The sequence below is a fragment of the Numida meleagris genome, chromosome Z (assembly GCF_002078875.1).
Source record: "Numida meleagris isolate 19003 breed g44 Domestic line chromosome Z, NumMel1.0, whole genome shotgun sequence".
NCBI classification, from domain to species: domain Eukaryota; kingdom Metazoa; phylum Chordata; class Aves; order Galliformes; family Numididae; genus Numida; species Numida meleagris.
In genome coordinates, this window is record NC_034438.1 from 63,643,794 (window position 1) to 63,783,960 (window position 140,167).

General features: G+C 40.7%; 6 protein-coding genes across 21 annotated transcripts; 2 read left to right on the plus strand and 4 right to left on the minus strand.

The window, feature by feature from the left end:
• FAM151B (family with sequence similarity 151 member B) lies at positions 1,355–12,359 on the minus strand. Of its 6 annotated transcripts, none has more exons than XR_002433629.1 (8): positions 12,221–12,359; positions 12,004–12,129; positions 11,258–11,423; positions 7,598–7,815; positions 6,847–6,982; positions 4,080–4,249; positions 2,797–2,865; positions 1,355–2,201 (listed from the first exon to the last, which is right to left on the minus strand). XR_002433629.1 is itself a non-coding variant. In XM_021381435.1 (7 exons), exons 1-6 carry the CDS (start codon positions 12,237–12,239, stop codon positions 4,090–4,092), a joined length of 825 nt encoding a protein of 274 aa, XP_021237110.1. In that variant the 5' UTR covers positions 12,240–12,359; the 3' UTR covers positions 1,355–2,865; positions 4,080–4,089. The 6 variants fall into 6 exon arrangements, 4 of the variants coding, with proteins under 4 accessions (XP_021237110.1, XP_021237111.1, XP_021237112.1 ...); XR_002433630.1 differs by having other exon boundaries at positions 2,797–2,961; XM_021381435.1 differs by having other exon boundaries at positions 1,355–2,865.
• ZFYVE16 (zinc finger FYVE-type containing 16) lies at positions 12,391–46,375 on the minus strand. Of its 8 annotated transcripts, XM_021381431.1 has the most exons (20): positions 46,274–46,353; positions 45,624–45,675; positions 38,757–38,864; positions 38,288–38,568; positions 36,419–37,870; positions 31,620–31,716; positions 31,065–31,238; positions 30,240–30,385; positions 27,148–27,517; positions 26,537–26,659; positions 26,293–26,448; positions 25,439–25,663; positions 23,593–23,675; positions 20,195–20,299; positions 19,270–19,420; positions 18,561–18,641; positions 17,877–18,039; positions 16,959–17,064; positions 16,384–16,548; positions 12,391–15,562 (listed from the first exon to the last, which is right to left on the minus strand). In XM_021381431.1, exons 3-20 carry the CDS (start codon positions 38,824–38,826, stop codon positions 15,401–15,403), a joined length of 4,110 nt encoding a protein of 1,369 aa, XP_021237106.1. In that variant the 5' UTR covers positions 38,827–38,864; positions 45,624–45,675; positions 46,274–46,353; the 3' UTR covers positions 12,391–15,400. The 8 variants fall into 8 exon arrangements, 7 of the variants coding, with proteins under 7 accessions (XP_021237106.1, XP_021237100.1, XP_021237103.1 ...); XM_021381425.1 differs by having other exon boundaries at positions 36,419–38,568; XM_021381428.1 differs by having other exon boundaries at positions 36,419–38,568; positions 45,614–45,675; positions 46,274–46,345.
• On the minus strand, positions 46,286–59,122 carry CCDC125 (coiled-coil domain containing 125). Its single transcript, XM_021381434.1, has 12 exons — positions 58,962–59,122; positions 58,495–58,865; positions 57,047–57,105; positions 56,042–56,128; positions 55,148–55,225; positions 54,353–54,438; positions 52,156–52,238; positions 51,180–51,295; positions 50,303–50,410; positions 48,898–49,069; positions 47,295–47,428; positions 46,286–46,901 (listed from the first exon to the last, which is right to left on the minus strand). The coding sequence occupies exons 2-12, from the start codon at positions 58,760–58,762 to the stop codon at positions 46,563–46,565; spliced, it is 1,530 nt and encodes a 509-aa protein (XP_021237109.1). The 5' UTR covers positions 58,763–58,865; positions 58,962–59,122; the 3' UTR covers positions 46,286–46,562.
• AK6 (adenylate kinase 6) lies at positions 60,739–63,627 on the minus strand. Its single transcript, XM_021381439.1, has 5 exons — positions 63,514–63,627; positions 62,948–63,040; positions 62,585–62,643; positions 62,348–62,493; positions 60,739–62,196 (listed from the first exon to the last, which is right to left on the minus strand). The coding sequence occupies exons 1-5, from the start codon at positions 63,539–63,541 to the stop codon at positions 62,007–62,009; spliced, it is 516 nt and encodes a 171-aa protein (XP_021237114.1). The 5' UTR covers positions 63,542–63,627; the 3' UTR covers positions 60,739–62,006.
• On the plus strand, positions 63,599–79,820 carry RAD17 (RAD17 checkpoint clamp loader component). Of its 2 annotated transcripts, none has more exons than XM_021381433.1 (16): positions 63,599–63,768; positions 64,808–65,083; positions 65,841–65,924; positions 66,639–66,795; positions 67,259–67,395; positions 68,409–68,461; positions 68,556–68,681; positions 68,764–68,833; positions 69,455–69,566; positions 71,584–71,775; positions 72,881–72,966; positions 74,019–74,165; positions 74,573–74,719; positions 75,446–75,566; positions 76,372–76,424; positions 78,633–78,795. In XM_021381433.1, exons 1-16 carry the CDS (start codon positions 63,727–63,729, stop codon positions 78,642–78,644), a joined length of 1,815 nt encoding a protein of 604 aa, XP_021237108.1. In that variant the 5' UTR covers positions 63,599–63,726; the 3' UTR covers positions 78,645–78,795. The 2 variants fall into 2 exon arrangements, with proteins under 2 accessions (XP_021237108.1, XP_021237107.1); XM_021381432.1 differs by having other exon boundaries at positions 63,600–63,768; positions 76,367–76,424; positions 78,633–79,820.
• On the plus strand, positions 88,091–94,955 carry LOC110390362 (protein FAM71B-like). 3 transcript variants are annotated; one of them, XM_021381630.1, is made up of 6 exons: positions 88,091–89,562; positions 89,661–89,812; positions 89,950–90,313; positions 90,403–90,529; positions 92,767–92,850; positions 94,369–94,955. In XM_021381630.1, the coding sequence occupies exons 1-5, from the start codon at positions 89,227–89,229 to the stop codon at positions 92,805–92,807; spliced, it is 1,020 nt and encodes a 339-aa protein (XP_021237305.1). In that variant the 5' UTR covers positions 88,091–89,226; the 3' UTR covers positions 92,808–92,850; positions 94,369–94,955. The 3 variants fall into 3 exon arrangements, with proteins under 3 accessions (XP_021237305.1, XP_021237304.1, XP_021237306.1); XM_021381629.1 differs by lacking the exon at positions 94,369–94,955 and having other exon boundaries at positions 90,656–94,234; XM_021381631.1 differs by lacking the exon at positions 94,369–94,955 and having other exon boundaries at positions 88,091–89,340; positions 90,656–94,234.

The following is a 140,167-nucleotide window of genomic DNA, read 5'->3' on the forward strand; positions in this document are numbered from 1 at the left end:
GTGGTGATAGAAGCATTTCAGTTACTTCGTGCAAAGGCTTTACTTGAACACAGTCCTTGCAAGTATTTGTCAGAAGACAACAAAGAGGAAAGCAGATTTCTAACCACCAACCCAACTGCAAGAATTAGAGAAGAATAACTTAAAACTGATTTTGTACCTGTATTAGTCCTCTATGGTAGTCTTTACTGTGTAGAAGGTGAAAGGTGCCATTAAATCTTAAAGAACCCAAAAACCTTAGCCACAGAGGAATGCCTGGAGGTCTTGTCCATCCCCCAGTTCAGAGCAGGGCTTACTCCACTCCTACTGCTCACCTGCTCCTCGGGAGTACACAAGCATCATCAGTGAGTGCTGTAGATAGCACGTAGTTTCCTTTAAACTGGGATTTGGGAAGCCAAAGTGTTAACACTGCAACACTTCAGAAACTACCAAAGGACTCTGAGCATCTGCATGAAGTCAAAACCACCGTCTCAATCTTCACCACTAGGATCTGTGGCTCTGTCCAGCACCACAATGTATTTCTAACATTAATGCTGAAGTTTTGTCCCACATAGCAAAACAACACGTGACTTTGTGTTCAGCTGGGACTGAACATGCTGCTTAAAAAACACGGTATGATGTTAAAGAAAGCAGTGAGTTTTTTGAAAGTCTGCATACAGTCCAAGTTATCCCAAATTTCTGAGTCCAGGTGCAGCTTTATGCTGACGTACTGTAATTAATTCCTGGTTTGTTTTTTTTTCTTCCCCTGAAGGGATCAACTATCAGCTGAACACTATCAACTGCAGGATGCCACAAGTCGCAGCCTTTCTTCTCAACAAGCCACTCCCTTTTATGTTTCAACAATGTCAGGACTGACGATCAGGCAGCAAAGGCAGTGGCTATGGCAGAAGAACACTGAAAAACTGAAGGGAACGAAGGCAAAATATAAAAACCAAGAAGTGATTGCTTTGAAAATAGCGATGTTCAAAATTCAGAAGCTGATAGAGTAAAATAATTTTAGTGGGAAAGCAATCAAAATGGTAACTTGTTGCTGTGCCGCAGCAGAGATCACCCTGAGATGTGATCACCCCCAGCAGCCTACTGCACCCCTCTGCTCCCAGAGACTGCTCCTGCGCGACAGCTGGCAGAAGGGAACACGCACCTTCCTGCCCTGGAGCAATTATGAGTAACTGCAGCGTGGAATGAGTACTTTCTTCAGCCACTCTGGAAGGGTAATAATGCGGTAATTACAGTGACCTGCAGTAAAAACACGAGTCAGAAGTAAGAGCAGCTTCAGGAAGGTAACACCACCTCACTTTGCAGCAAAGACATGCTGAAGCTCAACCACCAAAGCCCTGAAGAGAGGCAAAGAAAAGACTGACACAACACCCAAGCGTGGATTTTATTTAGGAGACCTTACATTTGCACATTGGTCCATACAAGATTTGTATGTAAAACTCTTGGTAAAACCGTCAGTGAATAGAGCAAGCTAATACACAGATATAAACCTAGGCATCATGGAGACACATTGCATGAACCATCAGACATTACAGCAATGAGAGAGAAACTAAAGAATAAGTCTACAAACACTGGAACACAATAGCTATCAATACTACTCTTCAATTAAAATTTCAAGAACTGCAAGAATGTATTATGTTAGAAAAAAAAAGATCTTTGAATAAACAGGAAGTTTATGAAAAAGAATATTTCTTTAAAAATGTGCCCCAGCACTTGCTCATATCTTTTCATTAGTAGTTTTACCCCTTTTAAAGCAAATATTCACTGAAAATCAAAATAAATTGCAAATAAATTGAAAAAATCTTAGAACATTTGAATTTCCCCTGAATTTGAATGTAGTGTAGGATGCATTTCATAATACTCCAGTATCTTGCCCCTAAAAACTTCCAAAAAAAAAACCCAAAAACACCAAAATGAAAACCAACCAACCAAAAAAGTAATAATAAAAAAAAAAACAGCTCAGGAGTTTTGAATTCCACAACACTGTTATTTCTAAAATTTTGCTGTAAGAAAAGGAAGGACAGGGCTAGATTGTCACAAATTATTCAATGAGGCACAAAGACCTTCTGTGTAATTCACTGTCCCCACCTTCTTCAGTAGCAACAGAACTTCCCAAAGGTGGATCGCAGAGGCGGACGTTTATGTACACCTGATTCTTCGTGAGGGGACTCGGAAGGCTCTCGTACCTTACTGGTACATAATCACGGCTGACAGGAAAAAGATAACATGCACCAGCTGCTGCCATCAAATTATTCCATCTCCAAATAGCACAACATAAGTCATACGTGAAAGCTTTATGGAGCAAGCGGTCAGTTACAATAAATAGGGGTCAGTGGAAATGGAAAGTGAAACACAAGACCAAATCTGTAATAACCTCATCAAATGGCCTAATCAGGCAGCTGATACATACAATGTAAGAGTTTTAGATCTAACTTGAAGATAGGATTTTTTGCAGTCAGAGTAGGCCAAAACTGAGTAACTCTTCATATAAATGCTGAAGATGAAGATAGGGAGAACCGTTCATAAAAAAATGTGTCTTTTGATGCACTTTGTTTGATTCCACTGCACATTTAAGCAATGCAAACCTCAGAAAATCAGTACATGTTGTTTTCAACATCATGGTATTCACATCTTAACTTCAGGGTTTTTTTGAGTAGTTACACAGGAATAACAGGATGCCAGTTTTCTTTTGTGACATCTACTGCGTAAGTTCTATCAAATTCACAGAAAAATTCAAGGCTTGGCCCACGCTGGCAGTAAATTAGAAATGTACTGTTAACTTATTACGCTTATTGTACGTACTGTAGACTCAAAGCAACGTCCAGAACTCTGGTTAATGGGAGCTTTCGTGGGTTCTAAGTCCTGTTCCTCCTGAAAAGTAGTAAGGTGGAAAGGTCATCATCCAAAAAAACGACACCACACGACCAGGTGTGCTATCATCCTTGTTCAGGCAATTGTACTAAAAACCTGGGTTAGTCAAAACAATCTGGGTTAGAAAAGGGTCCTTGAAGTATCTATCTACCATAGTTACAGCAAGTTAGGAAACAGTTAATGCCTCTTCTTTCTATGCTATTGCAAAATGTGCAAGCACAGTTAATAGAAACTGATGCTATAAAGAAGAGAGATTAAATCTGTTCAGATCCGCTCAAGCTGGCACAAGCAACTAAACAGTACTTCCTTGCTCCCAGTTCATTAGAAGGAACAGCACTGTCAGACTTGACCCTTCAGTCATTACCGGTGTTCATTTTATAAGATGAAAGAGAGGCAAAAAATTCTTAAAATAACTAAGCCTCTTCTTGCAGGTGATAAACAAGGTTACAATGAGTTGTCTTTTTTAAAGTTCAACTTTAAAAAATTTTTGAAATTGTATTCTGAGTTAACAAGCTGTACAATCTGGAATGTGGAAAATAACTCTAAATCACAGAAGAGTATAATTTTTGCTGTAAGCAGTGATTACTGTAAAACTACTTAATTCTTAGGGCTTTTAGCTTTTAAAGAGACTGCAGCAGAACATTTTATGTAGCTCGTGGTAATACCATGGATTCTACATTTAACACCTCATAGACAGAATCTTCTACTGATGAGGAGTGAGAAAATCATCCATTATGAAAGCAGCAAAAATGGAGCATATGAGGATGAGCTACAAAATAATCCTTCTGAAGAACTGCATATTTCTGTACCTACTACAGTCTCAACTGTTGTCCTCCTGTATAAAATGCGAATGATTTTCCTTGACAGAGATTGAATGCTTCTTGACTGGCTCACACAAAAGCTGTTGGTAGCAAATTACCCCAGTCAAAAACCAGCAACCAGGGTGGTTATCCCCTTTATATACTTGCAGGAAACAAGTGCTAGATGCCACTGGGAGAATGACAGGGAACGTGCATGTGATGATTAAGTAACAATACTGACCTATTAAAGAGGCACTGCATTTCTGTGTGGGAAACCTTTTAAGAAAATTATACAAGAACTACTTTGGTGACCATGGGTGTGCTCTATACACTCTATTTGGGAAGGAAAATACACTTCCCTGAGTAAGAAAATTTCATGTTTGAAGAAAACAAGTATTATAAACGAGGTCATACCTTGTAGGCTTCATATTTCACATTCTATTCCTATAGCTTTTTTAAATTCAGAATTTTGTGGTTCTGAGATGTCATAATAAACCCTACTTTTATCAAAGTTCTCACGGATGAAAAGCAGATCTTCTACAGAATACACATCCTGTTTGCCTGTCCAAACGGTGAGGCTGTACCTATTAAAAAAAAAAAGAGAGAGAATATTATTAATTCATTGGATATAAAACAGAAAAAAAAACCACCCCATTAATAGGCTTCTAAAATAGTCAAAACTGTGGTATCTTAATGTTAGGAATGTAATTACTTATCAAAATTTTATCTCCTTTGGATTTTAAAGTTAATTAACCAAAAATCAGGAAGTAGAAGAACTGTATGTCCCTGTTTTCCTTACCCCTTTACATACAAGGAAATAATCTTCCTCCATGCCTGCACTTCTGTCACAAGAAACTTCACTGACAGTCTCCCTACTCTTCTTGACACCCCAATGATTTCAAGTTTATGTAAAAAGGAATTACTGAAAATACTACTCCAAACATGACCATACTCAAACAACACAAGTTTGTATTTGGCGCATAGAGAATGCTTGATACAGACAGATTACCTAAAGAATAAGACTGCAGCCCTCTAAATAAACCTCTATTTGACAAAGGCAAACTAAAATTTGCGGAGATCTAGTCTTTCACCACACTTTTTTCCTCACAATGAAGTTTGGTTCTAGTCAAATTTTAAGTTCTTGCAACTGAAGTTAAACTTGCTAGAACTTCCCAGAGAGGTCTGCAGGTTTGTTGAGATGAACTATCCCAACACCTAGCAATATTTTAAACCCACCTGGTACTTGTGTGAACATTCTGTCAAATATAGCAAGGATCTGGGGCTGTTGGTGGATGCTTGGCTGAACTTGAGCCAGCAGTGTGCCCAGGTGGCCAAGAAGGCCAACAGCATTGTGGCTTCTATCAGAAATAGTGCAGCCAGCAGGAGAGGGAGGTGAACATACCCCTGTGCTCTGCTCTGGTATCAAGTTGTGCCATGGGATGTTCAGGTTGGGTGTTAGGAACAATTTCTTCTCAGAAAGAGTGGTGATATATTGGAACAGGCTGCCCAGAGAGGTGGTGCAGTCACTGTCCCTGGTGGTGTTCAAGAAAAGGGTAGACACAGCACTGAGGGACATGGTTAGTGGGCATGGTGGGGATGGGCTGATGGTTGGACTGGATGATCTTAGAGTTCTTTTCCAATCTTAATAATTCTATGATTCTCTGAACAAAGTAAAACAATCCAAGACATATATTAGCAAAGAAATTTCAGACTGATCATTAACTTTGATGAAGCAAGAAATAGTTAAAAGCAGAGCACTCTAGCAGAAAACAGGAGGCAATCACAGGCATAGTTGTTATTATCAGTCTCGTATTTTATGTTTTGTCATCTATGTGATGTGTAGTTATGCCATCTGATGAACTGAATGTATCCTTCATGTACACTTTCTCATTAATTGTAACTGGAATTTATTGCATCTTTTAAAATATATCTTTAAAAAATACCTAAAAACTTCAAAGCATTATTTCCAGTTTAACCCTCTATTTTTCTACCTGTGGTGGTTTATTTAAGTGGACATTATGAAGAAGAAAAATAAACTCTGTCCCAGCTGAACCTAGGACAGTGCCTTCTTGTTGATATTTACTGGGAAGTTTTACAGGGAAGTGTTTGTCTTACACTTTCTGTCCTGCACTGTGACCTCAGCCGGTGCTTAAGGAATAACATTATTAAAGCATAGGTAAGCAGAGCAGGTGAAAAAAACGAGGAAATGATAGCATGCATGAAGCAAGTTTTCTTCTTCTTTTGTTATATGTAAATATACATTTTTATGAAATTGTTATAGGTTTGTAAGAACATTTTTTAAAAGGAACTATAACTTAGTGTTTGGAAATTACTGAATGTTTTTCAGGTACCAAAGCAAAGTCCATCAGATTGTTAGTAAACTTCTGTTGTAGTTTTGGCTGGGATAGAATCAGTTTTCTCCACAGCAGTTCAGTATGCTGTTATGTTTTGGATTTGACAACACACCCATGTTTTTGCAGCTGCTGAACAGTGCTGACACAGCACTAAGACTGATAGGCTGGGGATGGACACAAAGCTGGGACAGGACACAGCCAGAACAGTTAACCCACAAAGACCAAAGCACCAGAGGGATTCAGCATCATACAACACTGTGCTCAGCAATAAAACCCTGAGGGAGCAGGGAGGATGCTTGCCAAGGCTGCTGCTGAGCAGGGACTGTCAGTGGGCTGAAGGCGAATACTTGCTTTCTGCCTTGTTTTTCTTGGTTTTGTCTCTCTTTTACCTAGAAAATGGTCTTTATCAAAGTCCATGAGTTTTCTCATTTTTGCCTTTCTGATTCTCTCCCCAGTCCTGCTGTGAGCAAACTGAGTGTGCCCTCCTGACCACCAATGTTAATAAATGAGTTCCAGTTCAGAACTGACCTAGGATATTTTTAGGGCAATTATACAGAACACAAGGAATCTAATATGAGAAATACATGTAAGTAGTAATTAATTCCAAATTGCAATGTCAAACTGGTTGGACTAATTAACTCTACTAGTTTTATGAAATGTTGTAATGGAACTGGATTACAGAACCTAGAAAAGATTAATTACCTATAATAAGTAATATTAAAAGAGGTTTTTGAAATGTTATTATTTTGCAGAAACGAGTGCTTTATTACTACGAAATAAGTGACTTTACAATAGGGACTGCTAAAAATGAAGTCCCCCAAACTTACCGATCTGACTGGTCTATCAACCAGCACAGCTCAGACACTGACTGTCGTACTAATGCTGCCCGTACAGGGAATGTAACGGGCTGAGAGAGTGTACTGCATATCTGAGCCATTTCTTTCACCATTGTCCAACTGTAGCCTACAATAAAAAAACATTTGATCAAAGAGATTTCTTCACAAATACAGCCTCTCTCAAAATAAAGACACAATGATTTACAGAATGGTTAGACTGCAAGACAAGGTAAGAGCAGACACTGGTTTTGTGAAAATCAGGGAATTTAAAAATGAAACCATTAAACTATGATAAGCAAAGTCATTGTCCCAAGGGGAAAGAAAGAGCAACAAAACAAAAGAAGAAAAAGAAACTTTAAAATTTTAAGTGTCCAGCTAGTTTACTTTTCTTCAGGAAATGTGCCAGAACTCCAATCACCAAACCTCTCCTGGTGGGACTCGGGGAGCAGACCACCGAGACAGGGCTCAGGCAATTTGTTCCATGAAATTCCTCAGAATGAGGGAACACGGTGAAGAACAAAGTATCACTTGATAGAAAAATCAGATTTCCATACAGTTTTGTCTAAGCTCAAACACAGAACTAATTGCCACACATAATAAAATACAAATTAATGAAGCAATAGTTTTTACATTCACTATGCTTTTCAAACTGACAAGAGATGGCATTTATCTAGAATCAATCACGAAATTAATTCAAGGAAAGCAGGTGACACAATGTAAGCATTCCATCCTCTCTCTTTACCTTCATTGTGCTGTTCAGGGTGCCAGCCAGTCGTCCACCCCAGCGATAAGGTTACCTCTGGGAAAAACGAGGTGACGGTGTCAAGGAATCCCTTTGCATCCATGACGGCGTTGTTCCCATTGGGGCCTGGGAGGACGTCTGCATTGAGCCAAACAGGTCGCTCCAAACGCGGCTTCACAAGCTGGAGCAGCTCCAGGGAGGGCCGTACGGCGTCAAGGCTGTACCAGCAACACGTGGGCAAGGTGAGACCCCTCACCCAGAGTGAGGACAGGAAGCGCACAGCACACCTGCAGCCCTGTCAGTGAAACTCCCCCTGCAACCCAGACTGCACCTGGGCAAACGTGGAGGACTCTCTGTACTGCAGGGCGACTGTATCTGCTGGTGTGAAGCAGCAAGGCCTCACGTCTCCCTGCTGCCCAACAAGGGCTGATGCGCGGCGCTCACTTCATGCCTCTTCTAACATGAGACGTGCTATGACTTGGATTTTATTCAGCACTTGTGGAGGATTTCAGTAAAGGAAGACATAGCAGGCTCTGAATGACATTTTTCACTAAGTTACTTTTTCATTAAGTGCAAGATGACACATCCTTATTAGGACAGTAAAAAGCCAAAAACTGAATATTTTCAGTCCAGTAATAGACTGAAAGAGCACCCAGATGAACACTTTATCCCCGGTGGAGGTTATTCCCTCAGCTCAGAACTGAGGCATAGCAGTGGCAGCATGAAGCAGTCTCCTTCTGTAAGTAAGTATGGAATGGAGTCACTTGAGCAACCAGTTGAACACCTCTTGCAAGCATTTAACAAAACGTATTCAGCCACATACTCTCAGCATCCCCTCAAAGCCAAATAAAAAGCATAACTGAGACTGCAGATTGAGTACGAGGCTGCACCTCCAGTGCTGCGTTCAGTTTTGGGCCCCTAACTACAAGAAAGACATGGAGCATGACCAGAGAAGGGCAACGAAGCTGTGAGGGGTCTGGAGCACAAGTCTGATGGGGAGAGGCTGAGGGAACTGGGATTGTGTGGTCTGCAGAAGAGGAGACTCACAAGAGATCTTATTGCTCTCTACAGCTGCCTGAAAAGAGGTTCTGGTCAGGTGGGGTTGGCCTCTGCTCCTAACAGCAACAGAATGAGAGGGAATGGTCACAAGCCGTGCCAGGGGAGTTTCAGGTTGGACACTGGGAAGAACTTCTTCACAGAAAGAGTGGGCAGGCACTGGAACAGGCTGCCCGGGAAGGTGGTGGTGTCACCGTCCCTGGAGGTATTTAAGGAAAGGGTAGATGTCTGTGGGACATGGTCAGCGGGCACGGTGGGGATGCGCTGATAGTTGGACTAGATGATCTCAGTGGTCTTTTCCAACCTTAATGATTCTGCGATTCTAAGGCAACCTATAACCTTGTCTATCCTAACAAAACTTTCAAAGCTGCTGTGTTGTGGTAGGAAAGGAAATGTAGAATAATTGGGAAACTGATTGAATGTCAAGAAAATCCATGATTATTTTCTCACAGCAAATTAATGAACATTCCACATAATGTTCAGGAACTTATAATCACAGCAATTAGAGCTGGGCTTTCCTTACTAACAGGACAGACCTGTTTTCTCCTGCAGTCCTCCCCCCGCTCCGTAAGGCTCCTTCTATACCAGGCCATTCCCAGCCCCAGCCCAGGACAAGGTCAGAAGAACCATGTCAGGATGAGCAGACAGCACTGGGAGCAGCAGCCAGCTGTGCCCCGAGCCACCCATGCTTACAGCCAGCAGTGCTTTTGTGCATTTTAGCTTTTGTGTTTTGTGCTGCAGAGAGAACTGCATATTGGTAGGAATTCCACTCAGCATTTTCAGTCAGCAAGAACTGGCCCATTTGGCTCGTTATTTATTTATTTTTTTCAATAGAAAAGTCAGCAATGGCTTGATTTAACATGATTGGTTCAAGTATTTCCCACATGCTCTGAAGCCAGAACACTTCACTTGCTCCCGGAACTAACAGACAGGTGGCTGTCAAAGTCACCCAAATGCCTTCATTTCTTTGATAAAGCGCACGCTAATGTAAAGAGCACAAAAACAAAGAAGCATATCTTGAAAACAGAACAAACAAACCCAGACAGCACTCTACTATTGCACTGCACTGAGAAAATTCATATTGTTGACTCTGCTTTAAAGGCTTTTTTGAAACGACTATCTTTTTTGAAGTGCGACTCTGAAGCCCTTTTGCAGAAAGCACTAATTCTAGCAGGAAATGTGATTATGTGATCAATCACACTCACAGAGTAGAAATACGGAAAATATTTCTTCCTAAGCACTGTTAAAGTATTCTTCAAAACTTCAGCATCGGTAGCCAAAGAATAAGAATCCAAAAGAACATTAGATTCTGTGTCACTCACACAAGTGTAGCTGCACTGTGTGCTCCTATTTTTGAAATGTTTTTATATAACCAGAGTTTCATTGTGCAATATAATTTTAAAAGCTTTTTAAGATCAGCACTCGGCTGGAAATTCCTTGTGGAAAAAAATAAGAAGCAGCTGATTTTAAATGAACTGAAGCAATCATTAAAACTCAAAAAAATGAAACCTCTTTTCTCTCCTCTGCCTGAGCAAAGATTTGGAGAATCTGCACCAGTAAGAGGATTTAGCATGCCCACCATCTCTGTATTCCTATGAACTTTAACACGAGAACGATCATTACATTACACAGAACAACAGGTACAAATCACATCTTATAGCTACCCAGCAACTGTTGCATTTCTACAGCATACCTAGGCAGTGACAAAGCTGTCTCTGGTATACAGCTGCATTCTTCATCTGTGGTAAAATCTGACACATACGCAGAGAAAGCTAAAACCAGGAATGGCAAAGATTGCCCAAAGATTGCAGTTAGTCTAAAGGCTCTGAATTTACTTCAGTATACATGCACCTTACCACACAGACAGCAATATAACTTTATTGTATTGAAAACCAGACTCAGAAAATCGCATCATATGCAGTGTGAGATCAGACATCCAGAAGAGTACCCTGAATTCCTGAACTGTTAATATTGGAGCTTATCAGGGAACAGAACTCCTCTCCTTAAAAGAGGTCTGGGAAAGAAACATATACAAGCAGCTGTAGGATGATGCTCCTAAGTAAATACAGACTGCAGCAGACCTGAATGGCATCAGCTTTTCAGCAAGCTTTTCAGAAGCTCCTTCAACAACCTTGACATGTTCATTACCCTTCCAGAGTAGGGAATATCTCTGAGAAACCTTGGTGTCAGCGAGCAGTGACCCCATGCACTCGCCCCATTGGCAGCCCCGATGGCATCCCAGCTCCTTCTCCTTCCCGGCTCCTTTGCTCAAGCAGAAAACTGAAAGGAGCTTTCCAGACAGGCACTATCATTTCAATTTTCCCAACAGTAAAAGTTTACTCAGCTGCAACTCAGTAATGAGTTCACTGAATATGAAATAATTATTTGCGGTTCAAAACATGTAAAGCTTTTATTCTTTGAATGTACTGAGTAAAACTGTCTATGATTCACTAAGTTCACCATCCAGTAAGAAATGCATAACCTGTGAACTGCACAGTAAGAACAAGGTTAGTTTAATGATCACCAGAAGATAGTTAGCATTACCTACAAAATTGTTAATTGTTAAGAATGTAAAGTATATGCAAATGTTTTGTTTCAAAATACCTCTTAAAATCCAGCTTGATGCCCTTATCTGTGCCGATCATCTCAGCCAGCCACTCCTGCAGCGTGATGTCGCTGTCTGTTTCAGGGGGATGAGCCATGATAGGGTCTCCATCTCCTCCCTCACCACCTCGAAGGAGGACATCTGCTTCTACCATGTGAACTGCACCTGTTATTTAAAAAATGAACGCTGCAAACAGAGGAAATCCAGTATTTCCAGTGTCCGCTTAATCATAACTATATGGAAACTTCCAACACCAAACGGTGCCCACTTACTCCATAAGGATCATAGAGTACGAGCTGCTGCCTGTGAAGCAACCAAGACACATTTTGGGGTACTTAAGTCACGAAGCTCTTTAGAAATCAACAACCAAGGGAAAACTGGGTTCTGAATGTGTATTTGGACAAGCAATCACAGCGCAAGGGACCTCGGCTGCTCCTCCAATGTTCTCCCCTCCAGACCCTTCCCCATGTTTGTAGTCCTCCTTTGGACGCTCTCTGATAGTTCTACGTCCTTTTCACACTGCCAGCCCGCACGCAGTGCTGGAGGTGCAGCCGCACAGCGCAGAGCACAGCGGCACAACCCCTCCCCTCGCCCGATGCACCCCAGGCATGGCTGGCACTTTGGGCTCCAGGCACGTTGCTGGCTCACATGCACCTTCTGGCACCAGAACCCCCAGATCCCTTTCTGCACGCGTACGAGGAGCCGCCCCAGCTGAGCGCACGGGCTCCCTCCGGCCTGCACCTACTGCGGGCGGCCTCCCGGGCCCGGCGCCGGCTGTTCGCTGCGTGCCACCACCGGATCTCCGCCCCGTCCCGGGCCGCCAGGCGCCCGGCCTTCAGGAAGTGCTCCACCGCCGCCTCACTCCGCGCTCCTGCAGCAACGAGCGGGACGTCCTTCAGCGCGGCGCCGCCGCGGCCCCCGGAGGGATGCGGGCCGAGAGGCGAGGGCCGCGCCGCGCTTACCGTGCTTCTCGGCCGCCATCGCCTCGGCGCTGCCGCCCCGAGAGGCGGGGGCTCCCCGGCGGCGGCGGAGGCCGCGTGGCAGCCAGGCTGAAACCGCCCTCGCAGCCCGGCCCTGCGCGGTCACCGCCGGAGGGGGACAAGTCGGAGTCTTACCACAACACGCTCGCCTGTTTTATTTAAATAAGGGATAGCCTTTATTTAACTCTTAGAGATCGTTAGTACAGGATAAATGGCAAAAGGCTCCTCTAGTTACCTGGCGGCACAAACACGCGTTTTGCTGCTTTGCCCCTCCCGGATCAGGGAGATGCTGCAGCGCAGGAAGGTCACCTCCACCTCATTACATTTATTAACCAGAGGAAACAACGGTGAGGTTGCCCAGCGGCATCGAGGTGCGACTTGCTTGCACTGAACCGCCCATCCTGCGGCCCCCAGCTCCTCTCCAGAACTACAGTTTTGCCGAAGAATCAGTTCAAATGTATCCCCAGAGTCCTCCAGGCCACGAGCCTGACATCTTCCAACACTTGTTTTCTAAAGCACAGAGCTGAACAGGTTAAGCTACAAGTTGTTTTTGAGACAAAAACACGAAATATCCCCAATGAGCATCGAGAAGACAGCAAACTGTTAATAGCCTCATAAACCTGTACCAGCATTTTTACTGAAAACAATATAGAACATGAACTCGGTTCTGTTGTTTTCTTTTTGGTAAATAGTTGTGACAGACACCAAACCTTGGTTCATGGAACCTTGGTACAAATCACGTGCATCCCAAGTACATAAATAGATTTTAAGGACCCAATATAAAAAAATACATACAATACTAAATCTGTTCATGAAAACGCACACTTAATACATTTGTCCTCCCTGAAAATAAAGGAGGCTACCAAGAGGTAAGAAAAGCAGAAGCAAGCAGAAAAGATAGTGCAGAATTCCTGTCTTATTGCTACATGTAGATTACTTCAAGGATAACCTGGCGTTTTACGAATCCTCAAAAGGTCAGACTGCATCAAGACTTCTGAACACCCAGTAAAAGAAAAAAGATCAGTATTTATAAAAATAGTATCTGTTTTAGTAAGATAAATCCCTACAAATTCAAGAATTGAATCAGTTTTTCTACAAAAAGTAATTCAGAAGCGTATGTTCCTGAAGCACCAGCATGGTATCTTAAGAAGTCAGAACTTCACCTACAATGCTGTTGTAAACTTAATTGCAATTTTTTTTTTAAATGGGATTTGATGGGGGATGTACTGCTAAGTGACGGAAGAGCACTTTAGAAAGGAGGGGAAAGCCTCAGATCTGTCCCAAAGGAATTCTGGAGGGCTCCTCCAAAAAGGTAACAGGGCCAGTTGTCTTGCTGAGATGGAATCAGAAAAGCCAAGGTGCAGGTGGAACTAAATCTGGCAAAGGGTGTGAAAAATAACAGATTCTATGGGTACGTTGGTCAGAAGAGACAGGCAAAGGAGAGCGTACCCCCTCTGATGACTTAGAAGGGAGAACTGAATACAACAGACATGGAGAAGGCTGACTCGGTCTTCACTGCCAGTCAGGCTTCCCACGCCTGTCATGTCCCTGAACACCTATGTTGACGCTAGGTGAGCAAAATCCCTTCCACTGTAAGAGCAGTGCAAGAAGACCTGGGGAACTATAGGCCAGTGAGCCTGGGTCTGCACCTGGGAAGATCATGGAACAGATCCTCCTCATGCGTTAACGCACACGCAAAACAAGCAGGTGAACTGAGACAGCCAGCACAGCTTCCCCAAGGGCAGATTCTGCCTGACCTATCTGGTGTCCTATGATAGTGACAGCATCTGTGGACAAAGAAAGGGCAACTGAGGTCACCCACCTGGATTTCTGCAAGGCCTTTAACACGGTCCCCCACCACCTTACTCCTAATTGGAGAGAGACAGATTTTGAAGGGTGGAATATATGATAGATAAATAACTGATTGGATGGTCACAGCCAGAGAGATGTGGTCAATGGATCTACATCCAAGTGGAGGCAGGTCATAAGCAGTGTCACCCCAGGAGTCTGTCTTGGGACTGGTGCTCCTCAGCATCTTTATCAATGAGACAGACAGCTGCATCAAGTGCGCCCTCAGCAAGCTGAATGGTACAGCTGACAGAACAGAAGGAATGGACACCATCCAGAGGGACCTGGACAGGCTTGAGAAGTGGGCCCACAGGACTCTAATGAGGTTTGGAAGAAACCAGCTCCCTCACTGTTTTTTCCAAAGAGAAGTACTCCAGCCCTCTGATCATTTTTGTGGTCCTCTAGACCCACTCCAGCAGCTCTGCATCCTTTTTGTGCTGGGGACCCCAGGCCTGGATGCAGTACTCCAGAGAAGGCTCTGAGATCTCACTGCATCCTTCCAGTACTTAAAGGGAGCTCAACTTTTTGCACAGTCTGAGAGTGATGGGATGAGGTGCAAGGGCTTTAAACAAAAAGAAGGGAGGTTTAGGTTAGACGTTAGGAAGAAATTGCTTACTCAGAGGGTGCTGAGGCCCAGGCACAGGATGCCCAGAGAAGCTGTGGGTGTCCCATCCTCCCTGTAGATGCTCAGGGCCAGGCAGGATGGGGCCCTGGGCAGCCTCATCTGGTCGGGGGTAACCTTGCTCACGGAAGGGGGACTGGAACTAGGTGATATTTAAGGTCCCTTCCACTCTAAACCATTCTGTGATTCCTTGTGCTGATCAAAAACAAGTGTCAAGAAGTGTCCACCTGTATTTACACTGAGGCATGAAGTATGCAGTCAGCTACCTAAGACCTCATATCTGAACCTCAAATAGCAAGGAAGTTCTTTGCACATGGAAAGCGCATGCTTCAGGATGAGATAAGATCTAACTGCAGCAGTTTCTTCAATACTTATCTGACGTTACGAGGCAAGATAGTATGGCTGGAAGTTACACAACACAATGTAAATGGTACAATAGTGTACAGAGGTAAGCAACTGCCTTCTTCTGCAACTGTATTAAGTGTAAAGTTTCAGAACTTTAGGGAACTTTACAGACTACGCTTCTTTCTGTGGTAAAGTAACAAATGGAAGTTGGGCTCTTGTTTTGTTTAAATACAGTTTGAAAATCCATTAAAACCAAAATGGTTTTAGAAAATTTGATCTTTAGTGTTTGATGCATTACAACTTTGGTGTTCAGAGCTAGTGAACCGGTATCTTGCCAGAAATTGGTTTCAAAATAAATGTTCCATAAGGAAAAATATTAATTCCATTTTCAGTGGTAAGCTTGCAGGATCTGACATCCCACCATGGATCACAGGAATCAGAGCTTTGTCCAATTCATTCAGGTATTTCTGTGGAAAAAGGTGACCCCCGGATCCTGCTAAGTACTCAACCTAGAACAGAAACACATTAACATTTCTTCTATTAGTAAGACAAGACAAACGTGTAGCATCTTCACAAAACAGTGTTTCACCTAGCATGAAGTAGACAGAAAATAACACAAACACTAAGAACTGGGTAGGTTTCCAGGTCAATCATGAACTACTAGAATTGTCACCGAATCTCTGGGCTTACCAGACCATGCATCCTCTGCATCTCAAACTGCCTGAGACTTTTGTCAAGAATGATCTGATTGTATTCTATCACCACAGTGACTATTAATTTCAAAATACATTATTGAAAAATAATTTAAGAGAATATTTTCAGCTTCTCTTAAAGGTAAAGAAGTTTTACGGTTTACTTCCTTCAGACATGTGTATTCCAGCTCCAGAGTTCTGCAGTCTTTTTGGGTGCATCACATACTAGATGGAGCTAAGCAAACCTGTCTTTGCTATAGAAATGCTGGAGCAAATGCCTTATCAAACTAGAGTCAGGAGCTAATGCGGAAGAAAACAACATCAAGAAAAGCATCAGAAAATTAGCTCTATGATTCCTTTTTCTGACTCACCTTAGAGACAAATGAGTGCCAAAGAGTCAGAACTAGATGAAAACTGGTAACTTACAGCAAACAGCTGCTACAGCACATGGCACAAAAGGAAACAGCAGTAATTATTTTGTGAGCTATTAGTCATTAAGACAGCTCCTAAATGAAATTTAACCCTCAGTCTGGACCTGGGGTAGGACAAAAAACTAGGAACATTCAGAAAGAGATCCAAAGGTCTTTACTGGAAAAGTTTAAGAATTGGAGTGTCTACAATACAAGCTGAAAGATTACCATATCTGAGTCAACAGAAACTCTCAGGCCTATCTTATTCATCCCATTCTTCTTCAAGGTTTTAAGGTGTGGGCAAAGAGCAGTGCTGCAGGCAGCAGCAATGTCTTTAGCAAACTGGAGATGAACGGCACTGGGTAGTTCATGGTCCTTTAGGAAATAATACACCTGAAATTACAGAAACAATAAGGATATTCAGCAGTCTGGTCATATGAAAAGTAAGAAAATACGTAATTCAATATTCAGTTAATGCAGAACAAAGTGAACTACCAACACTTGTTTGTTGGCATAGTATCCCTAGTGTTTCATTTGTTCAATCAAAATACTTATGTAACCATGAGAATATCCAGATTACACATTCATAGAGTTATCAGTGCTAACAGACTTACACCATTTACTCTTTTCCAGAAGAAAATAATGTAAAGTATGGAAACTTACCACAATTACAGAACAGTTTGCACAGCAGTGTGGCTATGCATAGTTTAGTTTCTTTAACAGTAACATCTAGTACCCTTGTTTTAGCTCCTGTTATAAGTAGTAGCAGTAAAAAAAGCTCAAATACAATGTAATTTACTAACTTCAGTACACTTCAAAACTTTCCCTTTTCTTTCAAAGTCTCTGGTGTGTGGTATTTTTTCACTCTGAGTTCCTTCCATCGATTTTCCATCCACCGGGCTTAAAATTCTATGGAAGATAATAGTATTGTCAACAATTACAATAACATTTTGTTTCATACATGTTTTAACATTCTAAAGCATAATGTTTAGTTATCTTTAAAAGCTATTTAACAGCTCTGTAGCTAAATAATACAGGATGTGCACCATAATAATATAGAAGCTACAAAAAGCAGTATTCTAGACAGGGAACAAACAACACTTACTCAATAAAAATCTCATGAAATTGTAAACTGAATAAGTTAAAGCCTCTGTTTGTTTTAATCAGTCAAAAAAGCCACAAAAAAAAGCATACCAAGACAACCCCATCACCTGAGAAAGAGCTTGGTTAACAGGAGGCAAGTTTTGAGTTAGTCATGTGTAATTAAAGTTTGAAGTTATTTAACTGTTCAAAACACAAGAAATAAGGATACCATTTTAATTTTTTTTTTAATTAAATGCTGGCATCCCAAGCAGAGAGTGGCAAAGAGCAGTACTGTGCACTTCCAAGCCCCCAGCCCCAGAAGCTTAAAGGGATTAACTGTATCCTTAAGGTGGTTAGTGATTTGACTGATAGAGACTTTCAAAGGAGCCTCAGCTTTCACAAGCTCTTCCGTCAGTTTCCCAAACGGAGAAAATGGTACTGATTTTGGTGAGTACTACAAACAAAACTGTTCTGCTAGTGACATCTAGAGGAGAGCAGGCAGTTTACTGTCCTATTCCCTTACACGTGTTAGCAGCAAATTACCTGAATAAAGATGTCTTAGATTAATTTCTTGAAAGAAAAAGCAGATATTTTAAAGTTAGGAGCATGAGAATTATATGCTTTGTTAATACATTTACCCTTTGTTTGTTTTTTCTTCATCTTCCACCCAGCAAACATCTACATATTCTTTTAGGCCTTCTCCATCCACTTTGCCACAAGTTATTTTGAAGTCCTTCTTGTCTCTTAATGCTTGACGTAGGCTTTCCATTGTCTCTGGTGTTATTTGGACCATTAATCCATCTAGAAGAAAACCAGTTAAAATCCTCACTTGTCTCTGCAGAAAGAGTAGCAACACTTTATAGTACTCTTGGCTTAAATATTTGTGGGATCAACCCTTTCCTGCAGCAAGTCCTAATTTGGACTACACAGTCAACTACAGCATTAAATGCTACATGACAGGAGTCAGGAGTACTGAAAGCCTTTCTAGTCAGCAGAGCTAAGACTAGTAGAGTAATTGTAGCCAAATGTTAAGTTTCTGGCATCTACGTGTCAATGTATGTATTTCATCAATTTAGAAACGAACGTACTTCTAGATACTGGCAGCTATGAAGGAATTTTTTGCAAAGAGTTAAAACTTTCTATGTAATAAAACTAACAGACAAACTAGCACGTATTTTTGTACAGCACAATTCATTTGTGATACGTTTTCTACAAGTTAAAAGTCCAGAAAGAGCTTTGCTTAGTGTGGAACGAAGATCTTGCACAAGACTAATTTTTATTTTTAAAATCCTCTGCAGACTGACACTCAGTGCAGTCCTTACCTTCAACTATACTGGATTTAGCTAGAAATCCTGAAGATGTCTTTAAGGCTCCATTAAATACCACAAAACTTGCACCTGTAACTAGAAAAAGTAGAAAGAAAGAGTAACTCTACATATTACTCGAGTTTGACATTACCAACATTTAACTTACATTCCCTTTTTTTAATAAAAAAATATTTTTAATGTTTTAACTTATTAAAAAAACAGGGCAGAAGAGGTACTACTCTACTGAAAATGATAACAGGAATCACTTAGTCACGAGTTGGTACAAAAAAAACACTAGACCTTAGCAAAAAAAGACCACTTTTGTTATTTTATGAGTGCATACAGGATTTCTGTAAGATAATGAAAGATGGGTAACAGGCACACTGGAAGAGTCCAATATATGAAGAGGAGACAGTTAAGAGAACAGTGCTGCGGTGTTTCATATTTTTTTAAACATAAAACATACATGCCACACAACTTTAAATTATTTACAGAAAATATTCCTGAAGTTTACAGTGTTACCAGTGAAACTAAAACTGAAATAAGCTGAAAGGTCATATGGGACTTTAAGTAACCCTGACTAGAGGGAGGCATCCTTGCCCACGGCAAGGGAGTCGGAACTGGATGCTCTTCAAAGGTCCCTTCTGTCCCAAACCATTCCACACTTGCATGATTTTTGCTCTAGAAATGTAACTGTTCCCCGTAAGTACACTGGACAGCTTACCTTTCCTAGGATGTTCATTAGTGCTGTTTGCTTGTGTATGATAAAGACCTTGCTTATTCTGCACGCACACAAAGTGAGAATCTGCTTCAGTGTTAAAACTGGCTCCAATGCTAATTACATGGTCATTAGAGGAATTTATCACCTTCATCACCTGCCAATATAAGATTGGTTATTAAACTGACAAATCTCATTCTGTAGTGCTCATTTTAAATATAAGACATTAGAAAAATCTAGAAGGATTACTCACTTACTTACAAAAAGTTTCAACCTGACTAGCTGGAGTCAAATTAAGCATGATTAAAAATACTTCTTTGAGAGGGAAAAGTCTGAACACTGCTGGTCAACACAGAATATGCAGGGATTTTATTGGTTATGAAAGCCTCATGTAGTTTACTGCTCAGTTTGTTAAAGCTCAATTAAACAGATTGCAATAAAAACTACACTGGCTTTTTTTTTTTTAAATAATGTTTTACTTAAAACATCACCCACAGGAAATATATAGATGTTCCTCAGGAATGCATGCTAGAAGACTTCACTGAAATTATTCATCTTCCACATTTAACAGTTACCCTAAAAATGACTTATTTCCACTCATTATCCACTCTCTAACATATCCAGGAAGAAGAATATGCACACACTGAATTTCACTCTCTCTCCCCAGATATCACATGCTTATACTTTTTAAAGTTCAAGTTTTAAAATTCAAAGAGTCTACTGCACAGCAATCAGTACACTAGAGAGCTGCAATCAAGTGAAGAAGTCACCCGCAGAACTGCATGGAAATGGATCAGAGAGTAAAAGCACCACTGCCTCTAAGAACTACTCCTCCTCTGCCTTCCCATTAATAAAAGAAGTCATGTTACAGATGTTACTGGTATTTTTGCGAAGAAAAAAGATAAAAGCAGCTTGGAATAGTTTAACTTACTTGATTATATCTCCTTAAGGGTATTTTAATACAGCTTCTACCCATTTCCACGTGAACAAATAGGTTGTCTATGGTATGCAAAGTATATTGATAGTTTCTAAGATCCTGTAATAGACAAAGATAATATGTTAAGACAAAGACGTCAGCAGACAGTTTATTTCCATGCATTTTAGAATAAATCTTAAAGACTGAGTATTCTACATCCATCTCCAGACTTCTTATAAGTCATTAGAAGTAGCTAAGATTTGATGATCCCTTTTATCCTCCTCCTCTGCTGTGATTCACTGCAAAAGTACCTTAACGGACATATTAACAAATCTGTAGTACTGATAAAGTGGCTGTACTATTCAACAGTGGCTTACTTCAATGCACATTGGGATCTTGTACTGTTTTAGATAACATGAAATACTTCAACAGAAGGAGTGGATGAGGTCACTTGGTTTGTTCAGCTTAGAGAACAGGAGATGGAGGGGAGACTTCATTGCTGTGTATCACTCAGTGGAGGGGAGTGGAGAGGGAGGTGCTGATCTCCTCTCTGGTGACCAGTGATAAGTTCAGTCTGGACATTAGGAAAATTTTCTCACTGAGAGGGTGGTTAGGCCCTGGAATGGGTTTCTCAAGGCACTGTTTACAGCCCCAAGACTGTTGTTGTTCAGGAAGCACGTGAACAATGCTCTCAGACATATGGTTTAATTCTTAGCTTCACATGGAGCCAGGATTTAAGACTTGACAATGCTTCTCAGTCCCTTCCAGCTCACGATATTTTTATTCTGTGATTCTGCAATTTCTTGAGTACTTGAAGTACTGCTTGAGTCTTGCACTGTTAATTACACCTTCCTCTGACAGAGGTTACCATCCGTCAGCCACTTCTGTGGGATTTCCACATTCTGTTTTATTCTGGGAGAATGACAGAATGATCATAGATGTAAAATGGTTTCATTTGCCTTTCCTAGCACAACTTAAGAAAGGCTGGGAAGGCTCTTATCAGCAGCTTAACCAGGAAATCAGCATCTTCCCCAGTCAGCTCAGCTGTAGCAAGCGCTATTTATGAACAGGTCTCACTGCACTGCAAGTTTCAGTTCAAATGGCACTATTCAACAGTAATAAAGGATATCATCACAGATGTGCCTTGTCTTCGTCATTTACCACCACCTCAGTCACTTCTGTGGTGCCAGACTTTATCATCTTTAACTGAGTTTGCACCACATGTAGTTAAACAGATCCATACCCTCTTGTTAAACTACGTAATGAGAGAACTTTTTGCAGCTATTTTATAATGACTAAAAACTCTTGCTACATCAGAAGAGGTAATCTTGCCAAGGAGCATATATTCCCACTGCCTGTTTTGAGCCTGTAAGTCTGTAAGTGCAATTCAGGCTAAAAAAGGAATGGATTTACCACATCAGAGACTAACGCAAATCCATCTCAACACATTCTTTGCAGCAGCAAGAAGTGCACACTGATGTTTTTACACTACCCCTTAGGTGCCCGTCTGTCTTTTCCAGGCTGTTCTTCTAGATCTTATTTATTTGTACCTTAGGCGCTTCCTGAATAACACAAAGGCTTAAGCCAATTAAGGAAATCTCCCTCATATCGTTCTCTCTTCCACCCTCAAGTCCTTCCTCTGACCTCACATTCGTACTGCCTCACCGCAGTGAGGCAGGGAGCTGAGATTTCAGATTCCTCCATTAAGAAAAAAATTGCTAGCTAATTGCTAGCTTTCCTATATTTCAGCTCCAATTCAGATCGACTCTCTATGTAGTGACGTAGATATCAACAACTGGAAAAACAGAAGAGTGCCAAAGATTGCTGTCTCCTCTAAGCTGTAAAGGTTTCCAGACTTGAGAGGGTTTAGTGGTCACCTAAGTACGTGCAATTTTCTCCACAGCATTCCCAACACTTTTGCTTACAGCATTAAGGATAAATTCTATGCAAGTGTTTGAAGAGAAAGGTTACTGGTCAGCAATAGAAGCTTACTAGAAGTTCAAATAACATTATCTGAGTAACAAAGGAAAAAGTTATTGTCTTGAAATCAAGTCTTCGTATAACATAGATTTGCTAATCATATCAAGGGTAAGTTTGTGTGTCAAAGCAATTAATATTACAATTAGGAAAAGGGATCTGTCCAGATTGTTTTTCAAATTTAATGAAATACCATATTTAAGACTAGAATTCTTGCACCATTGCAAAAAGCAGTATTTGAAAGAGAAACTGTTGCAACTGAACAGCAACTGCTACCAGCTTCAATGTAAGTTGCAAAGTTCGTCCTCATCATTTAAAGCTATTTCTTGGCACCAGAAATTGTGCTATAATCAGCATGATGTGAAAGACTGCACTAGGTTTACATGACAAGGTGCTGGCAGCAGGGGAGTTGCTAAGAGAGCCCAGCCCAGCAGCTGCACCGTGTCAGATCAGATCCAGCTGATCCAGTCAGCTCCCAAAGGGACCCACTGCTCACCAGACCTGAGCCCTGAGCAATACTGGAAGAAGCCAGTGGAAGAGCATGGCTAAGAAATGACCAGAAATGCAGCCCATGGTGGAGCCCATGATGGCCTGTAAGTGTATGGAGAAATACACATACATCACGTGTGTATGTAGCCTGGAGAAAGCCATGAAGAGCCCCCACAAGAGCAGGCCCTGGTCCAAAGCTGCTGCTTAAAGAGAGCAGCCCACGGTGGAGGACGGCTGGTGGAGCTGCTGCCTGTGGGGACTGTGCTGGTTCAGCTCCTGAAGCATGGGCCCCATGGTACAGCGCTGTGCTGGAGCAGTGCTTGGGGAGCTGCAGCCTGTGGGCAGTCCACACAGATCAGTTTGAGAAGGACAGCATCCTGTGGGAGGGACACACATAGAGCAAGGGCAGAGAGTAACCATGAAGGGGCATCAGAGACAAAGCATTATGGACTGACTGAAGCCCACATTCCCTGTTCATCTGCACTTCTTGGGAGAAGGAGGTTGAACAGGGTAGATGGGGAGGTTTGCTCTTAGTAAGAAAGGTGCCCTTAGTAAGAAATCACCCTGTTAGTGACAGTCAGTAAATTTTGTTAGTAGGAGACAAATTATGTTAATGTCCCTATGTTGAATTTGATTTGACAATAGCTAGTAAACTATCTCCCTGTTCTTACCTCAACAGGTGATCCCTCTTTCACTGTATTTTCTCCCTCTTTGTGGAGAGAAGGAGTGGCTGTGGTGTTTAGCAGCCCATCAGGGTGAAACCACCACACTTCCTTAGCTCACACTTAATTCATATTTAAGAAAGGAATTTCCAAGTCAGCTCTGAAGAAAAAGTTAAAGAACTAACTTTGCCAAAAGCAATTCAGTTTTAAAGAGTCAAAGTTCTGAGGATATTTTACACAATGTGGATTACAACAGGAAGTGAAATGAATAAATAAATTACTCACAACAAGTAGATTCATAATTGTGTGACCTATTTCTCCAAAGAGTGGCTTTCGATGTCTGAAACTTACTACAGGAGTTGGATATACTGGAATAGAGGAAATAAAAAAGTCACACTTGTTGATATTAATGAGTTTTATAGTTTTAAGTATTTATTTTCAGGTATAGACCAAGTTTCTTAATTTCAATATCTGAATATCCAGAGGAACTGAAGCCACTATGACTCTTACTTGCTGACAACCCCTTAGCCCACTGCATGGTTTCCTCACCCACAGTTAAATCCTACTGCAATATCTGTACAGAGTCACTCCCCAAGCAGCAGCAATCTTGTGGCAGAGACCTGCTGCTTCTTTCTCTATGATTTACCAGCTATGTATCTTGCAAAGGGTGAGTTGAAAGGTAACACCCTTTGTTCAGTCTTTGTGTCACCAGTTATGAGAGGGGCTGCAAGGTTCAATACTTTTTTAAACACAAGTACTATAGGGGTAACATCCAATTTTATATTAATGCTGTAAAATGAAGTACCACTTAGACTAATAAACAAGAATGAAGTGAATGAAATGGTTCATACAAAGTAATAAGCCTCTAATTGCTTTGCAGTCCCATGGCTGGAATAGAAAACATGCAGATGGAAACTGGGGAAAGCACGGAGGTCAGGAGACCAACACACCACCACATGAAGTCACTTGAAAGTAAAACAAACAGTACAGCAAAGTCAAGATTATGAGATCAGTCCAAGGAAGTGCACGGTTGGTACAAAAATGACAGTAAGATTGATAAGAGAAAAGAATGACAAAGAAGCTACCACCCTTGTCAACTCCAAGGCAAAAGCCTGGGCAGTAGAACTCCACTATTCACTCAAATCCACGAACAACTGAATAATGCATTTTTATAGACCTGATGCTTCTAAAACGGTAGTCCTATTTACCAAAAGCCCATTCAATATCAGAAAGTTGTGTATGATATTTTTGAAATTCATTCCACTGAAGTAACATCTGCATGTTGCACCTTTTCAAAACTCCTGGTCTCCAAATAATAAGGGTCAACACAACAGGAAACAAAACAGTACCTATACCTCTAAATTAGTGCCTGTATTATTCAAAAAAGGCCCACAAGCAACTTTAGAAGGTACTTAGGACAGCTTCTACTTTCATGTCTTGTGCAAGCTAGCTTTACCTGCTCTTCAAGGCAATAGTCATTTGTAAAAATACTTTCCTCCCGTGAGCATGGAGCAGAGTGAGTGAAGATCTAACTGGGGGAGCAGAAAAGTGGTCACGTAAAGCAGCAAAGAGTCTGCTGAACATGACTCCCATGTGAAGGCTTTCACAATGCACAACCTCTGCTATATACATTACGTTCTTTTCCCTACACCTCACTTTGAAAGAATGACTTCCGCATTTTTCAGTACAGAGATTTCAAATGCACTAACTAGTATGTTATCCTTTTAAGTAATGAAGACATTTATCCATTTAATGAAGCACTAATATTTTGCCCATGTAATCCATTTCTGTTTTTTTTCAAAATTGACAATTAGGCTGGTGAACTTCCCTTCAAAACTTTCTCCAGTGACAACAGAAGTCAAACTTTTATTTTTTTTAAGTGTCAGTCTTGGTTTTAAAAACCTAGAGCCTAGCCACCACCAGCTAACATGAAAAAGAACCAAGTGTAGCAGAATATTGTAAATTCCAATGCGCGTCAACAGGAAGGTTCTCATGTACGAAACTTCAGTTTTTCACAAGAGTAATATAAAATACTGCAAGCATGGTTTTGAATATTTTGTTTGAATACTAAAGTTACATTTTTCAAAGGAAGTTTTATATTTATACAGCTATTTGAAGTGCTAAAACTTACCCCCATATTCTGCTCCCAATCTCAACATTAAACGGATTGGAAAAACTTTTGCCCAGGGTATTTCCAGCTTATGGATTAGAATGCCACAAAGAAAAGGGTTATCTGGTAGAATTAAATCATCAAGTTTCTGGTAAGTTGGTGAAACAAACAGGAATCCTCCATGATCTTCGTTACCGAGAAAGTTTTCACTAACCATAACATTTTCCATGTTTCTTGTTAACTTTCCTGTTGAAAGAGGGTCAGAAAGTGTTTGGGCATCTTAAAAAATAACATGCTATTATGAAGAAAACTACTACCACTACTGCTTTGTTACAGACTTGTAAACCATAAGGTTTACATCTCATATCTCCCTGAAAGTCTGAGAGAAATCTAAATGCACAGAAGTACTCTACAGACTTATTACTTAGATGAACTTGAATATGAAACTAGTTTGGTTTTTTTTTTCCAAAAAAATACCAAAAACCCTAAAGCATACAATGTTCTGGCACACATCAGTTGATGAACTTCAATTAACAGACCTCATATTTATATATTTATGTGTACTGCATTTCTACAGATGAAGTTCGAGATGTCCTACACAAGGACTCTGTCTAGACACAAGGACTTATGGACAGAATCTCCAAGACCACACGAATGAAAAACAATAACAGCAAATGCAAACTAGATATTTACAGGAGTATTTGAGCCAGAGGAACGTACATTCTTTTCTTTCTGTTATTTAGAAACAATGGCTAAACACTGAGGAGTTTCTCAACCAGATCAGATACCTATAAATGCATAAAAATTGCATAAACTTCTAGCTTTGAAGACAAGTAAGAAAATATCACAGCATAACATCAGACATGACTACATACCTTTTACTGCATTCTTATAGATGTCAATAAATAATTTGAATATTTCATTAGGAAAAGTCTTCTCATCTGGCAAACACTGCAACAGAATGACAATTTCTGCCTGCCCCAATCCGTGTAGCCCATTTGTTGAGAAGTACCAGCATTTTTCTGAAGAATCTTCAATTAAGAAGACAGAGACCACAGTAATACTGTTTTTACAATCAGAGTAACAGATTTAATGGAAAAGAAAACATGTGCTACTTACAAGATATTAACTTGACATTCACAAGCAAGTTTGCATTTAGGATAAAAGTTAACGGATTGGCACCTCCTTTCTCAAGAAGCAAGGCGACCTGTTGGTGAGATAGATGTTCTTCCACTAGAGGATCTAAAGAAATTAACATCTGATTTAGTTCAACATGCCAGCCAACTACTTAAAATAAAAAATTCAGATGACAGCATATGAAAGACTGTCCTTACTTCCCTATCTTAAAAGGGTGTTAATAATTCTCAAACTTAGAACAACTGTGGATCAACCAGGTATTCTATTCAGTAGCTTACCAGAAGATTCAAAGGCCATACAAAAATAAAGCAGTAATTTGTAACAAAGGCAAGAACTGGGGCTGACTGCATACACAACTGTGTTATGTTGTCTCTTCAGTTCACACATTGCTACTGTTAGATACAATGAAAACAATCACTGCTATAATGAACTTAACTGATTGTTTTCATAATATATTCACATTTTAATAACTCACGTTTAATTAACAAACAATGCAATCTGCAGCACAGGTGAAAGGTTGAAGTTGCATTATTGTATTAAAGGTCGTGCTTAGAAATCCTGCATCTGGTGATGCAATACTGGCTATTGTTTACCTTTTCCTTTTTCACCCGTGGCAAGCAGAAGCGGTGGCAGTTTATCACCATCAGGAAGAAGGCTGATGTCTTTACGAACACAGTTTTCAATACCACAAAGTGCTCTGTAACTTGCAGGACTAACAGGCATATCAATTCTAGTCCAATCTACTAAATTAACACTAGTCTCAGATTCCGTGGCAGAAGAACACTCTTTAGTGTCTGGAGTCAAAGATTTATCGCTATCCACCATCTCGCTCTGGCTGGAAATAGTCTGTTGTGCATCCCCTGAAGGAACAGGACATAATCCCTCCGTTCTTGTAATAACATCCATTTCTTTTGGTTTTGAATTTACACCAGATGGTATGTCATCTTCCTCTGCATTTGCAGCCTATGAGAATAAAGAAGATCTACAGTCTCACAACAAACTATAACTTCTATAATAGCATTCTAGAAGAAAGAAAAGTGACTAAGACATCTACTAAATTGATAGGAAATGAGTTATTTATTCAAGAAGTAACTCACCAAATCTGTAATGGATCTTGCATTTTTCCCCCCATTCTTAAAGGTCACATTAGTCCCCATTTAAGGCAAAGATGAATCACTATTTCATCCGTTAGGTAACACAAAATTCTCAGAGTGCTGTAGATGAGTCACTTCAGCATACAGTCAGATTTAACACAATCAACAATAAAGTATGTATCCTTTGCAAAACCTGATTAGTATTACTGTTTATTCACTTTGAAACATCATAAAACTTTGTTCCTTAATAGAGAAAATTTGTAATTCGCCCTCATTTTGATCAGCAGCAGTTCATAACGCAACCATATTTCTCTTCCTCTGTATCAACAGCCAAGTCTAGCATTGTACAGTCCAACTCACTTTTGGTTTAGTGTCAAACCTATGCTGCTCCCTCAGTGAAATGCATATGATAAACTAAGAGTCCAGTCACATTATGAAATGAACTGTCATCTAAACAAAGGAGAATGTGATCTATTAAGTATGTTGAGTTATCACACTATAAATCCCTGTAGATTTGCACACTACTTCAGCAGGACTGAACTGTAACAAGATAAAAACCTAACAACTCTATGCTTGTCCTGTATTAATTCTCCTGGCATGCCCTCACCTTCCATCAAATCTCCTGCTTAGAGAACATGTGCCAGAGGATAAGGGAGAAAGACTTAAGTAACAAAAAGTAGCATCCCCCAAACCTCACAACACAAAAATACAAGATGTGCGACTAAAACAGCCTCTAACAGACTCCTTCCCCACAAATTCACTTGCAGGCTTTGCAGATCACCTTATACTTTTGGCCTTCACAGCACTCTGAGGCAGCATGCTCTGGATTACATGCTGCCTAGTAAAGGACATCTAGAGCTTAAGAGCTGCAACATAGCAGTTTTGTTTGAGCTTCTAAAGCTGTACATGAGCATCATCAACTTACTGTTTGTTTGTACATATTGCTTTTAATTTTAGATACTGTTAATCTTCTGTAAGTGAAAATATCCTACTCTTTCCCCAAAACAGAAGACAGGCTGCATCTTTTGATTACTATGATGGGTAGAGCAAGAGCTGCCAGGTTCTGAGAACAACAGGGATACGTTTATTGTCATGACAATTTTCCACTTGTGTTTCTGTTCCCTCCAATTTACTTCCCTGTTTAAACAACTTCTTAAGTACTTTCTTCAGACTGACCACTGACCATAAGTCTTCCTTTTCCAGTAAGTGAGACAGCAATAAATCCAACATCGATACATTCAGCCACTCATATACTCCTAATTCTACAATTCGTGGCAGATGACACCTGCCATTTTAACATTCAGTTCATGAATATTTGGAATCTATTTGCTTTTACTGTCTGAAATATTTTACCCTTTTTAACATCTATGAGTATGATAAACAGCAGAGCCCAGGACAGGCAGCTACTGTATTCAGTCCTTCACTTCTTTATCAATTAAGTTAGCTATTTGGCTTATATTTATCATATGGAAAGAGATTTATTATTATTTTTTACTGATGCCTAACTTCTTTTCATGACCTCCTGACGAGCTTTTCTGGAAACGTTTTGTCCTGGTTTTAAGTATTATTCCATTTCACTACAACATGCAGAGGCTGTCTGATACTTAAAACACAGTGCCAGGTGCACTTCCTGAGTTCTGTGCTTCTAGCAGACTCAGCTATTCTCATGTGAGCTCCAGCTCTTCCCCTTCCTTCCCCTGCTTCTCCCATGGGGAGGAGTGTTGTGTGATTAATTCTTCAAACTGTGACATGTTTTCATCGACAATACCAGCAGTATTTCTACCATCACAGACTTCTTTACAAACAAATGGAAGTGTAAGGCATGATTATCCTTCCCAAAAATGTTAGCACTTACTGTCACTCTGAACCACTCCTGGGGCCCACAGTCTCTACAAAAAACAGATTTGACCCACAACTTACTGGAATCCTTTTTCAAATGAAATTGTACTTACTGTTATCTATGACACATGAACGAAGGTCGATTTGTTAATACAACCCACAACAGTTGAGATACTCCACATACTCGTAATATGGATCTGGTCTGACTACTAGCTTTACTAATTATTTTTTAAAACTCTTGAACGCTGTCATGACCCGAGACAGGGTTTCAGAGCTATATTTTATTTTAAAAAGCTCCAGATAAAGAATACCTCCAAACTTCTCCACATCAAACTTGTATTACTCCTTTAGACTTCTCCTGTCAAGCACGGCTAGTTTAACACTATGAATATGATATTCTTTAAAAAGTCTATTGCCTTGTTAGTTCACCACCTGTTCACAGTAGAAGCAGTAAACTAATTTTGCTGCACCCTATAACACAGTATTGTATTACATGAAGCAACTTCTTGTAGGACTAACTTAGTAAACATGTAAAATTATATCAAATCACTCAAAAAAAAAAAAAATAAGCACAGTAATGACAAATGGCTGATGACACCTTCATAACAGTAGTTATTCAAAGACTTCAGAGAAAAATCTTGATTTGGAATATTTTCTACTACACGATTTTTGAAGTGCATGTTTGTCCTAATCAATAGAAAGCAAAGTTATTTCAGCAGAATTTGTGCATCCACACAATTCTTAATTCATACCATATGCAGCTCTGGCACATCAGAGCATACTGTGTCCTGTGATGACCTCTTTGCTCCAGATGAAAGCTTTGTTGTATATGCCACTTCACCAGTTGGCAAAATACCATCTGCAAACCAAACTCTCTTCTGTTCTTTGGGGCACAGCTCTAGGATAGGTTGAGAAAACAATGTATTATTTTACTGTCATAACAATGAAAAGGGATACAAATTCAGAGGTCCTTATCCCATCAGTTACATAGAGAATTTCTTAACTGAAACCAAGCACAGCTAGACAGCTTGACTCCAGCCACTATCAGGAATAAAATGCTCATCACAACTAGAAGATCAAACACTAAAAAATAGCTAATCACAACATTTAAAATATTATTTTCACTGATGAAAGTTAGATATTTAGTAATAGTGGAACAAAGACTACTACTAATCATTTAGCTTTACAGAGAATGAACTCCTACTGCTTCTTAACTGCTCCCTAAAAAAAGGGCTTTGTGTTTACTATAAAACTGGCAATCACAATGCATGACAGAGGTCTCCTGAGCAATATAAAAATTATGAAAGTAATATCTGAACTGAAAAAAAGAAATTACAATATGAACATAAGACAATGAGAAGAAAGACAATCTCCATTTATGAAACATGGATGCAAGACAGATGTGGTCAAGCTCATACATGGAGTCTGAATTTGGAACTAACAGCAAATTTCCTGAGCTCCAATTCACAGAATTTCTTTTCAATACTGTATCTAGTATACATCTCAAATATAATAAACAACTCTTCTGAAGCAGATCTTGAAAAAACGTTAGTAAAATTACACTGTGTTAAACATACCTTCATTATCAGGTTGTTTAAGTGCTGAAATACGTGATGATGCAGAAAATGAGGGACAGCTGGCACTACCAGGTATACAGGCTTCCAGCAAAGGTGGGGGAGAAGAATTCTCAGAAGAGACACTGGAGTTAGGGACAGGACCTGTTGGACTCATCATTCTTTCAAATGCCTGTGCTAAATTAAAAAATAAAAATACTGTTTACTTTAAATCTTACAATGCAATAATTTTAGTGTGCAGTGCAATACGGAGGTCTTGGGGTTTTTTTTTTGCAAAAGCAATACACAATTTAGTGAGCTAGTTGTGTAAAGTGAATGCTCAAGCAATTTTATAGAAGAAAAATCCCATTTTATTGATTTTCTATCTGCCCTTCAACATGCAGAAAGCTACTGTGGCAAGGTGGAAGAAGGGGCAGAAATCTCTTTTCCTGGACTCCTGCCACAGATGACCACAGCACAGAAGCTTCCCAAAAAAGTACAAAATTTAAAGATACTAGCTGTACATATTATTTTCTCAATGATTATGGCAGCTATTCAAAAAATCCAAACCTTTTTTACCTTTATTAATATCATCGTAGCAGCGAGTACAGACTCTTGCTTCCTTCTCCATGTACTGTAGTTTGCACTTTCGTTTGCAACAACCACCACAAAAAACCTGAACAAGAAAGAGATTGAAATAAATATTATAAGCAAAGACCCAGTATTTCCTGAGTTAGGTTCCTATTATATTATTTCATCTGTCTTATTAAAATAATAAAGCATACATAAAATATTCACAGGAATATGGAAGAAGAAGAGGAGCTTTAGCACATTTATCTTACAATGTATTTCTCTGCTGAGAGAAGGGAAATTAAAAGAATAAAAAGGGCTTCCTTAAGATCAAAAGCTCTATGGTTTGGTCTGAAGTCTGCTTTTTGAATTCTTACCCTGTATCCCAGAACTGCACACAATCTATCCATGCTACAAATTTTGGAGAAAGGCAACATCCTATCACTTTTCTTAAACACTACGGAACACTATGCCGTAGCACAGCTCTTGTAGCATTAACTAGGGTAACACTCTGGGCACCGTGTGTCATCATTCTCCTCCCAGCAAAACATACCCTTGTCACTTATTTGGGGAATCTTTATGATCTGCAGAACTTTCTAACAGGGAAGACAATCATGTCATGCTAACTCTTGTGACTCTAGGGAAATTCACCAGCTGAAAATCTCTGAAGAACAAAATACTAAACGCAGAGCTGAACCCATTTTTTTTTAAGTTGTTGTTGTTTTTGTTTGCTTTAAAGCACATGGAAGTTTATTGCCACCTTCCTGACTGAAGAAATTTCAAGTTTAGCATCTGCTGAAACTCTGCACAAAACCTGAAAATGCTACTTTATGTATTTCCATCAAGACCGCCTCCAAGGAAGGCTGCTGAAAATACACTAATACTTAATTTGTTTTCTTTTTTTTTTACGAATTCTTCCATTTATGATTAAGGTAAAACAATACTCCAAGTGATTCTTGGTTTTGTTTAACAAGCCCAAGTATCTCTTCTTAAAAGTTGATATTGTATTGTGTTTTCTAAAGCATTTTATTAAATCCTCAATAGTCTAGAGAACACTTATCTTACACAGAAGGAACATTTTAGTCTGAAATATTAAATAAAGAAAGAATAGACTGTACTAGTTGTTTATCCCAGGGATACAGCTGGTATAGGAATAGAGATTGTTTCAGACACAATACACAACTATGATCCATAACTTGCTTTCAACTATTTAGCATAGCCTAAAATTTGTCAGGCATTTCTGTTGGCCCAAAGCATTCCTGAGAAGTCTACAAAGCCAACCTTGCACACATGGTCATAAACGCTCATGTTATTCAGCTATGAACTCACCCCCTCCCAATAGTCTCTGAGATACAGGCAGGAAAAAGAACAGCCCATAAAACTTTCCGCTGTGTGCAGATCTAGTTATGTAAGGACAGATGCCCACAGATTAGCTAGGTTTTTTGTTTGTTTTTAAGATCACAGATGGAAGCAGCTGGTACATAATCACACAATGATGAACAGACTCTTCCAAGAAATACATATATCTAATTCTAGGCCCTTTGCAACTTAATATTCAAGCCTATATCATCCACCTTTCATGCAAGATGTCTACAACGGTATCTCAAAACCTTCAGGAAAAATAAGGAATGAAATAAGTACACAGCAAAGAGCAGCAACAAGGAAGACACAATTGATAACTAATTATATTAAAATGCTTATCTGGAATGATAAAAATAATTCTAAGTTGCATCAGTTAATTCTCAAATTCACCCCTACTTTTGTTAATCTTGAAACTGCTTTAGAGGAAAAAACAGAATGATGCGAACAAGTACTGAGCCCCAGAGATGGGAATCATCTGTTCTATTGCCTTAATACCATCTCTGAAGACAACTACTGCCATCTCTCACTAGGATTCAGGGCATGGCTGGAACCATCTATTCTTATATCAGCAGGAGCCATTTTTGACCCATTTGTCTCACAGCCATTAATATCCACACTGCATTGAGGCACTCTACTCTAAGATTCCAAGCTACCTCTTGGACAACTATCCAAAGCAGATCTCAGTGCTTCCCAAACAATTTACCAACGCTGTCTCAGGAGTTACACTGGCTAGAGTAGTCTCAACTGAGCCAGAAAAAAAACCTATTAGTTGCCTTCTTGTTACTCCCTTCAGCACAGCATCTGAAGAGCATGACAACTGCTCTGAAAGAACAGAATACCTTTTTCTACATGAACAGGATATACATCCTGTCTGGTTTAAAGGAGATTTGAGGATGGAGGAAAGCACCTTTTCAACCTGGACCATACCTCTACAATCTCATTCACAGAATTCCATTTCTAATTTTTTTTGCAAGTTGCCACAAATATCAGGTGCTTTTCTCGCAAGGTGGATTAGCAAGTTTTCAAGCACTATCATTTTCAGCTACGTAAAGATTCTACAGACAATATCAGCCTTTACAAAAAATATCCTTCAATGCCTTGGTCTGACAGAAGCCTTCTACTCCTTACCACAGTTACGTGGAAGCAAAGCTAGGTCTGCTATTCCTAATTATCTCCAGGAAAACTAAGTGGATTAAGGGGAAAACAAAGAGGGAACAGAACAAAGAAGAAAAACAAAAGTTATTACAACTGAACTCCTTTAAGTAGGAAAAGGCATGTTAAAACAGTCACATTTGATCAGTGCAAGACAACAAACGTTCCAGCTGCTTTTATATTAATGTCGTATCTATAATAATTAATGATTTCCTATTAATCAGTTTATCTCACCTGAAAGCACACATGCTTGGAAAAGTTACTAAGAATGTAACTGGAAAGGATCGATTGCTAATCAGCTGCAATCAACCTTAGGGCTTCAAATGCTGAGCAGTACAACAATCCTTTGCCAAGTGCCACTCTCCTCTTACACTTGGTGACACTAGGACCCTCAATAAAAGCATCATCTCAATCCTAATGCACAAGAAACAAGAAGTGGAAACAAACTAAGGGACAGATAGTGCAACAGGACAACGGCTATGAAAATGAGTCTATTGAGCAACAAAATTAAATCTAGCTGGGTTACAAAGAGAAAATGTACCACATCAAAAAACAAACAATTAAATAAATGGAAATGAGAATTTGATCCTGCGTGCTACAGATTGGAGAAAAAGCAGGGATCATCACTACCTTACACTTTCCTCCAGCACAGAAGCCAGAATTCCCAAGCTCTGACACTTTCCGTGACAGTAATAAACCTGTAGGACTACACAAAAACTAAACAATTCTAGGACAGTTCAGAGAGGACAATCGTGAATTTCTACCTGTTATTCCTCAAGTTGGTAGAAAACACAGCAACTCAACATGGGTCCATGAGAAAGGTAGACTTTGTTTTTAAAGAGAAGCAGAAAAATAGTAAGCTACTGCACATTCAGAAAAGCTGTGACAGTTACAGCTGCACAGCGCTCTATTATCTCTAACAGTTATACCATCTGTACTGCCTTCACTCATCTTCCAGATGCACAAGCATTGTGAAGCATCCTGAATTACTTTGCTCTTACGTGAAGACGCTCTGTTGTTAACACACAGAATTAGCAACCCTAACAGCTGTTAGCAGCAGTGCGTACTGGAGGGTGCTTCTATCCCCATCTCCAGAAGACATGCAATAAACTTCATGGTGAATTCTTCACTACTTCAAGAAGTAGTACTTCTTTTTGTTTTACTTAGTTATTACTCCAAGAAGTTCAAAACCATATTTAAAGATCTGTACTTTAAACTGTTATAAAACTTCAGCAGGTTATATAACTGCTTAAGTTCAATAACTCCTAGCTTGTCACAATGAGAGCATTTTCTTGGCACTCCACTGCAGACCTACACTTTCTATAGGTTTGCTGCGATAGAAGAAAATGGGGACTATGTATACATGCTGCTAGAAGAGGGACTCTGAGTAAAAAAAAAAAAATACTAAGCCTCTTCAGATGCCTTCTAAAATGGGATGAAAGAAGCTAGTAACTACTGACTAGTCTTTGCACCATCTCCTCATCCATAAAGCCCGCAGAGGAACACTGAAAAAAAATCATTTCCATTAGTATTATATTTGTATTTATGCACCAGTACTGCAATATAAGCTGCAATAGCTCACAAGGAAGTTTATTTTTGATTAAAAGCAAACTTCAGCATTATTTACCCACTGTGGAAGACCATAGGCTGGAAAAATAGGAAAGTCTACAGATTACTTACTCAATTAGTGAGTACTATTCACTCAGCAGAAGTAGCACAATTCCCCCTGTCCTCCCTGACAACTCCCTTGGGAAATTGTGCAGACATTTAAACACAGTGGACAACAGATTTAGACTGTAAATCCTTTGCATGGCTACTGCTGTGATAGCTCCTGAAAGAACACATCCTTCCAGAGTAATGGATATTGTCTAACACCTATCATAATCACTTTTCTGAATTCTGATTACCATCACTGCCTTAATTTTTGATGCCTAAATACTTAAGCTTAATCTAAATACTTAAGCTTAATCTAAAGTAAGTAGAAAACTGATTGACTGTAACGATCACTGCAGTGCATACTGTCCCATCTTCCCCGTTACAAGCAAAGAACAGTAGTCTAGCCAGTAATGGAAGATAAAGGGACAAGTAAAATGTTCCTATTTTCAAAACAGAAGTCTTTTTTTTACTTACTGTAGTCTTTTGTAAGAGTCTAACTCTGATGCAAAATTTAGAAAAAAGATCAAAAAATACTTAGAATGTTGACACAATTCATCTTTCTTCTTTGCACTCTGGTTATCCCTAAAGCAGAGTAAATTTGCTTACAGTAACAGAAGGACCCCTCACCAACAACTTACTTTTCCACATGCACGACAGTGGTGTCGTCTTTTTGTAAACGTGAACTTCACTTGACAGTTCATGCAGTTGGGTGCCTCTGAATCAGGAACCCACAACGGCTGTTTGTGCAGAAGAGCTGCAGGTGTTTTAAGTGATTCTACACTTTGAAATATTTGACTTTTTCCTGCTTCAGTGCCACTTTCCCCAGTAGGTTCAGAACTTCCATCAGAAGTAATGCTGCTCCTTGAGAAGGCAGCTTCTGGAGTAACAGCTCTCTCCAGCACATGTATTTGATTCAGTTGTCTCTGACCAACACCTCCTTGTGTACAGTCAAACAACCGCTTTGGTCTTGCACCTTCAGTAGGAAGCTTTGAAACTTGTGCCTCACTATCATGCTCTCTCGCATTTTGAATATGAAATGCACTCCCCTCTGCTGGAGGTTCCAACTTACTGGCAGCAGGAGAAACTTCGAGATTACTACTAATGCTAGTTATATCCTCCAGTTTTGTTTGTGCATGTTCTTCAGTGACCTTTGTGAAATCCAGGTTCTCATCTCTCAAATTTACTTCTGTGTCAGCTGCCATTAAGTTATTACCATTGCTTAAAGAATCCAGTGAATTGGACAGATGACTTTGCCCATACAAGAATTCATCAAGCTCTGCATCACTTACAAGAGTATTACTTTCAATAATACTCTCGTCAGCAGTGAAGTCAGCTACAGTTTGGCTAATACCTTCATTGTAGTAACAGTCTATACCAACACCATATGGCTCAGCTTCATATTCCATGAAAGTAGGAGCAATAGCTTTGATTTGCTCAGAATCACTGTCATCAATTACACTCTCAGTATTACAGGTCTCTCCATCTGTATTTTCTACAATGCTTTGGTTGATTTTAGTTAAATATCCTTCCTGTTCATCTAAGTCAGTCTCTTTGGGGGATTCACAATTAGAGAGATCCGTTTTAAACTTCCCAGCGTTAACAGTTAAACTGTCACTAATAACCTCTGCTATTTCATTCTGAGGTAGAAGATTAACTTTTTCTTCCGTTACAACTGAGGAACCACACAGAGATACAGGAAGTGGAAGATGTGGCAGTGATGTCTGGACATCCTCAACTGATACACACAAAGTTAAAGCACTGTTTAGTACTTCACTGTCAGCAACTTTTTCACTACCCATATTTTCTTCTGTAATTTTCTCTTCTAGTTCTACTTCAGCCCCCGTTTGATGTATGGAGCCTTGTAAAGCATGACTTTCAGGTAATGTTCCACTGCTTTTGTCCATCTGATGTCTATTTGGCAGATCTGAAGGCATGGATTCCATTTTACACTGATCTTCCAAGGTAACATTTTCTGCAGCATTTCCTCCATACATCTCTTTGCTCACAGGAGAGCACGTGCTTCCGTCTTGTGGCTCAGAAGGCAATTTTTCATACGCTGCCTCATCTTTGGGATCGTACACATTTGAATTCTGTAATGTTTCAGAGACACACGCAGTATTAGGGTGAGCAGTTTGTTCAAGATGATCAAATACTTCAATATAGGACTGTATTTTTAAAGTGAAGTGATAATCACACAGATCTGAAACCTTTGCTTTAGCAAAAACATCTGATTTTAAAGCTAATTGATTACTCTCTTCTGTTTTAAGAGGTCCTGAATGTTGTAGCATTGAGTCCCCATCATTCTGCTCTGTACACGAAACACCTCTGCAACCCAATGAAAATAAACAATCAGGAAGAGGTATGAAAGATTTGCCAAAGCCACTCAAACAGTCTTCACTACAGTGAGAGTCACCTGGCTGCAATTTCTGATTATCTACATTAGCACCTGCTGAACGGATCAAGTTACTTATGTCATTAACAAGATCACACGTAAGTATACTACTTCCCAGGTTTGAACCCTGACTTCCTTCCGAGGAAGCACTGTTCACAGTGGACAAAATATCAGGCCCAGAAACACTCCTCTCATTTTGTGATGAACAATTCAGAATCCCTTCATTTGGTCTGGTGTGGCTGGCTTGAGAGATTTCTTCTGATGCAGTACAACTGTTAGCATTCTCCTGTAGTTTTTGTGTTGGGTATACGCGTTGCAAGAATTCCAAATCCAAAGGAAGGGAACGGTGTTTTGAATCATATGGATTCTGAGGTGCTCTGGAGAAGTCACATTCATCTATTTTAAGCAAAAAGAGATCAACAACAAAGTTTATAAGGCTTAACTGTTTCTACAGTGCATGTCCTCAAAATTTCATCTATTCACTACCACAAGCTTTAACTTATCATTAATTACTTTCAAATTCCCCACAGCAGTCACTTGACCAACATTATCACACTGTAGAAGAAGGCAGTGCAGTTACTAACCTGTATTCAGTTCAAATTCATCCAGTAGTTTGTCCAAGTCACAGACTGCAGCTTTAAAGTACGTATCCATTCTCGCTAAGTTCTAGTATAGCTTTAGGCCTCTTAAACCTAAAAAGAAAAATATAATGTTTCACTCACATTTTGCTATTTACAAAGTGTTCCTATTATTAGAAAATAACTTTCAGGAAGTATTTTAAAGAAAATTTTCTGTCTATAAAATAAAATGTTATACAGATAGCTGCAATCCATCAGCCTCTATGTATTTCATGATCATCAACTTGCCTTTAAATCCTCTTAATTTTTTCTTCAAGGCTAGGAAAAAAAAGATCTAGCACTGCAATTTAGTTCATCTCCACCCTACTCAGAACACAAAACCCATTAACTTTCTAGGAGACCTGGAAAAAGGCATTAAGAAAAAAAAGAAGTCTCTTCTTTTGATACTTGGCAACTCACCAGAAAGCAATTTGCTAAGCATGCTCTGTATCACACAACACCATTTTGTTTGATTAATGAAGACTTCCAGTCTCCAGATGTTATGCCTTCTTGATCACTTTGAGGAGCTTCCTAATCCTACATCTTTTTAATGTCTGCATACCCATAACATGCAACTACCTATCACACAATCAAGATGTTATCTAGCTTATCCAAAAGTAACCCAAAGGGACTCAGATCTCTTTGGTCTTTTGTTTGGAAAACAGACCTCTAAAGGTCTGCCTAGTTTTCCTGCTACCCAAGGAGATACTAAAACAGCTTATATATTACTAAAAGAAAACAAACTGTAGATCTCATCCTTACAGCACATGTTTATGAACACTAACAAAACCATTGGTCAAGAGTTACTAGAAGAGATTATATAAAGTATAAATATTGAAGGTTTATGAGAAAACAGGGGTTTAAGAAATATATAATCCCGATCTTATTCTCTGCAGGGATTTCTTACACATCCTTAACATCCAGGTACAATTTATGTTACAACTAAAGGAGTAGCAGCCATGACTGAAAGAAGCAGTCACAGACCATTCACCACTCTCCAGACACATGCTCCCAAGGTCTTTGTGCTGGCAGCCACTCTAGCCTAATCCCACAAAAAGCCAAACCAAATCCCTAGTAGGATAGAAAGTCACACTTTTATTTTTTTGCTTGTTCCTCCACAAGAACACATCTACAAAGTGAAAGACAGTAGCTTGGCACAATGTCCTGGCAAGGACTTGTAAATCCTGCTCCTTCACTCTTAGCTGTACACAAAACACCAACTTACATCTCTGTAAATTAAGCTCCCATTCTACAGTAATCAGAATGCTGAATATATTAAAGTTCACAATAATTTAAAAGCAAAACAAAAAGCCTAGCTGTCAATGAAACATGGCCATCAGCAATAAAGAAGATGCACCACCTCTGGAAATGAGTTTTGTTTACTTACCTCAGTGACATCTGAAGCTTTTACAAAGAATTCTCTGATATTTCATAAAATATACTCGGTAGAGGGAAGTAATAATTTCAGCTACTTTTACCTTGCACTTTAAAAGACATCTGGATTATGCATGGCATTTTTCATTCTTGGCAAATAATGGATTTTGAATTACATATACATGCACTATTTGATTATAACACTAAATAGCTAAGCAGAAGATACTTTTCGCCCAATGATTTCTGTCAAAAACAGAAAAGAATCGGGTGCACAAAACAGCTGAAGTTTTATGCCAATATTAATTACATCAGAGAATAAGGTACATATTATTTCCAGAGGAAGCTCAGAAATGTGCCATTTTTAATACCTCATCCTATGGCAATAATATCACTTTTACCTAATTCTATGTAGTTTTAGAATAACATGGTTATATATATATATATATAAATGGTAATAAAGTATTTTGAACAACTGAAATAACTTCAAATGATCAGTATACTATTCCTCTTATTTAGCTACCCTTTCTTGAAGTGTTTCAGATTTTCACCTCTTCTAGAAGGGTCTCCAACACTCTTTCCCTTCTCCCCTCCCTCGTCTCCCAAAAACCACTACAACAATGGGGAGGACAAGCAGTAATCCGTTTTTATCCATCTCTTATCTCACTGTTCTCAGTCCTTGTATATGTTTTATCATCATTAAACTAAAATCCTACTCATTTGATATAACATTTCAGGAATGAGACCATGTTACATTTTTGGCTCAGCTATAGCTGCCTACAGCCAATCCCAGTATTTACATTAAAACAGAAGTGAATCAGAAGCTAAGAAAAAGTTCTAGTGATACAGTTTTGTTAAATGTCTGCTCGTTTCCTTGAGCAAAAACAACCTGTTGAAGCTGTTTGTTTCATCAAATTGCACTCACTCAGAATGTAACTCAGAATTTCAATTTTCTACTTCTGACCATCTGAAACTAGCAGCAGCATCACCATATTTTTAAAAATACATAGGAACTTCAGTAAAAGTCCCACCCCGTACCTAAAAGCATCAAGAAAACAAGCGACTGAAACAGAAATTCTGTACAGGCTGGGAAAGTGCATGAGAACACAGGAAGGAGACTGCTGGGTGTGGAAGCAGTGACTGCAGATGTTTACACACACGGATTTTTGCACTGCAGCTTTTAGAGGAACTGCTCCGTAAACAACTTGCCTTTTTAACATTCCTTACATCATGTGAGTTTTGATTTGTTCCATTTTGATTTGTCCAGCTACACTGGGCAGGCAGCAATAACAACTTTTTTTTTTTTTTTTTTTTAAAGTTTTTCCTTAGTTTTCATGGAGATGAGGCCTTTGTATAAACTGAACGCCACCACACCAGAAGGGGAAGTAGACAAACAGCAAAGCATCACCACCAGGGAGAAAAACAGGGAAGCCTGATCTGTGTTCCTAACAGACACCTTCAGGCCTTGAATCAATCCCTTACTTGCTGCTTCCACCTTCCAAGGGTTCAAAGACACATACATTCTGTTAGAGGCTATTTTCTGAACACGTTTTCTACTTATCTGAATTTTGTCACAACATTGCCTCCAACCGGTTTATAGATTATTAAAATATGGTCTCTGAGATCTTAAATCCTTCACAGTACAGTAAGGCATACAACCTGAGATTCCTACTGGCTCTATTCTGTATAATTTCTTCAAAGTATAAAGCCTTAAGTTTTAAGCAATGGTTAAATCACTGTCTGCCAAAGACTGTATGCTTTCATCTTAAGATAAATATCTATATGCTAGGGGAACTAGGAGATGTGTACCAGTCCTTAGTCCTTCTCAAAAACAGAAGAAAATAAAGCATAAAATGACTACAGCCCAGTGTTAACAGTTTCTAACACAGCAGAAGTCAGTTTAAAGGGGAAGACCTGAGAAAGCTTTATTTCAGAAAGACGAGTTTAGACTGGGGAAGGTAGTTACTGTTAAATTGAGTAACTCAGTTTACAGACCAGTTCTGGAGACTTACTTTGACAGGTGAAAAGTACTAAACTGAGCAAAAAAAGGTCTGTTATTTCTTTCAGACATTTTACTGTCTGCCTTATGACTAAGCTACAAGGCCTGATAACAAGAGAAGTCTTGAGATGCTCATTTCTTCAGACAGAAACACACAGAAGATGGTTTTAAAATATTAAAGGATAGAAAAAGATCACATTCTAAATATTCTGAATGATTACAAGTCATTAGCTCTCATTACACTGTTTGTCCTTACTTCTGTCTCACTTAATGGACACCTAACTTCACTAAGGAACAAAGCACACCTAACACTAGGGCTTCCAAGTACGTGACTTAGCAAAAATCCGTATCTTCCAAGTTAACAGCCTTTATTTTGCTGATAGAACATCTATAAGCTTCAATGTTTTTCATTAGCCTATTACAAAAAGGCACATCAGACTACTTTTACACTTCTCTAGGTAAGCATCTAGTTTATTTTTAAACAAGCTCACTCTAAGTCTCCTATTCACAACTTTTAGCCATGTGTCACATTAAGTGTACAGTTTTGACTTTGTCAGCCTCAGCTCCCCAGCAAGAGCTTTCACAAAGTCGCAAACAGGTGATGTCTGTCTGCCTGCCAGCACCACTCAGACTTTCACTGAACAGTTTCAAACATAAAAAAAAAATAATTAATTGAAGTGACAGACAGACATAGGTTTGGGACTGCCACTGATAGCTGCAACAGCGCTAAGATATAGTAACAGTCGTAGCCAAATACACACAAACCCAGGTAGTCTTCACCAAGAAGAGAAGGCGCACTGCTTACCAGCAAGATGTCCCTGCTGTGGTGGAGGAAGAGGAGATGAGCCTTCCTCCTCTTCTTCCCCCTCTTCTGTCCTTAAGTCTCGTCTTCTCTACCACTCCTGCCTCCCCAAGGGACTTCCCTCATATCCTAACCTTACCTGTTTGCTGACTTAAGAGTGACATTTAACACAGTTTTGGTTGAGAGTTCAGTACAACAGCCAGATATGCTTAGCATGTTCTTAGAGGTCATTATCATACCCAGGGGCTTTAACTTTAATATTCATTTCACAGTTAATGAAGCAAAAATTCTTACTCTGTGCCTCGTGGCTCTCAAGATTCCATGCTGAAACATTGACTGCTCACTCCCACAGCTGTTAGCCAAAACAGGACCGTTGTGCTGTCACAAAACTCTCTCGTTCATCTGCATTCATGCAAACCTTGCAGATATCCATCCCCAAGCTTTACAAGAGATAAGCTAGCTAATGCTTGCATTTCTAAACCCCTTATGGGCAAACCCCAGAGCCGTGATTACTGTACAAGTGTTCTTTACCATCTTACCCAAGTTGATTTAGAAGAAAACTAACAATAGAATTGTTACGTAGTAGTCATTACAGTGAACCCTGTATTCCAAATGCCAGCACAACAGCATTACGGTGGGTTAGTCTGTGGTAGTCTCGGGATGGACTCTGAACAGTTAAGTGTTTAGCACAAATACATCAGCACCTGGTCTGACATCCTTCTTTGCATTCTGAGGCCAGGCACAAAGCAAGCCTAAATGGAACAAACGGGAATGGTGAAAGCTTGCTTACTTTATTTTCCCAATCAAATCAGGCTTGATCTCTGGCTAACTCCTAACACTGCACTTTATATTGGACCGTATCTTAAGAAACAGAGGCATAGTAATTTTACTGAGTTACCTAAGAAAAGCAAATGTTGTGATTTAGATGACCATGCAACAAGCCTGAGTGTGTCAATGGACTTGAAAAAACTTTATAGGCAACTTCATAAAAAATTTCTAATGGATACATATTCTGGGATTCAAAAGACACTTTGTTAGGGACTTCTCAATGCAATCTTATTTAAATGAGAAGACATTACAAGTTTGCTAGGATAGAGAACAGCCAAGCACCAAACTATAGCATAGATTACCTTTTTTTTCTTTTATCAAACACAGTATCTCTAAATGCAGATCATTAGTAGTTCTCTGTAAGAACTTGTAAAATAAAATGGATAAATTCATTACTGTTTGCTAACCAGCTTTATGTCTAATGATAAACAGATTTGTTATGTTTAAAAATCCCTGAAAAACAGCCTCTAGTGCTTGATGTATATACCCATTACCAGATCTCAATCTAGTCGCAACCAAACATCACTAAAGAATCCAGGTCTGTATTTGTAGGGAGCATGCTGGAACAAAACAAGATAAGGTGTGGAAACAAAGAAACACAAATGCCATGTACAATTCTTCAATTCTAAAAGTTAGCTTAATATTTAGACAGTTACTGTGTTTATGTGGAGTCCTTCTGATCACCACAATGCTGTATTATTTCAACTCCATCACTGTGTTTTCTCACTATATTTCCAGTAACCAGAAACCTGTAGGCTTGAGGCCCTGCAGACAGAAACACCACCACCCCAAATCAACCAACAAAAAGCCATAAAACCCACCAAAACCTAAGTGTACAAACACCCATGGAGTTCAGCAGCAACTAACAAAGAGCAAAAAATGAGAAATAATTAAGTGTTGTCAGATAATAACAAAGATATAATATTCTTGCTGAGCAGTGCAATATATTATGGAACCATAAAAGCACAGCAGCTGCTACCACTGCAAATCTACTCACTGAATCAGGGGATGAACACAGAATATACAGAAGTTCTCACAGAACTTAGAACCTAAGAGAAAGCTAACGTGGCACACTGCAAAACACTTAACTGCCTTACCTGAAGATGGACCTTGTCTAAACACAATTTCAGCAACACTAAGGATAACCAACATTATGATTTTATCAACCTGATCAGACTTTTTACGCTGACAACATACTCAGTCCCCCTAGAATTTCCTTCCACTCTACTGGCACGTGCTATCGCTCCTCTGACGAGAAAATAGCACCACTCACACCACACATAGAAGAGATGTCATCCAACAATTTATGTTTTTCAGCACTGCTCCAGAACATCACCAGTACCATCAACAGGCTCAACGGCTGAAGAACCCATTCCAAAGAATCACAGAATTGTTTGAGTCGGAAGGAACCTTTGAATCTCTACTCCAACCCCCCACTTGCTCACCTGAACAGACACACAGCACACAGTGCCACCACTACTGGCAGTATCAGCTTGTAATGCTCAACCTCAGGAAACAAGTCGTGGGAGCATGACTGTTTGATCAGGTCTGAAAGATAACTTCTCAAACAACAGAGACCAGTGCTCTCTCAATATTGTCATCTTCTCTAATCTGCATTATTAATTATCAGACATTCGTATTAGACAACCTAAGCAGCACAGCATCAGACACTAGCAGCATCTGGTACTGGCAGCAAGCTGGATCCTTTCCTGCGCACAAGTCATTTCTTCAGAGCGTTCCAAGAAGCAGCTTTCTGCCACTGCTGTCTGTATCCAAATACAGACAGGACTGCCCACACACTCCAGTTCATCCAGCACATCTTACAGTGACTTAACTTGAGCAGCGTACGCACGTCCATTAAACTCTGCATCCGACAGCAAAGCCAACTGAAAAGAAGAAAGTAAAAAGATCATTAACGTCTCTAAATCGCTAAGAGCAATGCATGTGCCTAAATAATCCAACACTGCATCAAGTGCTGTAGTTTGCTGTTCGCACGCAGCGGCACCAAACCTCACACCACAAACACTGGCGCGATTGTTTTCGCCTCGTTTCCGAAGCTACTGTGCGCTGCAGTTCCAACGCGCGCTTTCACGGCCGTCACCGAGACGAATCCCTCAGGTACGCAGCTTCTCCGCCTGACCAGCCCCAAGGTACCCAGGTCCGCCGCAGCCCCGAGCGAGGCCCAGCTCAGGGCCCCTTTCCTCACACACCCGCGTTAGGTCGGGGAGGAAGCAGGACTCCCTCACAAAGCACAGCGCGCACAGCAAGACGAATGCCAGCTCGCAGCCGCGACGAAGGCCGCAGGCAGCGCCGTGCACCGACGAGGAACGCCCGGCATAAGCCCCACGGCCTTACTCCGCCCCCGGCCGCTCCCTGGGCCTGGACTCCCAGCACGGCGACCATCCCCAACCTCCCCCTTCTCCTTCCTTACCCAGAGCCCTCCCGGCACAGCAGGAGAGAGAACCGCCCCTCCCCGGCGCTCACCTCACGAACAGCTCTACCCCTTCCCGGCTCCCGGAAGGCCCCGCGATGCTCAGCACGCTCCGCCGCGCATGAGCGGTGCCAGTCCCTCGCGAGGGCAGGCACCTTCGGACTCTGCGCGTGCGCAAGACTCTCCGCTGGCGCACGCGCAGAGCCGCCCGCCTGCCACATCGGCGCTCGCTGCTGACAGGACGCTCCCGTACTCGGCCGTGTCGGCAGGGGGTGCTTACAGACATGTCCACAAAATTTTTTTTTTTCTTCCTTGAAAAAAATAATTTATTCTGGCTGACGCTTAGATCGAGATCACCAAAGTTTCGCATGCTTCCCCACGCGGATCGTTTTCCTCGTGATGCACAGCCTCGGAGGGCCAGGAGTGTGATTTTCGAAGCACTCTAACCGAGTTCTCGAACCCGTTTCCATCGGAAGCCGAGGAAAGGCTGCTCGGAGAAGCCAGGCCACAGCAGCACGCCTGTCTTGGTGCTGGTGGCCCAGAGAGCTGCACGGCTTTGCCTCCGTGCCCCCCCAGAGGCTGGCCTTGTGTCTCCCGTGCCGCCTCCTTCAGCTCCATTGCGCGAGCTAGCATGTAGCTGACCTTCCTCTGGTGAGCCAGAGCCTCCTCTTTGTCATTTACCTGCATGTTGACAGCGGAAAGAGAAGAAAGAAACCGTGAAATAAGAGCAAGAGAGTCCATGTAAATGATAGAGCATTCCGCATTGGATGGGACCCACGAGGATCACCGTGTCCAGCACATGAAAGGATCAGAAGAACAATGTCAGAATGATATTAAGACTCCTTAGGCATGGTGGCAAGCCCAGAGTTTGGCAGTAACCAAAATTAGCAGTAACCTATCAGTCCAGACCATTTAACAGCAGTAGTGATGCTCGCACAGGAAGCAGCATTTCCACATGCACATACAAACGTGTATCCACACAAGACTCTGTCTCATTTTTACCTGGGTATATTAATAAAAATTGTGCAGCTCAGTTTGTTTCTCCAAAACTCTAGTTTAAGAAGTAATACTAACCAAATCTATTAACATCTTCAGGATTTCGTGAGGGTTGTCTAGTTCTTCAACTTTCCTGCTGTCAACATCTGATGAGAGCAGGCCTGACAATTTCTGTCCCAGACTGTTCTTGTTCCCTTGTAGCTTGACAGACCCTATGAACAATAGGAAGTACGAGAACGGTTGGAATACTTAAGAGAGAAATTGGTTTTAGATAAAATTGATGTGCATCCAACTGAATTCTGAGCAATCTCCTGTAGAATGGCACTGCAGGCTGCAGCTTCTACTGTACATCTTATGGCAGGTTATTAATACGCAGCACCACTCTTGCCATCACTTAAAAGCTACCTAGACTTTTCATCAGATATATGAGCAAATTGAAAATAAAAGTTATTTTTGCTATTTAAAAATATATGTTGTCTCTAGCTAAATAACAATTCATGGCAATGTGTTTTTAAGCATCTGGTAGCCTGAAAAAAAATATATGTTTCTTTGATTCAATATGTTCAGTTCATAAGATTTATCAAAAGATTAAAATACCTTAAAATGATGAGATGCTTGTATCAAAACATAGAGCTTAGAACACACTGGAGGCACTCAGGGCTAAGTTGGATGGGGCCCTGGGCAGTCTGACCTGGTGGGATGCAACCAGCTCACAGCAGGGGGCTGGAGCCAAGTGGGCTTTAAGGTCCCTTCCAAACCAAGCCATTCTATGATTCTGTGAAACAACGATACTGATAAAAGGCAATCAGATATTGGAGATATATCCTGTTTTAATATTACTTCCCGGAGTTGCCCAAAGAATCCAGAGGACCCACAGATTCATGCCTGGCACATACAGATCAAGGGCTAGCAGAAACAGATTTTGAATTATGTTCTATTCTTCAATTCTGCTATGGTTTTGACCATGACATAAGCACTTAAATAATTCTCATTAGTTTTTTTGTCAACAAAGACAAGGATAATGACAACCTTTCTCTTGCAGAGGGACTGCAGATGACCATGCTAAGTAGTAGCAGAAGAATAAATATTAATGCCAACACAAATAATGAAAAACGGAAGTACTTAAAAAAAAGAGAGAAAAAAGTAGTAGTTCAGTAAAAGCTCAGTACGTGTTTTTGCCTTTATCCTTCCTGATACAGGCTTCACTGAAAAATAAAAATAAAATTGTTGATAGCATCTTAAATGGCCAGGCTACCCTTTCCAGATGCTAGGTTTTTTTGTACTGTTTTTCTAACATCTTTAATATCTACAATGTTACTGTTAATCTGGATAACACATCATTTATTCTAGCATAATACAGCTCATGAGCATGTAATTAAAAAAAGGCTACACTAAAAGCAGGATTAGTGTCATCAATGTCCTATGGTTGTTTCTATATTATGAGTACTATAACAATCCACTTACACCTGCACATTCTACATAAGAAACTTCTGGTAGAAGTTTGTGAACTACAAGCTACATTTCTTAGGGTATGCACAGTTTTGACATAACTTTGTTCCTTTTTTCTGAACTCTTCAGAAGTCTGTCAGCCATTAAACCACAACCATACATTCGATACAAAAAAAATGTCTGCCTGTGCCCATCAGCTGTTTTTCTAGTCCACCATTACAGAGACAGTTACCATCCTCTTTCAGTCGCCTCCAGTTTATAAGTTTTGTTTCCTTTTTAATCTTTATCACTTCTGCAAGCCTCAGGGCTTGATCCTTCCTCTGCATTAACTGCTGCTCGAATGCAATTCGGAAGGCATCTGCCATTATATAAGCTTCATCTTTACTCTTCGTCAGAAGTTCAATCTGGTTTTAATTAAGAGAAAATTTACAGTATATTAAGCAATTTGGAAGCAACGGTGTATTTAAAATTTAAATTGAGACAGATTGAAGCCATTAGCACAGTTCAGCACTTTCATGTTACCAAGTCACCACAGCAGTTCCTAAAGCAGCCCTGTGCACGTAAAGGGGATTGAGGAGGGGGCAAATTTTAAATATATCTAATTAGGGAAGTAGTAGAAAGAGAACAGAGTGGCTTTCTTGCTACATAAAGAAATATATTTTGAAGTACGTATTTAAATCCTTTTCTATACATGCAGCTAGCACCACCTATGCATTGCATTAACTATGCTGCCAGCCATGCCTATTTATCTCTGCACTTGTAGAACACGTTGTTCTCTACCAGTATGCACAGGAGGAAAAGAACAGAATCTGTACCAGGTATCATAACTCTGATACAAAAGAGACAAGACAGTTCTAGAGGGATGGCTGCTGCCTTATGCCTGTCTGAGAGGCATTTGGATAATGTTTTTATTGATAAATTTGAATTATGGGTCAGCCCCAAGTTGGACTCAATCTTCAGAAGTCCCTTTCAGATAAAGTGAACCTATTCTATTCTATTCTACATATTTTCAGGATCAGTATGTCACTGGGTACTTCTGAATAAGGACTGTGAGAAAGGTTACCACATTTGCAGGCTAAAACACCAATGAAAAGAAAAAAACCTTCAATCTAAAACTATATATTTACTAAATTAGAGACTTTATGGGCTTGAAAACATTTTGTTGTATTAAGTGTGATGTAAATACATAATTTTTAGCAAGGTCAGCTCAATGATCTAGCTGGATGACCACTCAAATGCTAATGTCAACACAAAGGAGGGGGGGAATGGGGTGGAATACAGTGCCAGGAAAGAAGGGAAAAGCGGTGTTTTCCTTTTCAGTGGTAGTTCATGCTCACATTGTGTAAATATTTACAGAGTGTATGCATTTTGAGCGTGCATATTTCCATATTAAAAAGTATAAGTAGAACAAAATATAACAACTTTTTTTTACTAGGAAAACATTTTTATATTATTACATTTTTACATCAGCAACAGTTAGGGCATCACAAACAAACATTACTTCTGAGATGAATTCTTGTTTTAAAACACACCCATTTGTGTAACCCATGGTAGAGCGTTTATGGCTTTACTTGTTTTTGTACAAATTTGTTTTCTTGAGCTCTCTTCTTGTTCATACCTAAATTAAACAGCATTACCTCTTGCTTGAGATGAAGAATTTGCTTTCTAGTGACAGCTGCCATTTTAGCACAGGAACAAGGCTGCCCCTCAGAAGAATTGCAGGTGCAGGCTCCAAGGACTGCCAGCTTAAAATCCAGAACAAACCAGCAGTTACATATCTGCATATGGAATGCAATCCAAGAGATGCCAAATGACTAGTAAAAATATCCTGAAGCTACAGAGGGAGTGTAAGAGGAAAATTCACCTACAAAGATTTGGACATCTGTTTTTTTCACTTACAATGACACACATGATGTCTATTTTTCAGCACTAATTTCACATCTAATCTTAACACAGTACTTTTGTAATACTAATTATGCCAATTAACTGTTAAAATTTCAATTCACTACCACAAAGGCTTTAAGTTTTCTATTCAGCAGTTACCTACAAGGAAATGCTCAAGAAAATCAAGGTAGTACAAGCACTGTGCTCATACATGGGGAGAGCCAAGTCTGTAAACATACCCCTGTAGACATTGCTCCCCTCTAGCTTCTACTTTGAAGGAGAAACAAAGAATTAAAGTCTTACACTGTGATCTTCCCAGACTGAGCACTTCCAGAAACATTAATAAATGCATCACATTATACAGCCTGCTCTTATATCATAAAGATATACATTTTTGAATATGGATTTCCAGATGACAATCTGGGACACAAGGTCATCACCCCTTGTTCTTAGACACTCAGGCTGAAAGGACATCCTCCACTGACCAGGAAGTGGCTGGCAGCCCATCTACTTCACTGGAAGAAGATAACCAACAGACAAAAATTGTCAGCTCGTTTATGTTCCTCCCTGCAGGCCTCATCAGGGCATAGCTTTGAACCAGCAATTTCAAAAAACAGACTTCATACTTACTTCAAGACCTGTAATATCTGTGATGTCTCTTTGATTCATGGACATGTTCTCCTGAACAATCTTCTGCTTGTTCTCATCAAGCATTGCAAGAAATTCTAAGCGCTGCTGATTCAAAACTGTGAAATAAACGAGGACAATAATTTAAAGTTTGCTCTTCCAATTTCCTAATTTCTGAGTTTAACTACAGCCAAACAAAATGGTTTTATAGTTTAAGAACCAGTTATGAAAATATTATAAGACTATGTAGATTCGGAAACTCATATCCCAGTTGCTTTTCCTTCTTTGTTTTCCTAGATGTGATGATCCATTTACAGAGATACTGTCTCATATATTACTTTTTCATTATGTGCCCATCTTTTTCTTTTCTGTGTACAATTTAGGCAGTAGCCTTGTGTAGATAAGCACAATGTTGGGAAAATAATGACCTGTTTTGTCTATTGTAAAGGCTTTTGGAAACCAGAAATAAGGGAAAGGAGCTTAAGCTACCTGAGCTAACTAGGTATCTGCACAGCGTGTAGTTTGAAGAACTCCATTATAAAGCTAACAAGCTCAATACCTCAAAGATTTTGCTATGGTAATCTAGATACATTAAAAGTGTATGTCTCTAATGCTGATTTTAATTCTAGCACAAGCATCCTGTGCCTTGCTTGGCCTGCTGCTCCCTTTCTACAGAACATGAGAAGTACACAAAAGGCTGTTCCCCTCTACATCCAGTGTCCCGCAGGGCAGTGAGTCTATTTCTTCAGACCTGACTCATCCTATCAGGTTTTTTTGTTTTGTTTTGTTTTCCAGTTTGAGTGACAATGTGACAAGAATAACAAACGCTACTGGCCTATTTAAAGTGGCTTGCTGCATATCCACTAGTATCAGCTGCCAATAAAAAGAGACTTGTCCTGAAAGAAACTTTCATTCATAGTTAACTCCTGAATTATTCCAGAGAAGCAGTATATCAGTAGGAAGAGCTGCTGTGTCTTACTTGCATTTTCAGATTTAAGAGTTTTAACTTCTTCTGTTCTCACTTTTAGTGCTTCCTTAAGAGCTGTGTTTTCACAGTATATCCTGCAGAAGTTAGAAAAGGGCTGTATTATCTTTGAAATAAATATTTAAATGTGCAATCAAATGGAAAAAAGCCATTATCCTGTTAAAACATTGTATCTAATATTCCTGCAAATTAAAATTAGATTTGAAAAGACAGGAAAAAAAAATGAAAAAAGTTGAGTGTTAATTTGACAAGATATTACACATACATCAGCAGTCTCCTCATCAATTTTTTAATGCAAAAGTTCCTGATTTTTTTCCCATAATAGTATTTGTACCAATAATAAGTGGTGTGTTATTAGATCTGAATCTGCTAGTGAGGGGCCAATAAACAACCTGCAATTGCTCATAACTAGCCTTCTGAAATAAAAAAAAGAATGACCTTTTACACAGCTAGTGATTTTTGATGCCTATTAAAAACTAATGAACTCCTCTTGTGGGCAAACAGATGAAATCAACTAAATGTTCTGAATAATATACAAGGGATGTTGACCACAGTACACTGTGGGAGTAGGTCTGCGTAGGGTTGGTCTGATGGGCACTGAACCAAGGCACAGAAATCAGACCATGCAATACCGGCTTCTGCAGGGCTGCTCCCGGTTATTCAGGCTGCAGATCTCTCTGCAGGGAGCAGTCATAAGAACCTCTGCATTCATGTGGAGGTTTCTTTGCAATCCAGATAACACACACTGTTCAAACAGGCTGACCTTTTTAGTAAAACCACTCCCTCATGCTATCAATTTAAATGTGCCCTTGTGTGCTTGAGTGTAAAAAAAAAAAAGGTAATAAAAAAATAATTCACATGGAAGTACATGGTGCCCCTAACTTAAGTACCACACTACTGTTAGAAACTCTGTAAAAATTGTAACTCTAAAACTCTGAAATGCTGAGCAATCTTTTGCTTCCTTGAAAAGAGGAAATTGTAACTGGACATAACGACAATATGGCTGGTCTTACTTTGAGAAAGTAAACTTCCTCTATCTCAATAGTATTCTGAGAGCAGCAACCTAAGAGCATACGACAGACATTTAGACTGCATGTTTTCCTTTATGTATTTCCTTCTTGAGAAGTGGCAACCTAAACTCCTAAGTGTTTTAAAGTAATACATTTTTTTAGGGTATCACTCTCTTCGGCTGCCTACTCCTTTTCGCATCCTGTTACTTCATTTTTTTTTTTTTAAAGCTAAATAATAACTTGAAATATTTTGTTTGAATGAAGAAGGGAAATAAACATCCTTCTCATCCTAGTGTACTGGATATTGGAAAATGTTTTTGCAAAGCTGACTGTTCCTGCCTTTAGCCCATGGCTTGTGGCTTTCTGAAACTCTTATCTAGCTTTCAACAATTAACGGTAGTTTAGTTGCTCTGAACTACCTCCCAACACTTCCTAATTTCCTAAGGGATTTTAAAAAGATATTTCTAGGCACTGTAACTCACTTAAGAGATGAAAGAGATAAAATGTCTTAGCAAATCTTTCTTATAAATAATAGTTCATAAGTTTTTGGCATATTCCTTGATTCAAAGTTGGAAAATTTTAAATAAGAAACTCCACTAAAATAATTGTAACTCTGAAGTGTAGATGCCAGAGATACTATTATACATTTTAGTAAGTGAGACTGCTGTTTACATCTTTCAATGTTTGCCAATGAATTATTAGTGTAGTGCCTTGGCTTCTTCTGCTTGCCTAACTACGCCTTCTTTCCATTCAGAATAATTCTTATTTAAACAAAGAACCAGTTCATCAGCCTCTCCCAAAAGCATTCAGTTTTACCTGTACTTAGGCTCATACTTACAATGCAAGAAAGTAAAGCAATGATTAACCAGAAAATAATATTTCTACATGCAAGCAAATACTATTACTTTCCATACCTCATTTACATTTAAAGTAAACAAGAACAGTCTGGTTCCTGGTGGCTAAAACAATAAAGTAAAAGAATGAAAATGAAAACTCACTAGCAAAGCCAGCCAACTAAAAAATTGAGGCTTATTAATTGTAGTAGTTTTAATTGAGAAATAAAAATCTGACAAGCATGAAATTTAGATTAATCTTCTCAAATCAGGAAGGAAATTAAGAAAGCACTGAAAAGGAGAGAAAAAGGAAAAGAAGGAAAAAGAAATACGGCATAAATTAAATACCTGTCATATTTTTCTGTCCATGTGTCTTCTATGTTTTTAAATCTATCCTGATCAAATTTAATTTCCCATTGCAAAATATTAATTTCCTGTGGAGACAAAACAAGCCAGCAGCAACTCATTACAATCCTAACAAAAGCAAGAAATGGAACTGCTGGTGTTACGTTTGGCACTGACAGAGATTGACGTGTCCAACAGTAATTACAATCTATGTTTTTTAAAATAAATTTAGCAGCACATAACAATGACTTAGTGCATTACGAATCTGCGCGTTCCAGACCCTGCTGAATGCACTAATGCTTGTAGTGGCGTATTACAAAAGCAAACCCATACTGTTGCAATTCCCTCTTCCCTTACTGTTCTGTGGAAAGGGCACATAACAACAGAAACAAAAATTAAAAACTCAGTTTAATGAAGCTCTCTGCCTTTTTCCTCCTATTCCTCTTTTTTTTCCCTATTAAAGTTGGGTATTCATTCCTCAGGCTTGTTTTGGAAGTTCCAGGTTAACTAAGAAAAAGTGCAACTCAATATAAACAACTGTGGAACTCACAACAAAGAACAACTAAAACCACAGAATTCTAATATCTTTCAGGTATCACATATTTGTATGCAGTGTAGTAGGAAAATGTGAAGATCAGATGAGTGGCAGAATGGTAGAAAGGAATAAGAACACTTTGATAAAAAAACTGAAACTAATGGCGGATTGGTATCGATTCAAATAAACAGTATGACCACCCTTAAAAATAGCAATGAACTTCTGTGATTTTGTGCAGGCGTGAAGGAAAGTTGCACTCTTACCTTTTCTAAAGTTCTCTTTTCCTCCTCAGTTTTTTCAAGCATTGCTTTTGTATGACTTGTGGCTTTACTAAATACTGCCTGCAGAAAAAGCATAGATCAATCAAATACTTTAACTAAGTACAGCACAACATTCAGTTTTACATCAGTGCAAGATTCATGCTCTTGGTTAACCAGAAATATGCAGAATTAGACACTAGCAACTCACTCTGATTTCAAGAAACTAAATAGCTATGCTGTATAATACATACATATCATGTATATAATAATATATATTGTGTTTTGATCATCTAGTCTCTTTTACTGAAAAAAATACAGCATTATTTATAAAAAAGATCATATCTTTAAGGATTTTCCACAATATCAACTCTCAGAAAACTTGGTCCAGATGTGACTTATTACAAATATCTGAAGGTAGAAACTGCAGAACTATAAATGGATTATGCAAATAGGCAGTTAATTTCAACATCACACACTGTAACAACAAATAAAAATACTACTACCCATGAACAAAAGACTGATGCAACATTTAATGCTTAGATGGACCAATTAACTGAAAGTATCTCTGCTTTGCAGCAGAATCTCCAGCACTGGAAAAATCTGTAATTTAGAGGACTGCAAAGAAGGCAGCATTTCCTAAGTCCTTCAGGGATCCTCAAAGATAAAATTCTGAGAATTTGCTAAAATGGTGAAGTCTTCTTAAATAACTGTAATGGTTCCATGCAGATGAAGTAGTAAAATATAAGAGCCAAGTCTGTACAAACTTGCAGACTCAACAATTCAAATTATAATCTTAGAAGGACTCAAAGGTTTGAGAGGCTTGATGAGGAACTGCAGAAAGATTTTGTTTCCTTCCTTTACCAGTAAGTAAGCAAATGATCTCTGAACAACTCCTACCATGCTCTGCAGAATTCTTAGGGCTTCATCTTTTCCTTCAAGTTGTCTTTGAGCAGCTTCAAGCTCAACTTTCAACATTTCCATTTCCTGAAGTAAAATAAAGTAGATACACTGAATAAAAGCCAAGATAATCTTGTTAAAACCTTGACTACAACAGCAATGTAAATTTGTCCACCTCAAAAGTCTCATCTTTATCCTCTATGATTCTTTCCCAACTAACCATTTGCCTCTGATGAAAAAACGTTAACAGTGCATCCTAGTGCAAAATCATTAAAGCATACTTGTTACTATCCATTCTATTTTCCTCCAGTGTATTTGGAAAACAAAACAAAATAAGCCACTATATACTGTAGTTCTGCCTTGCTAATAAAGTTGCATGTACTAGCATAGGTCTAGAGCACTGACACAAAGCGAGCAACATTCCTCCCTTCAGAAGGAGGCATTTTTTCTATTTCCCAGAGATAAACAAAAATTCACTGCTTTTAATAATTATCTTTTTTTCACAATTATGTAGGCCTTGATTGTTCATCTCTGGCCACCCAAAACACTTTGCCATTGTTCTTCTAGTTCTGTTGCTTCAGCAGCTGATACTGGAATCACGTCTGTGAGCAACACCTGTTACTTTTGTCTGATTGAAAATTAGTACGGCTCCTTCACATTTTGATGAAAGCACAAATTAGAAGCCCAGAGACTATTCAGATTTTCAAGGTCTAATATGAATTAAAAAGAAAACCTGCCAGAAGAGGAGTACAATCCCTCTAACATTCTCTAGATCTTTAAAAATATTTTTTTTTCCCTGGAAAGTCAGAGGATAAGCTGCATCTCAGGCTCTGACTCTCTGGCATAAAATGTAATGAGGCTTCCAAGTAGTGCTCTAGTTTCAAGAACCCTCATCCATACAAGATTCTGAGCATATGAATATCTTCTGATAAAATAACACTGTGCTTTAACATATTAAATTGAAATGCAGATTTTAAGGATAGCGCTCATAGTAGCATTACTAACCTCTAGAGCTCCTCGAAGCTGTTGCTTTAGTTCTTCATTTAACACTTCACTATTGGATTCTGTAAGATTCAGAGGAGATACTGAAAACATGAGAATTTACTTTATCCCTGCATGTTCCCTGTTTTCAGGTTAGTCTCCATATGTTTTTTTTTTTTTCCTAACTACTGGAGCTAATAAGCAAACCTAAGAAATACATAAACACTAAACTTAACCGTTATTTCACAGTTCAAGAAGCAAAATTGGAAAAAAGACAGTCATTAAGGGCAATTTTAATTTCTAACTTTCCATTTAAAAATAAAATAAAAAAAGGACAACTTGACTCCAAAAATAATTTCACTTTTTAGATTCATTTTAAATTGCAAGTTTTCATCAACTGTACCCAACACAATCTAGCAAGATTCAACACTTGTATAAACAAGCAGTTCCTGTTGGCATAATTTTTTCTTCATCTATCACAGAAACATATTAACATGCAGCCTCCTGCTAAGTCAGTTGGGTTCATGTGGGACTTAGTCATGTTTTCAGGGATATTGCTAAGAGAACGACCTAGAGCCAAGACAGCACCACAGAGAGCAGTGACAGGCGTACAGTGAAACCAACCAGCATTACATTGCTGTCGCAGCATCCTCTAATTGACACTGCTGAAACTAAGAATAATTACATGGCTTAGCGTGAAGAAAAGATAGTTCAAATTTACTGTAAAGGAGAGAAACAAGCAAGTTACATGGAAATACTTCAGACAAAGTACAAAAAATGGCTAAAAATTTAAGGTAAAGAAGGTAAAGTATAAAGTATTTTATTTTATTCACAGTAGTGTTGTCTTCAGATAAACCTGGCTGCCAACACTGAGATAACAGAGATGTGTAGATTCTAAAACTAACTTCTTAAACTATGCCAGGTCACAAATTTCAGCTAAAGAGCAATCAGGAGTTTGAATATTTAGCCCTAAACCTCAGAAGCAGTCTCTGGGAACATACATTTAAATGAGGAGCCCAAATGATTCAATGCAATGTGTGTTAGAGAGCAATAACATTGCCCTCCACCATAGGATGTCCCTTTCAAAGGCAAAACCAAATACTAACAAGGGCCGTTTTACACCAAGAAGGGCCAGGGCCTGACTGGCTGCAAGGCAATTCTCCCGTTAGAATTTGCAGAGGAAGACCCAGATGCAGTGACTATGTGGCTGCCTCCAGCACGCACAGCACTTCTTGCACTTCTGGCAACACCGGCTGCACTGACAGAAGACCTGAAGGCTTTGCCCTCAATCCCAATAAGCACTGGACACCAAGAAACCTGTGAGGCCCATGCACATGGAATCCTTCACAGCCTCTGAGGGTTTTGGCAAACCGATGAATCTAATTTTGGTGATGCCTTGTGGAGTAACTCCACTGCTCAGTATTGCCAAGAATTTTTCTCCTCATGAACAGTGAACTCCAAATTAGCCTTACCACAGCTGCTTTGTCGAGTCGAACTAGAAAAAGGCTTCTTGGATGATCCATCGTGAAAGCTGTTTCTTTTGGAACAGGGAAGAGGGGTAGCATCATTTTCTTCCACTCCCTTTATTGATGAGAGAGTGTTGTAAGCTTTTACAGATACCTTCTTAGGTCTGAATGAATAGTTTTGTAATTTTTCCCCTTCATAAACACCTCCAGGTCTTCTCCCAAGTCCGTTCCCCAAGTCTCCACATGCCATGTCATCCTCTTCTGCTTCCTCCATCTCACCCTCCACCTGTTCCTTGTTTTGTTCTGTTTTTCAGTGGAGCACACTTCACTTTCTGGCCAAGCGAACACCAGCCCTAACAAAACAACAGGTATTTCACCTAGAAAAACAAACAAACAGAGCTCCTTACTTAAAGTGGGAAAGCAACATTCAACGAAAACCCCGCAGCTCTCCGTGTGAGCCCACTTCCAGCTACCTGTCCAGCCTCCAGGTGCTGCTGGCAATCGAGGCAGTCAGACCCCTTCACCAGAGGGAGGCCGGCAGCCGCGCCGCGCCGCGCCGTTCCCCCGCCGCCCTTCCACCTCCGAGGCGCGGCCGAGGCGCGGAGACCCGGCCGGGGGCAGGGCACGGCCCCCCCGCAGCTCCGGGGCGGGCTCGCCGCCTGCACCGCCCCGGAGGCGCCGCGGGACCGAGGGCGGCGGGCGCTAGCGTCATTATCGGCGTTTCATTCTCTGCTTAATTTTCCCTCCGGTGTCAGTTCTGTCTCTCCCGTGCTGCTTCGGAGGCTGTACAAAGCCTTACAGAACTTTTTTCAAGTTTGCAACCATAACAAACTACTGAGAAGTTAATTTTAATTTACCAGGCAAGAATTAAAAATGTGATTTATTAAACCATCCCAGGGAGAGATGCAACAGTTGCTGTTATTATTATTAAAGCAGCAGGCAGGTAAGCATTACAAAGCTGTTTGCTCACTCCACCCACTGTGGGATGGAGGAAGAGTAATTGGGAAAAAAAAAAACAACAGTAACACCTGTTGGGGGTTGGGATAAATACAGTTTAATAATAATGATTGGAAAAAAAAAAACCAACGTACAGAACATGTGACACACAGTGCAATTCCTCACTAGCCACTGACATCCAGACAATCCCCAAGCAGCAGCAGCCCTCCAGCCAACTCTCCCCAGTGTTATTGTTCTCCATGGCACTACGCAGTATGCGACACCCACAGCCAGTTTGGGTCAGCTCTCAGTTTCTTGTGAGCCTCAGCATCCTGTTCTGACCTCTGTGGTGGGGAAGATCATGGAACAGCTCCTCCTGGAAGCTACAATGAAGCACACGTAAGGAGGTAATCTGGGACAGCCAGCATGGCTTCTCCAAGGGCAGATCTGGTGTCACCTGTCTGGTGTCCTTCTATGATAGAGTGACAGCATCTGTGCACAAAGGAAAGGCAACTGATATTGTCAACCGGGACTTGTGCAGTTCTTTTGTCATGATCACACAACACATTCTTATCTTCACATTGGAGATAGGAATGTGAAAGGTGGACTATTGGGTGGATAAGTAATTGGTTGGATGGTCACAGCCACAGGGTTGTGGTGAACAGCTCTATGTCTAGACAAAGGCTGGTGACAAGTGGTGTCCCCTGGGGGTCTGTCTTGGGACCGCTATTCGCCAACATCTTTATCAGTGACATAGACAGCAGGATTGAGTGTACCCTCAGCATGTTTGCTGATGACACTAAGCTGAGTGGGGCAGTTGACACAATGGAATGGAGGGACACCAGGATCCAGACATGCTTGAAGAAGTTGGCCCATGTGAATTAAACGAGGTTCAGCAAGGCTAAGTGCAAGGTACTGCATTTGTGTCACAACAATCCCAGTCATATGCACAGACTTGAAGCAAAACTCTCTGACAGCAGCCCTGCAGAGGAGGACTTTGGGGTCCTGGTGGATAAAAAGCTGGACATGAGCCAGTAGTGTACTCTTGAAGCCCAGAAAGTCAACTGTATCCTGGGCTTCAACAACAGAGGGGTGGCAGCAGGGAGAGGGAGCTGACTGTCCCCCTCTACTCTGCCTTCGTGAGGCCCCATGTGGAGTACTGTGTCCAAGCCCAGGGCCGCAGTACAGAAAGGATGTGGAGCTGTTGGAGCGGGTCCAGAAGAGGGCCACAGCACGATCAGAGGGCTGGAGCATCTCTCTTATGAAAAAAGGTTGAGAAAGTTGGGCTTGTTTAGCATGAAGGCTCCAAGGAGATCTCACTGCAACTTTATATTATTTGAAAGGAGCTTACAAGCAGGAGGGGGATTGATTTTTACATGGTTAATAGTAACAGAATAAAAGGAATGGCTTTAAACTAAAAAGAGGGAAGATTTAGGTTACATGTTGGGAAGAAATTCTTCACCCAGAGGGTGGTGAAGCCCTGGCACAGCTGCCCAGAGAAGCAATGGATGCCCCATCCCTGGAGGGGTTCAAGGCCAGGCAGCATGGGGCCCTGGGCAGCCTGATCTGCTGGGTGGCAACCCTGCCCATGGCAGGCTGGCACATAGCTGAGAGGTAGCCTCTGGACCTTCCAACACCAACACCTTTGCTAACTATGCCAGCAAAGCTACAAGCTGGGAGAGGTATAAGGGATACTGATATACTACCTGATAATGTGGGTGGGAAGTGTTGGGAAGCCACCTCTCAGCTGTATGCCAGGAAGGCTATACTCTGGGAGAGGTATGAGCAGTGGCAAGCCATTGTTGCCCAGGAAATGCCGGTGTTTGACTGCTCCCATTATTGAAAAGCTGAGAAGGCTCAGTGTTTGCCCTTCCCCACTGGGAATGGTTTGGGCTCAGAACAACTGGCACAATCCCAAAGCTATAGCGGAAAGAATCACAACACTTGCAAAAGAACGAAAATTGCAGCCAGAGAAAGAAAAAGCCACAGCGTGCTGTGCTGGGAGCAGCACTGATGACAGCCCAGACAGAGACATGTTTGATTAGATAAACTAGTGATTAAATGGTTAAATCCTTGCAGGAATAAGTGAAAAGCCTGCAGAGCCTGTTAACTGCTGAATGTAATACCAGTTAGTAACTTCATGTGGCACTGTCAGATGCATTAGATCAGGAAGAAGTTTTGCAGTTTAAATTATAAGAAAATGAACAAGAGATAGTCTCAGAAAGCAAGCCAGAATTTTTGAGTCTGGCTAAATCAACTGATAAACAGAAGTCAGGTCTGGAACCCCTATACCAGATTACGGAGTTAGAAATGAGTCAGGAGATATTTTATCCTGAGAATCCTGGAATCAGAACACTGATCGAAAGAGAGACCACTGATGATGGCCGGGATGGAGGGGCCCAACAGGTGGCTGGTTACATGAATGGCGCTGTACTAGGAGAGCTTTAAGTGGGCCATCATCAAGCCCACTTAAGCCATTCTATAATTCACAATCTGTGGCGGCAGGGCAGTATGGGAAGCTGAAAAGAAGGAAATTAAGTCTATCCCAATCAAAACCAGAACAGTTGCTTTTTCACCAATTGTCAGTTGTTGTCCTTTGTCCATTGCTCAACCCATTGCACAATCTGATCCAAATTTCTCTCTAGGTCTTCAGGAGTGTTGCTGGGTAACTGGTGTACAATTTCCTTTCTGTATGACAACATAGCTTCCTCATAAAGAGTCTGAAAAATTTCACACTGAATATTGTCTTGTAGCTTTTTCCCTTTGTAGCCCCTAAAAAAATAAGAACAACACTAAGAGAGAGCCAGCCTCCGATATACAAAACTATACAATATTTTATACAAAATCAGTATCTTACAGTGTAGAAAAAAATTCCAATGAAGATTACACAATAGTAATTTACTTATTTACTCTCCTCACACACCTGCTTTCAAGCCTGTCGTATAGAAATGAGTTGTCTGTACGAAGTACAAATACTATATGAAACCAGTGTTCAGGGAAAAAATCACAGCCGTGGTAATCAACAATAACTCCACCCTCACGCATTTTGTCTTCCAGTTCATCAATTACCTACAAAACAAACCACGGAGAGGTATGTCTACATGAAATCACAGATGGTTGAAACAAATACAAAAATACTACTTTTTGAAGCTGAACTTACCCTGTCTTCATCCAAAATTGGGCATTCATACTCCTCATCAAAACCTTCATACAGTTCTTCTGCAACAAAAATAATTTGTGCATGTTTGTGAGATAGCAGGAGGTATTAAAAATATTTACAGTTATGTTTACTGTGGCTAGATGTCAGCAAAAGATAGCATGGAACACTTCACTTACAAGTTTATATTTATTAATCCATGCAACGTAAGTTATTGTTGCAGAAAGGTCTCTTTAACAAATTCCACCCAAAATTTTTCTATTAAGAGAACTCTGTCACATTTTCATTCGCTATATAACACATGCATTAGAAGCAGGGAATGACACAATCACAGAATCCCAGCACTATCCTGGTAACACGGCCCACCTTCTTTTGCCAGATCACCCACGCTGATGTAGGTTAGCCCGGTCCTTGATGCAAGCTCTTTGCCGAGGGTGCTTTTGCCAACACCCGGAGTACCTGAAAACAAAAGCCCACATAGAACAGTCAGAGACAGGCAGGCAGCTGTTCAGACAACCTTCCAGCAGGAGAGGAGCCAAGGAGAAAGCTTTCTTCAGCTAATACCAGAGAGTTCGCACAAGAAAAGAGGCAAAAAGAGGCATGAGAAGGAGAAATATATGTCCAGCACACCTGGAGCGCTAAACGAAACAACAACAAAACCAATCCCAATCACACGAAACAACGAAAACTCTCACTTCGTGCACAGGTGTGATTCTGAGCGGGACGGGAGAAAAGACAAACCCACTGTCCCAGCCCTGACACCGGTCCGCTACCTCACAGGGCCGAGCGGCACACGCGGCCCCGCCATTCCCCCCTCCCTGCCGCCACGCGGCCCTGTCGAGCTCCGGCTCCGCGCTGTGGGTGAGCACGGAAATCCGGCACGGCTCGGCCCGGCCCATCCCGTTCAGTCTTGGTCCAGCCCGGCCGCGCACCGGTCAGTAAAATGTTGGGCCGCCGCATCACTCAGCAGATGTGAGAAGTCCCGCGCTGCCGGTGTCGCACAGTGATGACGTCACGCGCAGGCGCCTCAGCGCGCAGGCACGCCGCGGGCAGCTAAGTGGAGGCCGCGGGAAGGCCGCGTCGCGGCGGGAGGGGACCAGCTTCGCTGCGCGTCGCGCGTCGCTGCCCCGGCGGGTAGGCCCGGGATGTCCGGGAGCACGGCGGGGCGGCAGCTGGCGCCGGCGGAGGTAGGGCTTGGGGCAGTCGGTTTAAAACCGAGCAGAGGCGATGTGAACTTGACCTTAATGTAGGAACGATGTTTTTACACAGCTGTTTTAAAGCAGCTTATGCTGTTTTGTTGTTGTTGTTATTTTTCATCCGTATTTCTGTTTTAGCTTATGTTTCTGCTTTAACTCCTTTATTTGAATGAGTTTTAGCAGAGCTTGCAGCTCGTTCTGGTTTCCAATTTGCTATAAAATCATCTGTCACAGAATCTAAGGTGTAACTTTAGCTTTTCCCTAACTCTTAAAAAGTTTGTAATTTCTGGAGTAAAAAAAGCATAGTTATTAAAAAGATGTGGTTGGAGGATAAGAGAAGGAATACGCAGGAGTGAAAAAACATCTATTATGGTAACTGTTGTAGAGGCCTGTTATAGAGGCGTTGTAACCTTAGAGCACATCTACAGGAGGGCCACAGAAATGATCGCAGGGATGGAACACCTCTCCAGCGAGGGCAGGCTGGGGGAGCTGGGGCTGTTCAGCCTGGGAAAGACAAGGTCTCTGAAGGGGAGCTACAGGAAAGAAGAGGGCAGAATCATTAGCAGGGTCTGTGGTGACAGGGCAAAAGAAGATGGTTTCTAACTAAAAGAGGGGAGATTTTGCTTGGATATAAGGAAGAAGTTTTTGACAGTAAGGGTGGTTTGGCACTGGCACAGGTTGCCTAGCTAGGTGGTGGAAGCCCCATCCCTGGAGACATTCAGGGCCAGGCTGGAGGGGGCTCTGCACACCTGATGGAGCTGTAGGTGTCCCTGTTCATTGCAGGGGAACTGGAATAGATGGCTTTTAAGGGTCCCTACTCAAACAGTTCTGTGATTCTGTAATAATTGCTAGTGTTTGTTGCTAGCTGGTAGTACAACGGTCTAAACAGCCTTTCAGTGTTAATGAAGGTCTTTACAAGGTATTCTCCGTACATGCTTGATACAAATCTCAAATTTTCTGGAGGCAGTTGTATCTGTTTAAAGAGGGAAGGATAATGCTATAATAATAGCAATTTCTTGTATTTTACCAGGTAACAGATTGGTTGGCCCGTTCGTTTGATGATTTCTTTGGAAGTGCTGATATTTCTTCTAGTGCAGTTCCTGAAAAGTTACTCAAAAGCAACTCCAGAAGAAATCATCAGCGGAAGAAAAACCTGTCTGCTGTGCCAGGATGTAGCAAAAACAAAGTTCTGCCAAGAAAAAGAACGAAATCATCCTCAGTAGATCTGCCTTGTAACAAGTCCAGACAAAACTGGAACCAGTCTCAAGACGAGCCATGGGTAGATAAATACAAACCTGAAACTCAGGTATGAGAGATTTTAAGTGCAAATTTAGTGGTAACATTACATATAATGCTTTTCTTTGTAATCCATCTTGATTGGGCTTTAAATATGTCCTATTTTATAAGGGCAACTAAGTTTTAATTTGATTTATATACTGTCTGTAATGAAGGTTTTAATGTGCTATGTATCTGTAGGAGATATACCTCCTACCAGGCTTCCTGAGAATATAAAACTACTGATGTTTCCTGTCCATCAACACCTAAACTTTTGAATCTGTTGTCAAATTTGACAGCTATGAATACAAGGAAAATCCACAACTAGTGAAAGGAGAGAGAGCTGAGTTAATGCAGCACTTGTATTTTGTATTTAATTTTTTAATAGTCCAGGTTTGGAGAGGAACTGAGTCACAAGACTAGAAATTTATAAAAAATCTATGTAGTATTAGAGTCAGTAGGGCCTAGCAAAGATCAGTTCTAGCAATAGCTGTAAAGCTTTTTTACACAATCACGCTGGACTATCATGTTGTTACTTTAGGAATCATAAATCGTTCGATATTTCCATGCTGCAAGGAATGGAAAATTGGTTGTGTGAGGAAACAAGCTCTAAAACCCTTAATTTACTTAATTTACTTCTAAAACGTAGTACGTGTAACTGAAACATACATGTACATTGCTGTTATTTTAGTCAGCCTATATTCTGTTCTTGAATTTCATCATTAAAGTTCTAGAAACTGTAATGCACACATATAAATGCATTTCATACATTTCTAATCTTATTTTAGAATGACCTTGCTGTGCAAAAGAAGAAAATTGAAGAAGTTGAAACCTGGTTAAAAATGCATATATTTCAGAGACAGCCAAAGCAGGTAATTTTGCTGAAATTAGCAAGTAGAAGTATAAAATTGTCTAAACAAATTGGATTTAATTTACTTTAATTTCAGAAAAAAAAAACCAAAAAAGCAAACAAAACACAAACCAACCCTCAGCTTTTTATGAAGTAGTTTTATTACGGTATAAGAAATCTCTTAAGAACATAGATTAAGTACTAAACTAATGTAAAAGCTCTACTCTAAGAGAAGTAGAGATGGAGTCTGTTTTTGCTCAGCAGCACTATTTTCTGGCATCCAGTCAATTCATACCTTCAGTTCCATGTGTTCTTACAACTGCATTTCATCTCCAGCAGTATAATTTTAAATGGCATGGCAAACTTCTAGTCACAGTGACTTGATGTAATAGGATTTTTTTAATTTCTGGATTGTTAAGAGGCATTCTTGTACGGATGCATCATTTACTGACTAGTGTTCTTCAGACCCGATTCTCCTCTTCCGTTTATATTACGTTGGTATGCATGTGGTAAGAAGTTAGCCAAGGAGATGCTGGGAGCAAGCCTTGCAGAGTTCTGTTCTAGCTCTTTCTGAGTACTGAATAGGTAATTAAAAACTCAAACCATTTACCTGTGTTTTTATTTGTAAAAGAGAATCATTGCTGTACAGAAGATAAAAGAACTCAAACAGTATTCATCATCAGTCAGCGTTTAATCTTTATTCCTAATGTTTGGGATTATTTTCTTTCTGTGTCAGGGTGGCTGTGTTTTGCTGTTAACTGGTCCTGCTGGCTGTGGAAAGACAGCAACTATACAAATATTAGCAAAAGATCTCGGTGTTCAAGTGCAAGAATGGACCAATCCAATATCTTTAGACTTCACAAAAGAAGACTTAAGAAATGTATCTGGCTATGGTAAGTATTTTATTTTATTTTTTCAGATAATTCTGTGATTTTTTTATATGTGACAGGGACAAAAGAATTAAAAAAAAATACAGACTACAAAGTCAGATCAATGTCTATATAAGCCACCTCCTTTGGAGTTCAGTAACGATGTTACTTCTGCTTTTATCAGAGAAGGGATTTAGTTTATACAGCGTTTACTCCAAAGTAGTTTGCAGTTCATACAGAGAGCAGTGTAATGTTTTGGATACCATTTGAACTAGTTAAATAAGAATGTGTCTTTGCCTGAGTCGTACATTGAATTCTACCTTTTAAAAACTATTTTACATGAAATATGATTGTCAAAAGGCTTTGCTATTGGTGTTCAGTGGCTGTTATCTGAAAGCAGCATGGGTGGGTATTAGCTCTTGTGGGTTTTTTGGATTCTATTTGGTATAATATGGAATACAAATTCTTAATTAGTTTTCTTTTTCAGACTCAAATTCTCATGCGTATCCAAGTCAGGCCCAAGCAGCTCTTTTTCAGGAGTTTCTATTAAGAGCAAATAAATATAACAAACTTCAGATGCTTGGGGAATCCTCAGAAAATGATAAGAAACTTATTCTTATTGAAGTAAGTGAAAACTTTTATAATAATCTTGACATGCTAACTAGCTGCTGCTGGAGGATTGATGTTGGCAAAAGTTTGTCTGCTTTACTGCAAATGAGTTCTTTATTACTTTTCAAGCCTTGATAGCTAGCTGAAACCAAATCCTACCTATGCTTAAACTACATAATCTAATTGCCAGGCAGAAATTGCACACTAATTCATGTAGGGAAATAAGTAATGGATAATCAGAAAGTGAAGCAATATTGAAAAAATCACACCATGTTTTGCTTTCTAGATATATGTATGTATATAAAAAAACATATGTAAAAATTACATGTTAGCTGAGGATGCAGGAAAGTACAGAAGTACATGAGAGTTAATAAAATCATAAGGCATTTGAAATTTACCTTTCTTGTAAGCCATAACAGGAGATCCAGGAGAAGGCATTACTTTCACAAATTCAGGAATACATCTCACTACTACATCCTTTTTTAACTTCTCATTGTTTTCTGACAGGAAGATTTTATAAATTAATTAAGTAACCTGTAAACTTTCAAGAAAAAGAACAGAAGAGGAGAATTTCTAGCTTAGTAATGTTGTCTACCATATAACTTAGGAAACGTAGTTTCCTGTGACTTCTGTTCATAAAGTCATGTCCTTGTCTACATTCTCTCATATTTGATATATACTATATCTTGCCTTCTTCAGTATAGTTGCTACTTTATGTATATCTGTTAGTTTTGAATAGAATCTTCTAGCAGGCAGTGTTGTCACTCAAGGCTGTTTCTTAGGAAACAAGAATAGAAAGAAAATGCCTCTTCTAGGTAATTGTTTTTCCATAATAAAAGAAAGAATGCTTTACTCCCCCCCCCCCCCCCCCCCCCTGGTATCTTCATCTTTAGCCACAATCAGATTTAGTTGAAACCAAGCTAAACAGCAACAAAAAACGTGTAGCAATGTAGCATGCCTTAAGTCAGTCTGTGGGAGAGAATATTTACATCTGAATGTAATGACAGCAGTTAATTTGTTTTGAATAGGACATGCCAAACCAATTCTATCGAGACCCTAGCAGTCTACATGAAATTCTCAGGTTAGTTATAAATAAGTTTTTAATGGTTAGCCTTAGCCACTTTGCACTCTAGTGTAGTTTGAATCCTGTTACACTTATTTATTTTTCACTTTAGGAGATTTGTACGTACAAGTAGATGCCCCCTTATATTTATAATGTCAGATAACTTCAGTGGAGACAGCAACCAGAGATTACTATTCCCAAAAGAAATTCTAGAGGAGTTGTGTATATCAATTATTAGGTAAGCTCTTTTGTCTCATTAAAAATTTATTAAAATAAATGAGTATTCAGAAACTAATTCATTTTTCAATGGAATTTAACAGTTTCAAGCCTGTTGCTCCAACGAACATGATGAAAGTTCTTAATCGAATAGCCACTGCAGAAGCTAACATGGTAAGCTGTCAAAACTGTTAACTTCTGCACAGTACTGAGACCAAAAGATTTCTGGCTTTTATATCTGAAATATTTTATTCGTTCTTGCTATTTGCTTGATCTTTGTTCAAATAACAGCCTTTTGCCCCCCAGGAGGGAAAACTTAAAAAAAAAAAAAAAAAAAAAAAAGTCACAGCAAAATGGCACGGAAGAAAAGGGAAAGCCATCTTGTTTTTAAGATGAGTTCCCCTTGAACCTTTGTCTAAAGTTGCCTCTGAAAATTCTGCCTTTTACAGAATCCATATATTTAAAACAAATAATAGGAACAGAAGTCACTTTTGTGGTATTCAGTAAGACCTGAAGAGGTCATTAACCCAAGTCTTGTATTCTCAAGCTATTGGATTAGAATCTAGTCTAATACTGAGTGACAGTTATGAGATAAATTTGTGTGTTGTTTTCCCTCGCCTTGAAATTTAAAATATGGTGATTTATTCAGCTGGGGATCTTACCTGGCCTGGACATATACTGAGTTCTAATATAGTCTGTTCATGGTCTATATTAGAGATGAGTATTATTTTTACTATAGGTACCCAAATATGACTTTTCCCACTTAATTAGTTTGAATGTTGCATTTCCTTGTAGAACAGAGAGAAGAATTATGCTCCTGATAAAACTTCTCTGGAGTTGCTTTGCAAAGGTTGTTCAGGTGATATAAGAAGCGCAATAAACAGTCTCCAGTTTTTTTCTATGAAAGGTAAATATGATTTTGCTGAAAGTGAATGACATTTTGACCACTTCCACAGTGAAGAAAAACTGTTCACTGTTGAAGTTCCATTGTGTGGGCTGTGTGAAAAAGTTCTTAATATCTTGCTGTGATGAAAGGGAGAAGGTTTTGTTGTCGTTGTTTGTTTTAGCCAAATATGTTGGTTATTCTGCTGTTTACATATAATCTCAATACTGACTACTAATAATACACATAGGTTGTTCTAAAAGTAGTGCTTTCTGTTTATTTCCATGGAAGCTGTGACAGGTACAAAGAGCGCAATATACTATTTGATAGTGCAAGTTGTCTGGTACAAAGCATTCTTTTTCAACTTAGTCACCACCATTAGCTGTACATCTTTTGAGCAAGAGCCTGGGTGGTGCACTTGTAACAATCTGCACTAGTGTAGGTGAGGCACTGTCACTGCTGCTGAAACACACCGCTCACCACCTCACTGTGCTCGCACCTACAGTTTGATCTCCAGAAACATTCAGCAAGCAATGATCAATGTCAGTGGGTGCCGTTTTTTCTGCATGGAGGAATTTGGTGATGTACTTTTGCTTCAGCTGCACTTCCATGTCAGAGACCATTTTGTCTGACTCCGTCTCTGCTGCCATCTGTCACACGGCAACAACATGTCATGGAATACTGATGGGAAGGTTCAGCCTTTACTGGCATCCCACCGACATCCACCTCTGATGTTGTGGGCCAACATCATAAAATAGGAGGCATTACTTTTGGAGCAGCCCTCATGTATTTTCTGTGTGTCTGCTGATGGGAATTAATGCAGTGATCCCTTTTCCTCTTGATATCTTTTATCAGTATGTGTTTACTGATGGAAGCTTTTATGATGCAACCTTAATTTGAAAGTGATAATTTCTCCGCTTGCTTCTCTTTGTACTTACCTCTACTTATGTAGCGTTTCTGAAATAGCCCACTGAATTCTTGTATGTAATTTTTGAAGTGATTGATGGTAAACTGAAAAGCTGTGAGGTAGCATAATCTACTCTATTGACTGGATAGAATAACTTTCTTGTTAAGTTCAATGTAATAGTAGCCTTCAAAACACAGGACTAGACAGTGTTCAAATCAAACTTAAATTGGGATTATTTCAGATCTTCCCATGTAGAAAGAAAAGACTTACTACCGTGTCTTTTGTAAGCACTGGAAGTCAGAATGTGTAAAGAAATAAAATGTATGGAAGTTACGTAATCTTTTTTTTTTTTTTTAAGTCTGTTCTTTAGCGCATGTAGTTCATTCTAGGAACTTTTAGATGGTGCCAGTATCTAAAGAGAACTTGGGTGAGAACAAAGGCATACATTCTCTTTTCATATTTTTTTTCTCTAGACGCTGATGAAAAGATCTTCATGGTTAATAGAAATTGTTTAGTTACTCAGGTGTGTTTCAGTTAGATAATAGATAGGCAGCCAGTGATGTTTTGGAGACTTCACCTCCATTTTCATCTCCTGAATGCCATCAGAATGCAGGATTTGCTTTTTAAGTATATAATTTCTTTGTGCGTTAGGTATATAAATAATGTATTCAGTTTGGTGATATTAATGGGTAAAAGGGATCTGTAGTAATCATCAGAGAAGAAAAAGCTTACTGCTTAAAGGATAATTTCATCTAGTTTGGAGAACATTTGACAGCTGCTAAATCAAATTTTGGATTTGATAATTGCAGAAAGTGTAATGGGAATACTATCTACGTATATTTGCACCTGCCTTACTTGTAGTTTATTTATAAAGGAGAAATTTCTAACTTAGGAGGCACACAGAGCTAGAATAAGTATGCAAGAATACCAGCTTCTCTTTTAGAATGGCACCTCAGCTGTGACTTAAGGGGCAAAGTGGAATGAAACATGCTGATTTAGGTAATGGGGTTCCCTTCCTAATAAATGAGCTTTCTCTTAGTGACTGCGTTTATAAAACTTTCTGTATCGTGGATTTTATTTATTTATTTTACTGTAGGTACTTTACTCTGTCTGTGTTGTTGCTTTTATTGGTAGACTGCTCATTGGAGAAAGACTTTTGGTCGAGGAAGAAACGGAGCTCCACACTAAAAAGTGAAACAGCAGCGTGTAACTTAAGAAAGAAAAGTAAATCAGATACTTCAGAAGACCAGGCGATACAAGCTATTGGTGGCAAAGATGCTTCCATCTTTCTTTTTCATGCTCTAGGGAAAATAATTTACTGCAAAAGTAAGAAAAGTTACTTATTCTTCCTTTGTTAATGAGAAAACCATGTCAGCTGTTAATAGCTAGCCTTCCCTTAAATAAGGCTAGGGTGATCTTTAACATATTTTGTCACTGGTAACAGTATTATACAGCAATAAATATTTTTGGTTGCTGAGATTGCAGCTGTCTGTATATAGAAGAGAAAAGTAATAAAATACATAACTCTAGTTGCTTTAGGTCCATGTGCTGTCATGCACACAAAGATAGACAGCCATCCTATTTGTTGCTTTGCCCAAAAGCAGAATTTTCTTTTGTGCAGAGTACATAGTTGTGTGGTTATGTTCTGTTCTCATCTGTTTTCTTAGAGGTTACAAAACAGCCCTGCAGCCTTTTAGTTGCTGCCTTTCCTGTTTGGGTTTGATTCCTTTTGCTGTCTCTTTCCCCCTACTTTTCATTTCAAGTTCTTGGTTCCTTTGAGACCTGTGTGCCTTTCTGAGCTGAAAGGCTCTTTGACTTCTCCTTTTAGTACTCTGTCTCCCTTTCCACTTCTCCAAGATACTTTTCTCTTTACTATTTCTTATACACACAGCTCTGTAAACTTACTTCCTCTCTTGACCATGTATATGGTTACTGTCTTTTTTTAACATTTGAAAAATATCAATCATAAGAATTTGATGTTTATGCTGTATTACAACCTGTAGTCAGCTAAATCAGAATTCATAATGCAGTTTTTCCACCTTTGCCTAATAATTGACAGAATCTGCCCCCAAACCAATTAAGAAATGGTGAGATGAGGGAGTATGGAAGGTCTTCAGGTGGATTTTATTTTATAAAGCATATTATAACTAATGACATGCTGTTGACAATATTGACGTGGGCATGAACTCTTTTATACAAACTGGGAACAGTGCAGCCTAGGTCAAGTTAGAAATCATGCTTGGTCTGCATGAAGGTTTCTGTTCATGAAGTTGCATGCTGTTCTTGCTCCCATCTCATCTATGTTCTGATTTTTTGAATGTAACATCTGAAATGTCTTTTTTTATTTCTTTACCCTAGCTTTTTAGTAGTATGCAGCAATGTAACTCTATTTCTGGTACTAAAAGATTATGGATTATACAATTCCTTTTAGGAGAACCACTGTCAGAATCTGAATTTCCTCAGCTGCCTTCTCACTTATTACAACACCGTCGAGACACATTGCTTATCCATCCTGAGGTACATCTACAATTTTGATTTGGATAGAAAAACAAGCAAACAAACTTGAGCGATTGATGCCAATTCTCAAGCACAGTGGCTTTCTCATTAATCTTAATACATGTATACTCAGTCTATCTAAAGAATAATTAATCTGGAGGGAACTTCTGGAGGCTAAGTTAGAAGACCAATCAGGTTCCCAGTCCTGATGAGTTTTGAGTATCTTCAATAAATCAGAGAGAACCTGAGACTTCTGGTGGGAGGTGGACTTTTTCTTGCTGTAGACTGTGCCCATTGCCCATCATTCTTTTGCTGTGCATGATCGAGTGGAGTCTTGAGTTCACTTTTCTGTTATCACATGTTAGAGGGTTGAAGACAGCAATGGCTCCTCCTCTTCCAGCCCCTCTTATCCTTCTTTAGGAACATAGAAGCCTTCCTTTTATATATGAATGGCTTGGGGACCTTAAAGACTATCTAGTTCCAACACCCTGCCATGAGTAGGGTCACCTCTTACTAGACCAGGCTGCCTAAAGCTCCATCCAACCTGAGATCTTCCAGGGATCATCTTTGTGGCTCTCCTCTGGACCTGCTCCAACAGGTCTGTGTTCTTCAGCTGGGGGCCTCAGAGCTGAATGCAGTACTCTCGATGGGCCCTCATGAGGGCAGAGTACAGGAGTACAGGGGGAGAATCACCTCCCTCTGCTGGCCACTCCTCTGTTGATAGTGCCGAGGGTACCGTTGGCCTTTTGGGCTGCAGATGCATGTTTCTGGGTCATGTCCAGCTTTTCATTCATTGGTACTCTGAATCTCTTCTCTGCAGGGCTGCTCAGCTCCCAGCCCAGCCTGTACTCATGTTTGCCCCAACTGAGGTGCAGGACCTTGCTGCCTTGCTGAACTTAATGAGGTTTCCGTGGGCCCATCTCTCAAGCCTGTCAGGGTCCTGATGTATGGCATCGTTTCCCTTTTTGGGTCATGTGTGCCAGTTCCCTAACCATCAAAATGTATCATAGTTTTATAGGATGCATTTCCTTTCATACTGTGTAAAATCTGAGCATCTTTCTTGTCCCCCATAGGATATTGTGGAAAAATCACACATGTCTGGAAGCATGTTTAATTTATACCTTCACCAGAACTATGTAGAATTTTTTACTGACATAGATGATGTTGTGAGAGCCAGTGAGTACTTGAGCACTGCTGATGTCCTTTGTGGTAACTGGAGTGTAAGTGTAATTTTACACATTATATTTGTTTTCTTATACATTTCTTGTGCAACTTGTCAGCATTTTGTTGATCACTGTATGTTATATACACTACAGTGTGTATGCATATATATGCATATATATACATGCTATAATATGGTATTAAAAACACTTCATAAAACAATGTAAAGTATTCTACAAAGTGTTTTTGAGTAGAACAAAAATGTGTTAAAATGTGTCAGAGGCTGTATGTTTTTTCCCTGGAGAACTTGAGCTGGTGTTCTGTTTGGCTCTGACTAGAGATTCTGCACTAACCTAAATACATACAGGGCATGTTGTGTCACTGAAGGTACAGGTTTGTTTTGGTTCGAATGAGATGTGCTATGCACAGACCCTGAGTTCATCTAATGCCCAGCTTTTTTTCTTAGTCACGGCTTGTGATGGAAGAATACAGTACATCTGTGTCTACTCGAGGTGTGATACATTCAAATACATCCAGAGCCTTTGCCCACTGCCAAGGAGGGATGGGGTTCCGGCCCTTACACAAACCCCAGTGGTTCTTTATCAATAGCAAGGTAAATGCTTGATGTTTTGAGGAAGTTATTACATTTCTTAGTGATTTTAGTAGTATATATGAGGTTTGCATGCAGAGCTAAACTTGTCAAATACGGTATTTTGACATAAGCTACTTCTGAAGAACATTTGTATGAAGAGGTCCATTTGTATTGTTTATTCCTTCAATGGAAAAATAAAATGGAGTCCCCTGATAGTGTTCCCTTTCTCCAAATTGGCATACTTCTGGGATAGTTTTGATCCTAAATTACATGGTTATTGTTGAAATACTATGAGGTATTTTTAAAAGTAAGTGTAACTTGAGCAGTTTAAACTGTGTTAAACCCTTCTGTAACAAATTACTGCTGTGGTACTTGGTGTTTTTAGAAGTTGGTTGTTTGTGAGAGGCTAGAGCTCTTGGCATTTTTTTTGCATTTGAATGCGTACCTGCCCCACTGTGCCTGCTTGTATAGTTGGGGAATACAGTAATAAAAGGACAAAAACTTCCAGAACCCTCTAATGTCCAGTGAAAGACAAAAGTGAAGATATCTACCATTGTTTTGTAATCTGTGTATCTGAACTCAAGTGTTTCTGTCTTTTCTGGATTAATTCCTCAGAAGCCTGTGCACAGTCATCCAGAAGACCAGAAAGTCATTCTGCTGTTTATCACGCTGAATACATACATCAGTTCTGGTTTAGCAGGGCTTGTACTTGTGGTTGTTTATTTTTTTTTTCCTCAACTCTTACAGTATCAAGAAAACTGTGTTGCTGCAAAATCTCTCTTTTCAAGCTTCTGTTTACCACCAGAGTGTCTTCAGACAGAGCTATTGCCTTACCTTGCAAAGTTAGCAAATCCAATGAGAAACGAAGGTAAGATCAGTGTAACTCTTAGTTTTAGGGTTTTTTTTCCAGATATTAAAGCATATTGAAAAATTTCAGCATTACCAGGCTGTTTAACTTGGTTAAGTCAGGAAACTTGCCCTCTTCACCTCCCTTTTTTCATAGGTTTATATTTGTGAGGGTACTGGGTAACTTGGTGGAGGAAAAAAAAAAAAAGAGTAGTTATTTTAGTCTTAAGGCTTCTTTTGAGAGCCCTCTAATTAGGAGACTTAGTGAGAAGCCTTTTGGAAATGCAGAAGACTACTCTAGCTGTATCTTCATTGCTTGCCGATGCCTTTCAAATAACATCAAGTCTTAAAAAGGCTCTAAGGAGCCTTTCCTAGGAGAAGTAAATAAGATCAAAGTTCACAGTGCTTTGTTGACTAATGTAAGATAATCCATGAGAAGGCAATTCATGCAGAAAAATTTTTCTTTGTATGATACATAATTCAGAAATTACTGTTCAGACAGCTGGGTCGCTTACACTGTGATAATTGCCTCTAATAAAAAGCTTTGTCTTATCTAAGGCTTTGCCATCCAGATGAATTCATTTCATAGGCTGTGTATTAATAACTACAGAATAATTTCACAGCTGATGAGTGTTTTATTTTATTGTGTATGGAATCTGTAAACATGTTATGGCAGTTATTTAAGGTATTTTGATGGCCAAATTACTGCAAATTTGTACAAGATCACTTAAATGAACTTATGAACTACTTATTTTCCAGTGTGTTTAATTTTATGCATGTTAAGATGTACTCAATATGATACTGATTATTCTTTGTTCTCAGCTCAGATTGCTTTTATCCAAGATGTTGGGAGGCTGCCACTGAAAAGACATTTTGGGAGGTAAACTTGCCTTTTACTTTCTTTAAGGGAATAAAAAGCTGTCTTTCTTTTCTTTAACATATATCGAGGAAGAACCCTTTCATACAAAAAATGTAATTAGTGTATATCTGTGGTGTGATACTTTCCTCCATTTCCAGCATGACCATTTCTTATTTTGGAAGCTAAAACTGTTTCCAGTTCAAGTCTGTTTGTAATTAATATGTTGCTATTAACATTGTAATTATAACCTTACTTCTAATTCTTGTTTAGTTTTTCTTTTCCATTGTACCGAATGTTAGTTCTGTGTGCTGAACATACCCATGTTTGTTTAGTACGGCATCTGGGTTAAACACTTTTTTTTTTTGCAATCAAGAAGATTTAAGTGAGAATAAAAATGAATTGATATAACAAATGCAGTGTGCTTTGCCCATTGTTTATCATGACATAAAATAGTACTGGAACTTTTGACAAAATACTGTGTCTTTTAAAAAAAAAAAAAAAGGCAATTGTACACTTACAGAACTCGAAGTGCTTTCTCTGAAGTTAGATAGCAGTACTGATCTTATTTCGTGTAGTGGTTTCATAAAACTACAAGTATTGAAGTTCCTCCCTCAGAGGAGCACTGCAGTTGCCCCGCTACAGACTGTGCTATGCTCACGGGGCAACAGGCATGATGTGCTACACACTGTGACTAATGGGCTTTCTGAACTAGAGGGATTGTGTATAAAATTAGGACCTCAGTTACTTTTCTAAAATTTCTATCTTAGAAAACCAAATGGTTTTAATCATGATTGTTTTCTGTAGTGAGGGATCACAATTAACTGGATCGAGACTAATTTCTCCTTTTCTGAGCCAAGAGAAAGGGTTTGTCAGGGCATCTGTCAGAGCATCTCATCACCATAATTCTGCTGAGTTTCACTATGAAGTACTGCCCTGTAAGGTTACCCCAGAACCACCCTGATCTCCCACAGATATAATAAAAGCCATTTTGGCTGCTAGTCACGAAGAAACAGAGGCAACTTTGTAATCTCCTTCGCCTAAACCAAAATGTTTATGATTTCATAAATTAATCATAGACTTCCCTATGCCATTAATTTTGTCTGCAGCATACCTCTAAATATGGATAAACTTTTTTGTACCTGCATTATTAAGTTGTCTGTGTACATTTAACTCTATTTGAGGGATTACTTTGAACTTAAGACACTGATCTTTTTCATTTGTTCACTCTTTTGGAAAGGAAGTATAAAGAAGTTTAAACATTTTAGTAGTAAGCATTTGCTTCCTGAACAAATCCTAATTGGAAATAGTTTGTTTTTTACGTATTAAGTAGTCCTTAAAATAATGAATGTACAGCTGTTTCAGGAAGAATGCCTTATTTTTCGATTACAGTTATCAGTGGGATAAGAATAGCACTGTAGTAAAGAAACTAGCACTGGGGAGAGTGAGTGTATGGCATTTGATGAATTGGAATCAGTATTCTGATGAGTTTTGGTCAATAACTTTGGGAGTTATTGAGTTTATTAGTTTATTAATAAACTATTAAGTTTATTAATACTATGTAAAGCAAGAACAATTTTAATGGAGGACTGGTAGAGAGATGCTACAAAAATTGAAGTCCAAATACTAAAAGGAAGATAACATAAAAAGAATTTCTTTTCACTTCTTAAGTTGCCTGTTTCAAGTTCACTTGCTGTCTGTCATGAGGGACATACCATGGGCTGCTGTCAGTCAGTTCTTTGTCAGCAGTTCATGTGCTTGAGGAAAGGAGCAAATCCACTGCCACTGTAAGGACAAACTTCAGGCAACAGTGTGTGTGAGAGATAGAACACAGACATGTTTTGGCATTTTGCTGTTACCATAGCTCTGGTGTGAGGCTCTGTATTGCTTTTCTTTACCTGAGAGAAATTTCTGTCTTCTGTAGTGTCTTGTGCAGCCTATACATAGTGTTGATATGCTTGAAAGGTGTGCACAGAGGTGTAAAACATGATAATGAAGGTGAGGATATAAATAATAATAAAAAAGACTTGTATAGCTTGAATTAACTATGACTGATAGAGGTGTTACTGCCAGAAAATGTGAAAGATGTGCAGCGTCAGTGAACAGGGAGGGCTTGGGTGGTGTGCAGGAGGTGTGGGAGAGGGGGAAGTGCAGTGGTTGGTTGGTTTGGCTGGGTAGGTTTTGTTTTGTTTTGTTTGATGGTAAGTTACTCTTGTAATGGTTATTTTACAGGTTAAAGCTTGAAACACTTACTGATAAAGATCCTGGAGTTCCAGACTTACTTGCTGGTCATGAGGAGGACCCTGCTGACATGCATGCTGCAGAGATGGCGGTACAGATGGAGGAAAATAGAACAAATGAGAATGACTGGGATGGATTGCCCCTTTCATCCAGCCAGTGCAGTGGAAGTGAACTACCATGCAGTCAGCCTCAGCCTGTTGCTGCTCAAGTAGCTATGGAGGAAGATGAATTAAACATAGAGGAATATGACAGTGACTAAGTCCAACAAAATAGCAACCACTGACTTAGCTGATAGATTATTACGCACCAAAGGCCTTTGCTAAAATGAATATGGTCTGCCAAACAGACTTAAGTGGGCTGGGAGGCCAAGTCTAAACATACTGTGTCAGTATTGAGACACATTTCTTCAGCTTCCTCATAGCTTTGCAGGATCAGTCCTGATCAGAATACTAAATCACAGGCTATTCCCTGCCTGTCCTGAGCCATAAAAGTATACTGAGAAGAAGAGAGGATAAATGGTAAATTGAGTAGTTTGTAGCTAATCAGTGCCACTCTTATTTTTTTTTCTCTACACAATTTACTTCGGAGTTGTACACTGTGCTCCTGTTTACACATTTGGTAAGTTATCAGCATTTGAAGGTTTTTCTAAAATGTGTATCTTCAGAAAAATTGTTGTTTGGAAGTTTGAACCTTCTGAAAGAGGAGATTAAAGGGGATATGTAAAAAACTTCCATATCTTGTATTGATGATGTAAATAAAACTACTGTATTAGCACTGTTCTGTAATCTGCTAAAGATATTCTAATGTGTTTATAAATAGACCATATGTTGTACAACAGTTTATTTTGGATTCATTTTTGAAAAATTTTGATAATTTATTGAGGTGAAAATACAACAGTTAAGCAGAAGTTCTTGTCCTTTTTTATTCTGTAGGAAGTTAATGGTGTCATGTAGTTTTTAAATTACAGTTAGGCTGGAACAAAGAATAATCTCATGTTTGGTAACTGACACTCAAAGTGTTTTGTCTTTACCTGAATAGACTGTTAAATACTTCTTGTTGTTCAGGGCCCTGTGTGAAATCATAAATCCCTTACTGTAGCTGGGATTATTTCATAAAAATCGTATCTAACATCATTGTAATTAGTGTTACCACATAAATAAGAAAGCAAGGACCAAAACAGCTTATTTTGAATGTGTGATGTTTGCATTCTGTATCGCTAGCTTACAAAGTTTACAAAAAAAGAACATTTATCCACCATGAATTTAGAATTAATGCCAATATCGAATGCTCCGGCTTTGTCCCCTCTGAAAGATCAGGGTTAGTCTTTATGACTATTGTTTAATTTTGAAGAGGGGGAATTTACATCTTCAATTCCGTTACAGCTTTACTGATTACACTTCTGTGTGTGGGATGCTGTGGATGGGGTGTTCCCTGCTTAGTTTAGGCGAAGACTCAGTTCATCCAGGCTTCCTGCAGGTGTGTGTCACCAAAATGCCATCTGGTGCCTCCTGTGCTCATAGAGGGAATCTAGTACTGAAGGACATTAACATCCCATACTCATTTTCATTCTGCAAGCAAAACGGTGAGCTACTTCATGTTTTTGAGCTTTCCCTATAATAGAAGGAAGTAATAATAGTAACACGAGAGTTCTACAGCATCAGCTACTGGGTATTACTGTTGGCCTTGGCCTTACTAAAACACTCGACACTTGCTTGTTTAATGATAAACTTCAGCAAAAGAGACATACTGCTCTCATCTAGGGCATTCAATATTACTGTAAAACCTCTTTCACATGGAGGTACCACCAAAACCCCCACAGTTTATATTAGAGAGGATAATATTTCATGCTCTGGGTTTGTTTTCTTATGCTAGGGTGCAAAACGTGTGAGTGGGATGAATGTCTCAAACTATGGAAGTTCTAGAAGTGTTGCAGAGACATTCAACTCCTTCAAATGCAAGCAGGTACAAGACTGAGTTACTGCTACAGCCCACTCTCCAACATCTGTAAGGAGAAGAAGAGCAATTTTTGGTTCCCTGAGCAATGTTATCTCAATTACAAATAAGAAAAGAAGCACTTTGAAAAGAAAGCAAGTGACAAAATTCTTTCTTTAAAAAATAATTCATTTAATTTCAAGCTGAACTCAGAAATAATCTGTCAATATATTTAGCACATAGCTTCCATCTGTGCACTGGTGTGATGCTGATGTTTCAGTAACATGCTACTGCAAATAATGTTCAAGTTGTTAAATTTTTTTTCTCAGAAAGGCTGCCCATGTCCTTAAAAGAAAAGTGGTTAGAAACACTGGAAACGTGTGCTTTTCTGAAGCATTATATAGTGTAATTGAAAACAAAGATCCCAGAAAAGTGTGGCCTGCCCTCAAAGGATTATTTTTCTAAGCTGGGAGCAGAATTATCTTTTCTATAAACACAGTAATTACTTTCCAGAAATAATCTGGGGAGTTTTTGATAGAATCAATTTAGTAGCACCCCAATAAATGCAAGTATATAGTTTTTGGTGTGGTCAAGTAATTCCAGCATTACACCAGCCTTTGGGAAACCACTGCAACTCATACTTGGGCTCTTCAGACACCCCCTGTAGGTGATTCAGGGTATATGCAGTGCATATCCACATCACTAGCATGCAAGGCAGCCAGAGAAAGAGCAGCACTGGGTTCACCTGCATATTCCAAAATCGTCCCCTGCACAGCTGGGAGGAGGCGGGCTTCTCCTCTGAGGAAGAGTTATTTAGGAGAGCATTGTCCAGCTTGCCTAACTGATACAGGCTGGTTTGTTTAGCAATGGGGATTAGTATATTAGTTTAAGTACCAATATATTAGTTTAGCAAAAGGAATCCTTAAGTGATAGTTTTAAAACTTTCCATTTCAGCTTTAGTGGGTGAACAGTCTTGTTTTTCCTCAATAATTTTGCACTGGGGACATAGTAGAATACTTTTATCTTCTGCCTCAATGATTTTACCTCATGAGAAGTACTGGAGTCACAATAGAATACTTTAATCTTTTGCCACAAAACATGCAAGGACATTTTCCTTGGGTTCCACATGCATTGTTTTTAAAAAGTGGCTCACTGTGGTCTAATAAGCCATGGAAATCTTCCAAACTGGGGAAAAGTGAATGAAAGTGAGTCAAAGGTTTCAGTGATTAACCTGATGGTGAAAAAAGGGGAAGAAGTAGGTAGGCACTCAGCCACCCTGATACCACTGAGCATGCCCAAAGGGACATAGCACATATCTATGAGTCCTTGAAAAACAATGAATATGTATGCCAGTGTACTGCATATGCAAGTCTTAACTGTATGAATGTAGAACCTGAACTCTGAAAGAGCATGCCTGCTTGTCAAGTCACCTGGTATGTAGCATGGGGACTAAAGGAATGCTGCTTTCCAATGCCTCATTGGAGTTACAGTTTTCTTCCCGGATTTTGGATGACATAACAACAAAGCTCTCCAAACTGAGTTGAACTGCAAAATTCTGCAAGCTGAGGCCCACATAGGAACACCCTTTGTTTTCAGCAAATACCACTGTTCCATGGCAGAGTTTTCTGGGAATTTTAAAAGGAATAACTCATGGATTTGAATCATGTTTCTCATGATTGATCTTTTTCCCTCTTGTCTGAACCCTTCTTTTCTTTTGGCTCAAAGCTTGCTTTCTGACGTATGTTTTGTGATAAGACTCTGATTTACCAAGGAGGCAAATGGTGGGTGTCGCCGTGTGGCAATCAACATCACCGTGTGAACATTTGAAAGCATTTCCTTCAGAGCTGTTTGCCCCAGGAAGAGAGTGCTCAGGAGTGTTTACTGGCGGAAGATCTGGCCTGTGACCAGATAGCACCAGCTTGGTATGGGAGACTGGGGAATGCTACTGTCGTATCCTGTGAAAAACAGGATGCAGGTGTGCACCTCCCTGCTCCCTCTTATCTGCTGGCAAGGCCCAGAAGATGGGAACAAAGGAGTTTCTGCTGAGATCCCAAAAGCCAGAAGCTGCCACTCCAGAGAGAGCTGACTCAACCACTTTGGACTTATTTATAAGTTCATACTGCTGTTGAGGTTGTCGTCAACCGAAGTGGTTGTCAACCGAACAACAAGCCCTGATGACCCATCGCCCAAGAAGATCAACGTCTGCGCTACAAACAATGCTGGACCCCTGGTGGTGACTATCTCTCTTGCTTTCTACAAAGACTCCTTGCTTTTTATCTCTTTTCTATCGCCCACCTTCCCTTCCCCATCTCCCTAAGCAACTAGGATTTGTAATAAATTGGTTGGGCTAACATTTGACCCATTGTGTCTTAATCTCGCCGTTGGGTATACATATATTAAAAGAACCCCTTCTCCCTCCTGTAAATTGGAGCAAGACACCTCTGCTCCAAAAACCCCCCTCACCTGCCTGACAACCACACCAACAAGCATCTTTGTACAGTCTCTGTTTCAAATGCGTGTCAAAGGGGAGCAAACCCACTGGGGCAATTCTCACCAATATTCCATGATATTTTGTTGCTTCGTGACAGATGGCAGTGGAGGGGCAGTCTGACAGATTGGCATCTGACATGGAAGTGCGGATGAAGCAAAGATGTGGAACTGAACTCCTCCATGCAGAAAAAATGGCACTTATTGACATTCATTAGTGCTTGCAGAACGTTTCTGGAGATCAGATAGTGGATATGAGCACAGTGAAGAGGTGGGTGGTGTGTTTCAGCAGAGGTGACACTGATGAGAAAGACAAGCCGTGTTTGAGATGGCCTGGCATCAAGCATTATGCTGAAGAGCTCAAGGAGAAGAGAGGATTTCTGTCCTTTAGATTCCAGGCCCAGGCTTTTGGGACCTGTTTCCTCATTTCCCATGAGCAGCTACAGTGCAACACACTGCCAGAGAAGTGAGCTGTGAGCAGGCCTGCTGGGCTGGGCCAGAGAGACAAAGCAGCTCTTTGTAAAATCAAAGGTTAACTCACTGCTCTAACAGACTGTGCCAGCTCAGTGCTGAGAGGTTTTTTTCATTTTTCATTCATAGAATCATGGAATCATAGACTCATAGAATCATAGAATGGCCTGGGTTGAAAAGGACCTCAAAGATCATCGAGTTTCAACCCCCCTGCTGTGTGCAGAATCGCCAACCACTAGACCAGGCTGTCCAGAGCGATGTCCAGCCCGGCCTTGAATGTCTCCAGGGATGGGGCATCCACAACCTCCGTGGGCAACCTGTTCCAGTGCGTCACCACCCTCTGAGTGAAAAACTTCCTCCTAATATCTAACCTAAATCTCCCTTGTATTAGTTTAATACCATTCCCCCTTTTCCTATCACTATCTACCCTCATAAATAGTCATACCCCCTCTTATTTATACGTTCCCTTTCAATACTGGAAGGCCACAATGAGGTCTTCCTGGAGCTTTTTCTTCTCCAAGCTAAGCAAGCCCAGTTCCCTCAACCTTTCTTCACAGGAGAGGTGCTCCAGCCCTCTGATCATCTTTGTGGCTCTCCTCTGGACTCATTCCAAGAGCTCCACGTCTTACACTGGGGGCCCCAAACCTGGACGCAGTACTCCAGATGGGGCCTCACAAGAGCCAAATAGAGGGGGACAATCTGGCCGCTCCTCTTTTAATGCAGCCCAGAACATGGTTGGCCTTCTGAGCTGCCAGCACACACTGCTGGCTCATGTCCAGCTTCTCGTCCACCAGGACCCCCAAGTCCTTCTTTGCAGGGCTGCTCTCAAGGAATTCTTCCCCTAGTTTGTATAAATACCTGGGATTGCCCTGGCCCAAGTGCAGCACCCTGCATTTGGCCATATTAAACGTCATTAGGTTCTCGTGGGCCCTCTTCTCCAGCCTGTCCAGGTCCCTCTGGATGGCTTCCCTTCCCTCCAGTGTATCAACTGCACTGCTCAGCTTGGTGTCATCTGCAAACTTGCTGAGGGTGCACTCGATTCCATCATCTATGTCATTGATAAAGACGTTGAAGAGCACTGGTCCCAAGACTGACCCCTGGGGAACACTGCTTGTGACCAGCCTCCACCCTGACACAGAACCATTAATCACAACCCTTTGCCTGCAACCAGCCAACCAGTTCTTAATCCACTGAACAGTCCATCCTTCAAATCCATACCTCTCCAATTTAGAGAGAAGGATGTGGTGAGGGACGATGTCAAAGGCTTTGCAGAAGTCCAGGAAGATGACATCTGTCACCCTTCTCTGATCTACGGATGCTGTCACTCCATCATAGAAGGACAGCAGATTGGTCAGGCAAGATCTGCCCTTGGTGAAGCCATGCTGGCTGTCTCGGATCACCTCCTTGTCTCGTTATGTGCCTTAACAAAGCTTCAAGGAGGATCTACTCCATGATCTTCCCAGACACAGAGGTGAGGCTCACCGGCCTGTAGTTCCCCGGGTCATCCTTTCTACCTTTCTTAATCATGGGCGTAATGTTTCTCTTTCTGCAGTCACCGGGGACTTCACCCAACAGCCATGATTTTTCAAATGATTGAGAGTGGCTTGGCAACCACATCAGCCATATCTCTCAGAACCCTGGTATGGATATCATCTGGCCCCATGGACTTATATGCATGCAGTTTCATGAGGAGGTCTCAGACTTGTTCCACTGTTACAGTGGGACGGAATCCACCCCCTACACCCTCACCTCAAGGTTCAGGCTCCTGGCAGACATTGGAAGCCTGACCACCAGTGAAAACTGAGGCAAAGCACTCACTGAGTATCTCAGCTTTTTCTGAGGAAGCCAGCTCTTCATTACCTTTTATCTGAGGGGGAACACTCTCCTTGGCCTGTCTTCTGCCTATGTACCTGTAGAACCCCATCTTGTTATCCTTCACATCTCTCACCAAGTTCAGCTCCATCTGTGTCTTGGCTTTCCTAATCCTGTCTCTACACACATGGACAACAGCCCTGTATTCCTCCCAGGCTACACAACCCTGCTTCCACTTCCTATATGTTTCCCTCTTTTCCCTCAGTTTAAGTTGCAGGTCCTTGCACAGCCACATCAGTCGCCTGCCTCCCTTGCTCGACTTCTTCTGCCAGGGGATGGAGGGCTCTTGGTGTCCTTAAAGAGCTGCCAGCTCTGTTCTCCTCCTATGCCCTTAAGGACAGCTTCCCAGGGGATCCCATCCAGCAATTCCTTGAGCAGCCAGAAGTTTGCTCTCCTGAAGCACAGGGTCCTGACTCTGCTATTTGCCAGGCCTGCATTCCTCAAGATCACAAACTCCACAAGGGCATGGTCACTACAGCCCAGGCTGCCTCCAGTCTTAACCTCTCTAATGCTCTCCTCCGCACTGGTGAGCACCAGGTCCCGTAGCGCTTCACCTTGGGTTTGTACTTCTAATACCTGGACTACAAAGTTATCCTCAACAGACTCCAGGAATCTGCTGGATTGTCTGCCGCCCGCCATGCCCCTATCTCAGCAGATATCCCAGTGGTTGAAATCCCCCATTAGGACAAGAGCCTGTGAGCGCGACACTTCCTGCAGCTGAAGCGAGAAGCCTCGTCAATGGGCTCCTCCTGATCAGGTGGCCTGTAGCAGACCCCAACCACTAGATCTCCTTTACTGGACCGATCCTTGATTTTAACCCACAAGCTCTCAACCTGATCATGGCTGTTTCTCAGGCACAGCTCCTTGCAATCTATCCACTTCCTAACAGAGGGCAACTCCCCCACCCCTCCTGCCCTGCTTATCCCTTCTGAAAAGCCTGTAGCCCTCAATCAGAGTATTCCAATCGTGGGATTCGTCCCACCATATTTCCATGATAGCAGTTAGATTATCCTTTCCCAGTTGTGCCACAGTTTCTAACTCCTCCTGTTTGTTTGCCATGCTGTGTGCATTGGTTTAGAGGCACTTCAGCTGGGCTGTTGGCCTTGTTGCCTTCTTGGAGGAGCCCTCCCTAGTACCTCCAGGACAAGTCTGGGGTTTTCCCCTACTGCCTCCCAAGGTGACAGCATTCCAACACTTCTCTCTGTTACCCAGTACACCCCTTCCCCCGTCATATCTAGTCTAAAGCCCTGCTAACCAGCCCAGCCAGCTTGCTCCCTAGAATATTTGTGGCCCTTCTAGTCAGTCGCCTCCCATCTGCCGTCAGCATTCCTCTTTTCTCAAGGCTGCATCCCAAGCCATAGTGCCCAAAGCCCTGAGCGTGACACCATTCCGAAAGCCATTCGTTCAGCATGTTCACCCTCTTCCTTTTGTGTGGATCCCAGTCACCAACCAAGAGGACAGAGGAGAACACTACTTGCGCTCCCGATCCCTTCAGCAGCTTTCCCAGAGCCCTCAAGTCCTTTTTGATCGCCTGAGAACTTCTTTTGCCCACCTCTTCATTTCCAGTGTGGAAAACTAGTGAAGGAGAATAATCAGAGGGCTTGACCAGGCAAGTGATGTTCCTAGCAACATCTCTCAGCCGGGCTCCAGGCAGGTAGCACACCTCCCTGTGGGACAGGTCTGAGCAGCATATCGGGCCCTTGGTTCCCTTCTTTTTTTCCTGACTGATGTTGTAGCGATACAGGGAATGGTCTGACTAGCCCCAGGCAACCTCTCCCACATCCACATGCCCCAGTCCCTCCAGCTCCAGAGCCTCATACCTGTTATGTAAGGGCACCTGGGAAGGTAGGACAGGCTGAGAGGCAGTCCGCTTGCTGCCCTGAACAGGGACTTGTTTCCATCCCTCGCTGTCTCTGAGGTCACCCCCTCCCACCTGGCTCACTGTGAGGGCAGATGATCCCCTGCTGCTTGAAGAGCATCTCCCTCGTGCCCTTCCTGTAGGGATGGCAGAGAGTGACTCCACCAATCCATCTCCCTCTCACAATGCCGGATGCTCCTCAACTATGCATGCACCATGGACATACATGCTTTCAGTCTGAGTTGCCACCTTCCTTTTAACAGCATCTTGCTGCCGTGTGGAGACCATGGTTGCACCTGGGTATGTCGAGAGAGCAACGACCTGTTAAGTGACCGGTTAAGTGTTAAGCCTCCTCGTATATACGCCAAGCGGCCCTGCTCTGCCTGCTCGCTCTGCCTGTGCAAAGTGCCGTGCAAAGTGCCGCACCCTTCCAACACACCACCCCCGGCTTGCTGGTCCTGTTCACCGCCCTGCTGGCCCGCTGGGCTCCGCCTTTATTCGCACGGGGAGGGAGTGCCGCCGACACTCCTCGCTCCGTCCGCAGGCCGCAGAGCCGCGGTGCTGCCGGCGGTTGGAGGGGCCTGCCTCGCTCCCCCTCTGCTACTTAGAGCTTCTTAATCGCGGGTTTTGGACCCTCTAAGAACGGTCCTTCGTCGTGAGCCTCCACTGCCAAGCTGATCCGCTCGGGGTTTATTCATTAACACTCTCTTCCCTTCAGGTGCATGGCAATCACGCTAAGCTATGCTGAAGGCCTGGTTTTGCACGTGATGTTTCGCATCTGCTATGCTGAATTCCACAAGCACAGCAGTTTTATACAGGGGCCAAAGAGTTATGAGATTTCCTGCTGCTCAGCTCTTGCTCACCTGGCAAAACCTCAGGCTGTGTTTTCAGAGCAGTGCATAAAGACAAGGCTAAAATACCGCATGGTTAAATCCAGATATGCAGCATTGCTTGGAGTCCACAGGAGCAAAGATACTCCAATTTCATTCCAAAAAGAAGAGAATCTCAAACCAGGAGTTTGAAACACTCCCAGGAGAAGCTGACAGATCATGTCAAATGACTGTAGCACTCCCTTCTATGATTTGCTTTCCCAAAGAATCACGTGAAAGGAGGAAGAGACTAAAGAGGATATCCTAGGCATCCCTTGCCCTCCTCCTGTCATAACAGAGGTGTCCTAGGTACCACTAAATTATCAGGACGGGCTTAAGTGCTCTCCGGTCACTAGCAGAATCTGCCGCCAGAGGAACCTGTGATACAGGCACCTTTATAGCACGTGCCAGGGCCAGGAGATGCGTTTGCTATTCACACCCTGTGGACTGCAGGAGTCTTGAGAAGCCTACTCATAAATTTTCCAGACGTCACAGAATAACTTCAGACATTTAGAGAAGAACTGCTGAGACAACCAATCTCTTGATTAGTTATTCCCTTAGCACGTGGTAATGATAAGGGAACCCATTTTACAAAACATGTTGGGAACAACATCTATGTAGCCCTACAGACAGACCAGGTATCTTTGTGCTTATCAGCCCCAATCCAGTGGGGCTGCAGAAAGGAAAATCTCCAGGTTGAAAACCAAACTGGCAAACATGTGCTCAGAAATGACCAGTGTGAAATGACTAGACTCGATTAGACTAGACCAGAATGGCATAGCTCAGCTGGAAGGACCTGGAAGGCTGATCAAGTCCAACTGCCTGACCACGAGATGGCTAGCAAAAAGCTAAACTAAATTATGGAAGGCATTATCCAAGTGCCTGTTGAACACTGACAGGCTTGGGGCATCAACCAGCTCTCTAGGAAGCCTACTCTGCTACCTCTTGTACAGAAAACATAGTGAACAGAAAACGCAGAGTGTCACTTCCTAACCTTTTACCTGGGAGACCTATGCAATTGCCTTAATTGGCAGTTAATGGGGGTGGGGGCAGGACTGGTGCGGCACAGCTCCACGCTCGGCACAGTGGTGGCCCAATGGGTGATGCCACAAAGGCTGTGATTGTCACAGCTGCCATCACCTGGTACGAGACCACTGCAGGGTACAGTGGGGTCAGTCCCCAGCAGGGACGCTGCTGTGTGGGGGCAGAGGTGAGGCTCTACCACAGGAGTGTGAGGACACAGCAGCGAGACGTCTGGCTGGGCCAGGAGGAAGCGAGCCCTGCGGGTGGCTCCTGGAGGACCAAGCTGTGTGGGATGGAGGTGCAGTGGGCTGAGGGAACCAGGCCCACAGGCCCCCTGCATCGCCTTCTGCAGGAGGGAGAGTTTGCCCTACTGAGCCATGCCCTTATCTTTGAGAGCAACTTCTTCCAAGTTAGTGGGATGCCTGGGGTCAGAGGGTAGGGTGCTGGCCTCAGGGGTGGTGAGTGTCCCATGCAGAGGTCAAGGCTAACTGATCCCCATGCATGCAGGTGGGCTGCCACGGACAGGTGCTGAACATGTCTAAGCGGGTACAGGTGGTGACCATGGCCGTAGCTGAAACCGGCCCTGCCACTGGGGTGCCCAACATCATCTTAATGGCTGTCCCTGAGGCTTCTCCAGCCAGGAGGCTGGAGCTCACCAGGTACTCTTTCTTCCCATAGTCCGCCTCCCCCCCGTGATGTGCTGCAGCCCAGGAGGTGGCGTGTCCCCTGATGTGGGCCGTCTCCTGACTCAGGGTGCCCGCCACCTTCGCTGGCTGCTGACTGGCTTTCCCTGCAGGCTGCTGCCACTGCAGTGCATAAAGCTGACTGTGTACAGGAGCCTCCAGCACTGCCTCCGGCTCTGCTTCCCCACCGGCCGCAAAGTGTACATGCAGCTGTGCCCTGGGCCTGGTGCTCTGGAGCTCTTTCTGCACTGGGCCGGGCTGGTGACCATGCTCCGTGTCCCTCGGGAGCCTTGCATCCAGTGCACACCTGCAGAGGAGCCCATGCCCAGGGATGAGGCCTGCTGCATGGATGTGTCACAAGCCGTGGTCAAGGCTGGTGTCAAGGTTCCTGCCACAGACCCACCTATGGATAAGACACCAGCAACGGGAGAAATAGCAGGGACAGATGAGGCCTTGCCTCCCTCCAGCACACCAGAGGTGAGGATGGATTCAGGGAAGAGCCCAAGACAGTGATGAAGGTCCAGACAGGCTGGTAATCTGGGTCTCACTCTGCCCTCATTCCCCAGGATGCTCCCAATGAGACTCCTGCAGACGCCATGAGATGTGGAAGCAATTACCATCTCGGTAGTACCCACAATCCCCTGGCAACCAGTGCTGGGAAGACACCGACTGAAGAGAAGCAGCCACCCTCTGGTGAGATCCTGTCCCCCAGAGCCTGAATCTTCCTTTTGGAACCGCCCCGCTCCATGCCCAGAGCCAAGCTCCATGCTCTGGAGCCACGCTGTATCCTCTCTACGTGTGCTCCTCTACTCTCTGCAGGATGTGGCGCACTGGCAGAAGATGGGCGTTCTGGAGGAGGGGTTCCAGGCTCGCAGGCTGACTCCCGTGACAGGCTCTACTCACTGAGGGTAGCCTCCACGGAGTGGGCAAGAAGAGCGTTTTGTTGGATGGGAGACTCTGAGTCTTGGGAAAAGGATTATTAAAGGCTGCGGGAACTGTGCTGCTCAGGCTCATGCACAGTGATGCTCAGAGTACTATGCGCACGTGAGATGTATCCGTGTGAAGGAAGCGCGTGATGTATGGGGCCGCACCACTTGCCTGTGGGCTTCCGGTGTTGCTGGGAGCATTTTATCCATCCCAGCAGTCATGGCTGCCAGTGGGTCACTGTCTGTGGTCACAGATGGGTCACAGCTAAAGGTCAGCCAATCTCTGTGATTAAGCTGATAATGGAAAAATTGAGAGAAACACCTCCAGAGGACACTACCATGCATGTCCAGAGGGACATTAGGGTATATTAATGAGTTCTTGGAAAAGAATGAATATGTATGCCAACATACTGCATCTGTATGTCTTAACTGTTTAAATGTTGAACCTGAACTCTGAGTGCATGCTTGTTTGTCAAGATGCCTCATACTTATTTCGAGGAATAAACAAATGCCATTTTCTAATTCTCTACCACACTGGAGTTAGAGAGTTTTCTTCGCAGACTTTGGGTGACATTTCAAAGAAATAGAAATGCAAACCAACTTTTTTTCTTTCATACCTTGAAAGCGAGCAATACATTTCTTTCATATTCATTCTTCAGAAAGGTATTCTCCAAGGCAGTATATGATTCAAATTGTAATAATTACCACTGCTCTGTATTTAAAGAGTAAGGGGTATTTTTACATAACTTTTGTGCCAAAAACTTGTGTTTATGTTTTTGGGTTTTGCCAGTATACAGCAACGTACTCTAACTCAAGTTGTTCATGGAGGCATTCAAGACCACGTTGGATGGGGCCTTGGGCAGGCTGATCTGGTGGGTGGTAGCCTTGCCCATGGCAGGAGGTTGGGAGTGGATTGTCTTTGATGTCCCTACCAACCTAGCCATTCTGTGATTCTGTTGATTCTGTATCTACAGTCCGCCATCTTTATCATATCCTTAGAATCTTTAAAACAGGGCAGAACTATGACACTTTTGTCACTTGTCATGCTTGTTCCTTGGTATTATTTTCTGTTTATCAAGAATGCTCAGAACTGTTTGCGCTTTTTTCTACAGCTCCAGCAGCTGACCTTTAGAGTGTGAAGTTCGGAACTTCACAAGTGGTTCTGTTTCTGTAAATCCTTTCTTAGGCAAAAGTATCATTAACTGTATGCAGCGTGGTTTCTCTCCACTGAAGAAGGAAAATGGAAAAAAAAAAAAACCTGTTGTAAAATTACGGAGGAAGAATGACGACCTTAGCTCCTTTTCTAACAGTCCTGACTGTCAACTGTGAGAAAAAAAAAAAAAACCTCTTTGTTTTTCATGTATTCTTGCTCATAATAGTAAACAGTTCTTTCAAAGAAATGGTGGTTGATCTTAAGTGAAAATACTGAACTCTTATGAGATGCAAAGAGCAGTGCAGATTTGCTACTAGATGCGTTTCCTTCTTGGTTCATCCCATTAACTGTGTCAGGCACACAGCAGGCACTGCTTCCTGACGGGAATGTCTGCAAACACTGCAAGGTGGCTGCTGTTTCAGCAGTTGTTAAAACAGCTCTGTGTCTGTATACATTCGGCAGAACTAGTCCGGAAATGCTCTCCGTATTAAAAACAGGGAGTGATTAGCAAACAATCATCAGAATTATTAGTTGAAGATTTTTGAGTATGGAGCGGACTTCGAGATAACGAACTGGAGTGTGAGATTCAGTGGTTCTGCTGTTGTTGTTAAGCATGACTCCACACGTTCATCTAAAATATCAAGCAAAAATCCTTTCTCTGTTGCTCGTAAATGCGTAGAAAGTAGTAGGACGTGTCTTGAAAGGGGTATGGCATTTAATTGTTTAACTATCACGCATTCTTTGGTATTTCTGTGGGTCATATATAAACTTCCTAATGTCCTAGGTATTAAAAATTACTTTGGATGGATTTTCTGCTACAGGATGGCTTAACCATTAAACTTTTGCCCTAGGAAAAGGGAGACATAGCTGTACTACGGCGATGAAACCATAGGCCACACACTCACATGACTGCACCGCGAGGGGGCACTGGCCGGGTGAGTCTGCGGCAGCGGGCTGGGCTGGGTCCGTCCTGTGCAAGCGGGGCTGCGTGTTCCCGAGCTTCTGCAGGCTATTTAAACACGGAGCAGCCGTTTGCCACCCACTCATGTGACTATTATTTTTAGGTAGTAGGTCAGTAAGTAACTTACTTTCTGCAGAAGAGGAATCTGGTGCTGCTGGTTTCGTTTGGCATTCAAAAGCGATGTTTTACACTCTGTCATCTAGGAATTTGGATAGTAATCACGAGCAGATTTCTTAGAATTTATTTTAATCTCCCCTAGTGCTTTCTGTTCTTGCACATTCATTCTTCAAGTGACCATCTGCCTTTCAAACCTCCCATATGCTTCAAGAAGCTGTCACACAAACTACCACTGGGCTGAGGTCTGATGGTGGCAGTTCAACTGCAACAAAGTGCTGGGCGTATCCGAGTTACCAGGGAAATTGGATTGAAAACATTAGGAGAGCTCTGCCCTTGGCAGTGTTTTTTTTTCCCTTCCAATCTGGGACATGGCTCTCTCCCAGAATCGCAGAATCAAACAAGTGAGCCTGTGCTCAGACCAGTAGGGGAATGTACCTGCTCAGAGCAGGCTGGGGGTGACATGGCTATGGGAGGAAACACCAAGAATTTGAGCCGGGCAGCAACATTCCAGTGAAACTGCAGTGAAAAAAAGGACAGAAGTAGTAGAGATGATGTGGTAATTGAACATGTGCTGGCATACTGGACTTGACCTGTGCTTAGAGGATCAGCAGCAGCACTCAGGCTCTTGGTCTGAACTGCAGGTGTCTGTCTCTGTGTAATGCATGAACTTCTGTCTCCCTGTGTGTAGCTTGTGAAAGATTTTTGTTCCTTATCAGGCATCCTTATGCTGCATTGTGTCTCTAAGGACTCTAGTGTGTCAGATAAACACACTAGTGTAAAAGTCACAGCTGTTTTAATGTGTGAAAAAGTCAGTTATCCTATGCTGACAATTCCTGTATAATTTGGGCACTGTTCAGTTTTCCTTCACCCTCTTGGGCTAGAACTGAAAGAGAGTTTGTGAATGTGACTTTCTCTGGGTGGCCATGTTGCTCGCCTAAAGCACAGGCTTGTTTGAGTGGGCTTGGGGATGTGAGACATCCCCATTTTTATTTTATAGGTTGGGCTAGTCATAACGAAAGATGGGATATCAAAGTAGCTGCTATGGTTTTGTAATACACTTATCGAAGAATTTCAGCTTTGAATTTCTGTAATCCATAGCAAATGATCTGTGGACCTGGATGAAAATTTTGCAACAACCACAGTACAGGTCTTGGCACAGTTTTGCTGCCTGTATTTGCTTTCAGTGCATTTCAACAGAAATCAGAATACGTTCTGCAATCCTGTACTGGGTGTAATTTTGTTGTCAGTCGTCTTTAGGAAGTAGTTTTTAATGATCTGTAAAAAAATAAAAAAATCACTTTCTGTTACAAATGTCTCATGAGATTGTTTTCTTCATTTTGATATATTTCCTTCCTATCCCTCTCCTTCTCCTCAGCTTGGGATGAGAAAGCCACGCTACCTGGAAGATCCAAATAGTTAATCTCTGTTGGCTAAGAAATGAAACATCTGTCCACAAGTTTGGAAGATATCTGTACAGTGAATTCTTACCACTTGGTTTACTGTTTCAGGTTTGGGTAAGCATCAGTATCCATGATGATGCAACTAGCAATGAAATATGAGATTTTAGGGAAAGTGTGAGTGGAGGGTGAGACTGAATAACTCATGGTGCATGTTTTACTGAAGATCATTACCAACAAGTGTAACAGTCGATACTGCTTCTCAATAAGAAGCATTTTCCATTGGAAGTCCTTATTTTTTGTTTCCCAAATTTTTCTTAGCGCACTGTCAAAGGGTCTTGGAGGTCTCTGTGAGGCAACTTTCTTTAGAGTTACATTGTCAACAGCTGTGCCCACAGCACAGCCTTTGTCTATGACAGACCTGCTTGGGCTATAGAAAATGAATTTTGGGCTTGAACACTCACTAAATAGAAGCATAATGATGGTGCAAGTATTTACTTGCACACTTGAAATAGACATGAATGGCAATACTTTAAACATCGAAAGGTGCCAGCATTCAACAAAATGTGACAAATACTTAGAGGTCCTCTAATTCTATGTTTCTTAAGCTGTCCTTTACAACTGATTAAGAAATAAAAGCTCAGATGTTGTGTGGCAGGCTGGGTTTTCATTCTTTGTTTATTTTTACTTTTCACACACTTTTCTGTTTGATTCAGTTCTGAGAAAGAGCTTGGCTCGGAAAACAAATGGTTTTGGTAGCTGAAATACTCTAAGTGCTATTGTAATGAAGACACCAAGAATAGGAGATGGGGTTCGCAGAATGATGGAACATCAAGCTGGTAAAAAGCTTTATGATTTTCCACCTGTGAAACGTTGGATAAAGTACCAGACGGCAGTTCTTCCTGCATAGTGGTAGTATTTGTCCACTTTCTGAGTGCTGGGTATTGGTCTCTTCTTTCTCTGAGAGGCTGTTCCATGCAATGGCTGCTTTGTTTCATCCTTTTCTATGATCCTATTGTCATAGGTAATCTCAAGTCTATGCAAGAACCCTTGTCCTTCACTAATTGTCTGTACTAGTCATTGAGCTAGGAGCCTTTCACAAGTCTATGCTGCTTTCATGTCACTGTGTAATACTGTCCTTTCCCTAACCATATGCAGCTTCTTGTTCTTGGTCCTCCCGCTGCGTTCTCTCCCATGGTATATAAGAAGTCCACTTTCAGGAGAGATCATTAAAGTGATAAGGAAAAGTGAATCCTGACAGTTTATGCTCATGTGTTTGACGGTTTTGAAAGACTAGGGCTATACTCAGACTCAAGTTTTTTGGCCTATAACAATGTGGAATGTTTGCTAGCTCTTGCAGGATTTTGGGGCAAGGAGAGAGAAGGTTGAGAAAAAGCACAAGAGTCACGGAGACAATTTCTGGACTTCCCACATATATCCTATAGTGTGTCATAAGATAACCAAAAGTGTAAATATCTTGAGCAGATGCTGCATGCCTGTTTCACAGAATCACAGAATTGCAAGGAGTGAAAGGGACCTCAAGAGATCAAGTCCAGCCCGCCTTCTTAAGCAGGTACCCTACAATAGGTTGCACAGGTAGGCGTCCAGATGGATCTTGCATATCTCCATAGAAGGAGACTCCACAGTCTTTGTGGGTAACCTGTTCCAGTGCTCCATCACCCTTACTGAAAAGAAGTTCTTCTGCATGATTGTGTGGAACTTCCTGTGTTCAAATTTTAGGCTGTTACTCCTTGTCCTGTTGCTCACACCACTGAGAGTAGCCTGGCCTCATCCATTTACCTCCTATCTCCCTTCAGATGTTTATGAACATTAATCAGATTCCTTCTCAGTCTTCTTTTGCCCAGGCTGAACAGACCCTCGTTCCTCAGCATGTCCTCATATGAGAGATGCTCGAAGCCCTTTATCATCTCTGTGGCCCTGTCTCTTTTGAACTGGGGAGCCCAGTACTGGACACAGCATTATAAATGTGGCCTCACCAGGAGGAGGATGTCCTCCCTTGACCTTGGCCATGCTCTTTTTAATGCACCCAAGGATACCATTGGCCTTCTTGGCCACAAGGGCACACTGCTGGCTCATGGGCAACCTGCTGTCTACCAGGACCCCCAGGACCTTCTCCACAGAGCGCATCTCAAGCAGTTTGGTTGCACTAATCATACAAAAACAAAATAAAGAGTAACCCTCCCCATTGTATTCGTCATCTCTGTGCTGTAATGCCCCTAGAAACCCTCCACTCCCCTCAGGAGAAACCCAGAGTCTCCTGGAAGCGTTGTTCCCTAGGCACAAGACAACACAGATTGTACCTGCTGCATCTGTGGTGCTAGTACAGCTGGCTGCTGCCAAACTGAACGCTACCAGCCAAATCCCTCTGTGCCCATGAGGGCACCAGAGGTCTGTTTCCTCCTTCCTCCAAAACACAACTTCCTGATGCTTATAGGAATCCTACCTTCTTTTCCAAATTTCCCTGCAATCAACCAAAAGCTTAATTAATTATTTTTACAAGTAACAGACAATCATTAAAAAAAAAAAAAAAAGGAGAATCTTTAGATCTTCACAGTGCAGAAGCTCAGAGAGAATAGTGAAGATGTGTTTTGTCAGGCTGTGCTAGGATGCCTGGTGGCTGGAACCATGGGGACCTTATGGGGGCTGGCAGGACAGGGGTGTCACCACGAGGGAGGGAGTGGGGCTGGCTGTGGGCTCCCGGCCCAGGGCATCATGGAGAAGTTTGTACAGGTTGTTATAGCTCATTTGTAACTTCAGGGCCCTGGCAAGTTGTAATTAGTTTTCTCTAGGATACAGTAGTACTTAACTCCTGTAAGCTTTGCTTCTGACATTGTTCATTTCAAGAAAAGAATCAGATTTTAGCTATTTCAACATTATGTGTGAGTGTAAATTTTTGTAAGGGCTGTGTGTTTTCCTTGTATTCAAAATTCTAAAATGCACTGGATTATTGTGATGCTCTTTGAAGACAGATCTGTAAAGAAATGCTTATTTAGTTAGGATTTGCATGTATACATGACACCTTTCTCTTCCAAAGCTTGTGCTTTCCAGGAGAGGGAATGGAGAAATTACTCTGTAGTGAAATTTGATTTTTTAGTTTCTTCCAGAAGATTGTTCTTTTTACAGCCTATCACTAGAGTTTAAATCATGCTTGACATTTCCCCCAAGCAATTTATATTATAACTTTGACCCATTTTACAGGGGTAATTGCTACAACAAACTGTCATGTAATTGTTTCTCCTTTTGCAAGTTACAGTGCTTGGGCTTTGATTCAGTTTTCTACCTGTGTACTTTCAACTGAAAATGAAGATGATCTCTGTGTTGCAGAAGCATTCACACATTGAAAGATTCACAGAATCACGGAATTGCAGGGGTTTGAAGGGTCCTCACGAGATAATCGAGTCCAGCCCCCCTGCTAAAGCAGGTTCCTACAATATGTCACACAAGTATTTGTCCAGATGAGTCTTGAGTATCTCCAAAGAAGATTTAGTCCTGAACTGCTAAAAGAAATGTATATGAATGGAGCTCATCCTGATGTCATGGAATAGTCATATGAATATGTTTTCCAGTTTGAGTGGCTACCGTGTTCTCTGCTACTTTTCCCTCATTTTTAAAAACAAAACAAAAATACCTTTCTCTTCTCCTTTCCATTTTTTTCTTTCTCCTATTCCTTTTCTTCTCCTTCTCTGGCCTTAGCAATAACTGGAAATTAAGTCATTTTCATAGAATCACAGCATGAGGCTGTCAGGCTCTCTGTTCAAACTGTCTAGGATTGTCCAGTAACCTTTGTGGACAACTGTTCTGACATTTAACCACCTTGGAAATAAATAAAAGGTTTTTTTTTCTTATGTTTAAATGAATTTATTGTATTTCAGTTTGTGCTTATTGTTCCTTGTCCTGTTACTGGAGCCCACAAATAAACATTGAATTCCATCTTCTCTACTTCCATCCATCAGGTATTTGTACACATGTATAAAAGTTCCTTAAGCCTTCTCTTCTCCAGGCTGAGTATTTTCAGATTTCTTAGCCTCTCCTCATATGTCACGTGTTCCCACCTCTCCATCACCTTTTTGTCTTTAAACTAAATTTTCAATTTAGATGTACCAGAATGGAAGCATGTCACATCACTGGCTATTAATGGAAACAGTGGCTATTTTGTCTTAACAAGGAGCTTTAATTACGTCTTCTTTCCAAATAACAGATCTTTAAACATTCTCAGTTGGGCCATACCTCCTAATGAATGTAGTAGTAAATGGCTTACAAATGGGAAGTCAGACAAGCACCACTGACCTAGATAAATAAAGGTACTGTGCGGAGAACTGCTGGATCCAGATAACTACTGCAAATCTCTCCTTAGGTGACAGAAAAGACATCATAACCCCAAAGCTATTATTAATGCCTTCAAGGTTGTAGTTATTTTTTCTCTTCTTCATGTTTATTAAATATTCAGAGACTACTTAGATTTTAAGAATTATCCTGGTTTGAACAACAGTGTTGTGGCTATTGGAAGTAAAGGGAATTCTTTAAGAAAACAACAACAAAAAACAGAAACAGACTTGTATCAAATATTTTTCTCTTGTGCCAAATTTAGTGAGGGGGAAAAAAAAAGTCAGCTCTTTTGGAGAGAAATAAAGCATGTCTTCTGGTGTGAAAATCTCTGGAGGCTGATGCCTTCCATTTATAGGGGCAGACTTCAGCAACATAACTGGGTACATTTCTAACTTTTAGACGTACCTTGTAATATATTGATAGTTACATTGCATTAGGTGCTTTAAGTTGACATGTAAGCACTATGTTTTGAACAGGGACACAAATTTGCGGTTGGTTGTAGGACTGTCTAAACTGAATTTATTTTTGGGAAGGAAGAAGATGCTTTCTGGTACAGTTGAAGTCTAACTATAATAGTAGGTAAGTGTGTGAGGCTGCTAGGGGGCACTGAAGGAGATGAGGGTTTAGAAGATGTAGGCCAAAGGAAATACAAACAAAATATGAATAAATGACTTCCATTCAGAAATGTTCTGTTTCCCTCAGAACAGCTTAAAATGGGATAGGAATAGTTAAGAAAACAGTAAATTACAGTATATTAAGACATACTTCACACCTTCCATTATGCAGATAGCAGAGGCATTTATTTTTTCAGTTTCTTAGTCCAGAATTGTATTCAGTAAGCTCTCAGTTATGGGAATGAATGATTCCTACTCTTTCAAGGAGGGTCCAATGAGGCTGCAATGTGAACAATCAAAGGAGATTTTATGTCGCTCAGAAATACGTTGAAGTGTTCAAGAGCACAAGTAATGTTTGCTTTTATCCTCCCAGTGGGAAACTGGGACCCAGGAAGGAGGAGATGGATGGATCCACAAATGATTGGCTGTGTGGCTGTTACCATGCTTGGCACGTTGGGTTCCATGATTTCAGACACACCTTCAAGAGACTGGATATACTGACATTAGATGGGACGTAACAGACCAGGTGGGGCAAAGAGTGTTCTGGACAGCAAGCTGTCTCGATTGGTTAAAGCAGTGCTTTAAACTAGATTCAGTAAGGGAACAGGATGTTCTCTGGAGTGATAGAGATGAGCCAGAGAACACTGTCACTTTCAGAAGTAGAAGGGAAAAATCTTAGAATTGTCTCAGAGGAGTTTGGGAGGGCTCCTCAAAGAAGGTAGTGCTGCTGATAACCCAGCTGAAGTGCTTCCACATCAGTGCATCCAGCATGAGAAGTAAGCTGGAAGAGCTGAGGAATCACACAACTGGAACACTAACGTTGAAGGTTACATACATTTTAGACGAGACAGGCAGCGAAGGAGAGGTGGTAATGTTGCCTAGTTTGTTAAGAAATTGGTAGTCTGCAAAGAGATTAAGAAACAGCCAGGAACAGGTCAAGAGTTTGAGGGTAAAAATTAAGGACTGTAACAATAAGGGACATCTTGCAGTGGAGTCTACTACAGCCCACCTGGTCAAGGGGAGCCAGCTGAGAAGCATTGTGCTTATAGGCTCTTATGCTTATAGGGGATTTTAACCACTCTGATGTCTGCTGGGAAAGCAACACAGTGGGCTGCAAGCAATTCAGGAGACTCTTAGGGTGCACTGAGGATAACTTCCCAGTCCAAGTACTGGGCAGACCAACTAGATGTGAAACATTACTGGACCTAGTACTCACCAGTGCAGAGGAGATCATTAAAGAGTTTAAGATCAGAGGCAGTCTGAGCAACAGAGACTACACCCTGGTTGAGTTCATGATCTCAAGGAAGATGGGCCTGGTAAAAAAGCTAAGTCAGGACCCTGAACTTCAGAAGAGTGAAATTTCAGCTGTTAAAGGAATTATTGGATGAGATCCCCTGGGAAGTGTACTTAGGAACAGAGGAACGTAGCTGCTCTTTTAAAGACACCTTACATAAGTGTGCAAGAGCTCTCAAATCTCACACGTAGGAAATCAAGCAGGAAACACACATTGCTGAGCAAGGACTTGCTGGTCAAAGTGAAGGGTAAGAAGGGAACATACATGCAGTGGAAGCAGGGACATGTGGCTTGAGAAATTTACAGGGATGCTATTTGGATATGTAGGGATGGGATAAGGAAAGCCAAGACACAGACAGAACCGAAATTGGCAAGGGATGCAAAGAATTACAAGAAGGAATTCAATAGGCAAATTAGTCTGAAACAAAAAACCATGGAGAGTGTACTCCCTCTGTTAAATGAGAAGGGAGAACTGGCAACAACAGCCTCATTCCACCACCCCCTTGGTTTTCACATCAGGAGCTGAAAGCTTACCACTCTCTGCAGCTGTAAGCAAAAGCTTATGGAGGGTTTGGAACTACATGATATTGAAGGTCATTTCCAACTGAAGCCATTCTGTGATTCCATCCATGATTGCAGAAGTTCAGTCCCATATGCTTTCCAGCATGAAGGCTCTAAGAAGTCAGAGAAGAATGTAAAAAAAAACATTTTGACTTCTGTATAATATTGACTTTCTGACTATGTGACTGAAGGTGTTAAAAAGAAGACTTTTATATATTAATAGTATATGCTTGATCTGACTGTCTTGCAGAATGAGTCAATAGCTAGCTGAATGCAATAGTCTTGCTCTAAGTATTGTTTTTTTTAATCATTTTGCAGTTCTCAGCTTCTACCAGAGTATCTCCTGTGTGAATGCTTTTTTAGGTGTTTAGTTGTTGTCCCCTTAGAACTTATCAGCAACAATGGAAATCATTATTAATTTGTCTAATATAAGTTAGAAATATTTGGTCAGTAGCTCAGCCTCTTTTATTTCTCTTGTTACAGTAACTTACAAAGAACCTCATCACCTTGAATCATCAAATTGGTTATAGAATGTTCTTACAGACTGTATATTCTTTTATGTAAATTCTTTATTGAGCATCATCTAAACTTCCACCCTAAACTCAGACAGTTCTTCTGTTGCCAAGTATGGCTGTGCTTGGTATTAGTCTCTGAAGCAGCAATCATTTGGAAGCAGTTTATCTGCTCTCTATACCTATTTTCCATGCAATTGATAACTGCAGCAGAAAATGATATCCTTAGGGCTTAGAGCCAAAACGTGTTCAGTAACTAGCGCCTTCTCTTTAGCACATGTAGCTAATTAGGACTCACTTACGCTTCTAACAAAGTGTTTTATGTACCGTTAAGACAGTTTTGGGTAGCTTCCAGTTTATGCTTCATTTTTCTTGTGTGCCAAGCAGTCACTAACAGAAGTGGAAGCTGCAGATTCTGTTTTCCATGAGCACTTTTGCTAACTCAGGATGATCAAAGAATCAGGTTGATATTAAACTCAAAAACCTTAACTTGCCTTCTGACTTTGGACTCTATAAAAGAATGATAGTCATGAGCTCTTCTCTCCAACTGTAAGTGCTAGAAATGTGTTTTATTTGCCAGCAGAACTTTGACTCGAAGAGATATCAAGCTGCTCAAAGCACTAGTTGAAGTCAAGTCCTTTGGGAATCTGCTTTTGAAGGTGTATGGTCCATCAGTGCCGGTCACTTTATAACTACCATCCCTTAAGACCACAGGAACAGGCAATTCCAAAATATTTGGCTGATGGGTCAAGTTCAAAGGCTCAGAGTAAATAGGGTTGTATCAGGCTGGTGATCTGTCACCAGCGGGGTTCTGCAGGGCTAAATTTTAGCACCAGTTCTCTTTAATATTTTCATCAGAGACTTACAGAGAGATCTTGACAAATTAGAGCTGTGCAATCACCAAGTGCATGAAATTTAACAAGAGCATCTGCTGGATTACGCTTCTAGTATGGAGTAATCTTGGATATATATAAAAACTGGGGGATGAGGGGCTGGAGAGCATAACTATGGAAAGGTATCTGGAGGTTCTTGTTGACTGCAAGTTGAATGTGTCAGCATTGTGCCCTGGAAGCCAAAAGGGTCAACTGTACCCTGGGGTGAATCAGGCCCATCACTGCCAGTCGAGCAAGGGAAAGGATTGTCCTGCTCTGCTCTATGCTGTGTGGCCTCACCTTGAGCCTGTGAGTAGGTTTGGGCACCACAATATGAGAAGGACATAAAACTATTAAGAGTGTCCAAAATCCACAAAGATGGTGAAGAGTCTAGAGGGAAAGATGCATGAGGAGCATGTGAAGTCTCTTGATTTGTTCAGCCTAGAGAAGAGAAGACTGAGGTGAGATCTCATGGCAGCCTACACCAAGCTGCTGGAGTTCAGGAAGTGTTTGTATAAGGCTCTCAGAAATATGGTTTGAAATTTGGGTAATCCTGTGTGGAGTCAGAAGTTGAACTCTATGGTCCTTGTGAGTCCCCTCCAACTCAGAATATCTGTGATTCTATGATTATATTTCTCTCCTTAAACTCAAAACATACTTAATTTGTTTCTACTCAAGTTACCTTCTGAGAAAATTGGAAAAAAAAATAGGAAAAAAAAAAGCCCAAGAGGCAACAAGAATGACTTACAGCTTCTGTAGTACATCAGTGGCAAAATGGACTCAGGAAGTACAAAACGTGTTGATGCTGAATATTTGCTTAACTGAAGACCAGGAAAGATAGTCTGTCAGTGGATTTCACTAGGTCTGACACAAAAAAAAGAAACCAGCAGAATGGCAGCAACAGTCATTTTAGTTCAGTTGCCTGTATGAAAAGATAGTAAGTTTCTAAGGATGACAGAGCTTCACATCCATGACAACCAGGGCCAGTGCAAGTAGATAACAACAGAAAGTTTCTGCGTAGTTGCAAGAAATCCGTTGCTTGATGAGGGGAAAAAACAACAACAACAACAAAAAAGAAATAATGAGTTTTCTTTCCATAGCTGGGAAAATAGCACACATATTTCCTCTTTACAGTGGGATAATAGCACTCACACCACATTCAGATTATTTATTACCTGGATTTTTGAACTCTGGACATTTTGGATGGCTACACACATTTTTCTAGAATGGCATCCAAACATTTTAAATTATTACTATCTGTTCGAGTAATTAATGTATTTCTAATGATGAAGTGGAAACAAGTGACATACTGATGGGCTGGTGATTCCAGGTCAAGTTATGCAGCCAGAATGCTAGACTGTAATCTAAAGATTCAAAAGAAAGGAGGTGTTTAAGAAACGCTTATTCTCAAGCTTCATGAATTTTATTCAACTGTTTAACACTACTACTTTCAGCTTATCAGTGATAAGAAATCATTATTATAATGGTGTCCAACTCCTGGTTAGTCCCACAAAAGGAAATGGCTGACAGACCAACATGCTTTTAAAATGTATAGAATTGGCAAGATATTAAATCATTAACCTTTCGTCCCTCGCTCACAAAAGTGCAATAGGAACTTAAAAGGTATAATTAAAAAGATAAACATTCCTAAATCCAATCTTATTTGTACCACATTTCAAGGATATTTTTTAATTTTAGAAATTGATTTAACTGGTAATTATGTGATGCAGTAAAGGAATAAATAAAATATCTCCTCCTCAGCTATAAAGTGAAAATTCAGTATTCAGTAGTCGGAAGGAGAAATCAAAACAGAAAATGTAATGATCTTTTCATACAAGTCAGGTGAAATGAAATTAAATGAAACCACAGATTTTTCATGCTTTTTTCCCTCATTTTGTCTCTGTCGATTTCACAGAACACTGTTCTGTGTTCATCTCCAAAAAGAAGTCAAAAGATACAACTTCTCTAAGTTTCATATAATCCCAGCAGCACAAGACTCATAAACTGAGCAGAACCAGGAGAGAATAAAACATATTAGTCTTCCTTTTTGCCCTCCAGGCAAAACAGATGCTTGAAAAGGTCAAGAGGTAATCAGTTGAATAAGTGAGACAGTGGTATAGGAATATCATCATTCCAGTGGGATACTCATGAACTTTGAAGACATTGTAAGCTTGTGGCTATCTAGAGCATCGTTCACATTCTGTGTCCATAAAGGCCTTGAAATACAATACTACCAAGACCATTTGCCAATCACTTTCTCTTGTGATACTCTTTGACCAGAAGAGAAGGAACAAAGCAAAGTGCATCAATAATGCCATCAGGTTTCATATTTATATTTATTCATATTTCATATTTATGATTTTGGGTTATATGCACAGGGACCATAGTAGAATGGCCAACACAAAAATGAATGCATCTTTTTCAGAACCAGTGTCCTACAGTGTCTACAAAACATTTATAATCAGTTTGTATTTTTTGCTAGAATTTTTCTAGAAAGCAGATTTTAAGACATGAGTGACATGAAAGAAGAAAGAATTTTGTAGAAAATATATGCTAATGCTTTCACTCAATTAAAAAATGTAAGAGGTGCTTTCCTGAAGAAGCATCTTGTAATAGGTCTGACGAATATCTTTTGTATCTCATTATATTAATGCATAAAAACATTGAATAGCATAAGGCTAGACTTCTTTAAAATCACTGTTAAATGTAGAGAAAGAAGAAAGAAAGAAAAGAAGAAGGAAGAAAGAAGAAAAGAAGAAAGAAAGAAAGTACCCTAACCCAAATGGAAAATAACGTCAGGAAGACTGTAGTACTTCCATAGTATGTATGTGGAATGCCTGTTCCAAAGATTTCCCTTCAGTCTTACAGGTTTGTGTAGAGATAAGTAATACTTGACACCATCTCAGCTGGCTTCCATTCTGCTTCCACTGCTTATACTTAGACTCACAATTAATGAGACTCACAGGACAGTATTTAAGCAAATCCAGATAGGATCAGTTCACGTCTACAGAGAAGTAACATTTGAGAATTGATTTTGGAGAAGACAGAAAGAAAAGTGTCTCAGGCAAACAAGAAAATAATGGAAAGTTGTTACAAAGCAGAGACAACTACTGTGGGATTAGCTGTTTTGCTGAAAAGAAGTTTAGTGTAAATGCAATATAGATGTTATTGAACCATGCTCTTTGACCTGTTCTGTGGCATATCAACTAAATGAATGAAGAATCTCTCTAGACAATGCCTATTTAAAGACCAGTGCTCATTTAAAGATCACCCACAGAGGAAAGATAGAATCAGATAGTAAGAAGAAGAAATATAATAAAAATAGTGAAGTATTTACTAATGTAAAGACAATGCCATTGTGTCCCAAGTCAAGCAAACAGGGCAGAAAACCAGCCTGGCTGAAGAAGGAACTCCTCCTGGAACTAGGGCAGAAAAAGAAGATATATGAGCTCTGGAAACAAGGTCAGGCTTTACAGTGAGTGATTACAGTCATGCAGTTTACATTTGCTGGGAGAAAACAAGAGAAGCCAACGGTCAGCCTGAGCTGACACTGGACAGTGTTGTCTGTGGTATAAGACAATAACAAAAGTCTTTCTTCACTGACTGGTCATAAGCCGATCTCATGCCAATCTAGAAGGAGAGCATGAGAAAAAACCCAGGAAACTACAGATCTGTTAGTAGAATGTCAGAACCTTGAAAACTTACAGAAAAAATCATCCTGGGTGCTACTGAAAGACATTTAAAGATCAAAGCTATTATCAGACTTAGTCAGTGTGAAGTCCTGTCTTAGAACATGGGGCTGGTCTGCAGTCAGTCAGTAGAGGTGCTCCCCAGAGCTCAATTCTAGGGCCACTTCTGTTCAACATCCGGGCTCAGGAGTGGAATGCATCCTCAGCAAGTTTGGTGATGATACTTAATGGGGATGGGAGGGGTGTGGGGGGAGTGTGTGTGAGGAGAGGCCATTGACTCACTGCAGAGACAAGAGGCCTTGAAGAGAGATGTAAATAGATTGGAGCATTAGCAATGGCATAAAGTTCAACAAAGGTAAATGCTGGGTTCTGCACCTGTGATGGTGTAATGCTAGACACAGGTGCCAGACAGACTGGGAGACAGGTGACTGGAGAGCAGCTCAGCAGAAAGGGATATGGGGGTACTGGATACAGCAGGCTCAGCATGAGCCAGCTGGTCAAAAGAAGTGATTCTCCTACTTCAGTGAGTATTGATGGGGCCTCACCTTGAGCACTGTGTGCAGTTCCGAGCTCCACAATACCAAAAGCTCGTTAAGGTACTTGAAAATGTCTGGAGGAGGCCAGAAAAGCTGGTAAAAGGGCTGGAAGGCATGTCTCCTGTGAGGAGAGTCTGAAGACATTTACATTGTGCGGTCTCGAGAAACAGAGACCAAGAGGTGATCTTAGTGTCCTCTACAACTTTATGAGGAGGGGAAATAGAGAGAGGGAGATGCTGATCTCTTCTTCTTGGCAACCAATGATAGCAAATATGGAAAAGACAAAAAGCTATACCAGGGAAGGTTCAGACTGGACATCAGGAAAAATTTCCTCACTGGGGAGATGATCTAACACTGTAACAGGCTGCCTAAGAGGTAGTTGATACTCTGTGCCTGTCAGTGTGCAATAGACTTTTGGATAAAGCCCTCAATAGTATGATTTAACTTTTGCTTAGCCCTGAAATGGTCAAACATTTTGATTTTATAATCTTCATAGGTGCCTTCCAACTATTCTATTCTATTCTATTCTATTCTATTCTATTCTATTCTATTCTATTCTATTCTATTCTATTCTATTCTATTCTATTCTATTCTATTCTATTNTTCTATTCTATTCTATTCTATTCTATTCTATTCTATTCTATTCTATTCTATTCTATTCTATTCTATTCTATTCTATTCTATTCTATTCTATTCATCTTCAAAATTATTCAGAAGCAGATATTAGCTACACAAAAAGAGGAAATATACCATAAAAGACCTTTGAACCCTTAAATGCTCTAAAAATACTTTGCTTATAAAGCAATAAAAGAACTCTCTTGTGTAAGGAAGCAACAATTTCCTTCTCTCTAGCAGACAGGATTTTTTAAAAAAGGCTTAATGTCATTTTCTGGTAAGAGCCTTAAAGAGAACTTATACACAAAACTCTGAAAGCATTTAAACTGAAGTCCTTGCAGTATGCAGCTATTTACAAAAACTTATAAAAGGAAGGCACAATAAAAGTATGCAGCAGCAGGTAAGTATATTCCCTTAGAAATGTACATGTAGAGCCTGATTGCCACATCCTTTCACTGCTGCCAAATGAAAGAAAACAAAGCAGGATAGGAAGTGCAACCCCTTTTTACATCTAGAATTCCTGCAAAATGTGTTTCAAAATGTGGCATACAACTGTCATTTGAATGCATTGTTCCAGCGGTTAGAGGTGGGCTGCAAAAGAACACTCCAATATCACAGATGTGTTAATGCAGAGAAAGGAAAGACACATAAAATAGGAACCTGATAAGGGGTTTAGTGGTGACTGAGGGTTGTGAGTTCCAGGAAAGACTTCCAGATTTCCAGTGGTACTCAGATGTCCCTAACTTAGTTAGTGGTTGGTTGGGAAGGGGGATTCAGAAATGCCTACAGAGACTAGGAAAAAATTAAAGGTATACAAATAGTGTTACTCTGACTTACTGAGCTCAGACCTCAGTTCGGCAGAGAAAAGTGATTCCCTCACAATAATGATTGGGGCTCATGAGCCAATTTAAAGATTAGCTGGTACAACATGTGTCATTAAGGATTCTACAAACCCAATAACTTCTGAGTGTTAACATGTACGTCCCTGTCAAAATTTAGTAAATCTTCATCAAATTATGCTTTGGAGATCCATAGAGTTCTTTGTGGTTCTGGGCTGCATTTCAAAAAATTGTCTCAGCCTTTACTTATCCAGAGTACCCACGAGTATAAAGCATCTTTGCCTAGATAGCTGTTTTTTTTTTTTTTTTGCCTTTCCTGAAAATCAACAAAAATAAAAAAGTGACTCTTTACGTTGTGTTATGTCACTCCATTGATCTGCACTTAGTTAATCAGGATCATAACAGAGCTTGCTGTTGCAGTGCTGGAGCTCATTTCTGAGTTGAGCTATCACAAAATGTTTCAGAAATATGGAGTAAAAAGTATGGAATACAGCTTTTAGTTTGTCCTTTGCTGGTTCGCAGTTTGTTTCAGCTATGGGAAAGTGGTATCTGTGAATTTATGCATAGTGTTTTTAAGTTCAGTAGAGTCAGTAGAAATGTTATCTAAAACACAATGCTTTCTACAGTTTTTCTGTAACAAAATAATAATAAAAAGAAACAAACAAAAAAAACCAAGCACAACTACTGTGATCTCCAGAGAAATTTAATACAAATGCAGATGTAGTTGAAGTGGTTCAGAATGCTCATAAATACCACTTTTTCAGTTCTTAGCCACATCAGTCTAATGTCAGCATTCTTTGTATGTAAAATTTATTGCAAAGCTTTTCTGTAGGTGAGATTCAAAAGCAATGGAGCCCTATATCTTATTGACAAAATATTATGTGTGTTTTGCAATTTGTTAATTCTTCCTTCTGCTCCTGAACCCATTTGAAAGGTCATACAGAAGATTGTCAGGGAAGGGTCCAGCCACTCTAAAAAGGAAGATGAACCAGGCACCTTTTTATGGCTGGTGTGAGCAGTGAAGGCAGGATGCAGAGTGGATCTAAGAGAGAGGCAAATGGAAGCAGGTTTCTGCTTGGGCCAAAAAGTCAATCCCCTCCCTGCCTACCTCACCTCCCAGGTGCTATTACAGACTAAGTATGAGGCTCTGGAACTTGATGGATTGCAAACGGTGTGTGAACAAGGTGTGAACTGAGATCACCATTGGTGATGACACCTTGGACAGCAGGTTATCCCAGTTCTTTGGCATTAAAGCACAGGTACGGCTGACACTTCAAAGAAGGTGAGTCACTTCCGTAGTGAGTCCTCAGGTCCGTTTCCAGAACTGTAGATCACAAGCGCTGTTCCACTGAGGAAGGCCACCAGACAACAGGTGAAAGATAAATACAGGTCAGTTATAAGTCATTGTCAAGTATATATATTTTTTAAGAGAGGAAAGGGGTTAGCAAAGTAAAAATTAATGAGGTAATTAGATCCTTTTGCAACCATCAAGAGCAGTCATACAATCAGGAATACATTGTATTCTGAGAGCTGTGCTTTCATCAAACAAATGCCATCACGTCCAATAGTTGAGAAAAATACGAGTTGCGATATTTCTGAAATGATATTAATTCCATCTTGGACATAGTCTGAATGAGTCTGTAACAAAGTTTCCAGAGTAATAAGGTTGTTCTTAGTGTCGCTGGTTGGCCCAGTAGTATAATAGTTCATAAAAACAAGATATACCTTTACAGTTAGGTACCAAGCATACAGATTTATTTTTATACTCCACATTAACGCATACATTCAGAAATATAGTAGTAGGAAACTTTTCTGATATTCATGACCTTCTGTTCATATTTGAGAAACTGGAAAAACATGGAATAGGATCCCAGTGTTCTAGTCATAAAGCAGACTTAAAGCAGACTCTCAAGTTGTTGGGTTTTTTCTTTTTCATCCCAAAACTTTCACATCCTACTTCTTCTTAGGAGTGATGACTCCTGAGAAATGTACTTAATTTCATAGGGCATTTCATAGGGCAGATTTTTAATGACATTTCTAAGAGCTGAGGCATGGATTGTCCTCACTATTCTGTTTGCTCTGTCACAGGAGTGTATTTTGCAGATGAATGGCTCTGGAATAGAGCTCTAGCTCATGTTAAATGAATAGGCATAGGGGCATCGCTTATCGTAACATATCATAACATTTTGCCCATAAAGGAAGGTGCACAGTTGTTGAACAAAAGGCATTTGGCTTAAATATTATTTACCAGGTAGGAAATTAAAACAGATTGATTGTTTCCATCTCTGCAGTAGCCAAGAAGTACACAAAGTACAGAACCAGAGAGTGCAGAAATAAATTCCAGATGCATGTCCAATACATGCTTCAGTTCTGAGAGTGGAATTTGAGTACTGTAAGGCGTGAGAGTCTTGTAATTGCTTCTACTATAAATAAATCAGCTCTCTTCCTTTTCAAATTTGGAAGAAAAAAATGATAGATTGTGCCTTACAAACTTAAAAGATTTAGGTAAGTAAAGTTATACCCACTGTTCTGTCCTTTATTTATGTTAAAAAGTTATCTAGTAAATATTTGTATGGAAAACTTTATTTACAGTAATGTTGTCATTTGCTTGTTTCCTCCGTTCAATTCCTTAATTTGTTCAATACATAACCGAAAGAGGACCTAGAATGGATATTTGTGTGCATGTTTGCATACATTAATATATTTAGATGTAAATATATTTAGATGTAAACTGCATTTCAGAATTGATGAAAACAGAGCAGTTGTTCAGTTCATTATCTTGATGGATGGGGGATTCTATTATTCAGTGAAGCCATTGTATTTTCGTAGTTGTCTTTTTGGTGATCCAGGATCAGTGAAGCACAATTTTGAGTCTTAAAATCCATACAGTTTTCTTCATTTCTTTCCTTTTGCCTGTTGCTGGTCACACTAATTAGAGCATACAATCAAACCAGAGACTTAAAAGAGACTTGATGCTGTTTCATTACACGTTGCTACCAGACATCAGGTTCTGCAGCAAAGCAGAATGTGGTTTTCAGAAATCCTTGGCCCCAAAAGCCTCTGGAGCACAGATCGCTGCACCTCCTGCCTGCTGCTAGCACTGGGTTCATATGAGTTCTCCGCAGTACTTTGCTTGGCCTGCTCACAGTGCCGGCCTTTATGCCAACATTCATCTCCTTCGTGCTCAGTTTTGTGTCTGGCATTACCCAGCTCCACTGCAGCTGCACTTTCCTGTTGTGACAAACCATGTGTTTGCTCCCTGCTTTTACTTCTGAGAGCTTGCTGAAGGTGGCTGTTATTTCCTGTGAAACTATGGTGCCCTCTGTTTGGACTCACTAACCACGCCATCCATGTGCACTACTGTTTGTTATTCTGCTTTCATTTCTGATCATTACATTTAGAGACCAATTATACTGCTAAAAATGAGCAAAGGAAACCAGCACGCCAGGGTGTGTTTCTTGGTGGAAAATGCAGCATAGTCACAAACATAGCTGCCTGGAGGTGAAAGCAGAGCCAGCATATCCCAGTTTTTAAAGCCAGGTGCTTCGCATGGCCCAATCGTCTGTAAAGCTGGGGCTGGAATAAGCACAAAATGTACTCCTCAGTGTCCTCAGTGGAGTGTATTGTAATACATTTCTAAGACATTAAAAAAGAAATACTTAGCTGAGCAATGTACAATGAACAGACAGCAGCACAAATTTTGGAATTTTGAAAGGAACAGATGAAGTGTTTATCTTAGCTGATGAGTCACTGAGCAACATATTTGCAAACTTTGCTCATCCAGTTGAAATCTGGAATATTCAAGGAAAAAAGAAAAGAACAAAGACGGCAAAGAATGTGAGTAAACCTGTCTAAAGTTGACTGAGGAAGGCTACACTGGAAATCATCCAGGAGTTGGTGCCAGTAACTCAAGGTGCAGGGACAACCTCTATGATATCTATAGCTGCTTTGACTTGATGTACTTACAAGGTCTGCATGTCTGAAGCAGAAGAGGTCTCGGTTTGATTAGACAAAGAACACTGAAAACACCTGTGACTGCCTCATGGGATGCTGATGTGCAGCAAATCCTGAGCAGGTGTACCTCACTGAGTCAGCTAATCATGCTAAGGGGCAGGTAAATATGGCAACCAACCCGGACAGCTAGAAAAAGAAGTGCGCATCTCATAAGAATGCCAGTGCACTATATTTGAAATTGTATTCCCATATCTGTGTTCTGTGAACAAATAACACCTTTCTACTCTCTCTAGAAAGTTATCTATGTGCCATAAAGTACAGCTTTATGATGCTTTGGGCTGACATGAAGAAAAACCCTTGCAGCTATTTGTCCCTTTATTTAAAAGAGATTGTCTCATCTGTCTGCCGTTTCAAGTAGTAAAAATGTAAAGTATTTTCCTTGAGTACACCATCCCCTAAGCCTCAGAAAAAAAAACAATAAAATACTAATTGAGGCTTCCTAACCGTGTAGAATCAAACTTAGATCTGCTAAACTGTGGAAAGAACCTTCTTTAGCATGGAGACTGGACTCAGTGATCACTAGAGGTCCCTTTCAACACCTGCCATTCTGCAATTCTGTGAGAATGCCTGCAGGACACTGAAGGTAGTTGTAAACGGAAGTTCAGCCTTGTCTAACAGGGATTTATGAGTTATATGAAACAACTTGGATTAACCTGCTGCTTAACATGTGTCATTTTTTTTTGCTCATATGTGCAGTGCTTGTTAGCTTACCTTTTCTCTTATTTTCTAAAGACACTACCTACAAACTGTATCACTTGTGAAGATTTTGAATCTTGCATTTTTGCAATTATAAAGAAGAATGTGCATACTGAAATTTCTTCTGTTTGGTTCTCCAAGATGTTTCAGTTACTCCAGCAAAGACATAACCTTTTGGTAACAAGCAGACCTCGCTGACAATGAATGGCAGGAATAAATGCTTGTATCATTCCACTGCATTTCTGAAATATCTGTAAATATTTACTTCAGAAAAGGAAGTGGTTTGACACTCAGCCTTCTAGCATGGTCCTGGAGAAATCCTGAGTTTTGAGAACCTAAAAGGACTTCTACCCATATAGAGGCATAGAAGATACAGCTATAAGTGAAGCACAAGAACTGAACAAAAGTGAAGAAAGTTCAACATCTGCTGTAACACAGCAAATAAACAATACTGTTTCAGGAGGTCTCTCAGTAAAACTGGTCACTTCCAGATGTTTAGCTGCTTATCTGGAGTATTCGAGATTTAGAGGTTATCTATTTCCAAAGCAGAGTTACCAGCTCCCTAAAGTCATTAATTCATACTGTTTTAATGCATTTGAATATACAGAGAAGTTTCATAAATTGTGTTATATTTTGTAACATTCTGAAAAATAATGTAGATAGTACTGAGACCCAAAAGAAAAAAAAAATAGGCTTGTTCCAAGGAGTGTACTCTTGCTTAAAATTGAGTACTCCTCAAGTATTTATCCTAACAGACTGCAGAAGGGCTTGGCCAATAACCTAGCTTAAAGGAAACAGTGATGTCCCACTTTCTCTTCTGTTCATAGCCACATCAGGGTCATATCTCACAGAGTGAACTGCAAGACAGCAGAAGCAGAAAACCATATAGCTCTGGTGTGGGAGCAACGAAATTCATGTCGGTAACAGCAGCAACAAAGGCACAAGAAGTGCATGAATGAGAGTGACCAGAGAGAATACAGACATTTATTTTTCTTCTTGTCCCACAGATTATATGGGATCCTGCCTGCAACTAATCCATGTGGCTTTGAATATTAGATTCATTTCCAGAGTCTTCTGACTGCTTAGCTATCTTTTCTCATGCAGTTATTCTTCCAGTGTAGTCACAATGAAGAAAAACACACAAAATTCCTCCCCTCATTCAGATATGTTTTCATATTCTGCTTCATTAGAGCAGCAAAAAAAAAAATCTCTGCTTTGGTGCTAGTGATGTTGTTGGGCTGCCCAGGTAGGTGGTGCAGGCACTGACCGTGGAGGTGTTCAAGAAACGTGTAGATGTTGTTCTGAGGGACATGGATTAGGGGGAAATATTGGTGATAAATGGACAGTTGGACTGGATGATCCTAGAGGACTTTTCCAACCTTGGTGATTCTATGATTCTGCGATTCTATGTCTTCCAGTATAAAGCCTTACAATGGTCTTGTTAACTTAGTAAAGGAAATCTGATTCATTACATGAGTACAAGCAATCAAGTTCTATAATCCCAATCATTAATTGCATCAAGTTCTGTTGTACGACCTTTAAGATTTATCCCAGCCTCTCTTAGGAAATCTCCTCCATGACCTTGTTTCTCTGGCAATCAGAAACCATCTTCTAAAATCCAGCCTCAACTTTTTAATAGCCATTTGTTCCTGTGCCAATATTGTTCTTTGGGCTCAATCATTCTCCTGTACGTCCTTCCTCCCTGCTGGAGCAGGAGACTAATTAGTATTGTGAGAGAAGGTACAGAGCATGTGCAGAGTATCAAATCACTTCATGCTGAACCGAAGCTTCCTCCGTTTGCCTTCTAATCTGCTCCTCAGACTCAGTGGGCCCCTGGCTCCCCCGTTAGTACTCCCAGCAGTATGCTGGTGGCTTACCCTTCATCCTACACCAATGTCCTCATGGGTCTTCTGTCTGCCTAGAGGTGTGGTGAGATTTGGCTGGAGTTTGAATAACTGTTAGAAGGTGGATGAGCTATGCCTGCTTTAAGATGTGTAAGGGCTCATAAAATAGGGTTTCAGTTTAAAATGGGGCCAGAGAGGGAGTAGCATTTGTCATCAGAGCTGTTCTTCCCTTTCCAGCGGTTATAAAATGTCTCAGTGTTGTCTGAACTCCAGATTTTCAGAATCAGTCATCCCTGGGCTTCCACCAATGGAAATCTCACCAGTCCTGGAAAGGGTGGAGGGGCATGGGAGCAGGGCAGATGTAACATCTGTGGTATTTGATGTAAATGAAAAGCTGTGTATTTTAGCTATGTTTCGGCCCAAACAAATGACTATTTCCTTACACAGGCATCACTTTGTGGTGTATGAGTGTATGCACTGTGCTGTTCAGTCAGCTGTTTGCCATGAGAGCTGGATGGAAACATCTACATCTTTTCTCTGCCACACTGCAGAGGAAGCCAGGGAGCCTACCCCAGCACTGTGTGTCCCCTTGAAAGTCTTCAGTGCAGATTTAAATACTGTGAAACTGCCTTGATGTCCACCAAATTTTACAGGCTATTGGTAAGTTCAATGTGAGCATCTCCCAAGATCTGTAGAAATTAATACTAAAATAGCAAAATGTCACAAGAAGATACAGGCCCGTGTTTATTCACTGAATCAAGTACACATGCAGATGCTTCTGGCAAAGACTTATCCAGCAAAACCGTAATAGTGCCTGGCTGTTCTTGAAAATAAATATTAGAATACATTTTTTAAAAGGAAGAACACTGTGGAGTAACCCCTTCCATGGCTGAAAATTTGATCTGCAAAGCAGAAGATGGGTGGCAGTGGGAGAAGGAACATAAAATGTTTGTTTTGCTCTTTGTCAGAGAACCTGGCTAAAAAGTAGAATATCAAAGGGGAAAGTCCTGGAATATCCTTACCCTGTCACTTGCTCTTCTTCCCATTGCATCCCAGCCGATGCTATCGATGGCCCCAAGTGGCCTTCTACAATGTCATTTTTACCTCTGCTCGGGCTGGTGAAGTTGGAGGAAATGAACCCTGCAGGACAGCCAGGCAGTGCAGAGGTATGAAGGCATGTCACAGCCTCACCAAGGCTCCACTGACAACCAGACAGATTCTTTTACTCATCACTGAGAGAGACAATGAGGGCAAATCATTGTGGCTCTAATTAAGTTTCTCTTTGTATAGCCTGCTCTAATTGCATCCAATTTTGCTCTCCATTTTCAGACAAATTTCATTTCCAAATTAGAGCAATATTAGTATGTTTGTTGCCCGGCTGGTTTCCCTTACATAGCTCTCTGTGTACGCATGTATTACTGTGAAGAAAATATATTTTAGAAAAACACAACAGAAGCTGTTTTTCCACACTCATCTTTTCTCTCAGGCTGTAAATTTCTGTCATTCTCAGTTGTCTTTTCTATGACAAAGGCAATCAGATTACACCCCCCTCTTCCCAGCAGCAATTAAGGCAGGTTAAATGAAATTTACATGAGTATTTCTGGAGAAAGATCAAAATATAAAGGTCTTTGTAGCACTTGAAGCTCACGAAGAGGAAGATGCGTCATGGAAATGGAGTGTGGCTGTACCAGCTTGAGACCAAGTTCCAAATCTGAATTTAAAAGGAATCCACGTCCTTTGAGCCACTAGTCCTCCCTGTGACACCTGTCCAACACAACCAGAAATGTGCTTCATAGAATCATAGGATCATAAAGATTGGAAATGACCTCTAAAATCATCTAGTCCAACTGTCCATCTAGCACTAAGACTGCCCACTAACCCATGTCTTAAGTACCACATCTATCCTTAAACACCTCTGATGACAGTGACTCCACCACCACCCTGGTCAGCTTGTTCCAATACCTGACCACTCTTTCAGAGAAGAATGTCTTCCGAATATCCAACCTGATCCTCCCCTTGCACAACTTAAGGCCATTCCCTCTTGTCCAATTGCTGTTACCTGGGAGAAGAGGCCAGCGCCTCCTTGCCACAGCCTCAGGGAGTTGTAGAGAACTGTAAGGTCTCCTTGAGCCTCCTCTTCTCCAGTCTGAATGATCCCAGTTCCCTCAGCCTCTCCCCTTAAGACTTGTTCTCCAGACTCTTCAGCAGCTTCGTTGCCCTTCTCTGGAGATGCTCCAGGCTCCTTAGAGCAGGAAAATATGCACTGGCAGACTCAGGAAGGGCTCAGTGAAACTCTTTTGTTGCAAAAAGTCCTTACATGCCACTTAAGCTTAACTAGAGCAAGTGCAGATCTCCTAAGTGTACAACTTGGCTTCTAGGAAGATCTGTTCCATGATCTTCCCAAGCACAGAGTTGAGGCTTACTGGCCTATACTTCCCTGGGTCTTCCTTTCTCCCTTTATTGAATATAGGAGTGATGCTTCCATTTGTCTAGTTTCCAGGGACTTTGCCTGAGAGCCACAACCTTTTCAATATGATAGAGAACGGCTTGGCAACAACATCAGCCAGTTCTGTCAGAACCCTGCAATGCATGTCATCTGACTCCATAGACATATATACATTCAGTCTCATCAGGTGGTCTTGAACTTGCTCTTTGCTTACTGTTGGATAGATTTTGCTCCCCCAACTCGCACCTAGAGGTTGAGGAACATGAGAGACATAGGAAGCCTGACTGTCAGTGAAGTCTGAGTCTAGGGAATGGAAGACTTCCCCTTGATCTAGAAGGATTTGGTCAGAGACCACCTAGCCAAAATCGATGTACACGAATCGGTGGGCCCTGGTGGGATGCAGTCACTTGTGCTGAAGGAGCTGTCAGAGGTAATTACTGAACCACTCTCTATCACCTTTGAAAAGTCTTGGCAAACAGGAGAAGTGCCTGAAGACTGGAGGAAAGCCAGTGTCATTCCGGTCTTCAAAAAAGGAGAGAAGGAGGATCCAGGAAACTACAGGTCAGTCAGCCTCACTCCATCCCTGAAAAGATGAACAACTTGTTCTGAATGTCATCTTCAAGCAATTGGAAGAGAAGAAGGTTATCAGGAGTAGTCAACATGGATTCACAAAGGGGAAGTCATACTTGACCAATCTGGTAGCCTTCTATGATGTCATCACTAGCTGGGTAGCTGAGAGGAGAGCAGTGGATGCTGTATACCTTGACTTCAGCAAGGCATTTGACACCGTTTCCCACAGTGTCCTTGTAATGAAGCTTAGAAAGTGTGGAATAGATGAGTGGATGGTGAGGTGGATAGAGAACTGGCTGGCTGGCAGAGATCAGTGTCATTATCAATGGCGCAGAGTCTGTTTGGAGGCCTGTATTTAGCGGTGTTCTCCAGGGGTCAGTGCTGGGTCTGGTCTTGTTCAACATCTTCATCAACGACCTGGATGAAGGGACAGAATCCACCCTCAGCGAGTTTGCTGATGATACAAAGCTGGGAGGGGGGGCTGACACACCTGAAGGCTGTGCTACCATTTAGCAAGACCTGGACAGACTGGAGAGCTGGGCAGGGAGGAACCTGATGAGATTTAACAAGAGCAAATGTAGAGTCTTGCACCTGGGGAGGAATAACCGCATGCATCAGTACAGGTTAGAGGATGACCTGCTGGACAGAAGCTCTACAGAGAAGGATGTGGGTGTTCTGGTGGACAACAGGTTGGCCATGAGCCAGCAGTGTGCCCTTGTGGCCAAGAAGGCCAATGGTATTCAGGGATACATTAAAAAGAGCATGGCCAGCAGGTTGAGGGAGGTGATCCTTCCCCTCTACTTTGCCCTGGTCAGGCCACAAACATAAGGAAGAACTTCTTTACAGTAAAGGTGACAGAGCACTGGAACAGGCTGCCCGGAAAGGCTATGGAGTCTCCTTCTTTGGAGATAGTCAAGACCCATCTGGACGCCTACCTGTGTGACTACTGTAGGGAACCTGCTTTAGCAGTGGTGTTGGACTCGATACTAGAGGTCACTTCCAACCCCTGCAATTCTATGATTCTGTGATTCTCTTATATCAGTCCTCATAATCTAAGGAGAGGGATTTGAAAGGTCCAGCTGAATCAGCTGAATCAACAAATGGTTACTGGGCTGGTGCCACAGCCAGGGATGTGGCTACTTAGACCACAGGACTCACTTTGAGAAACTGGGTCTAGTAGAGGCTGATGAGGTCTAACTATAAGAGGAATGGAAGAGCATCTTCAGTCAGAGGTTTGCTAAGCCAGTGAACAGAGTTCTAAACTAAAGTTGACAGAGGATAGGAACATAAATCCATTCAACTCCTCTAGTTTGATTCCAGTGCCAGCAATATATGACCAGAACCGGAAGGAACACAGGTTAGTGCCTAAAGGGTAGCACAAGTGAATTCTAGGCACACAAGTCAGTAGGTCAGCAGAGAATGGATCGAGAGCAGCCCTGAGGAGAAAGATTTGGGCTTGCTGGTTGATGGAAAACTCAACATGAGTGCTTGTAACTGAGAAAGCCAATTGTATCCTGCACTGCATCAAAAGAAATGTGACCAACAGAGATGATTCTTCCCCTCTACTCCTTTGCTGTGAGACACCACCATGAGCAGTGGATTCAGCTCTGGGGATCTCAGCAAAGAAGGACATGAATCTGTTGGAACAAGTCCTGAGGAGGACCATAAAAATAATCAGAGGGTTGGAGCACCTCTCCTGTGAAGAGAGACTGAGAGAAATGGGGTGGTTCAGCCTGTAGAAGAGAAGGCTCCAGGGGGACCTTTTAGTAGCCTTCCAGTAACTAAAGGGGGACTGCAGGAAAGTTGGAGAGGGATTCTTCATCAGGGAGTGTAGTAATAGGACAGGAAGTAATGTCTTTAAACTAAAAGGGATTAGACATTAGGAAGAAATGCTTTACTATGAGAGTGAAGCACAGGCACAGGCTGCCCAGAGAGACTGTGAATGCCCCATCCCTGGAGGTGTTCAAGGTCAGGTTGGACAGAACTCTGAGCAACTCAATCTAGTGGAAGGTATGCCTGCTCATGGGAGGGTGTTTGGAAGTAGTTATTCTTTAAGGTCCCTTTCAGCAGTTGAATGTATGATTGTATGATTCTTAGATGTTTTTGATTCACATAGGGACTATTTACATATTTATCTAAAAAATGAATAAAAAACAAATGTTCCTCTCAAATTAAAAAAAAACTGAATAATTTCTAAGCTTCTGAGATCTGGGAACACTGGTTGAATAATTTTAATGAGAAGTTTACAGACTTACTTATAAATCATTTTAGAAGCAGGCACATGGAAATTAGACAATAAGTGAATAAACACACATTTTGTTCATCTTCTGGCAAACCACAACACAGATTTTCTTATGTAATAGAACAGCCATACTGAACTGAAGGAAAAAGTAAGGAAAACCAAATCAAAACAAAACAAGACGAAAAAGAACAGAAAACAAATCACAAACCAAAAAAGACAAAATAAATAACTTGAAAAAAAAAACAATCTAACCCACCATTGCAATAAGTTTCAGTTCCATCAATCCAATCAATCAAGTCACAAGTAGGGCTTACAGCATTAGCAGAGCAGTAAGTAAAAGACATGTTAATGAAGATTTGGCTGTATACATAATAGGCTTTAGAAGTAATGGGCCATTAATTCTGCTAGAGAAGGAAGGTCAAAAAGGAGACAGGAATCACTTGTCATGTCAAGTTAGTCTGTGAGTGATGCCTATGAAGAGTACAGCCAAGGAACTAATTTGGGGCAAATAATTTCATTTGCCAGCTTGGGCCATTCTCTCAGAAATCCAAATTCAGATTCCTAAGAAATTCCTCTGTGACACCTCACCAAACACCCCATCTCACCAGAATTACACTCCCTCTTGTGGGTGCCCGTACCTAGAATGGTGGTGGGGTTTGGTGTGTGTAGGACATGCTACTCACTTGCTGCAGGAATCCGGATTGTGTGTATCACCCAGACAAGCCCCGACTTGTGCCAGAACCTCTCATTTGCAGTCTACACTAGAAGTTGTACTGTCTGGTAATGCTTACAACCCTTATAGACTTTTGGGAAAATTTCTGCTCAAATAGGCTTCCTCAATTATCTTTATCTGAAAAAGAGACAGAGGAGTTTTTAACTTTCTTTATTCAAATAAAGGGAGAGTCTACTGGGGGGCATTTCCTGGTAGGACCTCTCAAAGTATTGGGGTACACAGCCCCTCTTTTATCCCGGTACCCTGACACTACAGTGAGCATTCCCTTCTTTCCCCATTGGCTGAGGTACTCAGGGTTCACATGCTTCTTGGTTCACCTGTGGCGTGGTCTCCCTCACCTCCCAATCCCATAGGTACTCCCCTTAGTTTCCTTTGTTTACACATACTTTGTAATCTGGATTCAGAGTTTGTTGTTTTGTCCAGCTAAAGCTATCTTTGTATTCTGTAAAGTCTGTCACTGTTTCATCAAGCAAACAAGATTTACCTGCAGGTGCTAAGGTAGCATCTCCTGCCATGTACCTGCAAGATAAGTTTGTTTGACTAGTTCTTCTCAGATGTTATTTTACAAGGACATCTTATCCATCTTACCCTTTCTTCTTTCATCTCAAGGGAGTGCACTCTAAAAAAAAAAAAAATTAAGGGACTTTTCTGGAATTTCAGACAACTAGAGGCAAGTCAGCTCTTGTATGAGCAAAAGTGCATTTGTGTTGCTAATGGTGCTGAGACTCTGAGATTCACTTTTAGGTCTATTTACCGTATGAGGGCAGGAAGCAAAAGATAAGCACCTGTTCAACTTTCTGTCCATGTCTGTTCTTGCAATGATACAATAGTGATGATAAAGGAAGTTCAAGAGATATTTTTTTCCTGCAGCTATTACTTCTGCAACTTTTTGCAAAAGGTTTCATGATGAAGATTTATATAACATCTCTGTGGCTACATGGGCGGTAAGATAGCCATGAAAACAGCCTCCCCACCGTGCTTGTAATTATTCAGAGCTTTGCAGCTTTGTATTTCTTGTCCTTTCAGTAGTATTGCTTGAGAAAGATTCGCCATTCAGCTAAATCATTCCTGAGGCAAAATTCTCTGTGGTGTTTAGAAAATGATTCTGAAAAATGGAAGTAAAAATTGTTTCCAGGGTGTTAGTTCAGGTGAATCTGGATTTTATTATTGCAGTATTGTATATTAGAAAAGCATGGAACAAGGTTATAAGGGGGAGAGAATGCAAGAATCAAAAGAACGGTTATTTTACAATAACTGGCCATTGGACAGGCATCGTATCCTGGAGGGCATAAGCTTAAACTGAATTGCAGGAGTATCTCCAGACAAAAGAAGGTTTTCCTTTTTTGTGCTTCAGTACCCAGTTGAAATTAAGCCTACAGCCACTGGAGATGCTGACATGCCACCTTACGAAAAGAAAATCAATTCAATGCCATAATAGCCATATGAAGCCTAATTTGTTTGTGAAGCCCCTCAGGTACTGGGGCCCAAAATCACCTCCCTAGGAAACCTGTCTCAGCAGCAATTAACACTCTTTCCCTCCTACTATTCCCAAAATTACTGTAAATTTGGGGGTGTGGGGTGAAATGGGGCACATCTGGAATGGCTTTGGTCATGTAGTTACAGAGTAGTCTGGTGTTAATTGCTAAAGTCAATCTGGATGAAGAATGAGCCCACCCCTTCACCATGTTATTGGAGGGATTATGGGTTGCATTCAGCCCAGCCAGCACTCTTAGAGAAAGTGAAACTGCCCAGCTTGGTCCTGCACATTAGGCCAGTGGCTGCAGACCTTGAGAGGCATTGCCAGAAAGACTCAGCTCTTCCTTTTTCTCAAAGATTTTCCAAAATGGGAGGAAACCATCCACTCCTCCTTCTGAAGTTGTTCAGTTGTGCAGTGCTTTCTTCCCTGGATGTGTTTGTCCCAGAGATGGGATTGTCCACGACTGTACAGTTATATCTATCATTCTTACGGTGCTCAGCATCACATATAGGATTAATTAACGCTCTGCTGCAACCTTGAAATTCGTTAAGACTGCTGTCACCACAGAACTGAAGAAGAAAAATTTACTTAAGTAATTCTGCTCAACCAACTACTGAAAACAACATGATGAATTGATATCTTCACTCAGCTTTCTTTTGCAGCAGAGAACATCCATGCTTAACATGAATTAAATAAATAATGTCTATTTCTCCTTTAAGGTGTACTGCCAAAGTGATGGCGCATTATTTATGAGAAAATATCAAAATATCGGCAGACTGAATACAGTGAGTTAAGATTTTATTACAAGATTGAGGAAACCTGAGCTCCTTTTTCAAACTGACAAGTGACTTAGCACATGGGAAAGTATACTGGTTAAGTATATACTGCTAGAATTCTGACTGAGGATGTGCTCAATTGTTTTGAATAAGGGCCTTCAATAGAAAGTAAATACATTCTTAAATATGAGAGGTGAAAAGATTTCTCTCTATTATGATCTGGGGTCTGGCTTTCCATTATCATTTTACGCCTTCTGGCACATTAAAAAATAGCTTAATTCTAGGTTAATTTTAGAAAAAGAAGTATTCCTTCTAAGTGTTTTGGAGACCGCTCTTATCTTGATTTGAAAACAGTGCGAAATCCAAGTAAATTCTTTCATAGGTTGTAGATTGCTTCCATTTGTATCCGAGTGGTGACTGAAGGCTTTCAAGAAACCTCCTTCAGCAATGTTTGTTGAGACACTAGGAAGCTAAATCAAGTCCTCCAGATACATTTGAAATGGTTAAACATATGTGCAATAGCAGTGCATAATAATAATTATAATGAATAATTTTACCACTTTTGTGACTAATTACCATAAAAAAGTTCTTTGTGATGAAATGAATCATCCAAAACATTTTATTAGTAGCAAGCATTATGAAACAGAATGTCAGGGTCAGGGTCTAATTTAAAATAAATTAACAAACGACTCAGTGTGTTTTTAAAATTTACCACTAATTATCTGCTTTATATAAAAAGACAGAACACCACCATCACCACCAACAAAAAGCTTTAAACAAGTTATCAACAAAATTTCTGAATTTGGGAGACTATAACAGTAAGATCTAAGGCTTTCTATATGGATATAAACAAGATTTTGGAGGGCATTTCCATAAAATAATATCAAATAATATCTCTAAAGAAGCTTTTCTATATTTCCAAATTCTTGCAACATTGGTTTTTTTTAATCAGTACACTGACACAAAGATTTACAAGAATGAGTCCTAGTGAGTAATGTCAAAAAATCCCTAATTCCCTACCAACATGAGTCAAAATATCCCTTTTTAGTTATAAGAAATGTATACAGCAGAGCAGCTGATAAAGAAGAGAAACATTTCTGTTCATACTTTATATAGATTGCTCCTATATTCAGTTCTTTAAATGATTATAACCATCTTCCATGAAAAAGATTAGAAAATAATGTGCTTTGATTTTACGGAAGGGATATGGTAAAAAGGATGACTCTTTCCCTGAGAATTTCTAGTATTCCTGTTTATAGAATATTTAAGTGTGTGCAGTCAGCATCTGAGGAAAATAAAGGCCACACCAAGAAAAATCCATATTGTTTATATATTTTTAATTCATAGAAGTGTATGTGTCAAAGCAAGCAAGGCTAGCTGGAAAAGGAAGACTTGGTAGTCCACACTGAAAGGTTTTTCCCTCAATTTATCATACAGTGTGGAAATGCTGCATTAAACTATGTCTTCATGGTCAAGGCAATTAGTTTCTTGAACCACTACTAATGTCTCAGGGTAGACAAGTTAGAGGTACAACTGACTTTTATTTCCAGCAATGGCACAGATCCATGACAACATACCTTTAATCACTTTGCACTGAAAAAATCATAAACTGCCATCATCATAAAACTGTTTTTCAGCAGTGAAGATGAAGTTTGAACATGGTAATTTGTCTTTTCTGTCTTTTAAGATCTCATCAAAAAAGTTTGTCACTGTTTACCTTTAAATAATGCAGTTGTGGAGTGGAATCATGTATCATGTTCATTCCATTTAGAATGATTTATAACCTGGCCTGAAAATTAAATAAAGATGTTCTGCATTTAACATATACTGATACTGCTTTTACTTTTTGCAGGATCTATTTTTCACTCCAAATAGGCTGAATTAATTTCAATTTTCCACATTAGTGATCTGTTAAAACAGCCATCATGATTGTTATTCAGAGGAAGTTGATGTTTTCATCCTTTCTTGTCTTTGCAGCTCTCCCTCAGCAGCTTACAGAGAAAAGTTCTAAAACAGAACTGCTTCATTTGCAACATGAACAAAATTTGAGGTTGGCAATTACTCTCCCACAAACTGATTGGGCATTAACAGGGGCTATTTGCTAGTTTTCAGGACTGCTTTCTGAAGGATTGAGGCCAGGCAACCCAGCACTTCAATAAAAAACAGTTCCTCATCCACAGTATGTTTTGCTTCTGTACAATCTGTTCATTTTCTATCAGGCAAAATGCTTACTTCCACGTTTGTAGAAGGCACAGACCCCTTAGAAATCAGGTAGCCAGGAGGAGAGATACTTAAGGTTGCAGTGAAAAACTACAGTAAATCAAAGATTGCTCCCTCTGACTCTTCAGCATATGAGCTAATCCATCTGACTGAAATTCTCGCTGCAGCAAAAATAATGAAGTTGCAAATATACAAAGTCAGCTCAAATCTAGAGCTCGTACAGGCCAGAGGATCAGTGCTCAGTTTCTAACCGTGCCCAGTGCTGTAAGAGAAGCCAAGAAAATCTGCCGGGTGGGATGAAGTCCCAGCAGTCCTTCCTCACTGTCTGCAATGCCAGTTCGGTGTGACAACGTGCATGGCTGCACTCTAAGGCTGGTTTTATCACGCTGTACCTTACAGCCCCACCAAAGTAACAGTTTTCCTCTGTGCTTTCCAGGTCATGTCATGAGCATCACTTCTGGTGCAGCTCTTCACTCCAGCCATTGTTTTCATTCCGACTAAAGCACATCACCATTTTCCACCTCTGTGTTGAAGTCCCAGGGAATGTGAGTCAATTCTGTGACCTATTTGTGCTAGCTATAGCAGATCGCTCTTCTCATACTGTGTACAAAGTAGTGCCCTGCTCCTGTCAAGTGGAGTCAAAAGCCCCTCCCAAGAAGGGACTAGAGGAGGGTCATGACAGCAGTGGAACAAATCTTGGCCGTGCTGACATAAAAAGCCTTTGATTGTGTTCAAGACAACTATTACTCTGTTCCTTATTTTAATCAACATTTTTTCCTAGTGTTTTATTTGCTGTTGTATTTGTATTTTATTTACAGTTCTGCCTAGAATCATCCGAGTATGAGCCAAATGTGCCTTTCTTCAAATGCAGTCGTCTTATTGTACGCCGTCTAGTTTCTCTTCAAACCAAATTTTCAGGCACCAGATAAAAAGTGATATCTGGAAAGTGCTTGTCTGATCCCTGATACGCTCCTGAAAATCTTGTCTGGAAACATCCTGCCACGGATGCCTTAAAACAGGCTGCAAAGATCACCAAGGAGTTCTGGAGTTTTCCTAGCTGATCAGCTGCTGTTTCCTCTCTGATGATTTATCTTTCACACCTTTGGTATCTTTTATTACTCTCCTTTATTTTCATTTCTAGGAGATTGAGGAAAGCTCATTATCTATAATGAGACGAAATATATTGCTGGTGGCCAGAAGGGTTATTTTGAAGAAATTCAGAGAAGAGAAATGTCAGACTTTTGCAAAATGGACGAACGTTCTAGCCCTTAAAGCCATTTCTAAGGGCATGTTCAGAAAAATGAGATCAGGCGTGTCACAAGCAATCTACATTTGGTAAGGTATGAGGACTGTATGTGTGTGACTTGCCACAATATCCCCTTGGAGTTATTTAGAGTGTTTGTCTTTTTCTTGTTGCTAAGTTTGTTTCAATAAAATGTTCCCTTTTATTTTATCATTAGAATATATGCAAATACTTCTGTTTTATCTCTTCAATGAGCCAAAATTCAGGGCTTTTATAAGCTATTTCTTTTACAAAAGAAGGAGTGCAGAAAACATCCTATATTGTGGATATGAAGTTATTTATTTTTGGTACAGCTCTCTGAAGTTATCAGCACTGTGAAAAATTTTGTATCCTAGAATACAGAGGTAGTCTGACTGTGGAGTTAAATACTTAAATATCCAGGTTTCTTTCAGTGAAGAAATCATCAAGAAACTATCATAGAATCATAGAATGGCCTGGGTTGAAAAGGACCTCAAAGATCATCGAGTTTCAACCCCCTGCTGAGTGCAGGGTTGCCAACCATTAGACCAGGCTGCCCAGAGCCACGTCCAGCCTGGCCTTGAATGCCTCCAGGGACTGGGCTTTCACAACTGCCTTGGGCAACCTGTTCCAGTGCCTAACCACCCTCTGAGTGAAAAACTTCCTCCTAATATCTAACCTAAATCTCCTCTATCTCAGTTTAAAACCATTCCCCCCTGTCCTATCACTATCCACCCTCGTGAACAATTGTTCCCCCTCCTGTTTATACGCTCCCTTCAAGTATTGGAAGGCCACAATGAGGTCTCCCTGGAGCCTTCTCTTCTCCAAGCTAAACAAGCCCAGTTCCCTCAACCTTTCTTCATAGGAGAGATGCTCCAGCCCTCTCATCATCTTAGTGGCCCTCCTCTGAACTCATTCCAAGAGCTCCGCATCTTTCTTGTACCGGGGGCCCCAGGCCTGGATGCAGTACTCCAGATGGGGCCTCACAAGAGCTGAGTAGAGGGAGACCACCACCTCCCTCTCCCTGCTGGCCACTCCTCTTTTAATGCAGCTCAGAACATAGCTGGCTTTCCGGGCTGCCAGCGCACACTGCTGGCTCATGTCCAGCTTCTCGTCCACCAGAACCCCAAGTCCTTCTCTGCAGGGCTGCTCTCAAGGAATTGTTCCCCCAGTTTGTATAAATACCTGGGATTGCCCCAGCCCAAGTGCAGCACCTTGCACTTGGCCTTGTTGAACCTCATTTGGTTCTCATGGGCCCACTTCTCCAGCCTGTCCAGGTCCCTCTGGATGGCAATACTTCTAGGTGGGGAGTGACAGTCATGGCCTATGCAGATTGCAGCTTTGGTGACAACCTCTTTTTTCTTCTTTTCTTTGCTTCTCCTCCTGTTACTGTTTCCATCATACCACTTTTTGCAAGTGGACACACTGCTGTGAAGACACTTGGGTGTGTGGACCTACATGCAGCTTCCTGCTGACTCTGTTTGGTTTTGTGTCTCTGGAACAGTGCAAGATGGATGCAGAGAGGGAGAAAATGGTCCTTCAGAACATGTGCTTGAGTTAAACAGATTATTTCTCCTTCCTATAAAGAGTTGCCAGTGTTATGTCATATGGATTTTGTTGACTAATGAACATTTGCTACAGCATAGTTGGAATGAGAGGTGTTTTCAAAATAACTGTCTAACCCAAGGGCATTACATTATTATAGGATCACTGAAACAGTAGTATTCAAACACCATAGGACGAGTATATTTCTTGACAGAATATCAGGATCATGATACATTTTCAGTAAGGTGCAGGGAACTGCTGAGGAGTCAATAATGCAGTGTGGTAGATATGTCCTTTATGAACCGTATTATTCAGGTTAATTCCTTGGCTCACAGCAATCTTCCAGGGGAGTAATGAATTTTTTTTTTTTTTTTGGGGGGGGGGGGGGTGAGAGGGGGCTAAGGCTAGAGTTGGAGTTATATATGAATTATGTCATATGTGAATTGAGGCTTTTCTGTTGCCTGTGATTGAGAAGACACATAATAAATTGATGAATAAATTAAACCAAGCAGAAGTTCGCAGTAATGGAAAACCTTAATTTTGCCTATCTCCCTTTTTCATGGAATAAAAGTACTAAACACACTTTTGGAGAGGACAATAAAAGTATTTATATGAGCCATATATCATAGTAAAGAGCACAGAATAATTGTCAGATGCTTATTTTCACTTTTGATACTATGCCATATATTATTAACGGAATGGAACATACGCATTTCCAGAATTCTTGCAAAGGTTAGCATGTTCTCTGTGGACAGATACGTCATAAGCCTGGAAGCTGTAAATTAGCTATGTCTGCACTTTTATTTATAGAATGTGTTACCTCTTTATTATATTTTTCGTGTATCTCTGTAGGCATGTTATAATTTCAGTAGTGCTGTAAGATAACATTTCCTGTTTGCATGGTGACCTTGTCTTTTTAAATCTGTGGCACAGAGAACGGACAAAATGTGCAGTTGAAGAGGAGATTTTGGGCACTTCATCTCTACCTCAAGTACTGAAATTACAAGCAAAATCAGCACAGGTAAAAGGTCTGCAGGGCAATGAGGAAGCTACAGTGAAAAGATATGGCTCCAGAAGAGAGATCTGTATGCATGTTTGTATGTGCTGTTTGTTTGGTCGTGGTGTTCCTTTTTTAGGGGGTGAGGGTGGAGAGAGGGTAAGGAGTACGTATCTGAAAAGAAATCATAACCTTTAGCATAAAACATTGATGTTATGCAGTGGGGTAGCAAGTGATGAGAGACATCTCCAGGTCCAGTGCTAGAACAGGGAGAAAAGATTGTATGTTTCCGGGAAATATCTGCAATTAAAAATCTGCAAATAAAAAGGAGTAATTACTTGTTTTGATTCTTGTATCCCCATGGAACTGAGACTGCATGTTCTCACTATCTCAGCTCAAATTCTCTGAGCAGAATTTGGATAAGATGTTCAGCTACAAACATAACACAGATTAGCCCTTTTTGTTTGTTACTAGTGTGCCACTGCTGGAACAGTGACATGCTGGAGCAACGTCATTAATGTGTTTTAGGGGAGAGTAAGAACTTTTCCCTCAGTGCTTTGTTTGTTCATCTATGCATGCAGAATATTTAAATTAGAAACCTCTAAGGTTCACTCTTGGGAGACGGTGCATGTCATCTGATGGTTTCACTGTTGGGATTGTCCAGCAGCTGCTCCTGGATTAATGATAGAAATAATAAAATCACTGTAAAAAATACTCCCCTTTCCCAAAAAGGCACCCATCCCAAACTAGGACTTATTTACTGTAAAATTTTGTAAGACTCAGAATGTCAGAGAAAAAGAGAAAGAAAAAGAGAAAGAGAAAGGAAAAGAAAAAGAGAAAGAGAAAGAAAGAGAAAGAATAGGAAAAAGGAAAAGAAAAAAAGAGAAAAAGGAAAAGAGAAAAAGAAAAAGAAAAAAAATCTGGAGGAAGCAATCAGTGGAAGAAAACTGCCCATTCCCACTGGTGAGAAGTGAAAGAAAAATGATTGAGCAGAACACGGGTGAATGTGGATCCAGGATAGGAGTTCCCTGAGAAATATTGTCTAGATTCAACTCTTCAGCTGCACAGCTGGCACTTTCACCACTCTGCAGAAAGTGGTGGTCATGGGCAGCCTGTGGAATAGATGGTGTGAGGAATACAGAGTCTTTCCTCCCCACTGAGGTTCAATAGGATCAGCATTTGGAGTCTGCTGGACCTGTCGCACTATTCCACATTGTTACTCCAATACTCTCTTTTCTGGTTTATCCCATAGCTGATTCAAGAACAAATGCAAATTAGGGACTTTAAAGACGTCCTCTAACTGATATAACATACATCTCTGTATATAACACAATAAGGTAGGAGAAATTCTCCTCACTTACATAAAACCATCAAATGTTATCCACCCAGGAGGAGATATTGTAAAATACCTTTTGGCAGGATTCAGTTGTTGGAGGGGGCTTGTAGGTGAGTGGCCATGTAGTTGCAAAAACAAAGTAGCTCTGCCTAAAATAACAGTGCGAAAAGATGTTTTATTTATGGATAATGCCAGGGTTTGGTCAAAATCCTGTTCGGAGTTCAGCCATCTTCAGACATGCCAGCATGCAAATGTGAAAATACAGTAATTTCATGCTTTATTAGTAACATAGCCAAAAATCAATGATCTATAAACATGGAGGGGAAAAGAAGCAGAAAAGTAGATTAGACTTTTGAGGTTATAATAAACAATGAAAGATAAAAAATATAGAACTTTTTTAAAAAGTACTTAACAGGATTAAAATGTGGTGTTTGGGGAGTTGAGTTTTGTGAAAATGACTTGCTGTTTAAAAAATAAATTTCCTCCCTTTCCTCCTTAAGTAACTATAAATTCTTTCCTAATTTATTCCAGACATCTAAAAGCTACAATTAGCTGAGGGTTTTCAAAGTATAATGAGAACTGATAGGTTTTATTGTACAACTTCAAGGAGGTTTTCTTGAATTAGTGCGATTCAGAACAGTTGTTCAACAGAAAATACCCCAGTCTCTCCTCCCAGGTAGAAAAATATTACTCCAGACAAATTTAGAAGTATAGTGATATCCTTTTTCCATATATGGCTGTTAGCTTCACACATTCATGAGACAAACAACATCAACCCATCATTTGTGCCATTATTTGCTAGCTTATAGGTCTTTCATCTCAGACATGAACCTTCTGCAGTGAATATTCATTTTTCTGTGCTGTGATTGAGTAGGGGCCACTGCCAGCACTGCTACTGCTGGCACCCTCAGGGGCAATCAGTTCCACCTAGAAGGCTCCAAAGGGTATTTCTTAGGCCTGGCTTGGAACAATTAGCCTGCGAAGTACACTTCATTCTTTCTAAGTAAATATATGAGTTTAAACAAACAAACAGCAGTCATAATGTTCTTAGTTCCTGAGATTTGGGGGATTTTTTAAATTGTTCCCTTACATTGTTTCAGATCTATTGTAGAAAATGCCAGCTGCTAAGTGACAGCTGCAAGTGACGACTGAGATCTCTTTTTGAGCATTATTTCACTTTCTAGCAACCGATACCTGCCAGCTGTGCATCAATAGTGTGGGCTTCCTGCTGCAAACGTGATGCATACGGCAAATTCTATGCAAAGATCAGCAGTACAAGTATTTGTAGGAAAATTATATGTATCTTTGGATTTCTCTCTGTAATTAGACAGTATTTGGCACTGATATACACTGATATACACTTCTTAATTTGTCCATTACAAGGTCAGGATTTTTTTAAGCCAGCAGAGGTACAATCTCCATGTTGAAACAATTGTTCAAAAAAAACCCGAAGTCTGTGAAGCAACTCCGAAGTTGTATATAGCTTCTGATTTGGTCCTTTGTAGGGTCGTGGTGTGGGACAGAATAACCTTCAGAAATCCCTTTTGCTGTACTTCATACTTTATTTCGGTCATTTTAGAACTGCATTTTCTTGGGGGCTCGGTGCCTAGGCCAGCTGAAGATCTGCAAGTTTTAGTCATCAGGACATCTCTTGCTGTTCATCCTATAAATGCTCAGACATTTTTTTGTCTTTCTCCAACAGAAACGGGAACAGAAGATATTTCTTATGTCTGTATCTATGGTGACATAACTCTTTTGCATTCTGTTGCTGTGTGACAGATGGCAGCAGAGGAGCGGTCTGACAGAATGGCATCCAACATGGAGGTGCATTTGAAGCGAAGGTGTGACACTGAACTCCTCTGTGCAGAAAAAACGACACCTGTTGACATTCTTTGACTCTTGTTGAATGTTCATGGAGAGCAATCAGTGAATGTGAGCACAGTGAGGCAGTGGGTGGTGTGTTCCTGGAGTGGAGTCATCAACATGAATGACAAGCCACATTCCAGACAGCCATGCAGATTGTTATGAGCATGGCATGCAAGTTCTTGTTCATTGCTGGTGAAAATACACAGCTAATGGTGGGGACTATGTTTAAAAAGAGTCTTTTGTATCTGAGAACGCACTCTATAATCGTATACTGCTATTGTGCACTTTGTACCTGTTGTAGCTTCCATGGAAATAAATAGAGGGCATTATTTTCAGAGCAATATGCATAATAGTAATAAATAAGAATACCTGAAATTATCTAGATCTCAACAATATCACTTTGTTGCCTATTTCTAAAATGACCAGAGTTGGGTCTTATTCTTAAATATACTTGAAAGCATCACTGTATAACAAATAAGACTGAATTTCATTTACACCAGCAACATCTCATAATCTATATANAGTTGGGTCTTATTCTTAAATATACTTGAAAGCATCACTGTATAACAAATAAGACTGAATTTCATTTACACCAGCAACATCTCATAATCTATATATCACATGTTGAAATCAAATCAGATTTCCCTTTTTTGTTTCAAAAATCATACTATTAGAGAACAGCTAAGCACCACAGATTATATATGACTACAGATTTAGTTCCTATCAAATCAGTGCAAACCTCACTCAGAATTTAACAAGTAAATAAGTTTGAGTACACACAAAGAAAAATTCATGTAGAGTGTTTCCTTTTAAAGCAAATGAATGTGAAATGTAAAGTAAGTTTTCTTCCTCCTGATTAGCCATAATCCAAGAGACAGGTCAGCTGAGCCTGATTCAGTCCTGGGTTGGAGGAAATGCAAATACCTGCGGGCAAGTGCTACAGGAAGAAGCGATATCTTTCTTGGATTTGGTCTCATTTATTTTTGTTAGATCTGTATTAGCTGTAACAGTGCTATTATGCCTTTGGGAAAGTCTTGCTAGTATATGCATGCATTCTTGGGAGGCCATGGGAGCAAATGCTGTTATTAATCTATACGTGATTTTCCTATGAGAAATTGCATTACATTTCACTTAGTGTTCAATATCAGGGAAAATGTATTCATGAGAGTTTCCACTTGTACTGATACAGAGTGTATCTAAGATGTAATGATGTCTTGGCACAGCTTTGTTTTTCATTCATAATTTGATGTGAACAGAAACAGATAAAATTCACCTTGAATCACGTTTAATAAAACCTTAAGTGATGAGAGACCAAACTAATGTATACAACAAATCATTGACCAATGTGAAACATTTACCAGAGTGATGTAGTTGATTTAAGCCATTTGTAGATCAGTCGGAAGAAAAACTTACTGATTTTTCTTTCTAGTTTTCAATGGATTTTCCCTAAAATTTCACCAAATCTTTCTCTATTTTCCAAATACTTTGCTCATACTATTTTTTCTCAAGTGTATTAGGCTGTTTCCTAAGATGAAACTTTAAACCACAATCCAACCCAGTGCATTATTGATTCTCTGCAGTTTTAACTGTATCCGAAATCAAGTAACACACTTCAGTTTTTAAAACTCTGCTGATACTGAAGCAGATTTCAATCAAAGTAGACTTACACATTCAATGCCAATTCTCTTTTTAGATACTTGAAAAAAAAGGCAGTGCTTTTATTTTCTATATTAGAATCATGGAATCCTAGAATAGTTTGGGTTGGGAGGGATCTTTAAAGACCATCTAGTCTCAGCTCCTTGACATGGGTAGGGACAGTTCATATTAACTGCATCAATCTACACACTCCCCCCTCAAAAAATTAAAACAAAATTATTTATTTTCAGCAGTAAGGCAGTATAACACGTTCTTAAAACTGCACTTAGATACCAGGGTCTGAATATAATTATTTTTTCACATAATTCTGCTAACACTAATACAGTAAAAATGTTTGGATTTCAGCTGTTCCTTTAGAAGATTTCACTCCTGTTTTTTAAAAAACATGTGGAAAAGAGCTGAAAATTTGTGAACAAGTTATCCCACTTTTGTACGCTTAAAGAAGTCTAAAGTTTAGAAAGAAGAAAAGGTATTTTCCCTCTGCTTAGGTTGCTGACTATGAAAATGGTAGCAAGAATCTCTTTATAGAATCAGAGAATCATAGAATTAGCTAGGTTGGAAAAGACCTACAAGATCATCCAGTCCAACCATCCACCTACCACCAATAACCCCACTAAACCATGTCTCCCAATGCTATATCTAAACGTTTCTTGAACACCTCCAGGGACAGTGACTCCACCACCTCCCTGGGCAGCCCATTCCAGTACCTGACCACTCTTTCAGAAAAGTAGAATTTCCTGCTGTCCAGCCTAAATCTCCCCTGGCACAACTTGAGGCCATTCCCCCTCGTCCTGTCACTAATTACAAGAGAGAAGAGGCCAACCCCCAGCTCACTACAACCTCCCTTCAGGTAGTTATAGAGAGAGATAAGGTCCCCCCTGAGCCTCCTCTTCTCCAGACTGAACAATCCCAGCTCCCTCAGCCACTCCTCATAAGGCCTGTGCTCCAGACCCCTCACCAGCTTCGTCGCCCTCCTCTGAACACGCTCCAGGCCTCAATGTCTTTCTTGCAGTGCGGGGCCCAAAACTGGACACAGTACTCAAGGTGGGGCCTCACCAGTGCTGAGTACAGAGGGACAATGACTTCCCTACTCCTACTGGCAACACTGTTTCTGATACAAGCCAGGATGCCATTGGCCTTCTTGGCCACCTGGGCACAATGCTGGCTCATGCTCAGCCGAGCATCAACCAATACCCCCAGGTCCGTTTCCTCTACACAGTCTTCCAGCCACTCTGCCCCAAGCCTGTAGCGTTGCCTGGGGTTGTTGTGGCCAAAGTGCAGGACCCAGCACTTAGTCTTGTTGAACCTCATCCCATTGGCTTCAGCCCAGAGATCCAGCCTGTCCAGATCTCTCTGTAGGGCCTCTCTACCCCCAGGTAGATCGACACTTCCTGCCAGCTTGGTGTCGTCTGCAAACTTACTGAGGGTGCTCTCAATGCCCTCATCCAGGTCATCAATAAAGATATTGAAGAGGACAGGCCCCAGCACCGACCTCTGGGGAACACCACTCGTGACCGGTCGCCAGCTGGATTTAACTCCATTCACCACCACTTTCTGGGCCCGGCCCTCCAGCCAGCTCCTTACCCAGCAAAGAGTGTACCTGTCCAAGCCATGGGCTGCCAGCTTCTCCAGGAGAAAAGAATATGAGATGGGAAATATACTTTTTGAGTGAATAACCTATTTGTTTGTTTTGAAGGAATTTTCGGGAAGTGTTGAATCATATCTTGATAAATAAATTTAATATAGACTTTGCCTGCTTCTTTCAATTGCTTGAACAAGCTCCTGCTCGCTTTACAAGTAAGTTACGTCAACTCAGTTAAATCCCACAGACAGCATCGTGCTGTGTAGTACATCCTCTCACTGATCCTCCCTGACCTGCGTGTGAAATCCTTTTACATTGCAGATGCCACACATTGCTCTCAGCTGCTGGTGAATAACCCTCTGTTGGGAATACATATTACAGTATTCCTATATCCAACTCCAGCAATGATGATTAAAGTTGTGAGTATTTGCTTTCAGAAAATGGAAAGACACACTTGACTTTTTTTCTTCTCCATCTGTTACAACTAGGTTCATCAGCAGAATTTCTAAAGAAAAAATGTTGTTTCTAGTTAAGATTGGAAGGGACCTCTGGAAGTCACCTGATCCAACCCCTGCTCCAGAAGGGCCATCCAGAGCAGGGTGCCCAAGGCTGTGTCCAAGTGGCTTTTGAAGATCTCCAAGGAGAGAGACATCACAGTGTCTCTGGGCAACCTGTGCCATTGTGCTGCCACCTGCATGGTAAGGGATTACTTCCTGGTGTTCAGATGGAATCTGCTGTGTTCCAGTTAATGTCTATTGTCTCTTGTTCTGACACTGGGCACCGTGGTAAAGAGCATGGATCCATCTTCTTTGCACCCTCCCTTCAGGCTTTTATACACATTGTTAAGATTCTCCCTTAGCCTCATCTTTGCCAGGCTGAACAATCTCAACTTTCTCAGCCTGTTCTCACAGGAGAGGTGCTCCAGTCTGTTGATCATCTTAGTAGCCCTCAGCTGGACTCTTTCCAGTATTTCTAGAACTCTTTCTTGTACTGGCAGCCCCAGAACTGGACACAGAGCTCCAGGTGCAGCCTCATCAGTACTAAATGGAGGGGAAGGATCACCTCCCTTGACTTGCTGGCCCATGCCTTGCCCAGTGCAGCCAAGAATATAATTAGCCTTTTCACTGGTAAGGGTAAATTGCTCACTCATATTCAGGTTGGTATCTATCAGGACTCCCAGGCCCCTTTCTGCAGAGCTGAAAATGTTATGGTTAAATTTCATGGATTCAAAAGAAATCTCGGAGGGAAACTCTCAAGCCTCAGTCTTGTTCCTTTCTGGGCAAGGACACTAACAATGACATTTATGCTCAAATCTGGCAAGAATGTAGTAGGTGGAGTAGAGGGGGTGTATTTGCCCAGTAGGTTTCAGTGGACCTGAGCTTCAAACCTGGCTCACACAGAGCTTTCACCTCATGCTTACTACTTCAGAGGCCACAGCCTAGCCATTAACAAGCCTTTACTGTCACATCCAGTAATATAGAATATGTTTCACTGACAGGAATTGCAAGATACCTACACTAGAGTAAGAAATGCCTGATACCATCTCAAAATAGGTACTAAACTTCCTTCCCTGCCTGCCTAGCTATTTTTTGAGCTTCTCCCTAATGTACTCTGGAAGGATGGCTTCACTGAGCTGTGCAGGTCTGCAGGATAATCTCCTCCAAGATCATTTTTAGTAGCTACAGTCTTAATCATGCTCTAGCAAGTACAACCCCCTTGTGAAAGGGGCCTTCTCAGATTTTCTTAAAGTCCATAATTCCTTTGAGGGAATTATCACCTTATGCGAGGAAAACAAGTAGGATATGCTGAAATACCTATTCAGCATGGTACTGTTAATGGAAATCAGAAAGAACATAAAGATGCAGAAATCATTACCATCACATGATTGCAGCAGAGAAAAAAAAGTAAACATCAATTCTGTTGAAGATCACATAACTTCTAGATTCAAAGAATAGAGTAAAATAATTCCTGATGGACACGTGGGGCAATCTGTGATGCCCTTGTGCAGCCTGTCTGATCTCCTGCTGCCACTGCAGAAGGCAGCTGGTAATTCTTTGAGATTGTCAGGATGTTGAGCTTGTCTGTGTGAGGAGACATGAAGCCACTAGGGCACACAAACTCACAGATAACATCTGCCTGAACAGTGATTTCCATGTGTGACTAAACTACTCAGACAGCACTGTCAAAAGCAGAACTCCTTTGGGATGGATTCGTATCGACATAATTTTATAATTTTAGTGTTTAATTGTCCAAACTGCTTTGCTCGTTGCAATGTATTCAACACTTTCTTTATTCCCTGTCTCCTCTACACCATCCTTCCAGTGTGAAGATCCTGGGTTTCAAGGTCTGTACTGTTATAACACTAGGTTCTTCATCTGAGGATGTGCACACTGATCAAAAGCATTGCCAAATTCAAGAGACTTTTTCCTGCTCTGCCACTGTTTCCACAGCACACAACAGCTGGCTATTGATCTATGGCCTTACTGAATGCAGTCACATTAAAGTGTAATAGCCTTGTGCTGAATGTTGCAGGCAAAAATAGCAGTAAATATCTATTGGATTTTTTTTTAAAATATACATATATATATATTCCTACAGATGCAATATCTAAAAGCAATTACGAGGACTGCAGGTTTAGTGCAAGTCCAGCTGTCACTCTGCCTTATGTTGAAATCCTCCTGCTGATGTCACTATGCTTTTTTTTTTCTGACCTGACCTGGTAAAACCAAACCAACATTCTGTCTCTCAGGTCGGGGCTGTGAATATTTTGGTGGTGACGCTGTCCTTCAGAGGGATCTTGCTTGGCTTTGTAAATTCACTTGTCCCTCTATCATCAACCACCAGGTTTTTTTGTACTGTGTTCGGAGAAATTTAATCAGGAGCATCCAGTTACTGCATTGACAGCGCTGTAGGTGCCATGGGCTGGCAGAACTAAAGGAAGAGTACTTAGCAGAGTTCTGGCAATAACTGAGTGCTGACAATAGTACTAACATTTCTCATGCTATTGCCATGGACTCCATAGGGCAATGAGGATGCAAAATAAAGATGATCTAAGTAGGTGTCTGGCACAAGCAGAGTCTTTCACTCAGTCTGAAAGATAGACCTATGTTTGCCAGAAGAGAATCCAAATACTGGCACACTTTCTGAACCTGGAACAGAGTGAGCCACATGTCAGTTTCAGACACAAAGAGATAAACTCCGGAGAAAACTAATCTTGTGGATAAGAAAGTGAGTATTTTTACTTTACCTTAAGGTAGTGTCCCATGAACTCTTTACATTTGAACATCCTGTAGAGTGGAAAAATGCAACATATATTTGAAGTAGTAATGAACATTTTCACATCTATAGAAATGCCCACTTAGGTGTCTCCAGTAAGAAGGAAGATACATGTCCTTTCAAGGGGCAGTTAACAGCTATTGCTCCTGGTGGAACATGTACCATTCTTGACCCTCACTCCCTTCACTATTTACATATCCTAAATTGTCTCTTTAGCGTAGGTAGTATCCTAAGCTGTGTGCTTCCAGGTTGAGTGTTGCAGAGAAGGCTATTGTCTCTCCCTTGGCAAAACTGAGAGTATATCTTCAGTGACCAGATCTAAATCTATGTGGATTTTGCACAACGCTACAAACTTCAGAAGAACGTTACTACTTTATTTGAGCTGGCAACCAAGCAGAAAGACAGTGAAATTTCATTCCTGCACAAAGAAAACATCATCTTTATTCTGTTTAATTACTTTATTAGACCCTTTGAAGTAAGAAAATGTTAAGATCTAGCTTAACTGCTCTCAGTTTTCACAAATGTTTATTCTCTAGTTATTTCACAAGAGTTCTGAGGGAAGTTCTGCAGTTAAGAAGCTAAATAAAAGTAATTTTAAAAAAAAGCAGAAAAAAATTCTTAAATTTCTACTACTATGTTAAATTACTATGGCTAATGTCATCAAGCCTATTCTTGTAATAGAAGATCCCCTACATTAAAGATTTTCCACTGTAGCACTTCAATAGATAAAGATGTTTATTTAAGAAAAAAAGAAAAGGGGAAACTAGAAGTAGAATCTGTATAGAATATATTCATGGGAGAGGGAATCAAAGTCAAGATTTTAAATTCTTGGATGCTAATATTTTACCCTGCCCTACCAGCATCCTATTATCATGATAAGTTCTCTGCTGCCATATCCATCTTACTCACATACATGAACGTGGCTCCCATAATCATTAGTGACCATTAAAAACAAAGGGCTGATATAAAATTACATCCTGATAAACCAAATTGAACTGTCCTACAGCAAAGAAGAAAGGTGTTTAACGCTACACTCTTTGAATTGAGCTGTCATTATTAATCAGTGAAAGGACTTGTCAAAAGAATTAATGAATCATAGAATATCCTGAGTTGAAAGGGATGCACAAGGATAACTGAGTGTAACTTCTAGCTCCAACAGAACTACCCAAAAAGTCAGACCATATGTTGGAGACAGTTGTCCTGTCACTTCTTGAACTCTGGAATCTTGGGGCTGTGACTGCTGACATGGGGAGCTAGTTCTGACACACTGCAGAAAGATCTCTCAGTCCCTCCCAGCATATCATTCCAGGATCTCAAACTTGCAGAGGCCATTGGAGCAAACTGGTCGTGCCAACATGCTCT

What these genes read in the sequence shown, in the direction of transcription:
- AK6 (XM_021381439.1), bottom strand. Translation starts at nt 63,541, where the DNA reads ATGCGGCGGCCCAACATTTTACTGACCG. An exon ending in GCCCAACATTTTACTGACCG is followed by an intron (nt 63,041 to 63,513) that starts GTGCGCGGCCGG and finishes TTTTGTTTTCAG; the next exon opens with GTACTCCGGGTGTTGGCAAA. An exon ending in GGGTGATCTGGCAAAAGAAG is followed by an intron (nt 62,644 to 62,947) that starts GTGGGCCGTGTT and finishes TTTTTGTTGCAG; the next exon opens with AAGAACTGTATGAAGGTTTT.
- LOC110390362 (XM_021381629.1), top strand. Translation starts at nt 89,227, where the DNA reads ATGGGTGATGCCACAAAGGCTGTGATTGTCACAGCTGCCATCACCTGG. An exon ending in AGGAGGCTGGAGCTCACCAG is followed by an intron (nt 89,813 to 89,949) that starts GTACTCTTTCTT and finishes CTTTCCCTGCAG; the next exon opens with GCTGCTGCCACTGCAGTGCA. An exon ending in CTCCCTCCAGCACACCAGAG is followed by an intron (nt 90,314 to 90,402) that starts GTGAGGATGGAT and finishes CTCATTCCCCAG; the next exon opens with GATGCTCCCAATGAGACTCC.
- RAD17 (XM_021381432.1), top strand. Translation starts at nt 63,727, where the DNA reads ATGTCCGGGAGCACGGCGGGGCGGCAGCTGGCGCCGGCGGAG. An exon ending in CCAGTTTTTTTCTATGAAAG is followed by an intron (nt 69,567 to 71,583) that starts GTAAATATGATT and finishes TTTTATTGGTAG; the next exon opens with ACTGCTCATTGGAGAAAGAC. An exon ending in AAATCCAATGAGAAACGAAG is followed by an intron (nt 75,567 to 76,366) that starts GTAAGATCAGTG and finishes CTTTGTTCTCAG; the next exon opens with CTCAGATTGCTTTTATCCAA.
- CCDC125 (XM_021381434.1), bottom strand. Translation starts at nt 58,762, where the DNA reads ATGGAGGAAGCAGAAGAGGATGACATGGCATGTGGAGACTTGGGGAAC. An exon ending in GACTCGACAAAGCAGCTGTG is followed by an intron (nt 57,106 to 58,494) that starts GTAAGGCTAATT and finishes TGAATCTTACAG; the next exon opens with AATCCAATAGTGAAGTGTTA. An exon ending in AAAAGAGAACTTTAGAAAAG is followed by an intron (nt 54,439 to 55,147) that starts GTAAGAGTGCAA and finishes TTGTCTCCACAG; the next exon opens with GAAATTAATATTTTGCAATG.
- ZFYVE16 (XM_021381430.1), bottom strand. Translation starts at nt 38,826, where the DNA reads ATGGATACGTACTTTAAAGCTGCAGTCTGTGACTTGGACAAACTACTG. An exon ending in ACTGTCGTGCATGTGGAAAA is followed by an intron (nt 31,717 to 36,418) that starts GTAAGTTGTTGG and finishes TTTCTTGTTCAG; the next exon opens with GTTTTTTGTGGTGGTTGTTG. An exon ending in TAAATCCAGTATAGTTGAAG is followed by an intron (nt 18,040 to 18,560) that starts GTAAGGACTGCA and finishes GTTTTCTTCTAG; the next exon opens with ATGGATTAATGGTCCAAATA.
- FAM151B (XM_021381435.1), bottom strand. An exon ending in CCCTGAACAGCACAATGAAG is followed by an intron (nt 6,983 to 7,597) that starts GTAAAGAGAGAG and finishes TTTTTATTGTAG; the next exon opens with GCTACAGTTGGACAATGGTG. An exon ending in TTGATAGACCAGTCAGATCG is followed by an intron (nt 4,250 to 6,846) that starts GTAAGTTTGGGG and finishes TTTTTTTAATAG; the next exon opens with GTACAGCCTCACCGTTTGGA.